At 44.6% G+C, this 138156-nt stretch overlaps 4 protein-coding genes across 8 annotated transcripts; 1 reads left to right on the top strand and 3 right to left on the bottom strand.

Moving 5' to 3' along the window:
* Positions 1-52870: 52870 nt before the first annotated feature.
* On the bottom strand, positions 52871-57032 carry LOC115159260 (uncharacterized). 2 transcript variants are annotated; one of them, XM_029708812.1, is made up of 7 exons: positions 56541-56652; positions 56223-56480; positions 55882-56098; positions 55412-55656; positions 54921-55190; positions 54529-54635; positions 52871-53602 (listed from the first exon to the last, which is right to left on the bottom strand). In XM_029708812.1, the coding sequence occupies exons 1-7, from the start codon at positions 56624-56626 to the stop codon at positions 53385-53387; spliced, it is 1401 nt and encodes a 466-aa protein (XP_029564672.1). In that variant the 5' UTR covers positions 56627-56652; the 3' UTR covers positions 52871-53384. The 2 variants fall into 2 exon arrangements, with proteins under 2 accessions (XP_029564672.1, XP_029564671.1); XM_029708811.1 differs by having other exon boundaries at positions 56223-57032.
* Positions 56786-67175, bottom strand: LOC115159259 (uncharacterized). Its single transcript, XM_029708810.1, has 5 exons — positions 67095-67175; positions 63295-63370; positions 62453-62693; positions 61804-62099; positions 56786-61539 (listed from the first exon to the last, which is right to left on the bottom strand). The coding sequence occupies exons 4-5, from the start codon at positions 61840-61842 to the stop codon at positions 57034-57036; spliced, it is 4545 nt and encodes a 1514-aa protein (XP_029564670.1). The 5' UTR covers positions 61843-62099; positions 62453-62693; positions 63295-63370; positions 67095-67175; the 3' UTR covers positions 56786-57033.
* Positions 67176-74117: 6942 nt separating this feature from the next.
* LOC115159258 (B-cell CLL/lymphoma 7 protein family member A) lies at positions 74118-81953 on the top strand. 3 transcript variants are annotated; one of them, XM_029708807.1, is made up of 6 exons: positions 74118-74325; positions 77433-77517; positions 77681-77777; positions 78314-78463; positions 79315-79427; positions 79870-81953. In XM_029708807.1, exons 1-6 carry the CDS (start codon positions 74234-74236, stop codon positions 79936-79938), a joined length of 606 nt encoding a protein of 201 aa, XP_029564667.1. In that variant the 5' UTR covers positions 74118-74233; the 3' UTR covers positions 79939-81953. The 3 variants fall into 3 exon arrangements, with proteins under 3 accessions (XP_029564667.1, XP_029564666.1, XP_029564669.1); XM_029708806.1 differs by having other exon boundaries at positions 74120-74325; positions 79864-81953; XM_029708809.1 differs by lacking the exon at positions 74118-74325 and adding an exon at positions 76435-76519 and having other exon boundaries at positions 79864-81953.
* A 3869-nt stretch (positions 81954-85822) lies between these two features.
* On the bottom strand, positions 85823-121391 carry LOC115159257 (CAP-Gly domain-containing linker protein 1). 2 transcript variants are annotated; one of them, XM_029708804.1, is made up of 20 exons: positions 121258-121391; positions 118933-119153; positions 118364-118851; positions 118118-118242; positions 117658-117859; positions 117307-117504; positions 116810-116913; positions 116499-116559; positions 108767-108871; positions 108123-108284; positions 107786-107881; positions 107309-107366; positions 107062-107159; positions 106434-106508; positions 95095-95201; positions 92072-92128; positions 87115-87202; positions 86745-86963; positions 86453-86565; positions 85823-86304 (listed from the first exon to the last, which is right to left on the bottom strand). In XM_029708804.1, the coding sequence occupies exons 2-20, from the start codon at positions 119018-119020 to the stop codon at positions 86070-86072; spliced, it is 2679 nt and encodes an 892-aa protein (XP_029564664.1). In that variant the 5' UTR covers positions 119021-119153; positions 121258-121391; the 3' UTR covers positions 85823-86069. The 2 variants fall into 2 exon arrangements, with proteins under 2 accessions (XP_029564664.1, XP_029564665.1); XM_029708805.1 differs by lacking the exon at positions 108767-108871.
* Between the last annotated feature and the right edge of the window lie 16765 nt (positions 121392-138156).

Below are 138156 nucleotides of genomic sequence, written 5' to 3'. Positions count from 1 at the left end.
CAAATTCTTATTTACAATGATGGCCTACAAAAAGGCATCCTGCGGGGGCGGGGGCGGGGGCTGGGATTAAAATAAAAATAAATTAAATAAAATTATAGGACAAAACACACATCACGACAAGAGAGACAACACAACACTACATAAAGAGAGACCTAAGACAACAACATCATGGCCCTAACACATGACAACACAACATGGTAGCAACACAACATGACAACAACACGGTAGCAACACAACATGACAACAACATGGTAGCAACACAACATGGCAGCAACACAACATGGTAGTAGCACAAAACAGGGTACAAACATTATTGGGCACAGAAAACAGCACAAAGGGCAAGAAGGTAGAGACAACAATACATCACGCAAAGGAGTCACAGCTGTCAGTAAGAGTGTCCATGATTGAGTCTTTGAATTAAGAGATTGAGATAAAACTGTCCAGTTTGAGTGTTTGTTGCAGCTCGTTCCAGTCACTAGCTGCAGCGAACTGAAAAGACGAGCAACCCAAGGATGTGTGTGCTTTGGGGACCTATAACAGAATGTGACTGGTAGAATGGGTGTTGCATGTGAAGGATGACGGCTGCAGTAGATATCTTAGATAGGTGGGAGTGAGGCCTAAGAGGGTTTTATAAATAAGCATCAACCAGTGGGTCGTGCGACGGGGTATACAGAGATGACCATTTTAAATTAAATCAAATGTTATTAGTCACATACGCCGAATACAACAGGTGTAGACCTTACAGTAAAATTCTTTCTTATGAGCCCCTAACCGACAATGCAGTTTTAAAAAATACAGATAAGAATAAGAAATAAAAGTAACAAGTATTAAAGAGCAGCAGTAAAATAACAATAGTGAGACTATATACAAGGGTGTACTCCTACAGAGTCAATGTGCAGGGGCACCGGTTAGTTGAGTTAATATGTGCATGTAGGAAGATTTATTGAAGTGACTATGCGTAGATTATAACAACAGTGAGTAGCAGTGGTGTAAAAGAGCAATGCAAATAATCTGGGTAGCCATTTGATTAGATGTTCAGGAGTCTTATGGCTTGAGGGTAGAAGCTGTTTAGAAGCCTTTTAAACCTAGACTTGGCACTCCAGTACCGCTTGCTGTGCGGTAGCAGAGAGAACAGTCTATGACTAGGGTGGCTGGAGTCTTTGACAATTTTTAGGGCCTTCTTTTGACACAGCCTGGTATAGAGGTCCTGGATGGCAGGAAGCTTGGCCCCAGTGATGTACTGGGCCGTTCTCACTACTCTCTGTAGTGCCTTGACGTCGGAGGCCGAGCAGTTGCCATACCAGGCAGTGATGCAACCAGTCAGGATGCTCTCGATGGTGCAGCTGTAGAACCTTTTGAGAATCTGAGGACCCATGCCAAATCTTTTCAGTCTTCTGAGGGGGAATAGGTTTTGTCGTACCCTCTTCACGACTGTCTTGGTGTGGTTGGACCATGATAGTTTGTTGGTGATGTGGACACCAAGGAACTTGAAGCTCTCAACATGCGCCACTACAGCCCCATCGATGAGAATGGGGGTGTGCTCGGTCCTCCTTTTCCTGTAGTCCACAATCATCTCCTTTGTCTTGATCACGTTGAGGGAGAGGTTGTTGTCCTGGCACCACACGGCCAGGTCTCTGACCTCCTCCCTATAGGCTATCTCATCGTTGTCGGTGATCAGGCCTACCACTCTTGTGTCATCGGCAAACGTAATGATGGTGTTGGAGTCGTGCCTGGCCGTGCAGTCATGAGTGAACAGGGAGTACAGGAGGGGACTGAGCACACACCCCTGAGGGGCCCCTGTGTTGAGGATCAGCGCGTTGGATGTGTTGTTACATACCCTTACCACCTGGGGGCGGCCCGTCAGGAAGTCCAGGATCCAGTTGCAGAGGGAGGTGTTTAGTCCCAGGGTCCTTAGCTTATTGATGAGCTTTGAGGGCACTATGGTATTGAACGTTGAGCTGTAGTCAATGAATAGCATTCTCACATAGGTGTTCCTTTTGTCCTGGTGGGAAAGGGCCATGTGGAATGCATTAGAGATTGATTCATCTGTGAATCTGTTGGGGCGGTATGCAAATTGGAGTGGGTCTAGGGTTTCTGGGATAATGGTGTTGATGTGAGCCATGACCAGCCTTTCAAAGCACTTCATGGCTACAGACGTGAGTGCTACGGGTCGAAAGTAATTTAGGGAGGTTACCTTAGTGTTCTTAGGCACAGGGTGTCACGCCCTGATCTGTTTCACCTGACTTTGTGATTGTCTCCACCCATCTCCAGGCGTCTCCTGTTTTCCCCATTAGTCCCCGGTGTATTTATCCCTGTGTTTCCTGTCTCTCTGTGCCAGGTCGTCTTGTTTTGCCAAGTCAACCAGCGTTTCTCCTAGCTCCTATTTTTCACAGTCTCTGTTTTTTCCTAACCTTCCTGGTTTTGACCCTTGCCTGTCCTGACACCAAATCCGCCTGCCTGACCACTCTGCCTGTTCTGACCTCGAGCCTGCCTACCCCCTTGTACTGTTTGGACATGGACCAGTTTTCTGAAACCCTGGCTGTCCTGACCTCGAGCCTGCCTATCGCCTGGTACTGTTTGGACTCTGACCTGGTTTATGAACTCTCGCCTGTCCCCAACCTGCCTTTTGCCTACCCCTTTTGGTATAATAAATATCGGAGCTCAACCATCTGCCTCCTGTGTCTGCATTTGGGTCTCACCTTGTGCCCTTATACAGGGATTATGGTGTTTTTCTTAAAACATGTTGGTATTACAGACTCGGACAAGGAGAGGTTGAAAATGTCAGCGAAGACACTTGCCAGTTGGTCAGCGCATGCTCACAGTACATGTCCTGGTAATCCGTCTGGCCCTGTGGCCTTGTGAAAGTTGGCCTGTTTAAAGGTCTTACTCACATCGGCTGCAGAGAGCGTGATCACACAGTCTTCCGGAACAGCTTGTGCTCTCATGCATGTTTCAGTGTTGTTTGCCACGAAGCGAGCATAGAAGTAGTTTAGCTCGTCTGGTAGGCTCGTGTCACTGGGCAGCTCTCGGCTGTGCTTCCCTTTGTAGTCTGTAATGGTGTGCAAGCCCTGCCACATCCTATGAGCGTCAGAGCCGGTGTAGTACGATTCCATCTTAGTCCTGTATTGACGCTTTGCCTGTTTGATGGTTCGTCTGAGAGCATAGCAGGATTTCTTATAAGCTTCCGAGTTAGAGTCCCGCTCCTTGAAAGCGGCAGCTCTAGCCGTTAGCGCATTCCGAATGTTGCCTGTAATCCATGGCTTCTGGTTTGGGTATATACGTACAGTCACTGTAGGGACGACGTCCTCAATGCACTTATTGATGAAGCCAATGACTGATGTGGTGTATTCCTCAATGCCTGAGGAGGAATCCCGGAACATATTCCAGTCTCTGCTAGCAAACAGTCCTGTAACTTAGCATTTGCTTCATCTGACCACTTTTTTATTGATCGAGTCACTGGTGCTTCCTGCTTTAATTTTTGCTTGTAAGCAGGAATCAGGAGGATATAATTCTGGTCAGATTTGCCAAATGGAGGGAGAGGGAGAGCTTTCTATGCGTCTCTGTGTGTGGAGTAAAAGTGGTCCAGAGTTTTTTTCCCCCTCTGGTTGCACATTTAACATGCTGATAGAAATTTGGTAAAACGGATTTAAGTTTCCCTGCATTAAAGCAAGTATAGAGGAGTATAGAGTGCAGTGATGTGTCCTGTAAGGAGCATTGGTGGCAAATCTGATTGCCGAATGGTAAACAACATCTAGCCGTTCGAGAGCACCCTTACCTGCCGATCTATAAATTACGTCTCAGTAATCTGGTATGGTTACGCTGGTCATCTGAATCAGGGTTAGTTTGACAACTGGGGTGAAAGAGGAGTGATTACAATAGAGGAAACCAAGTCTAGATGTATCTTTAGACTGCAGCTTTGATATGTGCTGAGAGAAGGACAATGTACCGTCTAGCCATACTCCCAAGTACTTGTATGAGGTGACTACCTCAAGCTCTAAACCCTCAGAGGTAGTAATTACACCTGTGGGGAGAGGGGCAATCTTCTTACCAAACCATATAACCTTGGTTTTGGAGGTGTTCAGAACAAGGTTAAGGGCAGAGAAAGCTTGTTGGACACTAAGAAAGCTTTGTTGTAGAGCTTTTTTACCACAAAATCCGGGGAGGGGCCATAAGACTGTATCATCTACGTATAAATGGATGCGAGAGCTTCCTACTGCTTGAGCTATGTTGATGTAAATTAAGAAGAGCGTGGGGCTTAGAATCGAGCCTTGCGGTACACCCTTGGTTACAGGCAGTGGCTGAGACAGCAGATGTTCTGACATTATACACTGCACTCTTTGAGAGAGGTAGTTGGCAAACATAGCCAAAGACCCCTCAGAGACACCAATACTCCTTAGTCGGCCCACAAGAATGGAATGGTCTACCGTATCAAAAGCTTTGGCCAAGTCAATATAAATAGCAGCACAACATTGCTTAGAATCAAGGGCAATGGTGACATCATTGAGGACCTTTAAGGTTGCAGTGACACTTCCATAATTGTAATGTTTTATCTTTATTTAACTAGGGAAGTCAATTAAGAACAAATTCTTATTTTCAATGACAGCCTAGGAACAGTGGGTTAACTGCCTTGTTCAGGGCCAGAACAACAGATTTTTACCTTGTCAGCTCAGGGACTCGATCTTGCAACCTTTCAGTTACAATGTCCAACGCTCTAACCACTAGGCTACCTGCCACCCCCATAACCTGAGTGAAAACCAGAATATGGTGGTACAGAAGTTTATTTTTACATTATAAAGACAAATGTTTATTAACAATAACAGCTATGTTGACATTGCCATGTTGATCTGAGCCATGCTGTTGGAAAACCACGACAGTGTTCGACTTTAGTCTGTCACAGATGCACTACTCCTGACTTCACTCGTCGACTTTCGTCTACAGTCGGCTTCGTTAGCCTAAAGGCGTCCGCATGCTTCCCAGACAAAACAGTTCGGAAGAGTTTGTGCATATATTATGACGACATTTGTGACGTTTTTTGTTCGTTTTGGACTGGTAAGGGTTTTTTGGGCTTTTCAGGTACACAACATTTTTTCTTGAGGCAAGCCGAAAGTTGATAGTCGAAGTCTACACCCCTTCGTCGGTGGTTGGTGAACAGTAGGGATTCTTCAAAAAAGTATTTGTTGTAATTTCTATGAGAAATACTGCACCAAACTCTTAGTTAGGTGTAAAATTGAAATATCCTCGGCAAAAACGTCAAAATTAATGTCAGATTTCTTGACTTATCTTATTTTTGAGGAAGTGTATACTGGCTACGGCGTCTGAAAATGGACAACAGCACTGTTGCCGTACTATTGAATTTTTTTTCTTGTTTTTCAAGCGAAGGTCTTTTAAGGGAGGTTCGGCAAGGCGCAACTGAGTTCGGCTAGGCGCCTTTACTGCTCGAACACACCCAATCAATGAATCCCATTTGTGAATCCCAAACCAGCCCCTCGCCCCTACCAACCCGCTGAGAGGGCCCTCCGTTTTCACATGTTGCTGACAAAACTCAGAATGTAACTTCAAGAGTGGCGTGGGGATCAAATAAACCCATCAACTTCGGGACACACTCGTGACTTGAATGATGCAGTTCATGTTCCATCTACATTTACATTATAAAACGAGCATTAAATTCTAATGAGAAAATTCCCCCTTCATTTTATAAGATATAAACCTCAGTAACAGTTAAACATTTAATTTGGGAGGTATTTCAAATGTTACATATGTCAAGGCTCGAAATCAGACACAAACAAGCACAGGTGGCTCATAATTAGCATGCCTCGCCATTATTTTGTGTAAAATTGCTTAAACTCAAAACTAACTACCACTTTTCTCTGAAGCCGGCACCATTGCGGACTCGGTCAGGGGCTCTAATTAGCCCCTACTCCATCCATAATTTTCACTCCCTCAGCTACCGGACACTTGTTCATATGGTGGAGGCGTGCGTGAATGTGCAAATGGGGGACTGAGTGGAAGGGGGTATTTGCGAATGAACCTATGACTGTTTACTTGGCCTGACTCGTTTTGTGACTGTTGAAAATATGGAGGATAGCCTAAAGTAATACAAACCGTGACGTGATGGATGAAAATGACTGTCCAATGCTGTTCGGCAGCCTGAGATTTAGAAATATCCTACTTAAAACAGATGTTTTGTGTCACCATGTTTATATACTTGTTTAATTGATGTGGGTTATGGGTAGGCTACATACCTGCAATCAGCATCCATGGCCAGCATTATGGGCGGGCCTTAGGGGGTCTGGCCTGCCCTACCGTACCTCCTGGCCCCTCCAAATAAAATACATGGATGAATGAAACTGCTTTATGTATGCTATTTAGGCCATATAAAGTTTAAATTACCTAAAAAAATATTGTATTGTTAAATTAAATAAGGCTCAAGTAAATATGATTGACAGGGTTTTAGACCTATCACATGCATCATTAAATTACGTGTCTTTTTACCACCATTTTGAATTAGTAGTGGGTGGAGTGTTGTTAAACACAACAGTGTGCCTCAGTGATAAGTTGGCCTGACTACCTTAAAAATGGATATTCGATATTGGTTTAAAAAGAACAAAGAACGCATCATCTGCTGCAACAAGTGCTGCTGAAACGCCACTCGTTGAAACCACTGCTACAGTTGCTGGCGATCATGGCAATGCGGCTAGCACACAGAGTTTGGCTAGCCTAGTCTCTGTCAACGGAGAAGCTAGCAGAGTCCCCCTCCCAGTTCCACCACCAGCCTCCTTGCTGCCACCCAGCTCAGCAGCAGCTTCTAGCTATGCTAAAGCAGATCATGATGCATTCAAAAGCATGACAGAGGAAGTCAGCGGGCTGTTCTAAAGCATGACAGAGGAAGTCAGCAGGCTGTTCTAAAGCATGACAGAGGAAGTCAGTGGGCTGTTCTAAAGCATGACAGAGGAAGTCAGCGGGCTGTTCTAAAGCATGACAGAGGAAGTCAGTGGGCTGTTCTAAAGCATGACGGAGGAAGTCAGTGGGCTGTTCTAAAGCATGACAGAGGAAGTCAGCGGGCTGTTCTAAAGCATGACAGAGGAAGTCAGTGTGCTGTTCTAAAGCATGACAGAGGAAGTCAGCGGGCTGTTCTTGTCATTGTTTGAGTATACCCTCCAAAAGGACTCAGGGTTGGCCAAGATACAGTAGGACCAACCATTCCCCACAACGCAACCTACACGCGCCATGACATCCAGGATGACTTAATAAAGCAAATGAGCAACTTAGCGAAAGAGCAAGACTAGGGGGCTCGTTTTATTCTATTGTAAGGAAGGGCAAGAAAGGAGAGGGATAAAGAGAGGGCGGTGAAAACCCAGAGAGGGAGAGAGACACAGACAGACAGGCTGACAGCCTCTGCTTCAACTCAACCGAACCATCTCTACCGGTCTGATCCATGAGCTAACATAGCGGACTGTGGTTTTTCTTTCCCTATTTGCATTCACAGACAAAAGCTATTAAAATAGGAGGGCTTTCTACATTTGGTAAGCACATGCTGTGATAAACATCACATTTTTGACAGCGGTTCCACACTAAAAATATTATTTATATTTTATTCTGTTGTGTTCCGTTATATTAATTCTTACTCTAAGATATATGTGCATTGACGGTGATCAGGGCAGGAGAATGTAAGTGTGTTCAATGAACACAATAAGAACTATTGATTTAATTTCTATGGCACAGCCATGTATCCTAGGTTGCACAGACCAGTAACATAGTTAAACTCAAAATACGTTATTGTATTCTTTTGAAAATAAATTTGATTAGTCTTACAATGTTGTTTTTAGGATTTTCCTAAACGAATGAATAATGGATTCTTGGTGATGGTGTATTTTCAATGGATTTATTAAAATAGACACCCACCCACATCGCACACTACCACTCCTCAATGGTGTTGACGGCATGCACATGTGAGGTATAAAAGGCTTATGCTGGCAAGAATGTGGTAAAAAAAAATGGGGCTCTTTTTAACATGCAACATACTGAAAATCTGTGTGACTTGGTAGTTATATAGAGGCAATTCTATTTTCGATGCTTCCCAATCTACTTAATTACTGTAGTAAATCCTCTTGCCTTGGTCTGAAAATGCAATCAAAGACCTGCATTAGCCTATTATAAAGGCAATATCGATATGAACAGCTAAGAGGAGGGTTTTTAGTAACAACACTCCTCTTAGCAGGCCACGTCAACACGTGGAACATACCATTTATGTAGTCCTATGATGTGCATTTTATTACAGGTTTGAAATGATCTATAACAACGGCTATTCGAATTCCAACCCCGCACATTGCATAATGTATTTTTACATATCAATAATAAAGGCTGAAAAAAAAAAAACGGGCCAGTCCATGGAAATTAAATGCTCAGCTGATTCGGTCTGGCGCCGGGTCTGTCAGCATCTAACTCTAACTTGCGCACTGCCCAGGTGGTCCCTTGGAACGTCCATACAGCATTGAAGTTGACATTTGAAATAGGTAAGGTAAGGTTAGGTAAGGATCATGGTTAAGGTTGTCAGGGGAGAATGACTGCCCCCTAGCATTGAAGATTTTAAGTTGATGTCCGACCGCGGTGCTGCAGGCATTGATTTCCATAAAACAGGATCCCCCATTATAGTGAATGGGGAAATGGCGATCTACATGGTCAATATTAGTGGATATATAAATAAAATATCCAACACAAGTATGGTACCAACAATTGCTTCTATTTCACTAGATATATTTCCTTGAACCGATTACTTTCCAATCAAATGCAGACGAAGTTAAAAGGATAATTTAGGCGCTAATGGCAGCCTGCAGTACCTCATCGGCCTTCAACTTGAGATATTCAATGAAGGGGGGCAGCACTAAGCTATCCTACAACGTTACATCCTAGAAAAGCTCAAACTTCGCATACGATGTTTCCAAAAACTCCATGTAGCAAGATGGTGACATGCTGAAATTACACTTCCTGATCTTCCACATTTTGTTGTGTTACATCCTGAATTTAAAATGGATACCGTCTAAACCAAGATTTGGGCTGCCTGTGATGCTGCTTCATCATATGTGTGGAACTTTCAAGTGTGTACGGAGAAGCCAGATGGAGGAGCTCCTGAGAAGAACCAAGGCATGCGGGCAGGGGCGGAAATCGCGGGGGGGACGGGGGGGACACGACCCCCCCATCCTGGGAAAAATATGATTTGTCCCCCCCAATATATCACTGAAACATAACTATGTAATTTAAATAATATTAATAATACGCAATGAAAGCAATTGTGCTGATTATAGAAACTTAATAGCGCATTTTTAAGTTTCAAAAGATTGCGACCCCCCACCCTTTTCCTCACAATGGTTTGATCCACTGGCAAGGTAACAGAGGGGTCATAGCCACTGTCTGAAAGGCACTCAATGAACGTAACTGACGTGAGGTTAATCCAGTCAATTGCGCACACACACTAGCTGAATATGCAGAGCTAGCGCGCAAATATTAACTATTAAGCTAGCTAGTACCTATTCCATTTATGTGGCCTCGTCAAAGATGGAATCTTTGCTATCGTCAATTTATTCCGAGATCAGCATGCAGATGATGTAAGTTAGTGCTTCAAAGTCCCTGTGATAAGGTTAGCGATAAACTGAAGTCCAAACTGAACAGAACTACACTCTCTTCTACCATTGTCTTAAATATATTTAATGGTCTCGTTGCAAAAGCTAAATTGTCGCAAGGGAACTTTTATTTATTTATTTTATTTAACCTGGGTAGCAAAGATTATAGCAAACACCACTGAAACTGAATTGGTGCTCGCTAGCTTTGCAAATTCAGCTATTGTTGGAAGCCAGCCAATATGAAACAAACTATTAAAATTACAAAAGGTTGCAGCATATGTTGTGTAAATGGTGAACTCATACAGCTGTCAACTCTTGTCATTTTAATCCGTTTCACATTTGCTAGCTACCTTTTAGATCGAAGCCCAAATATAATGATAAAAGATAAGATGATAGAAGCCCATCTCCTACTGTAAATAACCTACACACTGTGTGTGTGTGTAGCCAGCCAGCCAGGTAGAAAAATGGAAGAAAAATAAAAGACGGACATCAGAGTATTTTTCAGTACACCAAAATGCAAAGTAAGAACCCTAGTAGCCTAATATCTCAAAGACTAGTTGATAAAATGTTCATAAGAAAGAAATGAAATTCTAATGGAAATGTTTCACAATGATGTCATTAGGCAGAGCAGGCAACAGATGGCACACAGACAGCAGAGTTGGGGACAGATATGCAGGGACAGACTGGCAGAGACAGGGAGTCTCAGGTAAGTTTGTTGAGTCTTTGTTTGGCAACATTATGAAAGGTTCTCCATTTTTTTTACTTGTAAAATAGGAACATAATTGGAAAATGCCATGGATACCCCCACTCTCAACTTAAACTGGTGACTGAACTAAGATTTGTTAAAGGCAATGGTATTGCTGTTGTGAGTAGTTAGCCTTCTCTGTAGCTCAGTTGGTAGAGCATGGTGTTTGCAACGCCAGGGTTGTGGGTTCGGTTCCCACGGGGGGCCAGCACAGAAAAAAAATTGTATGAAATGTATGCATTCACTACTGTAAGTTGCTCTGGATAAGAGCATCTGCTAAATGACTAAAATGTAAATGTAGTTGTGTAGTTTTCGGTACCGGTAGTTAGGAGTACGGCAAACACCTTATTTCTTTGGTTCCTCAATATACATTTACCATATTACAATGTAGGCTATGTGTTACAGCACTAGTTTTGGTGTCCCCCTCAGGAATTGCTCTTGAGAAAATTTCATGTAATTGTCCCCCCCAAAGTTGAAATCAGATTTTCGCCCCTGGATGCGGGTTGTCCTGGACTTGACACAGGGACTCTGTGACAACATCACATGCAATAATGGGACAGGAGCTCCTCAAGTGGAATCTGACGAAAAAACGAAAGCCAGAGCTCCCACCTCAGCTGTAGAACACAACGGAACAGGCCTATCAATTCCTCTAAGTTTGTGTTCATGGCCGACACATCCCTAGTGGCCAGGAACATCAAAAAACAGAAATCATAATGGATTACAATGCCACAAAAGGAGGGGTGGACAATTTAGACAAGCTGGTGACTGGCTACATGTGCAAAAGAAGAACCCTACGCTGGACACTTGTGATATTCTTCAACATATTGGACATCTCGGCGTACAACGCGTTTGTCATCTGGATGCCGTTGAACCCAGATTGGAACAGAGGGAAGCTCCAGAGGAAACAACTTTTTCTCGAGGAGCTGGGCAAGGCATTTGTAAGACCTCAAATCCAGAGGAGGCAACATATCCCAAGGACCCCAGCTTCTGCAGCCATTGTGAGGAGGATTCAGGAGGAGGATGCTGGTGCCCCGTCCGCCCGACCCACAGACCCAACAACTCCAATACCGGAAGTAAGTGTGAGTGAAGTTGTTGCATGTGTGTGTGTCTGACTCTCCTACTTTGGCCTGCTGTAACTATATATGTGAGTGAGATGTTAGTAAAATTCCTGAACTAAGTGTTTTCATCATTCTAGATTGCAGCCGGTAGCAACAAGAAGAAGCGCTGCGATGTGTGTGGAACCAAGAAGCACAGCAAGACACAGTACACATGCATCAAGTGCAAAAAATATACTTGCAACACACACACTGACCCTCATGTGGTGTGTTGACCAGCCTTCATTTGTGTGCAATGGGGCTCATTTATAATTTCCATAAAATACCTTGTGTAAAATGTGTCCTTCCAATTTGTTCAGTTCAAAGCAACAAACATCAATAGTGATGAAAAAGTTGTTTTATATTTGTTCAAGATAAACATGATTAATTGCACAAGTCTTGATTAGAATTTATATTTGTTTATAAAAATCACATTTCATAAAAAAATGAATAGTGCTTTTATTGATAAATGTGATCTAGCAGAGGTAAATGGCAAATATTAACCATGTATGCTGTCTATATTGATTGTAATTGATATAAGTCAACATCTAAGTATAAAGTATTTTAATGTAAATTGTTATGGCTGTATTGTTTTAAAACCAAATAATGTGGTGGGTCCATCAGACCCGCGAACATTGGGTGAATAACAAAAACATGAACACCACACAAGGGTTAACGTTTAGGTTTCACATCCTAGCTAGCATACTCCCTTACTGGCTCGAGCTGCAGTTGTTGCCAGAGTGAGATTCAAGGCGCTCGCCTTACTAATCTCGCAAGAGTTGGGCAGTCTGTTTGCAGGACCTCTCCTCACACATAGTCGGTTACTGTGTCAGTTGAGTTTTGCAACTCACATCCATACCTTTTGGGGATTGTAAGTGGAATTTATTTTGGTATCCATAGAATGTATTATTACTTAATTCACATATTGCCCTGAGAACAGAACTTTTTTATACTTACACCTGGTAGTATTAAAGGGGTGTTATACAGATTATCCGTTCTATAAGACATATCTGTATTTCTACATCTGTCTAGACAGGGAGAAGATTATCCATGCCGTACTACCACGATAAATGCATTTCTGGCTTTGCATCGGCTGATGCCCATTCCACCTGTATGATGTGCCTAGGCATAGAGCATGCCATTCAGGCTGTGGATTCCCCCTTCAGCTGCATGTATTGGGCTACTCTTGGGCCACGCCGATGTGAAGCACGATTAGCTATGATGGAGACAATGCTAGAGGCTCTGAGAGCGGGCTCAAGCGTAAACAACCCTTCTCGGTGGTGGGCCCTCCCACCAAGCAGTCCAAGAAGGATAGGGGACCTACTCTGGATGAATTGGAGGCCCAGGCAGCCTCTTTGTCTAAGCAGCTCCGCTCTCTCGGCCCGACAGGCTCAGTTAAAGACTTAATATCGAGTCCTGATGCTATCTCTATCTTTACTGGTAATGACTTAGACGAAGAGACCTCCGAGGCTGGTTCTGGATCAGCAAACCATAGCTCAGAGAAGGCTGAGAGTGAAGCGCCCTCTTCATCAGCTGCTATGCAGGAGCTCCTCTCTTGGGTTCTGAAAGCTCTGGATATTAATCCAGACCCTAAGAGCAGCCGTGAGAAGAGTGTACATTCCTCAGTGCCCCAAGTTACAGTGAACCAATTAACTGCGTCAAACTTGGGCTAAGGTGAACTCAAGGTTCCATCTGTCAAACCAGTACAAGCTTTGGACCTTCATGGCTTCACCTGAAGAGTTGGTACTGGACCAGTACCCCGTCATGGACCCCATTGTTGCCACAATGGTACTCCCAGACAAGGAGATCATTGGTAGGTCCCCCGCTGTCCTCTGTGACCTCATCGGGCTGCTGACGACCACTTAAAGGACACCTTCCTGACTTTAGTCATGGTGGCTCGCCTCATGAACGCGACCACTCTGCTGCAGGCATACCTGCACGGTCTGATAGTTTGCCTGTCCACCGACGGTGACCCTGAGCTGACAGCTGAAATGTCTCAGGGGTCCACACTCCTCTCCCTCTTAAACACTGAGATGTCATGTGCTAATAGCAAAGCCCTGTCTACGGTCATCTCGTCACGCAGACAGCGTTGGCTCTCACAGACAAAGATGTCATCCTCTGTGAAGAAACACTTTATGGAGCTCCCTATCTCCCCAGGCCAAGCTTTTGGTCCTGGTGTGGATGCCATTTTGGACCAAACGGCAAAGCTGTGGAAGGACAGAGAGACCCTGCAGTCTTTCATGGTTCCCCCTGCCCTGCGTTACCCTACCCAGAGACAATTGCAGTCTAGACCTCAGCTCTCACCTGCATCTCTCTGAACCTCCCACAATCCAGCCACGCCCTGATCAGCCACGTCAACAGGCTCCATGGCGCCACCACCAGCACAGGCAGCGGCATAACAAGCACCGTCCCTCTGCTCCGAAGAAGGATGGGCCCCCTCAGTCATCCTGATGGGTGTGGCCACGCCTTCGGGCCACTTCTCCCATGCCCATTGGGCAAAGTGGGAGGAGCTTTTGCTGGATACAGTAATACAGGGTACAGACTCCAGTTCCGATGCCGGCCATCACCACCTTTCAGAGGGGTTTGGTCAACTACAACAGCCGACCCCCTGAAAAGAGAAGCTCTCCAACTGGAGATTGCCTCCCTGAATGGAGAAGAATGCAATCAGACAACTCAAATCATCAGAACAGCGCAGTGGGTTCTATTGAGTATATTTCCTAGTAGCCAAGAGGGATGGCGGCTTTCGCCTCTCCCATTCCAGATGCTATCAGCCCAGGCCACTGGTTCACCAGTGTCGACCTAAAAGATGTCTACTTCCATGTACTGATCCACCCGGCTCACAGGAAGTTCCTGTGCTTTCCTGTGCATTCAACGGCATAGCATACGAGTATCAAATGTTACCTTTTGGCCTCTCCCTGGCACCAATACCATTCACAAAATGCATAGATGATGCTCTAGCACCCCTAACAAGGGATGATGGTACTAAATTACCTAGACGATTGGCTAATCTGTGCTCAGTCACGAGAACAGGCAGCAGCAGACACAACATCTCTCCTGAAGATGCCCTGGCCCACGAGTGGCCTAGGAAGAGGCTATACGTCCTGATGTATACGCCCTATGCCCCCTGATGTACACAGTCTGTGTCCTGTGGAACTCAGTCCGGCTTTAAACTTACTCTTGAAAGGTGTAATAGTAGAATGCACAAGGTGCAATTTAGAATGTGGTACTGCATCATCAGTTCCTCGTCATGTTAATCATTGCATACCTTAGAGCTATTTATAACTTGTCAGAAATGTCCAGATCAACTAGTCCATGTCAGCTACCGTTTTTATATACTGAACAAATATATAAACGCAACATGTAAAGTGTTGGGCCCACGTTTCATGAGCTGAAATTAAAGATCCCAGAAATGTTCCATATGCACACAAAGCTTATTTCTCTTAAATTGTGTGCACAAATTTGTTTACATCCCTGTTAGTGAGCATTTCTCCTTTGCCAAGATAATCCATCCACCTGACAGGTGTGGCATATCAAGAAGCTGATTCAAACAGCATGATCATTACACAGATGCATCTCGGGGCTCCCGAGTGGCACAGCGGTCTAAGGCACAGTGCTAGAGGCGTCACTACAGGCACCCTGGTTCAATTCCAGGCTGTATCACAACCGGCTGTGATTGGGAGTACCATAGGGCGGCGTACAATTGGCCCAGCGTCATCCGGGTTTGGCCGGTGTAGGCCGTCATTGTAAATAAGAATTTGTTCTTAACTGACTTACATAGTTAAATTAACATTAAATATGAATAATAATAAATAAAATAAAAGGCCAGTCTAAAATGCGCAGTTTTGTCATATAATGCCACAAATGTCTCAAGTTTTGAGGGAGCATACAATTGGCATGCTGACTGCAGGAATGTCCACCACAGCTGTTGCCAGAGAATTTAATGTTAATTTCTCTACCATAAACTGCATCCAATGTCGTTTTAGAGAATTTGGCAGAACGTCCAACCGGCCTCACAACTGCAGACCACGTGTATGGCGTCGTGTGGGCGAGCGGTTTGCTAATGTCAACGTTGTCAACAGTGCCCCATGGTGGCGGTGGGGTTATGGTATGGGCAGGCATAAGATACAGACAACGAACACAATTGCATTTTATTAATGGCAATTTGACTGCACAAAAATACTGTGACGAGTACCTGAGGCCCATTTCTTTTATATTTTTGTTCAGTATATTTAGTTTTTTTAGCCTATAGATATTGTTGTAATTTTTTTGTCACTCAAATATCAAATGAATACACATTAGACATGGCAAAATGTATAGAATTGCAATAAAGTTTGCTTTAAAACTGCTAAATGTTCTTTGCACCCCATGGCAAAATGTGTAGAATTGCAGGAAATAAGCTTTAAAAATGCAAGATTCTCTCCACCAACAAGGGGTGTGAACAGTTTGTCATGAACAGTGCTTGTGCCCATAGAAATGGACGTGTCGCAGGGGGGTGGGGGGGTGGGATGTTCCCCAATGCTGGAAGGGGGGGCCCCGAGTAAAAAAGCCGACTTACTCTGGTATTGTCATCCCCTTGAGTGATTAGCATAGTCCCTCAAGCGAAAGAGAAAAAGGTTAGTCATGGAACCATGGTTCTGAGCTAGGGACTATGCTAGTCCAGGTATTCATGAATCACACCCGTGGCACGGAATTACTCTGATATTAATATCTCGACTCATCCCGCCGCCAGGTGGAAGGATATCCCATTGAGTGACAAGCATAGTCCCTTGCTAATAACACCATGGTTACATGAGTAACCTTTGTTATTGTGTGTGTGTCGATGGGGGATTATTTTTTTTTTACAATCCGTTTTGAATTCAGGCTGTAACAACAAAATGTGGAATAAGTTGAGGGGTATGAATACTTTCTGAAGCCACTGTAATTTGTGTCATCAGATTTCGACAGGAAGATTCCTAGATGCCCTTCCAGACTCCCTCCGCCTTCCCCAAAGACGTCAGAGTACAAAAATCAGTTAACCACCTAACTGAGGAACTCAATTTAACCTTGCGCAATACCCTAGATGCAGTCGCACCCCTAAAAACAAAAAATCATTTGTCATAAGAAACTAGCTCCATGGTATACAGAAAATACCCAAGCTCTGAAGCAAGCTTTCAGAAAATTGGAACAGCAATGGCGCCACACCAAACTGGAAGTCTTCCGGCTAGCTTGGAAAGACAGTACCGTGCAGTATCGAAGAGCCCTCACTGCTGCTTGATCATCCTATTTTTCCAACTTAATTGAGGAAAATAAGAACAATCCAAAATTTCTCTTTGATACTGTCGCAAAGCTAACTAAAAAGCAGCATTCCCCAAGAGAGGATGGCTTTCACTTCAGCAGTGATAAATTCATGAACTTCTTTGAGGAAAAGATCATGATCAATAGAAAGCAAATTACGGACTCCTCTTTAAATCTGCGTATTCCTCCAAAGCTCAGTTGTCCTGAGTCTGCACAACTCTGCCAGGACCTAGGATCAAGGGAGACACTCAAGTGTTTTAGTACTATATCTCTTGACACAATGATGAAAATAATCATGGCCTCTAAACCTTCAAGCTGCATACTGGACCCTATTCCAACGAAACTACTGAAAGAGCTGCTTCCTGTGCTTGGCCCTCCTATGTTGAACATAATAAACGGCTCTCTATCTACCGGATGTATACCAAACTCACTGAAAGTGGCAGTAATAAAGCCTCTCTTGAAAAAGCCAAACCTTGACCCAGAAAATATAAAAAACTATCGGCCTATATCGAATCTCCCATTCCTCTCAAGAATGTTTGAAAAAGCTGTTGCACAGCAACTCACTGCCTTCCTGAAGACAAACAATGTATACAAAGTGCTTCAGTCTGGTTTTAGACCCCATCACAGCACTGAGACTGCGCTTGTGAAGGTGGTAAATGACCTTTTAATGGCGTCAGACCGAGACTCTGTATCTGTCCTCGTGCTCCTAGACCTTAGTGCTGCTTTACCATCGATCACCACATTCTTTTGGAGAGATTGGAAACCCAAATTGGTCTACACAGACAAGTTCTGGCCTGGTTTAGAACTTATCTGTCGGAAAGATATCAGTTTGTCTCTGTGGATGGTTTGTCCTCTGACAAATCAACTGTAAATTTTGGTGTTCCTCAAGGTTCCGTTTTAGGACCACTATTGTTTTCACTATATATTTTACCTCTTGTCATTCGGAAACATAATGTTAACTTTCACTGACAAGCGGATGACACACAGCTGTACATTTCGATGAAACATGGTGAAGCCCCAAAATTACCCTCCCTGGAAGCCTGTGTTTCAGACATAAGGAAGTGGATGGCTGCAAATGTGCTACTTTTAAACATGGACAAAACAGAGATGCTTGTTCTAGGTTCCAAGAAACAAAGAGATCTTCTGTTGAATCTGACAATTAATCTTGATGCTTGTACAGTCGTCTCAAATAAAACTGTGAAGGACCTCGGCTTTACTCTGGACCCTGATCTCTCTTTTGACGAACATATCAAGACTGTTTCAAGGACAGCTTTTTCCATCTACGTAACATTGCAAAAATCTGATAATTTCTGTCCAAAAATGATGCAGAAAAATGAATCCATTCTTTTGTCAGTTCTAGGTTAGACTACTGCAATGCTCTACTTTCCGGCTACCCGGATAAAGCACTAAATAAACATATCAAGTTAGTGATAATAGTGTTTACTTGATAGCTACCTACACAAATAGCTAGCTAGAACAAAGTGTTAATAAGATTAAAATTCATTAAAAAGCAATACAAATAAGTTCAGTTAGTGCTAAACACGGCTGCTAGAATCTTGACTAGAACCCCCCAAAATATCATATTACTCTAGTGCTAGCCTCTCTACACTGGCTTCCTGTTAAGGCTAGGGCTGATTTTAAGGTTACTGCTAACCTACAAAGCATTACATGGGCTTGCTCCTACCTATCTTTCTGATTTGGTCCTGAAGTACATACCTACACGTACGCTACGGTCACAAGATGCAGGCCTCCTAACTGTCCCTAGAATTTCTAAGCAAACAGCTGGAGGCAGGGCTTTCTCCTATAGAGCTCCATTTTTATGGAATGGTCTGCCTACCCATGTGAGAGACGCAGACTTGGTTTCAACCTTTAAGTCTTTATTGAAGACTGTTCTTTTCAGTAGGTCATATGATTGAGTGTAGTCTGGCACAGGAGCGTGAAGGTGAACGGAAAGGCACAGGAGCAATGAACTGCCCTTGCTGTCTCTGCCTGGCCGGTTCCCCTCTCTCCACTGGGATTCTCTGCCTCTAACCCTATTACAGTGGCTGAGTCACTGGCTTACTGGTGCTCTTCTATGCCGTCCCTAGGAGGGGTGCGTCACTTGAGTGGGTTGAGTCACTGAAGTGATCTTCCTGTCTGGGTTGGCGCCCTCCCCTTGGGTTGTGCCGTGGCGGAGATCTTCGTGGGCTATACTCGGCCTTGTCTCAGGATGGTAAGTTGGTGGTGGAAGTATTCCCTCTAGTGGTGTGGGGGCTGTGCTTTGGCAAAGTGGGTGTGGTTATATCCTGCCTGTTTGGCCCTGTCCGGGGGTATCGTCGGACGGGGCCACAGTGTCTCCCGACCCCTCCTGTCTCAGCCTCCAGTATTTATGCTGTAGTAGTTTATGTGTCGGGGGGCTAGGGTCAGTCTGTTATATCTGGCGTATTTCTCCTGTGTGTGAATTTAAGTATACTCTCTCTAATTCTCTCTTTCTTTCTTTCTTTCTCTCGGAAGACCTGAGCCCTAGGACCATGCCTCAGGACTACCTGGCCTGATGACTCCTTGCTGTCCCCAGTCCACCTGGCTCTGCTGCTGCTCCAGTTTCAACTGTTCTGCCTGCGGCTATGGAACCCTGACCTGTTCACCGGACGTGCTACCTGTCCCAGCAGGAGCGGTAGAGATACTCTGAATGATCGGCTATGAAAAGCCAACTGACATTTACTCCAGAGGTGCTGACCTGTTGCACCCTCGACAACCACTGTGATTATTATTATTTGACCCTGCTGGTCATCCATGAACATTTGAACATCTTGGCCATGTTCTGTTATAATCTCCACCCGGCACAGCCAGAAGAGGACTGGCCACCCCTCATACCCTGGTTCCTCTCTAGGTTTCTTCCTAGGTTTTGGCCTTTCTAGGGAGTTTTTCCTAGCCACCGTGCTTCTACACCTGCATTGCTTGCTGTTTGAGGTTTTAGGCTGGGTTTCTGTACAGCACTTTGATATATCAGCTGATGTAAGAAGGGCTGTATAAATAAGTTTGATTTGAATGGTGGATGGCATACACGTAGCCTGTCAGTATGGAATGGGACCAGGGAGGACAAGGTGTGCCTCCATGACACTACAATAATTGTAATCTACCCAATTAATATTGGTTCATCAATATTCTTACATGTGTAGGGCTAATATAAAAGTGAGTCTGTAATCAGGGTTAGGCCTAGTAGAATGTATTTCTATTTTTATGAACCTTTATTTAAACAGGTATTCACATTGAGGTAACTATTTTACAAGAGTCCTGTATACGTTTACAAATAAATCCCAGTACATAAATAACATAACAGCCCTAATATACATTACAAATAAAACACACTATAATAAAACACAATACACAACATTAAACATATTTACGAAAAGCAATCGCATTCTGTAACATAAAAGTCTCCAATCAGTGTAACGGCCGTCTGAAAGAGTAGACCAAGGCGCAGTGTGGTTAGTGCTCATCTTTGTAATTTAATGGAAAAGAGAACACTTTACAAATAAACAAAAGACAACAGCCAAACAATTCTGTCAGGTAACAAATGACTAAACAGAAAATAACCACCCACCAAAACCCAAAGGAAAACAGGTTGCCTAAGTATGGCTCCCAATCAGCAACAACGATATACAGCTGTCCCTGATTGAGAGCCATACCCGGCCGACACAAAGAAATACCAAACATAGAAAAAAGGACATAGAATGCCCACCCCAACTCACGCCCTGACCAACCAAAATAGAGACATAAAAGGATCTCTAAGGTCAGGGCGTGACAGTACCCCCCCTCAAAGGAGCGGACTCCGGCCGCAAAACCTAAACAAACCTATAGGGGAGGGTCCGGGTGGGCATCTACCCGTGGTGGCGGCTCAGGAGCAGGACGCAGACCCCGCTCCACCGCTGGCTCACCCCACTTTAATGGCTCCCCTAGAGCGTGGTCTCTTGCCGCCGACCAACTCGCAGCGGGCCCCGGACTGGCGGGCGACTCTGGCTGCGCCCGGCTGGCGGGCGACTCTAGCTGCGCCCGGCTGGCGGGCGACTCTAGCTGCGCCCGGCTGGCGGGCGACTCTAGCTGCGCCCGGCTGGCGGGCGACTCTGGCTGCGCCCGGCTGAGGAGCGTCTCGGCTGGCTCCGGGCTGTGGGCCGTCTCGGCTGGCTCCGGGCTGTGGGCCGTCTTGGCTGGCTCCGGGCTGTGGGCCGTCTCGGCTGGCTCCGGGCTGTGGGCCGTCTCTAGACGGGGCACTGTCGCCGGAAGCTCTGGACGGGGAACTGTCGCCGGAAGCTCTGGACGGGGAACTGTCGTTGGAAGCTCTGGACGGGGACTGCGCACTGAAGGCCTGATGCGTGGGGCTGGCTTTGGAGGCGCCAGACTATTTGCACGCACCACAGGGCTAGCCCGAGGAGCAGGAGCAGGACGTACTGGACTGGGCTGACGCACTGGAGGCCTGGTGCGTGGTGATGGCACTGGAGGTACCAGACTGGAGACCCGCACCTCAAGGCTAGTGCGAGGAGCAGGAACAGGGCGTACTGGACTGTGGGGTCGCACTGGAGATCTGGTGCGTAGGCTTGTTACCAATCTTCCAGGCTGAATAGCCAACCTACCCCGGCGCGGGCGGAGCGCAGGCACAGGACGGACTGATTCATCCCAGCCCTCCGGAGACACAGTACGCAGCACCGGCGCAGGATATCCTGGACCGAGACAGCGCACCGGAGACCAGACGCGCTGAGCTGGAACACTCCACCCCGGCTCAATGCCCACTCTCACCTGGCAGATGTTAGGAGCTGGGATGTAGCGCACCGGGCTCTCAACGTGTACTGGGGACACCGTGTGCTCTATCGCATAACACGGTGCCTGACCAGTACTATGATGCCTCCTGTAAGCACGGGAAGTTGGCTCAGTATTCCATCCTGACTCAGGCCAACTTCTCGTGTGCCCCCCCCAAAAAAAATGTTTTGGGGCTGTCTCTCGGGCTCCCGTAGCTCCCGTAACTTGTCCTCCCAGAATCTTCACTCCTTCTGCCAAGTCCATCCGTCAACCCGATGCTCCAATCCACGCTGCTTGGTCTTCTTATGGTGGGTGGTTCTGTAACGGCCGTCTGAAAGAGTAGACCAAGGCGCAGTGTGGTTAGTGCTCATCTTTGTAATTTAATGGAAAAAGAGAACACTTTACAAATAAACAAAAGACAACAGCCAAACAATTCTGTCAGGTAACAAATGACTAAACAGAAAATATCCACCCACCAAAACCCAAAGGAAAACAGGTTGCCTAAGTATGGCTCCCAATCAGCAACAACGATATACAGCTGTCCCTGATTGAGAGCCATACCCTGCCGACACAAAGAAATACCAAACATAGAAAAAGGACATAGAATGCCCACCCCAACTCACGCCCTGACCAACCAAAATAGAGACATAAAAGGATCTCTAAGGTCGGGGTGTGACAATCAGTTATTTAAAAATGCCTGAAAGGCACCAGAATATCTAACTGCAAGGAATGCTGCGTATTGTTCCACACATAAGGGGCAACAAAACAAAAAGCAGATTTGCCCAATTCTGTGTAGACCAAATGGATCTCCAGAGTTATATTAAGATTTGGTTCAGTTACATGAACAATTCCTAGGTCAACAAACTGCTACAATCAGTGGATGCTGCTGAGGGGAGGACGGCTCATAATAATGGCTGTAACGGAGAGAATGCAATGGCATCAAACACATGGAAACCGTGTGTTTGATGTATTTGATACCATTCCACTGATTCCGCTCCAGCCATTACCATGAGCCCATCCTACCGCAATTAAGGTGACACCAACCTCCTGTGGCTACAATATGTATAGGGCATACATTCATTACCTGGCAATACAAGTCATACTTAGATATGTTCCTGGTCAATTTTGAAGGGTTGATATAGTTTGATTGTACCGCTGACACAATTGCGTCTACACAAAACATTTCTACGTGACCGTTCTGTAATGTTGAGCCCTCCCTTCCAAAACAATATTGCAGTTTTTAAACTGCAGTAAAAGTGCAGTAACTGCAGTCGACTGTGGTATTTTGGACACAGTGATTGCAGAATAACTGCAGTGTACTGCAGTTAGACTGCACGCTGACTGCAATCTTTTTTCGTAAGTGCTGCTGAACAGGTCCTGTATTTTTGACAACAGCGACTTTTGCTAGCAAAGGTTGCAATTGCTTGTATTATTATTACAATTAGAGGAACTAAATTGTACATTTTACAGGTTATGATCATAACAACAACTAAGTCTCTTTCATATAAAGAGGGAGAATGGTAATGTAACGTCTGCAGTAGTGGGTGTGGAGTCAGGCGCAGGAAACAGGAGTAGTTGCGAACAGGCTTTTAATGAATTGCTCCGTAAAAGAAAAGTACACCCACGAAAACACAACTGGGTGTGATCCAACAAACACAATGATCAAATAACACGTACCACTGCATGAACGACAGTCGACAACAGAAAGTAAGCCCGCACACAGAACAGGTGGGGAAACAGGCTTAAATACTCCACTAAACACTAATCAACACAGGTGCAAACAATTAAGACAAAACCAACAGACAAGGGAAAAAGGGATCAGTGGCAGCTAGTAGGCCGGTGACGACGACCGCCGAGCGCCACCCGAATAGGGAGAGGAGTCACCCTCGGCAGGAGTCGTGACAGTACCCCCTCCTGACGCGCGGCTCCCGCAGCGCGCCGACACCGGCCCCGGGGACGACCCGGAGGGCGAGGCGCAGGGCGATCCGGGTGGAGACGATGGAAATCCCTCAATAGTGTTGGGTCCAGTATGTCCCCCACCGGCACCCAGCACCTCTCCTCCGGACCGTACCCCTCCCAGTCCACGAGGTACTGCAGGCCCCTCACCCGGCGTCTAGAGTCCAGGATGGCACGTACTGTATACGCCGGGGGCCCCTCGATGTCCAGAGGGGGCGGGGGGACCTCCGGCACCTCACCGTCTTGTAAGGGACCAGCTACCACCGGCCTGAGGAGAGACACATGAAACGAGGGGTTAATACGATAATACGAAGGAAGTTGTAATCGGTAACACACCTCGTTTATCCTCCTCAGGACTTTGAAGGGCCCCACACGCTGCGGACCCAGCTTCCGGCATGGCAGGCGAAGGGGCAGGTTTCGGGTCGAGAGCCAGACCCTGTCCCCTGGTTGGAATACGGGGGTCTCACTGCGGTGGCGGTCAGCGCTCCTCTTCTGTCGTTCCCCTGCTTCCTTAAGGGCCTCCTGGACGGCCCTCCAGGTCTCCTTGGAGCGCTGCACCCAATCCTCCACCGCAGGAGCCTCGGTCTGGCTCTGATGCCACGGTGCCAGGACCAGCTGGTAGCCCAACACACACTGAAATGGTGAAATGTTAGTGGAGGAGTGGCGGAGTGAGTTTTGGGCCAGTTCGGCCCAAGGTATGTACCTGGACCACTCCCCTGGCCGGTCCTGGCAATACGACCGCAAAAACCTACCCACCTCCTGGTTAACTCTCTCCACCCATTGCTCTCAGGGCGATAACTGGAGGTCAAGCTGACCGAGACCCCCAGGCGCTCCATAAATGCCCTCCATACACGGGACGTGAACTGGGAACCCCGATCAGAAGCGATGTCCTCCGGCACCCCGTAGTGCCGGAAAACATGGGTGAATAGAGCTTCCGCAGTCTGTAGGGCCGTAGGGAGACCGGGCAACGGGAGGAGACGACAGGACTTAGAAAACCGATCCACAACTACCAAGACCGTGGTATTTCCTTGAGACGGGGGAAGATCGGTGAGAAAGTCCACCGACAGGTGGGACCACAGCCTCTGTGGAACGGGGAGGGGTTGTAACTTCCCTCTAGGGAGGTGCCTAGGAGCCTTACTCTGGGCGCACACCGAACAGGAAGAGACATAAAACCTCACGTCCTTAGCCAAGGTGGGCCACCAGTACTTCCCCTTAAGGCCTAGCACTGTCCTCGCCACCCCAGGATGACCCGACGAGGGTAATGTATGAGCCCATCAAATCAATTGATCACGGACACCAAGGGGCACGTACTTACGCCCTGCTGGACAGTTGGAAGGTGCAGGCTCCAGCTGTAGCGCCCGCTCGATGTCCGCGTCCACCTCCCATACCACCGGTGCGACCAGCTTAGAGGCTGGAAGGATGGGAGTAGGATCGATGGGCCGATCCTCAGTATCATAAAGACGGGACAGTGCGTCGGCCTTCGTGTTCATGGAACCTGGTCGATATGAAATAGTGAACTGGAACCGGGTAAAGAACATGGCCCACCGTGCCTGACGCGGGTTCAGTCTCCTAGCTGCCCGGATATACTCCAGGTTCCGGTGGTCAGTCCAGATGAGAAAAGGGTGTCTGGCCCCCTCAAGCCAGTGTCTCCACACGGTCAAAGCCTTGACCACAGCCAACAGCTCCCAGTCCCCCACATCATAGTTACGCTCCGCCGGACTGAGCTTCCTAGAAAAGAAAGCACAGGGGCGGAGTTTCGGTGGCGTACCCGAGCGCTGAGATAGCACGGCACCCACCCCAACCTCGGACGCGTCCACCTCCACTATGAATGGTAAAGAAGGGTCCGGGTGCGCCAACACAGGTGCATCAGTGAACAGTGCCTTCAACTGGGTGAAAGCCCTGTCCGCCTCTGTTGACCAATGCAAACGCACCGGTCCCCCCTTCAACAGTGAGGTAATGGGAGCCGCTACCTAGCCAAAACCCCGGATAAACCTTCGGTAGTAATTGGCAAAACCCAAAAACCGCTGCACTTCCTTCACCGTGGCTGGAGTCGGCCAATTATGCACGGCCTTAACGCGGTCACACTCTATCACCACCCCCGAGGTGGAAATGCGATAACCCAGGAAGGAGACGGCTCGTTTGGAGAACTCACACTTCTCAGCCTTGACATATAGGTCATGCTCCAGCAACCTCCCAAGCACCCTGCGCGCCAGGGACACATGCTCGGCGCGGGTGGTGGAGTAAATCAGGATGTCATCGATATACACTATCACGCCCTGCCCATGCAGGTCCCTGAGAATCTCGTCTACAAAGGATTGAAAGACGGCTGGAGCATTCTTTAACCCATACGGCATGACGAGGTACTCATAGTGGCCCGATGTGGTACTAAATGCGGTTTTCCACTCGTCTCCCTCCCGAATACGCACCAGATTATACGCGCTCCTGAGATCCAGTTTCGTGAAAAAACGCGCTCCGTGAAATGATTCCACCGCCGTAGCGATGAGAGGTAGTGGGTAACTAAACCCCACTGTGATGGAATTTAGACCTCTATAATCAATGCACGGACGCAGACCTCCCCCCTTTTTCTTCATGAAAAAGAAACTCGAGGAGACGGGTGAGATGGAGGGCCGAATGAACCCCTGTCTCAGAGATTCCGTGACATATGTCTCCATAGCCAACGTATCCTCCTGAGACAAGGGGTACACGTGACTCCTGGGAAGAGCAGCGTTTGCCAGGAGGTTTATCACACAATCCCCCTGTCGATGGGGTGGTAATTCAGTCGCCTTCTTTTTACAGAAGGTGAGAGCCAAATTGGCATACTCAGGGGGAATGCGCACAGTGGAAACCTGGTCTGGACTCTCCACCGACGTGGCACCGATGGAAACTCCCAGACACCTACCCGAACACTCCTCTGACCACCCCTGGAGAACCCCCTGTTTCCACAAAATCTTAGGATTGTGACTGGCCAGCCAGGGCACTCCCAGCACCACTGGAAACGCAGGCGAATCGATAAGGAAAAAACGAATTCGCACCTTATGATTCCCCTGCGTTACCATGTCCAGCGGCACCGTAGTCTCCCTGACCAGCCCTGACCCTAATGGCCGGCTATCTAGGGAGTGCACGGGAAACGGGGAATCTAACGGTACTAACGGAACTCCCAGCTTAAGGGCGAGTCCGCGATCCATAAAGTTCCCCGCTGCGCCTGAATCGACTAGCGCCCTATGCTGGGAACAAGGGAGAAAATCAAGAAGAAAAAAATAAAACAAACATATGACCAACAGAGGGTTCTGGGTGAGTTTGGTGCTGACTCACCTGGGGTGAACGAGGAGTGTTCTGCCTGCCTTCTCGACTCCCAGAGGGACCCCCCCAGCACAAGTCGACCGTGTGTCCTCGGCGACCACAATTGGTGCAGGAGGAGCGCCCTCCTCCGGTTCCCTTAGATGCAGCCACTCCCAGCTCCATGGGAATGGGCGCCGGAGGGCTAGGAGGTGGAACTGACAGGACCCCTTCTGAACGCCTGTGGGCAGCCAGCAGATTGTCCAGTCGGATTGACATGTCTATCAGTTCATCCAGGGAGAGTGTATTGTCCCGACACGCTAGCTCCCTGCGGACGTCCTCCCGGAGACTGCACCGGAATTGATCCATTAGGGCCCTGTCGTTCCACCCGGCCCCCGCAGCCAAGGTCCGGAACTCCAGAGCGAAGTCTTGTGCGCTCCTCGTCTCCTGCCTGAGATGGAACAGTCGCTCACCCGCCGTCCGGCCTTCTGGAGGGTGATCGAATACGGCCCGGAAACGGCGGGTGAACTCAGGGTAATTCTCCCTCGCTGAGTTGGGGCTGTTCCAGACCGCGTTGGCCCATTCCAACGCTCGCCCCGTTAGGCAGGAGACGAGGAGGCTGACACTCTCCTCTCCCGAGGGAGTCGGTCTCACTGTAGCCAGGTATAAGTCAATCTGCAGCAGAAACCCCTGACATCCCGCTGCTTCTCCATCATACTCCCTCGGGAGCGCAAGACGCAATGCTCCAGAACCTGACGTAGGAGGGAGCGGAGTAGGTAGACTACTCTGGTGAGTCGGGGACGAAGAGAGGAGACCACTCCTCTCCCATCGATCCATCCTCTCCATCATTTGGTCCATCGCCGACCTGATTCGATGGAGCACGGTGGTGTGGTGGAGGACCCGTTCCTCCATAGACGGGAGAGGGGTGGTGGCTGCTCCTGCTGACTCCATACTTGTATGGTGCGGGCTTCTGTAACGTCTGCAGTAGTGGGTGTGGAGTCAGGCGCAGGAAACAGGAGTAGTTGCGACCGGGCTTTTAATGAATTGTTCCGTAAAAGAAAAGTACACCCACGAAAACACAACTGGGTGTGATCCAACAAACACAATGATCAAATAACACGTACCACTGCATGAACGACAGTCGACAACAGAAAGTAAGCCCACACACAGAACAGGTGGGGAAACGGGCTTAAATACTCCACTAAACACTAATCAACACAGGTGCAAACAATTAAGACAAAACCAACAGACAAGGGAAAAAGGGATCGGTGGCAGCTAGTAGGCCGGTGATGACGACCGCCGAGCGCCACCCGAACAGGGAGAGGAGTCACCCTCGGCAGGAGTCGTGACAGGTAAACATGCAGGTTTGGACCACAGCTGTGTTTTTCCGGTAGGTTATGTCGCATGACGTCACGTGACGTTGATACTTCCTTTGTAGGAAGGGTATCATGTGATCCTGTTCGATTTGTATTATTACTTTTTGATAGTATTCCTAAATTATTGTAGCTGAATCTGTCTTAAATTTGAATCACGTTGACCTTTGCTTATGCAATATCCATTTTTTCAGAAATAATTTATGTAAAAATAATGACACATTTTCTTCCCTAAACCGTATACATTGTGAACTACAAATATGGCGACATTTTGTTGTTTATTTTTCTAACCGGAGCCCTGCGTGGCTTAAATAGTGCAACACTGTATCAGCCCCTTCAAAACACCCTAATTCTTCATGACATCCCTCACGCAGGTCCACTGATCTCAGAATTGGCCTACATATTCAATCTAAGTATTTGCTTTTCAAAATACAATATTCCCATCACTTTTGCTGTTGTTTTCTCATTACTCACAATACTAGGACTACTAATTCATTATTATTAGGACTACTAAAGTTGTTCAGACCAATCTATCAAGGCGAGACCCAAATGCAGACACATGAGGCAGATGGTTGGAGTCTTACAATGTTTATTAATCCAAAGGGGTAGGCAAGAGAATGGTCGTGGACAGGCAAAAAGGTCAAAACCAGATCAGAGTCCAGGAGGTACAGAGTGGCAGACAGGCTCGTGGTCAAGGCAGGTGGGCACAAAGTCCAGAAACAGGCAAGGGTCAAAACCAGGAGGACTAAAAAAAGGAGAATGCAAAAAGAAGGATAACGGGAAACCCGCTGGTTGACTTGGAAACATACAAGACGAACTGGCACAGAGAAACAGGAAACACAGGGATAAATACACTGGGGAAAACAAGCGACACCTGGAGGGGGTCAGGTGAAACTGTTCAGTGTGACACAATCCACTGCTCATAACCTATATCAATCAGCATTGTGCCAGGTGCCTATCTTAGTAGACTATAGTCGGTGAACTTTATAATGTAAAATTCTATATTTTTTTATACCATGAATATATCAATTGACAATTAATTTAGGTAAAACTATTAAATCATATGCTGCTGTAAATAGGCATACTAAATTATTGTCCTTCATCAGCCAGATAGCTTTAACAGGACACATGTCCTACCATTTCAAATTATGGTGGAGGGTACAATGCACTGCTGAAATATATGGGTTGATAAACAGTACATTCCACTCAATATCAGATTAGAAAGATGTGGTACTTATAATGTTGAAAGGGGCAGCTATGGTTTGCAGCATGCTGCACCAACACTATTTATTACATCAAAATAATTCATTCATACTATGTAATCGATTGAAACACACACTCAGAGCTGTTAGTGCTTAATGCATTTATTTATTAAGACCTTTATTTATTTATTTTAGCAGTCCCATTGAGGCCAAAGACTCTTTTGTAACTCACAATTACACAAACATCTCAATCACGGCAGCATAGAAAATACTAATAGAAAATACAAAGAAACGATCATGAAGAACAACCACATTCCTCAGTAAAGAGGTCCTCAACCAACAGTCTGAGTTGCTGATGATGTCGCCATAGTCTAGGACTGGAAGAAATCTAGGAGAGGTGAGGAGAAGAAACATGGAAACAAATGTGCTGAATTTACATGTTCCTTCTCCACTAGCATGTCATCAGCCAAATTACATTTCCCAGGATGGGTTCAGAAGATGAGGGGTCAGGGGTCAACATCAGGAGTCTGATGGACCCACCACATTATTTGGTTTTAAAACAATACAGCCATAACAATTTACATTAAAATACTTTATACTTAGATGTTGACTTATATCAATTACAATCAATATAGACAGCATACATGGTTAATATTTGCCATTTACCTCTGCTAGATCACATTTATCAATAAAAACACTATTCATTTTTTTATGAAATGTGATTTTTATAAACAAATATAAATTCTAATCAAGACTTGTGCAATTAATCATGTTTATCTTGAACAAATATAAAACAACTTTTTCATCACTATTGATGTTTGTTGCTTTGAACTGAACAAATTGGAAGGACACATTTTACACAAGGTATTTTATGGAAATTATAAATGAGCCCCATTGCACACAAATGAAGGCTGGTCAACACACCACATGAGGGTCAGTGTGTGTGTTGCAAGTATATTTTTTGCACTTGATGCATGTGTACTGTGTCTTGCTGTGCTTCTTGGTTCCACACACATCGCAGCGCTTCTTCTTGTTGCTACCGGCTGCAATCTAGAATGATGAAAACACTTAGTTCAGGAATTTTACTAACATCTCACTCACATATATAGTTACAGCAGGCCAAAGTAGGAGAGTCAGACACACACACATGCAACAACTTCACTCACACTTACTTCTGGTATTGGAGTTGTTGGGTCTGTGGGTCGGGCGGACGGGGCACCAGCATCCTCCTCCTGAATCCTCCTCACAATGGCTGCAGAAGCTGGGGTCCTTGGGATATGTTGCCTCCTCTGGATTTGAGGTCTTACAAATGCCTTGCCCAGCTCCTCGAGAAAAAGTTGTTTCCTCTGGAGCTTCCCTCTGTTCCAATCTGGGTTCAACGGCATCCAGATGACAAACGCGTTGTACGCCGAGATGTCCAAGATGTTGAAGAATATCACAAGTGGCCAGCGTAGGGTTCTTCTTTTGCAGCTGTAGCCAGTCACCAGCTTGTCTAAATCGTCCACCCCTCCTTTTGTGGCATTGCAATCCATTATGATTTCTGATTTTTTATGTTCCTGGCCACTAGGGACGTGTCGGCCATGAACACAAACTTAGAGGAATTGATAGGCCTGTTCCGTTGTATTCTACAGCTGAGGTGGGAGCTCTGGCTTTCGTTTTTTCATCAGCTTCCTCTTGAGGAGCTCCTGTCCCATTATTGCATGTGATGTTGTCACAGAGTCCCTGTGTCACGTCCAGGACAACCCGCATCCCTTGGTTCTTCTCAGGAGCTCCTCCATCTGGCTTCTCCGTATACACTTGAAAGTTCCACATATATGATGAAGCAGCATCACAGGCAGCCCAGATCTTGGTTTAGACGGTATCCATTTTAAATTCAGGCTGTAACACAACAAAATGTGGAAGATCAGGAAGTGTAATTTCAGCATGTCACCATCTTGCTACATGGAGTTTTTGGAAACATCGTATGTGAAGTTTGAGCTTTTCTAGTATGTGACTTTGCAGGATAGCTTAGTGCTGCCCCCCTTCATTGAATATCTCAAGTTGAAGGCCGATGAGGTAATGCAGGCTGCCATTAACACCTAAATTATCCTTTTAACTTCGTCTGCATTTGATTGGAAAGTAATCAGTTCAAGGACATACATCTAGTGAAATAGAAGCAATTGTTGGTACCATAATTGTGTTGGATATTTTTTTATATATCCACTAACATTGACCATGAAGATCGCCATTTCCTCATTCACTATAATGGGGATCCTGTTTTATGGAAATCAATACCTGCAGTACCGCGGTCGGCCATCAAGTTAAAATCTTAAATGCTAGTGGGCAGTCATTCCCCCCTGACCTTAACCTTAACCATGATCCTTACCTAACCTTACCTTACCCATTTCAAATGTCAACTTCAATGCTGAATGGACGTTCCAAGGGACCACCTGGGCAGTGCGCAAGTTAGCTTTAGATGCTGACAGACCCGGCACCAGAACGAATCAGTTGGACGGGCATTTGATTTCCATGGACTGGCCCGTTTTTTTTTTTTTTTAGCCTTTATTATTGATATGTAAAAATACATTATGCAATGTTTGGGGTTGGAATTCGAATAGCTGTTGTTATAGATCATTTCAAACCTGTAATAAAATGCACAACATAGGACTACATAAATGGTATGTTCCACATGTTGACGTGGCCTGCTAAGAGGAGTGTTGTTACTAACAACCCTCCTCTTAGCTGTTCATATCGCTATTGCCTTTATAATAGGCTAATGCAGGTCTTTGATTGCATTTTCAGACCAAGGCAAGATGATTTCCGACAGTAATTAAGTAGATTGGGAAGCATCCAAAATAGAATTATATGGTATATAACTACCAAGTCACAGATTTTCAGTATGTTGCATGTAAAAAAGAGCCACATTTTTTTACCACATTCTTGCCAGCATAAGCCTTTTATACCTCCCATGTGCATGCCGGCAACACCATTGAGGAGTGGTAGTGTGCGATGTGGGTGTGATCGTGGAGGAGGAATGAGGCGCAGGAAGCAGCGAACACAGGGTAGTGGTGTTTTTAATATATACACTCACACAAAAAACAAAGGTTCCCACACACAGGGGAGAAAATACATACGGCGTCAAAACAACGTCGACACGAACATAAGCCGTCTATCAAATAAACAATCATTAATCCCGCACGAACAGGAGCGGGCCAGCTAAACTAAATAGCCCTTCTAATGGCTAATTGACCACAGGTGTCACAAAATAAAAAAAGGGAAAAGCAAAAGGGAATCGGTGGCAGCTAATAGGCCGGTGACGACGACCGCCGAGCGCCACCCGAGCAGGAGGGGGCGCCACCGTCGGTGGGAATCGTGACAGTACCCCCCTCCTGACGCGCGGCTCCCGCAGCGCGCCGACACCGGCCTCGAGGTCAACCCGGAGGGCGAGGCGCAGGGCGATCCGGACGGAGGTGGTGGAACTCCCTCAACATAGATGGGTCCAGGACGTCCGCCGCCGGCACCCAGCACCTCTCCTCCGGGCCGTACCCCTCCCAGTCAACGAGGTACTGTAGGCCCCTCGCCCGGCGTCTCGAGTCCAGTATGGCCCGTATGCTGTACGCCGGGGACCCCCCGATGTCCAGAGGGGGCGGAGGGACCTCCGGCACCTCATCTTCGTGAAGGGGACCAGCTACCACCGGCCTGAGGAGAGACACATGAAACGAGGGGTTAATACGGTAATAGGAAGGGAGTTGCAACCGATAACACACCTCGTTTATCCTCCTCAGGACTTTGAAGGGCCCCACACACTGCGGCCCCAGCTTCCGGCAGGGCACGCGGAGGGGCAGGTTCCGGGTTGAGAGCCAGACCCTGTCTCCCGGTGTGAACACGGGCGCCTCACTGCGGTGGCGGTCAGCACTCCTCTTCTGCCGCGCACTGGCCTCCTTTAGTGAGTCCTGGACGGCTCTCTAGGTCTCCTTGGAGTGCTGGACCCAGTCCTCCACCGCAGGAGCCTCGGTCTGACTCCGGTGCCATGGTGCCAGGACCGGCTGGTAACCTAACACACACTGAAAGGGTGATATGTTAGTAGAGGAGTGGCGAAGTGAGTTCTGGGCTAACTCAGCCCAGGGAATATACCTCGCCCACTCCCCTGGCCGGTCCTGGCAATACGACCTCAGGAACCTGCCCACCTCCTGGTTCACCCTCTCCGCCTGCCCATTGCTCTCGGGGTGATAACCGGAGGTCAAACTGACCGAGACCCCCAGCCGCTCCATAAACGCCTTCCAGACCCTGGATGTGAACTGTGAACCTCGATCAGAGACAATGTCCTCCGGCACCCCGTAGTGCCAGAAGACGTGGGTAAATAGGGCCTCCGCAGTCTGCAGGGCCGTAGGGAGACCGGGCAATGGGAGGAGACGGCAGGACTTAGAGAACCGATCCACAACCACCAGAATCGCCGTGTTCCCCTGAGAGGGGGGAAGATGTGTCAGGAAGTCGATGGACAGGTGCGACCATGGTCGTTGTGGAACGGGGAGGGGCTGTAACTTCCCTCTTGGTAGATGCCTAGGAGCCTTACTCTGGGCACACACCGAACAGGAAGAGACATAGGACCTCACGTCCTTAGCTAAGGTGGGCCACCAGTACTTCCCCCTTAGACTCCGCACTGTCCTCGCCTCACCAGGATGACCCGCAGTGGGTAGCGTGTGCGCCCACCGAATCAAACGATCACGAACACCGAGCGGCACATACATGCGCCCCAAGGGCACCTGCGCAGGCGCAGGTTCTAACACCAATGCCCGCTCGATGTCCGCGTCCACCTCCCATACCACAGGTGCCACCAGCCTAGACGCTGGAATGATGGGAGTTGGATCGATGGGCCGGTCCTCCGTGTCATAGAGACGGGACAGCGCGTCGTCCCTAGTATTCAGGGAACCCGGTCTATAGGAGATGGTAAACCTAAACCGGGCGAAGAACATGGCCCACCTCGCCTGACGCGGATTCAGTCTCCTCGCTGCCCGGATGTACTCCAGGTTTCGGTGGTCGGTCCAGATGAGAAAGGGGTGTTTAGCCCCCTCAAGCCAGTGCCGCCACACCCTCAAAGCTTTGACCACTGCTAGCAACTCTCTGTCCCCCACATCGTAGTTACGCTCCGCCGAACTGAGCTTCTTCGAAAAGAAAGCGCAGGGGCGGAGTGTCAGTGGCACACCCGAGCGCTGTGATAGCACGGCACCCACCCCAGCCTCGGACGCGTCCACCTCCACTACGAACGCTAAAGACGGGTCCGGGTGCGCCAACACGGGTGCGTCGGTGAACAGCGTCTTCAACTTCTTGAAGGCTCCGTCCGCCTCCGTCGACCATCGCAAATGCACCGGCCCCCCCTTCAGCAGTGAGGTAATGGGAGACGCTACCTGGCCAAAACCCCGGATAAACCTCCGGTAGTAATTGGCAAAGCCTAAAAACCGCTGCACCTCCTTCACCGTGGTTGGAGTCGGCCAATCACGCACGGCCTTAACGCGGTCACACTCCATCACCACCCCCGTGGTGGAAATGCGATAACCCAGAAAGGAGACGGCTCGTTTGGAAAACTCACACTTCTCAGCCTTAACGTATAGGTCATGCTCCAGCAGTCTACCAAGCACCTTGCGCACCAGGGACACATGCGCGGAGCGGGTGGCGGAATATATCAGAATGTCATCGATATAGACTATCACGCCCTGCCCATGCAGGTCCCTGAGAATCTCGTCAACAAAGGATTGAAAGACGGCTGGAGCATTTTTCAACCCATACGGCATGACGAGGTACTCATAATGGCCTGATGTGGTACTAAAGGCGGTTTTCCACTCGTCTCCCTTCTTGATACGCACCAGATTATACGCGCTCCTGAGATCCAGTTTTGTGAAGAACTGTGCTCCGTGAAATGATTCCACCGCCGTAGCGATGAGAGGTAGTGGGTAACTAAACCCCACCGTAATAGCGTTTAGACCTCGGTAATCAATGCACCGACGCAGACCTCCCTCCTTTTTCTTCACAAAAAAGAAACTCGAGGAAGCGGGTGAGATGGAGGGCCGAATGTACCCCTGTCCCAGGGATTCCGTGACATATGTCTCCATAGCCGCAGTCTCCTCCTGTGACACGGGGTACACGTGACTCCTGGGAAGCGCAGCGTCAACCTGGAGATCTATCGCACAACCCCCCTGTCGATGAGGTGGTAATTTAGTCGCCCTCTTTTTACAAAAAGCGATCGCCAAATCGGCGTATTCAGGGGGAATGCGCACGGTGGACACCTGGTCTGGACTCTCCACCGACGTGGCACCTATGGAAACTCCTAGACACCTACCTGAACACTCCTCTGACCACCCCTGGAGAACCCCCTGTTTCCACGAAATACAGGGATTGTGACCAGCCAGCCAGGGGACCCCCAGCACCACCGGAAACGCAGGCGAATCAATAAGGAAAAAACTAATGCGTTCCTTATGATTCCCCTGCGTTACCATGTCCAGTGGCACCGTGGACTCCCTGACTAACCCTGACCCTAATGGCCGGCTATCTAGGGAGTGCACAGGGAAAGGGGAATCTATCGGCACCCGCGGAATGCCCAGCTTAATGGCAAGTCCACGGTCCATAAAATTCCCAGCTGCGCCTGAATCGACTAGCGCCCTATGCTGGGAAGAGGGAAAAAATTTAGTAAACAAAACAGGTAAAAACACGTGACCAACAGGGGGTTCTGGGTGAATCTGGTGCTGACTCACCTGAGGTGACCGAGAAGTGTTCTGCCTGCCCTCTCGACTCCCAGACTGGCTCCTCCAGCACCGGTCGGCCGTGTGTCCTCTCCGACCACAGCTGGTGCAGGACGAGCCACTTCCTCCGGTGCCCCTTTGCACGGCCCCACCCACCTCCATAGGGGTAGGGGCGGGGGTGCACGGGGTGGAACGGGCAGGACCCTCTCCGAACGCCCGCGGGCAGCCAGCAAATTGTCCAGTCGTATGGACATATCTATGAGCTCGTCCAGGGACAGAGCTGTGTCCCGACAGGCCAGCTCCCTGCGGACGTCCGCCCGGAGACTGCAGCGGTAGTGGTCTATGAGGGCCCTGTCGTTCCACCCCGCCCCAGCAGCCAAGGTCCTGAACTCCAGCGCGAAGTCCTGGGCACTCCTCGTTTCCTGCCTGAGGTGGAACAGCCGTTCACCCGCCGCTCTTCCTTCCGGAGGGTGGTCGAACACGGCCCGAAAGCGGCGGGTGAACTCTGGGTAGTGGTCCCTCGCCGAGTCTGGACCGTTCCAGACCGCATTAGCCCACTCCAGAGCTCGGCCCGTCAGGCAGGAAACGAGGGCACTCACGCTCTCCTCCCCCGTGGGAGCAGGTCTGACGGTGGCCAGGTACAGCTCAAGCTGGAGCAAAAATCCCTGGCACCCAGCCGCCGCCCCATCGTACTCCCTCGGGAGCGCCAAACGAAGCGCGCCAGAGCCAGACGTCATGGGGAGCGAAGATGGCTGTGTCGGGGGAGGTGGAGGTGGAGAGAGGATACCACTTCTCTCCCATCGGTCCATCCTCTCCATCATCTGGTCCATTGGCGATCCGATGCGATGGAGGACTGTCGTGTGGTGGAGTACGCGTTCCTCCATCGAGGGCAGAGGAGTGGCCGCTGCTCCCTCTGATTCCATGCCTTTTCTTACGGTGCGGGATTCTGTAACGGCTTGGTGATCGTGGAGGAGGAATGAGGCGCAGGAAGCAGCGAACACAGGGTAGTGGTGTTTTTAATATATACACTCACACAAAAAACAAAGGTTCCCACACACAGGGGAGAAAATACATACGGCGTCAAAACAACGTCGACACGAACATAAGCCGTCTATCAAATAAACAATCATTAATCTCGCACGAACAGGAGCGGGCCAGCTAAACTAAATAGCCCTTCTAATGGCTAATTGACCACAGGTGTCACAAAATAAAAAAAGGGAAAAGCAAAAGGGAATCGGTGGCAGCTAATAGGCCGGTGACGACGACCGCCGAGCGCCACCCGAGCAGGAGGGGGCGCCACCGTCGGTGGGAATCGTGACAGTGGGTGGGCGTCTATTTTAATAAATCCATTGAGAATACACCATCACCAAGAACCCATTATTCATTCGTTTAGGAAAATCCTAAAAACAACATTGTAAGACTAATAAAATGTATTTTCAAAAGAATACAATAACATATTTTGAGTTTAACTATGTTACTGGTCTGTGCAACCTAGGATACATGGCTGTGCCATAGAAATTAAATCAATAGTTCTTATTGTGTTCATTGAACACATTTACATTCTCCTGCCGTGATCACCGTCAACGCACATATATCTTATAGTAAGATTTAATATAACGGAATACAACAGAATAAAATATAAATAATATTTTTAGTGTGGAACCGCTGTCAAAAATGTGGTGTTTATCACAGCATGTGCTTACCAAATGTAGAAAGCCCTCCTATTTTAATAGCTTTTGTCTGTGAATGCAAATAGGGAAAGAAAAACCACAGTCCGCTGTGTTAGCTCATGGACCAGACCGGTAGAGATGGTTCGGTTGAGTTGAAGCAGAGGCTGACAGTCTGTCTGCCTGTCAGCCCATCTGTCTGTGTCTCTCTCCCTCTCCCTCTCTGGGTTTTCACCGCCCTCTCTTTATCCCTCTCCTTTCTTGCCCTTCCTTACAATAGAATAAAACGAGCCCCCTAGTCCTGCTCTTTCGCTAAGTTGCTCATCCAGCTAAGTCGTTCTGGATGTCGTGACTCGTGTAGGTTGCGTTGTGAGGAATGGTTGGTGCTACAGTATCTTGGCCAATCCTGGGTCCTTTTGGAGGGTATACTCAAACAATGACAAGAACAGCCCACTGACTTCCTCTGCCATGCTTTAGAACAGCCCACTGACTTCCTCTGTCATGCTTTAGAACAGCCCACTGACTTCCTCTGCCATGCTTTAGAACAGCCCACTGACTTCCTCTGTCATGCTTTAGAACAGCCCACTGACTTCCTCTGTCATGCTTTAGAACAGCCCACTGCCTTCCTCTGTCATGCTTTAGAACAGCCCACTGACTTCCTCTGTCATGCTTTAGAACAGCCCACTGACTTCCTCTGCCATGCTTTAGAACAGCCCACTGACTTCCTCTGCCATGCTTTAGAACAGCCCACTGCCTTCCTCTGTCATGCTTTAGAACAGCCCACTGACTTCCTCTGTCATGCTTTAGAACAGCCCACTGACTTCCTCTGCCATGCTTTAGAACAGCCCACTGACTTCCTCTGTCATGCTTTAGAACAGCCCACTGACTTCCTCTGTCATGCTTTAGAACAGCCCACTGCCTTCCTCTGTCATGCTTTAGAACAGCCCACTGACTTTCTCTGTCATGCTTTAGAACAGCCCGCTGACTTCCTCTGTCATGCTTTAGAACAGCCCACTGACTTCCTCTGTCATGCTTTAGAACAGCCCGCTGACTTCCTCTGTCATGCTTTAGAACAGCCCACTGACTTCCTCTGTCATGCTTTAGAACAGCCCACTGACTTCCTCTGTCATGCTTTAGAACAGCCCACTGTCTTCCTCTGTCATGCTTTAGAACAGCCCACTGACTTCCTCTGTCATGCTTTAGAACAGCCCACTGTCTTCCTCTGTCATGCTTTAGAACAGCCCACTGACTTCCTCTGCCATGCTTTAGAACAGCCCGCTGACTTCCCCTGTCATGCTTTAGAACAGCCCACTGTCTTCCTCTGTCATGCTTTAGAACAGCTCGCTGACTTCCTCTCTCATGCTTTTGAATGCATCATGATCTGCTTTAGCATAGCTAGAAGCTGCTGCTGAGCTGGGTGGCAGCAAGGAGGCTGGTGGTGGAACTGGGAGGGGGACTCTGCTAGCTTCTCCGTTGACAGAGACTAGGCTAACCAAACTCTGTGTGCAAGCCGCATTGCCATGATCGCCAGCAACTGCAGCAGTGGTTTCAACAAGTGGCGTTTCAGCAGCACTTGTTGCAGCAGATGATGCGTTCTTTTTAAACCAATATCGAATATCCATTTTTAAGGTAGCCAGGCCAACTTATCACTGAGGCACACTGTTGTGTCTAACAACGCTCCACCCACTACTAATTCAAAACGGTGGTAAAAAGACACCTGATTTAATGATGCATGTGATAGGTCTAAAACCCTGTCAATAACATTTACTTGAGCCTTATTTAATTTAACAATACAATATTTTTGTAGGTAATTTAAACTTTATATGGCCTAAATATCATACATAAAGCAGTTTCATTCATCCATGTATTTTATTTGAAGGGGCCAGGAGGTAAGGTATGGCAGGCCAGACCCCCTAAGGTCCGCCCATAACGCTGGCCCTGGATGCTGATTGCAGGTATGTAGCCTACCCATAACCCACATCAATTAAACAACTATATAAACATGGTGACACAAAACATCTGTTTTAAGTAGGATATTTCTAAATCTCAGGCTGCCGAACAGCATTGGACAGTCATTTTCATCCATCACGTCACGGTTTGTATTACTTTAGGCTATCCTCCATATTTTCGACAGTCACAAAACGAGTCAGGCCAAGTAAACAGTCATAGGTTCAATCCCAAATCACCTCCTTCCACTCAGCCCTCCATTTGCACATTCACGCACGCCTCCACCATATGCACAAGTGTCCGGTAGCTGAGGGAGTGAAAATTATGGATGGAGTAGGGGCTAATTAGAGCCCCTGACCGAGTCCGCAATGGTGCCGGCTTCAGAGAAAAGTGGTAGTTAGTTTAAGCAATTTCACACAAAATAATGGTGAGGCATGCTAATTATGAGCCACCTGTGCTTGTTTGTGTCTGATTTCGAGCCTTGACATATGTACAATTTGAAATACCTCCCAAATTAAATCTTTAACTGTTACTGAGGTTTATATCTTATAAAATGAAGGGGGAATTTTCTCATTTGAATTTAATGCTCGTTTTATAATGTAAATGTAGATGGAACATGAACTGCATCATTCAAGTCACGAGTGTGTCCCGAAGTTGATGGGTTTATTTGATCCCCTCGCCACTCTTGAAGTTACATTCTGAGTTTTGTCAGCAACATGTGAAAACAGAGGGCCCTCTCAGCGGGTTGGTAGGGGCGAGGGGCTGGTTTGGGATTCACAAATGGGATTCATTGATTGGGTGTGTTCGAGCAGTAAAGGTGCCTAGCCGAACTCAGTTGCGCCTTGCCGAACCTCCCTTATTAAAGACCTTCGCTTGAAAAACAAGAAAAAAATGTCAATAGTACGGCAACAGTACTGTTGTCCATTTTCAGACGCCGTAGCCAATATGCACTTCCTCAAAAATAAGATAAGTCAGGAAATCTGACATTAATTTTGACGTTTTTTGCCGAGGATATTTCAATTTTACACCTAACTAAGCGTTTGGTGCAGTATTTCTCATAGAAATTACAACAAATACTTTTTTGAAGAATCCCTACTGTTGACCAACCACCGACGAAGGGGTGTAGACTTCGGCTATCGACTTTCGGCTTGCCTCAAGAAAAAATGTTGTGTACCTGAAAAGCCCGAAAAACCCTTACCAGTCCAAAACGAACAAAAACGTCATGAAATGTCGTCATAATATATGCACGAACTGTTTAGTCTGGGAAGCATGCGGACGCCTTTAGGCTAACGAAGCCGACTGTAGACGAAAGTCGGCGAGTGAAGTCAGGAGTAGTGCATCTGTGACAGACTAAAGTCGGACACTGTAGTGGTTTTCCAACAGCATGGCTCAGATCAACATGGCAATGTCAACATAGCTGCTATTGTTTATAAACGTTTGTCTTTATAATGTAAAAATAAACTTCTGTACCCCCATATTCTGGTTTTCACTCAGGTTATGGGGGTGGCAGGTAGCCTAGTGGTTAGAGCGTTGGACATTGTAACCGAAAGGTTGAAAGATTGAGTCCCCGAGCTGACAAGGTAAAAATCTGTTGTTCTGGCCCTGAACAAGGCAGTTAACCCACTGTTCCTAGGCTGTCATTGAAAATAAGAATTTGTTCTTAACTGACTTCCCTAGTTAAATAAAGATAAAACATTACAATTATGGAAGTGTCACTGCAACCTTATAGGTCCTCAATGATGTCACCATTGCCCTTGATACTAAGCAATGTTGTGCTGCTATTTATATTGACTTGGCCAAAGCTTTTGATACGGTAGACCATTCCATTCTTGTGGGCCGGCTAAGGAGTATTGGTGTCTCTGAGGGGTCTTTGGCTATGTTTGCAAACTACCTCTCTCAAAGAGTGCAGTGTATAATGTCAGAACATCTGCTGTCTCAGCCACTGCCTGTAACCAAGGGTGTACCGCAAGGCTCGATTCTAAGCCCCACGCTCTTCTCAATTTACATCAACATAGCTCAGGCAGTAGGAAGCTCTCGCATCCTTTTATATGTAGATGATACAGTCTTATGGCCCCTCCCCGGATTTTGTGGTAAAAAAGCTCTACAACAAAGCTTTCTTAGTGTCCAACAAGCTTTCTCTGCCCTTAACCTTGTTCTGAACACCTCCAAAACAAAGGTTATATGGTTTGGTAAGAAGATTGCCCCTCTCCCCACAGGTGTAATTACTACCTCTGAGGGTTTAGAGCTTGAGGTAGTCACCTCATACAAGTGCTTGGGAGTATGGCTAGACGGTGCATTGTCCTTCTCTCAGCACATATCAAAGCTGCAGGCTAAAGATAAATCTAGACTTGGTTTCCTCTATTGTAATCACTCCTCTTTCACCCCAGTTGTCAAACTAACCCTGATTCAGATGACCAGCGTACCCATACCAGATTACTGAGACGTAATTTATAGATCGGCAGGTAAGGGTGCTCTCGAACGGCTAGATGTTGTTTGCCATCAGATTTGCCACCAATGCTTCTTACAGGACACATCACTGCACTCTATACTCCTCTATACTCGCTTTAATGCAGGGAAACTTAAATCCGTTTTACCAAATTTCTATCAGCATGTTAAATGTGCAACCAGAGGGGGAAAAAAACTCTGGACCACTTTTACTCCACACACAGTGTCACGTCCTGACCAGTATAAAGGTTATTTGTTATTGTAGTTTGGTCAGGACGTGGCAGAGGGTATTTGTTTTATGTGGTTCGGGGTGGTGTTTTTGTAGAAGGGCGTTTGATTTATTATTTCCGGGTTTTGGTTTATGTTCTATGTTTTGTACTTCTATGTTATTTCTGGGTTGATATATTTCTATGTGTAGGTTAATGGGGGTTGGACTCTCAATTGGAGGCAGGTGCTTTCTCCTTGCCTCTGATTGAGAGTCCTATATAGGGGTAATTGTTTGGTTTGTGATTTGTGGGAGATTGTTTCTTGTTTAGCGTGTGTGAGCCTTACAAGACTGTTTAGTTGTTCGTTCTTCAGTTTGTTATTTTGGTGTTTTACTTGGTTTAACCTCTCTAGGGTAGGTGGGACGAAATCATCCCACCTACGCAACAGCCAGTGTAATCCCGTGGCGCGATATTAAAATACCTTAGAAATGCTATTACTTCAATTTCTCAAACATATGACTATTTTACACCATTTTAAAGACAAGACTCTCGTTAACCTCTTATGGCTAGGTGGCAGTATTTTCACGGTCGGAAAAAAAATGTACCCGATTTAATCTGGTTATTACTCCTGCCCAGAAACTAGAATATGCATATAATTATTAGCTTTGGATAGAAAACACTCCAAAGTTTCTAAAACTGTTTGAATGGTGTCTGTGAGTATAACAGAAGTCAAATGGCAGGCCAAAACCTGAGAGATTCCTTTACAGGAAGTGCCCTCTCTGACCATTTCTTGGCCTTCTTTGCCATCTCTTTCCACAACAAAGGATCTCTGCGGTAACGTGACACTTTCTGATGCTCCCATAGGCTCTCAGAAGGCGGCAACACTTTGAATTATGACTCTGCTGTCTCTGGCTGAAAAACATTAGCGCCTTTTGTAAGTGGCCTGTCTGAGGACAATGGGCTTAGGGGCATGGACGGCCGACTCCATTTTTGTTGGTTTCTCTCTCTTTGTAGTAATACCATTTCCCGGTCGGAATATTATCGCTTTTTTACGAGAAAAGTGGCATAAAAATAGATTTTAAACAGCGGTTGACATGCTTCGAAGTACGGTAATGGAATATTTTGAATTTTTTTGTCACGATATGCGTCGGGCGCGTGACCGTTCTTTACCCTTGGATAGTGTCTTGAACGCACAAACAAAACAGAGGATATTTGAACATAACTATGGATTATTTTGAACCAAACCAACATTTGTTATTGAAGTAGAAGTCCTGGGAGTGCATTCTGACGAAGAACAGCAAAGGTAATCAAACTTTTCTAATAGTAAATCTGACTTTGGTGAGGGCTAAACTTGGTGGGTGTGTAAATAGCTAGCCCTGTGATGCCGGGCTATGTACTCAGAATATTGCAAAATGTGCTTTCACCGAAAAGCTATTTTAAAATCGAACATGGCGATTGCATAAAGAAGTTCTGTATCTATAATTCTTAAAATAATTGTTATGTTTTTTGTGAACGTTTATCGTGAGTAATTTAGTAAATTCACCGGAAGTTTTCGGTGGGTATGCTAGTTCTGAACGTCACATGCTAATGTAAAAAAGCTGTTTTTTGATATAAATATGAACTTGATTGAACAAAACATGCATGCATTGTATAACATAATGTCCTAGGGTTGTCATCTGATGAAGATCATCAAAGATGACAAAGGTTCAAAGGTTAGTGCTGCATTTAGCTGTGGTTTTGTTTAGGACATTATGTTATACAATACATGCATGTTTTGCTCAATCAAGTTCATATTTATATCAAAAACCAGCTTTTTACATTTACATTTACATTTAAGTCATTTAGCAGACGCTCTTATCCAGAGCGACTTACAAATTGGTGCATTCCCCTTATGATCTCCAGTGGAACAACCACTTTACAATAGCGCATCTAAATCTTTAAGGGGGGGGGGGGTTAGAGGGATTACTTGATCCTATCCTAGTTATTCTTTAAAGAGGTGGGGTTTCAGGTGTCTACGGAAGGTGGTGATTGACTCCGCTGTCCTGGCGTCGTGAGGGAGCTTGTTCCACCATAGGGGTGCCAGAGCAGCGAACAGTTTTGACTGGGCTGAGCGGGAACTGTGCTTCCTCAGAGGTAGGGGGGCCAGCAGGCCAGCGGTGGATGAGCGCAGTGCCCTCGTTTGGGTGTAGGGCCTGATCAGAGCCTGAAGTTACGGAGGTGCCGTTCCCCTCACGACTCCGTAGGCAAGCACCATGGTCTTGTAGGGGATGCGAGCTTCAACTGGAAGCCAGTGGAGTGTGCGGAGGAGCGGGGTGACGTGTGTGAACACCAGACGGGCTGTGGCGTTCTGGATGAGTTGTAGGCGTTTAATGGCACAGGCAGGGAGCCCAGCCAACAGCGAGTTGCAGTAATCCAGACGGGAGATGACAAGTGCCTGGATTAGGACCTGCGCCGCTTCCTGTGTGAGGCAGGGTCGTACTCTGCGAATGTTGTAGAGCATGAACCTACAGGATCGGGTCACCGCCTTGATGTTAGTGGAGAACGACAGGGTGTTGTCCAGAGTCACGCCAAGGTTCTTAGCACTCTGGGAGGAGGACACAATGGAGTTGTCAACCGTGATGGCGAGATCATGGAAAGGGCAGTCCTTCCCCGGGAGGAAAAGCAGCTCCGTCTTGCCGAGGTTCAGCTTGAGGTGGTGATCCGTCATCCACACTGATATGTCTGCCAGACATGCAGAGATGCGATTCGCCACCTGGTTATCAGAAGGGGGAAAGGAGAAGATTAATTGTGTGTCGTCTGCATAGCAATGATAGGAGAGACCATGTGAGGATATGACAGAGCCAAGTGACTTGGTGTATAGCGAGAATAGGAGAGGGCCTAGAACTGAGCCCTGGGGGACACCAGTGGTGAGAGCACGTGTTGCGGAGACAGATTCTCGCCACGCCACCTGGTAGGAGCGACCTGTCAGGTAGTACGCAATCCAAGCGTGGGCCGCGCCGGAGATGCCCAACTCGGAGAGGGTGGAGAGGAGGATCTGGTGGTTCACAGTATCAAAGGCAGCAGATAGGTCTAGAAGGATGAGAGCAGAGGAGAGAGAGTTGGCTTTAGCAGTGCGGAGAGCCTCCGTGACACAGAGAAGAGCAGTCTCAGTTGAGTGACCAGTCTTGAAACCTGACTGATTTGGATCAAGAAGGTCATTCTGAGAGAGATAGCAAGAGAGCTGGCCAAGGACGGCACGTTCAAGAGTTTTGGAGAGAAAAGAAAGAAGGGATACTGGTCTGTAGTTGTTGACATCGGAGGGATCGAGTGTAGGTTTTTTCAGAAGGGGTGCAACTCTCACTCTCTTGAAGACGGAAGGGACGTAGCCCGCGGTCAAGGATGAGTTGATGAGAGAGGTGAGGTAAGGGAGAAGGTCTCCGGAAATGGTCTGGAGAAGAGAGGAGGGAACAGGGTCAAGCGGGCAGGTTGTTGGGCGGCCGGCCGTCACAAGACGCGAGATTTCATCTGGAGAGAGAGGGGAGAAAGAGGTCAAAGCACAGGGTAGGGCAGTGTGAGCAGGACCAGCGGTGTCGTTTGAATTAACAAACGAGGATCGGATGTTGTCGACTTTCTTTTCAAAATGGTTGACGAAGTCATCCGCAGAGAGGGAGGAGGGGGGGGGGAGGGGGAGGAGGATTCAGGAGGGAGGAGAAGGTGGCAAAGAGCTTCCTAGGGTTAGAGGCAGATGCTTGGAATTTAGAGTGGTAGAAAGTGGCTTTAGCAGCAGAAACAGAAGAGGAAAATGTAGAGAGGAGGGAGTGAAAGGATGCCAGGTCCGCAGGGAGGCGAGTTTTCCTCCATTTCCGCTCGGCTGCCCGGAGCCCTGTTCTGTGAGCTCGCAATGAGTCGTCGAGCCACGGAGCAGGAGGGGAAGACCGAGCCGGCCTGGAGGATAGGGGACATAGAGAGTCAAAGGATGCAGAAAGGGAGGAGAGGAGGGTTGAGGAGGCAGAATCAGGAGATAGGTTGGAGAAGGTTTGAGCAGAGGGAAGAGATGATAGGATGGAAGAGGAGAGAGTAGCGGGAGAGAGAGAGCGAAGGTTGCGACGGCGCAATACCATCCGAGTAGGGGCAGAGTGAGGAGTGTTGGAGGAGAGCGAGAGGGAGAAGGATACAAGGTAGTGGTCGGAGACTTGGAGGGGAGTTGCAATGAAATTAGTGGAAGAACAGCATCTAGTAAAGATGAGGTCAAGCATATTGCCTGCCTTGTGAGTAGGGGGGAAGGTGAGAGGGTGAGGTCAAAAGAGGAGAGGAGTGGAATGAAGGAGGCAGAGAGGAATGAGTCAAAGGTAGAGGTGGGGAGGTTAAAGTCACCCAGAACTGTGAGAGGTGAGCCATCCTCAGGAAAGGAACTTATCAAGGCGTCAAGCTCATTGATGAACTCTCCAAGGGAACCTGGAGGGCGATAAATGATAAGGATGTTAAGCTTGGAAGGGCTGGTAACTGTGACAGCATGGAATTCAAAGGAGGCGATAGACAGATGGGTCAGGGGAGAAAGAGAGAATGTCCACTTGGGAGAGATGAGGATACCAGTGCCACCACCCCGCTGGCCAGATGCTCTCGGGGTATGCGAGAACACGTGGGCAGACGAGGAGAGAGCAGTAGGAGTAGCAGTGTTATCTGTAGTAATCCATGTTTCCATCAGCGCCAAGAAGTTGAGGGACTCGAGGGTAGCATAGGCTGAGATGAACTCTGCCTTGTTGGCCGCAGACCGGCAGTTCCAGAGGCTGTCGGAGACCTGGAACTCCACGTGGGTCGTGCGGGCTGGGACCACCAGGTTAGAGTGGCAGCGGCCACGCGGTGTGAACGTTTGTATGGCCTGTGCAGAGGGGAGAGAACAGGGATAGACAGACACATAGTTGACAGGCTACAGAAGAGGCTACGCTAATGCAAAGGAGATTGTAATGACAAGTGGACTACACATCTCGAATGTTCAGAAAGTTAAGCTTACGTTGCAAAAAATCTTATTGACTAAAATGATTAAAATGATACAGTACTGCTGGCTGGTGAAGTAGGCTAGCTAGTAGTGGCTGCGTTGTTGACTTTGTTTGAAAGTGTAGCTGGCTAGGTAACCTCGATAGTTTCAGTACTACACCTTATCATGGTACAAAGGCAACTATGTAGCTAGCTAACATAACACTAATCAAGACGTTCCTTTGTAATGTATTTAGTTTCTACAATGCTGCTCGTCGGTAAAAGTAGGCTAAGTTGGCTAGGTTTGGAAAAACGGCGTCGCGGGGGACGAAAATAGCTGGCTAGCTAACCTCGATAATTACTCTAATCTACACAATTATCAAACTATGACAAAGACAACTATGTAGCTAGCTAACACTACACTAATCAAATCGTTCCGTTGTAATGTATTAGTTTCTACAGTGCTGCTAGTCGGTAAAGGTTGGCTAGTTAGCAGCTAGCAGTGGGTTAGATGTTGACTAGGTGTGTTGACTAAGTCTGGAGACAGCGTCGCGTCGCACGAAAATAGCTGGCTAGCTAACCTCGATAATTACTCTAAACTACACAATTATCTTAGATACAAAGACAACTAAGTAGCTAGCTAACACTACACTAATCAAATCGTTCCGTTGTAATGTATTAGTTTCTACAGTGCTGCTAGACGGTAGAAGTTGGCTAGCTAGCAGTGTTGACTAAGTTTTGGAGAACGGCGTCACGCGACACGGAGGACGAAAATAGCTGGCTAACTAACCTCGATAATTACTCTAAACTACACAATTATCTTTGATACAAAAACAGCTATGTAGCTAGCTAAAAAATTGCTCAGATCAAACAGTTGTAATGTAATGAAATGTAATATTACCTGCGGAGCGAAGTGCAGCACGACTACTCGCTCCAAAACCCGGAAGTCATGTGACGTTCAGAACTAGCATACCCCCCGCAAACTTCCGGTGAATTTACTAAATTACTCACGATAAATGTTCACAAAAAACATAACAATTATTTTAAGAATTATAGATACAGAACTCCTCTATGCACTCGCTATGTCCGATTTTAAAATAGCTTTTCGGTGAAAGCACATTTTGCAATATTCTCAGTAGATAGCCCGGCATCACAGGGCTAGCTATTTAGACACCAACCAAGTTTAGCCCTCACCAAAATCAGATTTACTAGAAGAAAAATGTTATTACCTTTGCTGTTCTTCGTCAGAATGCACTCCCAGGACTTCTACTTCAATAACAAATGTTGTTTGGTTCAAAATAATCCATAGTTATGTTCAAATATCCTCTGTTTTGTTCGTGCGTTCAAGACACTATCCGAATGGTAAAGAAGGGTGACGAGCACGACGCATTTCGTGACAAAAAATTTTGAAATATTCCATTACCGTACTTCGAAGCATGTCAACCGCTGTTTAAAATCAATTTTTATGCCATTTTTCTCGTAAAAAAGCGACAATATTCCGACCGGGAAATCGTGTATTTGTACAAAGAGAGAGAAACTAAAAAACATGGAGTCGGCTCGTGCACGCGCCTCAGCCCATTGTCCTCTGATAGACCACTTACAAAAGGTGCTAATGTTTTTCAGCCAAGGGCTGGAATTACATCATTCAGGTTTTTCCCGGGTTCTGAGAGCCTATGGGAGCCGTAGGAAGTGTCACGTTACAGCAAAGATCCTAAGTTTTCAATAAACAGAGTCAAGAAGCTCAAGGAATGGTCAGAGAGGGCACTTCCTATACAGAATCTTCTCAGGTTTTTGCCTGCCATATGAGTTCTGTTATACTCACAGACACCATTCAAACCGTTTTAGAAACTTTAGGGTGTGTTCTATCCAAAGCCAATAATTATATGCATATTCTAGTTTCTGGGCAGTAGTAATAACCAGATTAAATCGTGTACGTTTTTTATCCGGCCGTGTAAATACTGCCCCCTATCCCTAACAGGTTAAGAAAACCACCATAATCACTGTATAAGGGCACAAGGTGAGACCCAAATGCAGACACAGGAGGCAGATGGTTGAGCTCTGATATTTATTATACCAAAAGGGGTAGGCAAAAGGCAGGTTGGGGACAGGCGAGAGTTCATAAACCAGGTCAGAGTCCAAACAGTACCAGGCAATAGGCAGGCTCGAGGTTAGGACAGCCAGGGTTTCAGAAAACTGGTCCGTGTCCAAACAGTACAAGGGGGTAGGCAGGCTTGAGGTCAGAACAGGCAGAGTGGTTAGGCAGGCGGATTTGGTGTCAGGACAGGCAAGGGTCAAAACCAGGAAGGTTAGGAAAAAACAGAGACTGGGAAAAATAGGAGCTAGGAGAAACGCTGGTTGACTTGGCAAAACAAGACGAACTGGCACAGAGAGACAGGAAACACAGGGATAAATACACCGGGGACTAATGGGGAAAACAGGAGACGCCTGGAGATGGGTAGAGACAATCACAAAGACAGGTGAAACAGATCAGGGCGTGACACCCTGTGCCTAAGAACACTAAGGTAACCTCCCTAAATTACTTTCGACCCATAGCACTCACGTCTGTAGCCATGAAGTGCTTTGAAAGGCTGGTCATGGCTCACATCAACACCATTATCTCAGAAACCCTAGACCCACTCCAATTTGCATACCGCCCCAACAGATTCACAGATGAATCAATCTCTAATGCATTCCACATGGCCCTTTCCCACCAGGACAAAAGGAACACCTATGTGAGAATGCTATTCATTGACTACAGCTCAACGTTCAATACCATAGTGCCCTCAAAGCTCATCAATAAGCTAAGGACCCTGGGACTAAACACCTCCCTCTGCAACTGGATCCTGGACTTCCTGACGGGCCGCCCCCAGGTGGTAAGGGTAGGTAACAACACATCCAACAAACTGATCCTCAACACAGGGGCCCCTCAGGGGTGTGTGCTCAGTTCCCTCCTGTACTCCCTGTTAACTCATGACTGCACGGCCAGGCACGACTCCAACACCATCATTAAGATTGCTGATGACACAAGAGTGGTAGGCCTGATCACCGACAACGATGAGATAGCCTATAGAGAGGAGGTCAGAGACCTGGCCATGTGGTGCCAGGACAACAACCTCTCCCTCAACGTGATCAAGACAAAGGAGATGATTGTGGACTACAGGAAAAGGAGGACCGAGCACACCCCCATTCTCATCGATGGGGCTGTAGTGGAGCATGTTGAGAGCTTCAAGTTCCTTGGTGTCCACATCACCAACAAACTAACATGGTCCAACCACACCAAGACAGTCGTGAAGAGGGCACGACAAAACCTATTCCCCCTCAGAAGACTGAAAAGATTTGGCATGGGTCCTCAGATTCTCAAAAGGTTCTACAGCTGCACCATCGAGAGCATCCTGACTGGTTGCATCACTGCCTGGTATGGCAACTGCTCGGCCTCCGACGTCAAGGCACTACAGAGAGTAGTGCGAACGGCCCAGTACATCACTGGGGCCAAGCTTCCTGCCATCCAGGACCTATATACCAGGCTGTGTCAAAGGAATGCCCTAAAAATTGTCAAAGACTTCAGCCACCCTAGTCATAGACTGTTCTCTCTGCTACCGCACAGCAAGCGGTACTGGAGTGCCAAGTCTAGGTTTAAGAGGCTTCTAAACAGCTTCTACCCTCAAGCCATAAGACTCCTGAACATCTAATCAAATGGCTACCCAGATTATTTGCATTGCCCTTTTACACCGCTGCTACTCACTGTTGTTATAATCTATGCACAGTCACTTCAATAAATCTACCTACATGTACATATTACCTCAACTAATCAAATCAAATCAAATTTATTTATATAGCCCTTCGTATATCAGCTGAAATCTCAAAGTGCTGTACAGAAACCCAGTCTAAAACCCCAAACAGCAAGCAATGCATGTGAAAGAGGCACGGTGGCTAGGAAAAACTCCCTAGGAAAAACTCCCTAGAAAGGCCAAAAACCTAGGAAGAAACCTAGAGAGGAACCAGGCTATGAGGGGTGGCCAGTCCTCTTCTGGCTGTGCCGGGTGGATATTATAACAGAACATGGTCAAGATGTTAAAATGTTCATAAATGACCAGCATGGTCAAATAATAATAATCGTTGTAGATGATAACTGGTGCCCCCGCACATTGACTCTATACCAGTACCCCCCTGTATATAGTCTCACTATTGTTATTTTACTGCTGCTCTTTAGTACTTGTTACTTTTATTTCTTATTCTTATCTGTATTTTTTAAAACTGCATTGTCGGTTAGGGGCTCGTAAGAAAGTATTTTACTGTAAGGTCTACACCTGTTGTATTCGGCGTATGTGACTAATAACATTTGATTTAATTTAAAATGGTCATCTCTGTATACCCGTCGCACGACCCACTGGTTGATGCTTCTTTATAAAACCCTCTTAGGCCTCACCCCCACCTATCTGAGATATCTACTGCAGCCGTCATCCTTCAGATGCAACACCCATTCTGCCAGTCACATTCTGTTATAGGTCTCCAAAACACACACATCCTTGGGTTGCTCGTCTTTTCAGTTCGGTGCAGCTGGTGACTGGAACGAGCTGCAACAAACACTCAAACTGGACAGTTTTATCTCAATCTCTTAATTCAAAGACTCAATCATGGACACTCTTACTGACAGTTGTGACTCCTTTGTGTGATGCATTGTTGTCTCTACCTTCTTGCCCTTTGTGCTGTTGTCTGTGCCCAATAATGTTTGTACCCTGTTTTGTGCTACTACCATGTTGTGTAGCTGCCATGTTGTGTTGCTACCATGTTGTTGTCATGTTGTGTTGCTACCATGTTGTTGTCATGTTGTGTTGCTACCATGCTGTGTTGTCATGTGTTAGGGCCATGATGTTGTTGTCTTAGGTCTCTCTTTATGTAGTGTTGTGTTGTCTCTCTTGTCGTGATGTGTGTTTTGTCCTATAATTTTATTTAATTTATTTTAATTTTAATCCCAGCCCTCGTCCCCGCCCCCGCAGGACGCCTTTTGGTAGGCCGTCATTGTAAATAAGAATTTGTTCTTAACTGACTTGCCTAGTTAAATAAAGGTTAAATTAAAGATGACAAAAATTACAAAAATTAAATCTCACAAACTGAAAACATAATGTGTGCACAATTAATTGGTTAGAGAGAGATGGCGCCGACAGATAGGGCAGCTCTGCTTCCAGCTCTTAAGCATTTAGCTACACCCACAATAACATCTGCTAAACATGTGTATGTGACAAATAAGATTTGATTTGAAAGACAAAATTGATCCACTTGAAGGTGTACATTGCTAGTAGTCTTGCAAATTAAATCAGTTCATCATCAATAGTTTCAAATAAAGATAATATTTTTGAGAATGAAAACATTTATTCAAATTGATTAAAACACCACCTTGGATTGAGTAAATATAAAATCATACATAATCCAATAGTAAATAAATCAAGAACATGATTAACACTGCCAATGAGACCATGATTTGATTGTGAAACCACTGACGATGAGCATAGCCTCGCTACTGTTATTTTATTGTTGCTCCTTAATTATTTGTTATATTTATTTCTTTATTTATTTTTGTTAAAACTGCATTGTTGGTTAAGGGCTTGTGAGTAAGCATTTCACTGTAAGGTCTACACCTGTTGTATTCTGCGCATGTGACAAATACAATCTGATTTGATTTGATTTTAAAAGGTTACCATGATCATTACACTAAAATGGAAAGTAGGCTATATAATTCAATACTAAGAAACTAAAAACGTGAAATATTATGACATCAGTAAATATTATGACATTGAGAAATGAACTTTGGCACCCAGTATAGTATACAGTACTGAATGAAACAAAATGAAAAGTCCATTTACAGTTTACTGTAAAGAACCTACTGTTCTTTTAGCAAGCTTATATCTCATGCAACTTGCACATAAGTTACTGTATCTGTTTTGAAAAGCCATAGGCTACCTTGTAATAGCAAAAACAAAAAAGTAGAATAATTATGCAGCAGTAGAAATGTCGAACTGTCATTCACCTTAAGGTTCAACATAAAATGATTCACCTTATGATTATACTGAATCCATGATATTCATATGCTGAATATAAAAGTATGATTTTATCCCTTTACTAACATTTCCCCAGTGGAGGTTTTGTTACTGGATGGCTGCAAGGATGTCGTTGTACTCTGGGGTTTTCTGGTCCAGGTACTTCTTATCGGACACCCAGGACTTCAGCCTCGCCTGCTGATTCTGGTCGATGATCCCCTCTTTAATATGGTGATTCAGCATCTGATTGAAGCCAGCTTTATAGTAGAACACCGTTCCTTCAGGAGACATATCAATGGATCCCAGGGTAAGTGTATTGGGCTTTCCTAGAATAAAAACATAAACAAATTAATATTAAAACTTTCAGTGAAATTTGAAAAATCTAGTGAAGAATTTCCTATATAAGGACAGACTTAAGGGATAATGCCCGGGAAGCCGGGAAGCCGTTCTAAATGTTCCATTGCAATACTGGCTGGCAACATTCTTATCCCTTGCTTGCTAGCTAACCAACTAATGCTAAGTTACAGTCACGTCAAAGAAGTGCAGCCAGAATAACAGCAAAGTAGCCGCATTTGCATTTGTTTAAGCTGTTTTCTAGTGACATTTATTTGGGCACATCCATAACAATGAGCTAATGAGGCACGATTTCGCCTGGCATAGAAAATGTGCTCACTCGTCAGGACACTGTGGTTCAGAGGAGCTAGCCAACAACACAGCTAACACAATCACTTCAAACTGAAACTGGAAAGAGTGCAAACTAGCTGCACTTCATTTCATTTGACCTTTTGTCAATTGACATTTCTTTGTATACACCCATAAATAAAGATGCTGATTCATGATTTTCACTGGTTGAGAAACACTGCCTGCCTGTCTGTCTCGTCCCAACTCCCGACACGTTCATTACCATGGGACAGCTGGAAATCGAATTAGAATATTGAAACAATGTTGCAAATGTCGGAGAGACAGACAGCAAGGTGTATACAAATTTCCGCTGTTGAAATCTAAATGTTAGTCTAAAAGAAATTAGAGATAACGTCTAGATGCTTTTTATAGTGGAGATTAAGTTTATAAATTGCCTGGCTGGGTTGATGAGACAGTGGATTGCACAGACAGATGGAACAGAGTAAATAGGCATTTTAACGTCATAGCTTTAGCCGGTGATAACTTGTGGAATAGACACCGGCTGGAATGTGGTTTTAACTAATTAGCATTCAGGATTAGACCCACCCGTTGTATAAAGGACAATAATCACCTGCTTTGTCTCTGAGCTGGTTGGAAGCAATAGGATGAGCCATGATGAAAGAGAACTTCAGTGATTTCTCCACATCTCCGCTTGCAAGTGTATCCGCCAGCAGCTTCCTATGAGTTGGAAGGCCATGTACAGTGTTGTTAGGAGATTGAGAACATTACGAATAGGGAAGCAGCATAGATAGTAAGTATTCAATTCCTAAAACACAACAAGAATGGAACGTTTCAATTTGTAGCTAAATTAAAGGGCTGAAAGGTCTAAGAAGAAGACCAGGCAGAAACGTTGCTTCAATTATATCAAATTAAGTTTGTTTCTGTGTTTTTATTTCAGCCTCGGTTGTGTATCACAGGCGGAAGGGAAGGGATGGATTGCACCTATATTAATAGATAATTCACCTGCAGATGACAGATGTCTTACTGGCTCCAGTGGTTAGAGCAATCCTGTGATGCTGTTTGAGAACCCGCATTGTGAGCAGGTTCCCTCCATTTTGATCTGACTCAATGCTGTTTATCATATCATAAAGCTTTGGATTCTTCTGCTGAAGATTTTTCATTTGAGATTTTTGGTCTCTGGCCAGCTTCAGGGAATTCTTTGGTGGGATATGGTCTGCCTCCACAATGCCTCTTTCCCCCATGTTATCAGAGAAAAGTTTGGTGTTTTTGACGCTGATGAGGGAATAGAAGAGAAAGGGTTGTACTATGGAAGTAAAATTCAAGTAAACACATCTATTTATACAATTTGTATGTCAATGCTTTATGAATTATTATATACATTTCTGGTCTTAATAATGTATTCAAGTGTAAAACCAATGCAGGGTCATTATAATAACATTGGTAGATTTGAACAATGCCCATATAAAAATGAAACAAATATTATGCTAAATTACCTTTTGTAAGGACCAACTAATCCAAGGTGGTACGTAAAGGCTATGTCATACTCATTTATCCCTGAGGAACTATAAGGACATTTCTTCATGGGACTGATATCATGTTCATATTCCCCATCATCACTCCTCTGTGTTCTCTTCCCGACCCCTCCAACTATAGCATATTTTCCATGATTTTTCTCAAGTGCATCATAGGCCTTCTGGGTTTGAACCATTTCACTATAAGCCTGAAGGTTCCCTTTAATCTATGGGAAGACATAACAGGTATCAATAACTCCAATTACTCCACAACCAAGGTTAAAGGTGCAATCTTATATATTCATTTATTTGATTTAGGGACAGTTTATCTACCAATCATCTTAATTTCCTAGTGTTCCTTCGTCGGATTTGATGAAAATTACATATTTCATAAAGTTACTTAGTTTAAGAATTATTTAAACTATACGTAGACATGAGTAGGCGTACAGTACCTGGTCTTTAACATTGTTTCGTAGATTCACAGCTTGACTCTTGATCTCATCCTCTGACCTGTTAGATGTTGCCTGTACTAGGGCATGGTACAGGCAGTTCTTGTTCTCTGAGCGCACAGGGATTACTTTGCCATCTTGGATGATGTCAAAGTGACCACTGTATGGACTTTCCACTCCTTGGATTCTGTCTTTTGCTTTAGAGAGGATTCCTTTCTCACTGAAAGAGCAGAAATAAAGAGCACCATTGGTTGTCATTAATGTAGTTCTAATGGAGAGATCCTAATTTTGGGAGATTTGCAGTATTGTTGATGAAGGTCTACCAAACAGTTTAGGACAAATACCTGTGTGTTTTCTCAGGCTCTTTGGTCAGCTGTAGAGTGATTTGACCAGCTGAGCTGTTCGATCCCGGGTAGGACTCCTCTGAGAGTGTTTTCCCATGTTGATCCACCACTTTGAACTGGATGCCTTTACCATGGAGCAAGTCACTGTTTGTGAGGACATAAATGTCCAGGGCCGAGGCTGGTCGATTAACATCACCAATCTTCTCTGCATAGTCCAGAAGTTCTTTTGTTTCAGTCTCTGACAGAGCTTTCCCAGTCTTCTGACTGACTGACTTCATATCATGTTTATGCTGCCGGTCCTGGAAAAAGCCCTCAGTTTTGTGTCTGCCAAGTACATTGTCAACAACTTTTCCAGTGACTCCATTGACCTTCTTCTTGAATATTCCCGTCACAAAAGAGGACATATGACCAGCACAAGCATCTATGAACGCTTCGGAGACACTATCCGAAATGGAGCTCAGGAACTCATCCTTCAGGCGAATCACATCTGGTAAATCATGTCTGCCATCTTGGTCATACTGCTTCAGATTTCTTTGCTGCTCTTCAATTTCTTTTTTTAATTAGAGGACAAATATGTCATTGATAACATGTTCTGTAGGAATAGACCGAATCATTTGGACCAAGGTTGTGGTGTGTTTAGCTATTTCTACACTTATTTTGACTCCTTTTGCAATAAAATGTGTTCCACTTTTTTCCACAAGGTCAGTAGCATTATTGCACACCTCAGAGAGTCTGCTGATAACATCACTGACTTGGGATGTGGTGGCATCAGTCATGAGGCCAGGAATAAGTTCTTTTGTCATAACTTGAACTAAATCTTTTGTTTGTTGTTCAAGCTTTGAGTCAATCTTATAGTTGCTATCTTATAGCTAATGTACTCTGTGAGACTAAGACCTAGTTCGGCATTCTTTTTGACTGTTGAACTGACCATGTGTTTGAAAGCTTTTTCTAAAATTGTTTTAAAGATGGCCCTAATTCCAGCATCAATGGCGTAGTTAATTCCTGTGATTACACCCTGCTTCGCTACCTCCTGAACTGCGTACTTGGTTGCGTGTTTTAGAGCCATCTTCATGTTTGTAGGGGATGCCAGTTTCTTTGTTGCAGTCTTAATTGTTTCTTTGGAGAAAGATTTTGCTGCGCCCTGTGCGGACTTGAAAACATATTTTCCTGCTCCAATGATTTCCTTTGCAACAGATGAGAGTTTTTTAGTACCATTGAGGACTTTATATGCTGTGATGGCAACTTTTTTAATGGCGCTGAACCCTGCGGAGAGCAGAGACATCCCAATGCTGATGCTTTTGGAGATGGCCCATTGCGCCCAATCGAATGTGCCCGATATCATGCCAGATATCCCTTCAATCATGTCAGAGACTCCTTCAGAGATGAAACCTAAGCCAAACTGGGTTGCAGTGCCAAACGACAGGGCACAAACCAGAACTCCAAGGATGACCTGACACATACCGATGAAGAAACAGATCAAAGCGTCAAAGCTGAACTCTGGCTTCTTTTTCACCTCAAACACAATGCTCAGGCCATTGTCATTCAAGGCCGTGAGCTCATTTCCTGTGATGTAGTCTTGATTTTCTGAGAGGCTGTACACTGAGGATACCTCTGTTATGGCTGTGCCTTCACCCTCAAGCTCTTTAAGTTTATTTACTGCAAGGTCAATGTTAAGTATCCAAGCTTTGTGAATGCTCATCCTGGAATCTATTTGCTTTAGAAAGTTGCATTCTCCTTCATGATGTGGTTCAAAGTTGCCTCTTGTGGCAATCTGAAAAGAAACCATGGTATTTGTGGTTTCTGACAAGTAAACATTCACAGATGTCTTTGCCCTTTCCAGTAATTTCCGTGCCTCTGTTTTGTAGCCATCTTTGCCTATGTTGATGGTGATGAAGGCTTGGTTGTACATTGCCACGGCACTGTAAAAAGGGTCACATTCTTCAACATCTTTCCAGTAGGACTTTGCTTCATAGTCACACTTAGTTTTGTTGCGGAGGTGCAAGTCAGTTCTGCCGGTAGCCTGCTTAATGTGGTCATAGAAGTTTTGACTTTTTCCATTCAGCAGCATGTTGCCCCTATTTGTGAGATGCTCAAGAAGGTCTGCTTTAAGAACACTGATATCTTCATGCTGACGGATGTGCTCCTCGTGAAGGGTAAGCCACAATGCCCATGTTTCTTTCAAAGCATTGAGTGCAGGCTGGTAATCAAACTTAGGGCCATTATTTTTAAAACACTCAGGGACATCATTCGGCCCCATTCCCGACAGGTCAAGTCTCTCCTGTTTTGTGAAGTTGCCGTCAAACTTGTCAAGAAATTCGCAAAACGTGCCAAACAGGTCCTCTTTAATTTTTATTTTGAGAAGCTCATCTGTCTCCATATCTTTGATGCGTTGGACTTCGTACTCCTCTCTCAATTGTCTCATGATTTCCACAGGCTGGCCCTGGTATGCTGGGGCAAGGTTATCCCCACAGAGGATCATCTGGACCATGCCCGGGTTTCCCTTCCGACCAGTTCTTCCGAACACCTGTTTCTCCACTCTGCGACTGCCAGGGTAATGTGTCAGGAGGACGAAGAGGCCACCACATAGGTTGACATCCTGATCAACCTTGATATCTGTTCCACGACCTCCTAGATTTGTGGATATGATTATATGTCCCCCTCTGAATTCGATACTCTCAATGTTGTGTTTCTCACTGATTGTGTATAATGTGATGCGGGGATGTGGATTCTCGCTCTCTATTTTCTTCAGAAGCTCGTTTGCGGTCTTGACATCCTCACATATGACCAAGACAACCTGACCACTGTCTGCCACTCTCATTGCTGTCTTACAGAGGATTTCCATCCACTGGGCTTGCCCACTGACCTGAATTGCTGGAAGCTCAACAACCTTCTTATGGCGGTGAGCTGGAATTGTGTAGCTGTCTGTTTCGTAATGCCTTGCAAGGAAATCTTTGTCGGCATCACCCCCTAATGTCCCAGACACACCAAATATCCCATTCCCTGTTAGGTACTTTTGAAAGTAATGGAAGTTTGATAGGTAATTTGTCACATTGGACAATGAAGTGGTTGCCAGCTGGTGTTTCATCTCCAGAAACTGCTGCAGGCCGTCCCCCCAGCGTTTGTTCTTCTCCAACACTCCACTGGCCTGGAAGTCCACTGGGATGATAGCATGGTAGAGATGCTTGTCTCCGACAGCTTCCAACGTCTGATCAATCATGTACTCCCTGCCTTGTATCATCATGATGGCTTTCAGGGCGTTTTCCACAAAGACTGGTAACCGATTCTCAAGGTATTTCTCAAGGAAAGAGGGGATCACAAGAAACTCTGAGTTTGACTGAGAGTTGCCAGAAAATTTGATTTTAGACTTCAGCTCAGAGACAGTTGCCTTAATGAGTTTGTCTTCAGGTATGATCTCGCTGGCTCGTCCATTCTCGAAGAGAAGCATTTTGATTTCCAGGATATCAGGGTTGTTGTGCAACTTTTTCTCCTCAACCAGCACGGCTTTATTGTTTGTCACAGAGTAACAGTCAATGGCCACATCATTCTCCAGTGCTTTCTCCATGATGGTGAGCAGATCACACTGCTGAGTAATTCCAACTTTGGCCATGAATGTATCAACAGTTATCCTGTTCTCCGTTGCATCATCTTTCTCTGTGTTCTCTAGAGCTTGCATGAACATGTCAAAATCTTCATCTGAATAGATACCCAACTCCACTCCGGCTTCCAAAATGTGAAATTCAGAGAATTCTTTAGATGTCGCTGGACCGATAACTGCTAACTTTGCAGCCTTGTGAAAATGCTGGATTCCAGTTGCCCACTCAATCTCTCCAGTATCTTCCATCTCAATTGGCTGACACGTAGATACCATGGCCCATATGCTAGCAAGGACTTGTCCAAGGTGCCTCAGGCCACTTGCCTCGTGGGATAGAAACGTCACCTGAACTCCATTGTCCAAAGTCATGTAGTCCACTTCATCCACAATCACCATGTCGAACCTCCTCTCCCCACGTGTGGTGTCCTTCTCGAATTCCTGCCTCAATGCGTCTGCTGCAAAGCTGCCAACGGTTCCGTAAACTAATTGTTTCCTGTAAGCTTCCTGTAGCCTACTATCCCTGCTTTCAGGGGAGCTTCCCTGTATCTGTGGTGGTGGCACAACAGAGGACGTGACACCAAACATGTCATACAGTTTCTTCCACTCCTCTTGGTCTCGGCGAGCAAGGACTGGAGAACTGGTCACAACGTCAACCTTAGTGCCACGGATAGCCTGGATGGTGGCAAACATAGCCAAGATGCAAGATTTTCCTTCACCTGTGCCGATTTCCAGAAGGATACCTTTTTTCCCTGTTAACTTTGGTAGAAGGAGCATGAGCAGTGATGCCAACTGAGTGAGTCGGGGAAAGTAGCCTTCTATTTTCTTACCATTTTGAGTGTAAATGGTTGAGCAGTCTTGCACAGCAATAGACATCCTTATTAGGACCTCCTTGAGAACAGCAAGGTCAGGGTTAATAAAATCCAGTGACTTGATCATCTGCTTTGCTTCCTCTATCTTCACCTGATCCAAGTCCTCCTTTGCATGTTTTGGAAGTTCCTCTGTCATGTATCCTAGAATTTCCTTCATTATGGACAATATTTTCTCTGGGTACTTTTCATTTTGCATTTCATTCACAATGGTGTCGGCATCCTTGTCCCCTTCTGCCTCAGCATACCATTGTAGAGAGTTGACAGGGTCTTTATCTTTCAGAGCAGAGAGAGTAGAGAGAAGATCCAGCTTGTTTGTCCGCACAGTATGAAGGATCGAGGTTGCTAACTCTTGGTTTATGCCTGAAACACCTCGCAAAAAGAGCAGAATTTCTGAAGGTGTCCAGATCATGTTGAAGAGAATTTGACTAAGGAACCCCTTGTTTTTCTCTGACACCTCTGTGAACACATCAAGAATGCTCAGAACAAGTTTTTGAGCCACTGTGGGATTTGTGCTGTACAGCTGTTCAAGAAGACTGATGAGAAAGTCATACTTCTGGTCCCAGTCAGGTAGTTGGTCCTCTTTACTGTCTGTGTCCGAGTCGTTGGTCAACGTTAGCTCTGTCACAGCCGTGAAGATGCTAAACCGCTCGGTGAGTGATTGCTCTCCTTGGCTGATAGCACGATCTATTGTCAACTGACACCAGATGGACGGTTGAGGCTCTCCAAAGTATTGAAGGGTTAGTTCATTCTGAAGATTTTTCATTCGGTTTTCAAGTTTGTCCTCTTGCATGCTTTTGTCTTCAGTGATCTTGTATTTCTTCAGAAGTTCATCAAACTTATTTTTCAAGTCCCCGTGCTAGAATGAAATGTTCCCAACACAAAAAAAGTGCAAAGAAAAGGAATATTTTAGTACAGATGCACTAAAAGATGTATGTGTCATACTATAAACACGTTTTCTATTAGTGGTGTAAATCGGCAACTGTATGTAAATATGAAGAAACTATATTTTCAGAAATATATAATATGTTTATCATTAAGTTAACGCAACATTTATGTGAAACACAAAATCATTAATGCGAAATAAAATCCACTCTACAACCCTTTTTGAAATACCTCATACCTCATCCCTTTTGATTGCTGCAGCGTCATCTTCTATCATCTGGTGTATTACTTGTGTACGCTGATGATGGCGCTGTTGTCCTTTTAGACTCAGCTTCTGTCTCAGCTTTTCTCGTCCCTTTGACACCTTCCTACCCGAAAGTTCGCTCTCCCTTTCGATTTCTTGCTGGATCGTCCTCTCCCTCTCCAGTTGCTCCTGGCGCCTCCTCTCCTCCTGCTGCCGTCTTCGTTGCTCCTCCTGTCTTCACCGCTCCATCTCCTCCTGCTGCTGACGGATACGGTCTTCCTCTTGCTTCCCTGATGGATGAATACAAATGACACCATATTCCCTATGTGTGCACAGCGTTTGGCCAGAGACCATGTGTACAAATAAGGTGGCATTTGAGACGTAGTAGCCAACAGCCAATGTTGTTCCAACAAAATGCTCATCAAGAAGAAAAATAGCAGCCCTGAGCCAATACTGCTATTTGCTGAACAAATGAACCAATACTATATTATTTGTATACTGTAAGGAATAGTCCTTACATTAATTGGCTCAGTTGCTAGTTGCTGATATACGATGTATTGAGAGTATAAGGTTTATTTCCAAAAGGAACATTTTGAACATAATAATGTAGCTCAGCAGATTTGTAAGAATTTGAGGGACTTACCATAGTTTGGACATGTTGGACTATTAGACTCTGTGTCGCACAGTAGCTGAATAAGTGAACGGCCACTGGTTTCTATAATAGTGAATGTTTGACTCCCGTCCTGCTTGTTACTGTTGAATTCATATGAGAAGGAGTTGCTACTGTGATTGTCATATCTTAAATTTAGGTAGCAATGGATCCACCTAGAGTTGAGTTTTCTTTCTACACTACCCCAACCATGCAACGTGCCACTGCCACCTCCCTGGAAAACAGAAAATCATTACCAGATATACATTTTAAATCTCGAAATGTGTAAAGATTAATCTTCAGCGATCCAACTTAATGCTCAACAATTTTCTAGATTGATCTCAAAATAAAATGTCCAGGTCTGATATTACACTGGTTTTCATTTTGACACAGGGACAATATTGATAAGCGTTCTGGCTTTTACTGCCGACAGCCACTTTCAGGTAGTCCACAATACTTAAAGGTAGGCTATACTCAGCAAAATGGCATTATCATACACAATGGGCCGACTTTATTCATATTAACAACATCAACAGAATTCAACTCTATCAACACTGCCATTATTAGTTCAGCTCTTCCTAATGTTTGCCTTCCTTTGTGGCATGCCAGCATTGGGAAGTGCCAATAATCTAGGTTTATAAATATCATGATCAGGTATTTCACAGAGCACCTTACACTCAGCAAAATTACATTATTGCCGTTATCAATTACCTTGCCATATTTCAATTCTATTGATTTTGTTGTCTGTAAGAAAGTTTCCCCGTTAGCAACAGTAGTGTCACAGCATTACACTACGTTTATAACTATCATGATTTTACATTGACTCAGATACTTACGTCGCCGACAAGTTCGTAGTGCCAAGTGTAAGGGGTTTGGTTCCTTATAGACACCGAGGCCCCCATTATTCAGAATCTGTTGGGAAAAAACAGCCTTACACCAGTCTTACACTGTATAATTTGAAGTGTCATGTGTTAATTTATCTACTGGACCTTTTCTCAAGTTATCATACTAGCAGAGAATATGAGGTACCACTTTAAAATACACAATGCAGACCTATTACTATTCCTACTTATTCATTGTTTATTCATTCTTATTAATAAAAGTTGTATTTATTTATTAATAATTTACAGTGGTTATCAACGGGATCAATTTGAACTTCCAAAGTACAACAATTCTCTAATAGGAAACATGAACAATCTAAAATTGTGTAGCTCCCCGCAGTCTCCGCAAGCATCATTTTTGGGGCATAAACATGTCAAACATAAAGTAGCAATAAATGTTTTCTTGAAAATTCTGTTTTTAGATAACTATGATGTATAATAATGATATACAGTATATCTAATAACATTACATTTAATATTGCTAATAGTTGTTAACATTTGAAAAAACATGACAAGTATGTGTATGTATTGGCCTACTGGATAACTTGTGGTGAAGTCAGCATTAGTGGGACATCAGGTGTAGTGAGACATTTGCGTTTGAGGGTGCTGTACTATAGTAACTTTGTAAATCAATCACAACAAATATTATTGGGTTGTTTCTCCAGGTGTTCTGGGCATAAAACATTGGTGTTAGCGTTACATCACTTGTTAACGTTACATCACTTTAGCATGTGTGGTCAGGTTTCTTCGATCATTTGATCCATTGAAAACAAAAAAACCTGCCATACTATGATACCTTGCGCTAGAATGATAAGTTTGTCATTGTGTCAATTATTATCATTGAACAATCTAGCTTTTGGTGTTCAAATTAATAGTGATTTGAAACCTAATAACCATTCATGTAAACAGCTTTTATATTTTATGAAAATTAGATTTATATTACTGTCCCTGTCACGTCCTGACCAGCAGAGGGAGTAGTTGTGTAGTATTTTGGTCAGGACGTGGCAGAAGAAGTCTGTATGTGTTTTCTAGTATGTCTGTTTCTGTGTTAGTCTTGTGACTCCTGATCAGGAACAGCTGAATATTGTTGTTCCTGATTGGGAGTCATATATTAGGAATGTGTTTTTCACCTGGGGTTTGTGGGTTGTTGTTTTAGCACTGCTTTATGTTAGCCTGCTAACTGTTCCTGTCGGTCTATTGTTTCTTGTTTTTGTGTTCATTTTATTCTAATTAAATAGAAAGATGAGCATTCACATCCCGTCTGCGTTTTGGTCATCCATTCACCACGACAGCCGTTACAGTCCCACTTCCCGTGAATGGACTTTGAATAGTGGGACAGGTACCTTTTTTTTTTTTTACTATGCACAAAATAAAACTTTAATCTTTTCAAATGTAATTTCCTTCATTAGATATTCTAAAGTACATTGGAATATGTTGTTGTAGTTGTTCATATCTCAAAATTGAGTCTAAATGCTAAATAGGCCTAGCACATAAACCGCATAGGATGACAATGGAAGGAATTAAAGGGAAATAAAAAGGGGAGGGAAAGAAAGGAAGGACAATTGGGAAATGTATTTGCACCGTAATAATTTGATATTAGGCTAAACTGATTATTGCAGTAGGCAGATTATGCAATAGTCTTGTAGGCCTAAACACCTTACCCTGTTTATCTTAATCAGGGTTAGGGTTAGGTAAAGGGTTAAGGTTAGGGGAAGGGTTAGCTAACATGCTAAGTAGTTGCAAAGTAGCTAAAAAGAAGTAAGTAGGCTAGTTGAAAAGTTGCATATTAGCTAAACGTTGTCCGGGATGAAATTCGAACGACAACTTTTGTTTTTACCTTAAGTTAAACCATCTGTTTTATGTAACCAGACCAAACATAACATATCATACTAATATCAGTGTCCCGGATTTTACATTGACTATGTTAGTGTAGTCTATGAGACCAGGCTGCCTGTAGAGGTGTGCTATCTTTATCAGCATCATACAAGCCGATAGTATTTCAACCACACAAAATTTGCCTCCAAGTCGAACTGAAATATTATCAGAACCATGTTGGATCTTTTCTATTTCCATAAGACCGGTCCAACTGAACTTTTTTAGATGTATTGCCTTTTATCCCGGTCCCTAAACGTCTTTTATCCGCGAAAGTAGCAGTAATGACAGAACTTTACCGATAGAATAGATTGAAGCATTAATTCTATCGATTTGTGACATTATTCTGGTGAGCAAGGGTTTATTTAGTCTTCTAGGACAACACATATTGACAGAAGAAGAGAATTATAGACAAGTTAACTAACAAATAGTCTACCAAAATGTCGGAAATTGTAGAGAGAAACATCTAAATCAGGCATAAAATCGTTCTGCCATCTCTGAGTATAGCCTACAGGCATTTTCTATATAAGTGGGTTTGGGTCGGGCCTCAGATTGTCAATTTATCACATATAGTCAGGCATTTGCGGATGTGTTATTAGTAATTGCAGATGTGTACAGTTTGCTCACCTGCGCACACCAATGTAAGCACCCTATGCGGCGTTCCAGTGGTGTGTTTAATCTGCGCATGCGCTAGCACCAGCCGCACAAGCTTCCCTCTTCAGTGCAAGTGAAGCGTTCGGACCAACTGAAGTAGTTTTCACATGCAAACTTTATATGTCCAAACTCAGAGTCAAATATGCTTCCCAAAAATAACATGTCTTCTGTGGTAGAACGTTTATTTTGATTGGTGATTTTCTGCATTTATCTGAGCGCCATCAGTTTGCCTGATTTCAGATGTGTCCATGTATATCGTTCTTCTTGCAATGCATGTAAACGTTTTAACCGAACTACTATATTAATCTGACTATCCACAATAAGCGCATTATTGTGTGCATGTAACTGTAGCCTACTCACTGACATGTACACTGAACAAAAATATAAACGTAACATGCAACCATTTCCAGAATATTGTATTTTCAGCTCATGAAACATGGGACCAACACTTTACATGTTGTGTTCATATTTTTGTTCAGTGTAAGAAACTGAGGAAAGAAAGGAGGCTGAATTTATGAAAGGGGCATTTAGGAATAATAAAGGTGTTTCAGGGTCAAGTAAAAGCTGTGCAGACTCCTTTAGTTAGATTTTCACCCAGACCTTGGAATGTCCCCAAATACATTTCCCAATAGCATGGAGATGGTTTAGTAGAAGGTCATTGACACAAAATAGTAAAAACAGAGTGTGCTATCTACAAGCATCTACAAGCGTCTACAACGTTACAAGTGTCAGGTGAAGTGGGACACTGATGTATTTCTAATGAGAAAATAGTGTCCCACTTCATCTACTTAAGTGTCCCACTACAACGTAAATCCACGCTTTAGCAAAAGTATGGGTCTGATGTTGTTTTATGGGTTGTACATAATACATGATCAACTTGTTTCATCATAAAAATTCCCAAATGCACCTTTATTGAAACTATGGTCTCGTAAGTAAGCATTTCACTGTTGTATTTGGCGCATGTGGCTATTAACATTTGATTTGATTTGAGATAAGACCTTAATTAATGAAATAAACATCACTTGAGTAGGGGTAGACTGATTTTGATACATAATGTACATGATCATCTACCAAAAAGTGTCCCACGCATGCATATATCACCCTACACACAAATAGCCCATTGAAAACAAGCCCGTTTCATCCAATTAGTTTTTCAACATAAATCAATGCCTCAAAAATGAGTTGTATTATGTAGAATAGCCTACACAGTGAACAAGATTTTAACTAACCTTTTCCTCTGCCTTCCCTCTTCTCTGTGTTCAGTCAGCACTCTGAGAAGTTGAAAATAAGAAGGACTAAAACACCTCTAACACAGTGAACTTTGAGACACTGCACAGCTATTTATGTACTTTTTTCAGAAGCTGACCTTGACCTGACACAGCCAATAGCCACAGTGGTTTCACTTTCACATTTCAAAGACCAGCATCCTTGTTTTACTTTCCTCATATATTTGGAGAGGAGAGATCACTGTATTTTTTACAGCTGTTTATGCACTCTTGCTCTCACCGTATATAAGTTTAAAGGATAATGTTTTATTAGAGGTTGGAAAAGGTATTGTAAACTGTCACAGCGGTCGTATTGAGGAGACCAAAACGCAGCGGGTATAGTGATCATCTTCTTTTATTAATTACTAAATAAAGTGAACACTTAAACGAAAACAATAAACGACAACCAACAGTTCTGTAAGGTAACCCAACTATACAGAAAGCAACCACCCACAAAACACAAGTGAAACGAACACAACTAAATATGGCCTCCAATTAGAGACAACAACAACCAGCTGCCTCTAATTGGAGGTCATTGCCACAAACCAACATAGAACTAGAAAACTAGAATAAACATAGAAATATAAAACATAGAACAAAACCCCCAAAACATCAAAACACCCAAAACAAACACCCCCTGCCACGCCCTGACCAACTACAATGACAAATAACCCCTTTTACTGGTCAGGATGTGACAGTACCCCCCCCCCCCCCCCCCCCCCCCCCCCCAAGGTGCAGACCCCGAATGCACCTCAAAACAAAACCCACAAAAACAACCCCAAACCTAAAGGGAGGGAAGGGAGGGTGGCCACCGTCAACGACGGTTCCTGTGCTACACCCCCCCCCCCCCCTTCCCAATCCTCCCACCACGGAGGTGGCTCTGGCTCTGACCGTAGCTCCTGTTCAGCAGACTCTGGGCTGCGCGGCATCGCTGGAGGCCCCAGGCTGAGAGGCGTCGCTGGAGGCCCCGGGCTGAGAGGCATCGCTGGAGGCCCCGGGCTGAGAGTCATCGCTAGAGGCTCCTGGCTGAGGAGCGTTGCTGGAGGCTCCGGGCTGGGGAGCGTCGCTGGAGACTCCTGGCTGGGGAGCGTCGCTGGAGACTCCTGGCTGGGGAGCGTCGCTGGAAGCTCAGGGCTGAGGAGCGTCTCTGCAGGCTCCGGACTGTAAGCCGTCTCTGCCGGCTCCGGACTGTAGGCCGTCTCTGCCGGTTCCGAACTGTAGGCCGTCTCTGCCGGTTCCGAACTGTAGGCCGTCTCTGCCGGTTCCGGACTGTAGGCCGTCTCTGCAGGTTCCGGACTGTAGGCCGTCTCTGACGGTTCCGGACTGTAGGCCGTCTCTGCCGGTTCCGGACTGTAGGCCGTCTCTGCCGGTTCCGGACTGTAGGCCGTCTCTGACGGTTCCGGACTGTAGGCCGTCTCTGACGGTTCCGGACTGTAGGCCGTCTCTGACGGTTCCGGACTGTAGGCCGTCTCTGCAGGTTCCGGACTGTTGGACGTCGCCGGAAGCTCTGGACGGGGAACTGTCGCCGGAAGCTTTGGACGGGGAACTGTCGCCGGAAGCTCTGGACGGGGACTGCGCACTGGAGGCCTGATGCGTGGGGCTGGCTTTGGAGGCGCCAGAACAGTAACACGCACCACAGGGCTAGTGCGAGGAGCAGGAACAGGACGTACCGGACTGGGCAGACGCACTGGAGGCCTGATGCGTGGGGCTGGCTTTGGAGGCGCCAGACTAGTAACACACACCTCAAGGCTAGTGCGGAGAGCAAGAACAGGACGTACTGGACTGGGCTGATGCACTGGAGGAAGAGTACGAGGAGCAGGAACAGGATACACTGGGCCATGAACCCTCACCGGCGGTCTGATGCTTACAACTTGCATCACCTGTCCTGGCTCGATGCTGGCTCTAGCATGACACCTGTGAGGAGCTTTCACCAAGCGCACCGGGCTGTAGCTGCGCACTGGCGATACTGTGCGTATCTCCACATAACATGGTGCTTGCTTGATCCGTCGCTCCCCATAGTAAGCACAGGTGCTCCTTCGTGTCCTTTCCGCCAGTACCTCTCTCCGGAATCTCACGTCAAGCTCCTCGCTTGATTCCTTGACTGGCTTCTTTTTGCTCCACGGCTCTCTCCTGTACGCCCGGTAAGTTAGGTCAGGGCTCCCCCCTGACTTAGCCCAACTCCCTGTATGCCCCCCCCAAAAAAAAACATTTTTGGGGCTGCCTTCTCACCTCCTGAAATGGAGGATATAATGCCTCATACCGCCGTTGTTCCCTCTTAGCTTTCTCCAGCTCCTCCTTCGGGCACTGGTACTCCCCAGCCTGGCTCCATGGACCCTTACCATCGAGGATCTCCTCCCATGTCCATGACTCCAAATAGCTCTCCTGCTGCTCCTTCCTCTGTCACAATGGTCGTATTGAGGAGACAAAAACGCAGCGGATATAGTGATCATCTTCTTTTATTAATTACTAAATAAAGTGAACACTTAAACGAAAACAATAAACAACAACCAACAGTTCTGTAAGGTAACCCAACTATACAGAAAGCAACCACCCACAAAACACAAGTGAAACGAACACAACTAAATATGGCCTCCAATTAGAGACAACAACAACCAGCTGCCTTTAATTGGAGGTCATTGACACAAACCAACATAGAAATATAAAACATAGAACAAAACCCCAAAAACATGAAAAAAAAACAAACAAACACCCCCTGCCACGCCCTGACCAACTACAAGGACAAATAACCATTGTTACTGGTCAGGACATGACATAAACCATACATTTTGCTCAACTGAGACATTCCAACGTGGCGTGTTGATGATGAAAGAGTGAGGAAATGTGTGATGAGAGTCTGGTGTAATCAGTATGATTTTTAAACAATTAGAGAAACTGTATATCACACTTTTTTTTCTTCCTAAAGATACTAAATGCAAGTCTTCATTTCACTTCTGTGAAAGGGTCGCTTAAACACACGACGTGCTGAAAGTAAACAGAAGTAAACGGTCCAGAAAGACACTTTAGCACTGTGGTGTAACTTTGTGGCGTTAAACACAGGTGACATGTGACCGTGAACATGTGATTTGATGAGGCCTCAAATAAAAAGCTTTTTTAAATAACCGACTCTGTTAAAATAAATGAGTTGTCAGCAGTTGAAACAATAAGAAAGCTCTCTCCCCGCCACTGTTTCAGTAAAAAGTTAAGGGATAGGGCTTGATAAATGTAATCACTCAAACTCATAGACAAAACTATGGATGCAAACAGGCCATATCTAGCTTTTTGGGGGCCCTAAGCAAGATTTGGTTGCCCACATCTCGTAGGCAAAACATTTTAGTGGCCCCCCTCTTGCCGGCAGAGAGTAAATTGTGCAGTAATCAAGTTTATGTCCGCCAATTCCACACATTTTTCCATGGGGCGTAGAGAAAATGTTGCAGCTTTAAAGTACATTTTTTTGCAATTCTACATATTTTTTCATTGGGCAGAGAGAACATGCCGCAGTTTTAAAACTAATTTCATACGATTCTTCTCATTTTGCCATGACTTATGCCATGTTCATATGATATCTGAGTGACTAACAAGATCAATGTGGGCCCCGTAGAGGTCAGGGCCCGTGCCTTGTGTGCCCGGTCAGTAACTCGGCCGTGATTAGTACAAGGTTTAGATAACCGGCTAGACTAATTTACCGAGCAAATAGCAATCTGTAAAATGTTACCTGACAAGGGCTAATTAAGTTACTGTCAGTGACTGACTTAAGAGGAAAACTGCTGATGCACTACCAAATGTTGAAATTGCAAGTTGTGTATTCTACTATCCCCCCCCCCCCAAACAGTAAGCTGAGACCCTGACTGACTTCCTGGAGAAAAAGATATATATGTTTGGGTTGGCACTGGATGCAAGTACTGACCATCCATGATATCACAGTTATAGTTAACCCTTTAAAGCCTAATGTTACATACTGTATATGTAATATTGTGTTTAAACACCTGGTAAAGTGTCTGTACATGATCAATACATAAAAGGGAACATCTCTTCAAGAATAGATTGGAGATTGGCACTGAACATATTTTAAAATAATCTACTCCTCCGAATGGATTCGTATGTTGTCAAAAAGGTGAGTTTATGAAATTCAATGCATGCAAAATGCTCATAAGTGATGCAAACCACACATTTGCATTGATTTGTTTTTGTACCAACATGTTGAGCTTTTTTTATATATATGTATACAGTGCATTCAGAAAGTATTCAGACACCTTGACTTTTTCCACATTTTATTCTAAAATTGATTGTTGTGTTTTTTCCACTCATCAACCATTTTCTCAAATGTATAAATCACTGAAATATCAAATTTACATACGTATTCAGACCCTTTACTCAGTACTTTGTTGAAACACCTTTGGCAGTGATTACAGCCTCGAGTCTTCTTGGGTATGACACTACAATCTTGGCACACATGTATTTGGGGAGTTTCTCCTATTCTTCTCTGCAGATCCTCTCAAACTCTGTCAGGTTGGACGGGGAGTGTTGCTGCACAGTTATTTTCAGGTCTCTTCAGAGATGTTCGATTGGGTTTAAGTCCGGGCTCTGGCTGGGCCATTCAAGGACATTCAGAAACTTGTCCTGAAGCCACTCCTACATTGTCTTGGCTGTGTACTTAGAGTCGTTGTCCTGTTGGAAGGTGAACCTTTGCCCCAGTCTGAGGTCCTGAGCACTCTGGAGCAGGTTTTCATCAAGGATCTCTCTGTATTTGCTCTGTTCATCTTTCCCTCGATCATGATTAGTCTCCCTGTCCCTGCCGCTGAAAAACATCCCCACAGCATGATGCTGTCACCACTATGCTTCACTGTAGGGATGATGCCAGGTTTCCTCCAGACGTGACGTTTGGCATTCAGGCCAAAGAGTTCGATCTTGGTTTCATCAGACAAGATAATCATGTTTCCCATGGTCTGAGAGTCCTTTAGGTGCCTTTTGGCAAACTCCAAGTGGGCTGTCATGTGCCTTTTACTGAGGAGTGGCTTCCGCATGGCCACTCTACCTTAAAGGTCTGATTGGTGGAGTGCTGCAGAGATGGTTGTCCTTCTGGAAGGTTCTCCCATTTCCACAGAGGGACTCTGGAGCTCTGCCAGAGTGACCATTGGGTTCTTGGTCACCTCCCTGACCAAGGCCCTTCTCTCCCGATTGCTCAGTTTGGCCTGGCAGCCAGCTCTAGGAAGAGTATTGGTGGTTCCAAACATCTACCATTTAAGAATGATGGCGGCCACTGTGTTGTTGGGAACCTTCAATGCAGCAGATTTTTTTTGGTACACTTCCCCAGATCTGTGCCTCGACATAGTCCTGTCTTAGCACTCCACGGACAATTCCTTTGGTTTTTGCTCTGACGTGCAATGTCAACTGTGGGACCTTATGTAAACAGGTGTGTGCCTTTCCAAATCATGTCCAATCAATTGAATTGACCACAGGTGGATTCCAATCAAGTTGTAGAAACATCTCAAGGATGATCAATGGAAACAGGATGCACCTGAGCTCAATTTCTAGTCTCATAACAAAGGGTCTGAATACTTATGTAAATAAGGTATTTCTGTTTTTGCTTTGTCATTATGGGGTATTGTGTGAAGATTGATGAGAAGAATAATCTATTTAATACATTTTAGAACAAGGCTAACGTTAAAAAAATGGGGGAAAGGGAAAGGGTCTGAATACTTTCCAAATGCACTTTTTATGTGTTTTATTTTCCATAAATAAAATAAAGTATTTTTTTGTAGATCGTTGACAAAAAATGGCAATTAAATCAATTTTAATCCCATGTTGTAACACAAAAAAAATATGGAATAAGTGTGAATACTTTCTGAAGACACGGCATACGTTGTATTCTTCAAAATGCAATGGGTACATATCATTAATTTATAAGTCCAAACATTTTTGTAGCAACTGCAGATTGCCCCTTTAAACAGTGAGAACCTGCAGAAGTTGACAGCTGTGGTTGTTTGTGTGCTAATGACAGGGGAAGTAAGAGGTGAAAAAGGAACACTTCGGCTTTGGGGTGTGTGTTGTGCTATGAGAAAGTGTATGTTGTCTCTGTTATCATGGAGGTTATGAAAATGAAGAAGGGTAGGACCTTCACATTTGTATGTGCTGTAGACATGTAGTTGACAGGAGGGTCATTTGTGAAATTATGACCTTATAAGGGAAGTAACAGGAACTTCAGCTGTGTATTGTGTAGTGTAAATGATACTTTGAAGTAAGCATTGTTTTTCACTTCATGATCTAATCTCTGACTTTATTCATTCATCCATAAAATTATGGAAATCCTAGCCATAAAGAGACATATGACATGTGTGTCTTTTTATGTAAAGTCACAAGGCTGAAATCACATTTTTTTTCTTTAAAGTCCAAGACATAAAACTTTACTAAACCCCCAATCTTGATCACCAACCCAACCCCTAAACCATTTTTTTGTAACCTTCAATTGCCTTCACATTGTTCTCACTCTGTTTTACTATTAACTTTATTTACTACTGTGAAAAAAACAGTAAATAAGGAGCGTTGCTTTGATTCTGTGAAAAATATAGGCAATTTGTTTCAAAAAGGTGCTCATTGGGTCCAATTGACTGAGAAGAAAATATTGTGCTGCTTATGTATCAAAAACGGTCTAACGGAAAGTCTGCAATAAAAACCAAGACAATCATTTGTGATCTATGTAATTTTGTAAAGGATGTCTCAAATAATTGTTGTGGTCTTTTGGAGTCTAGAAGACTATTTATTGTGTGTGGTTCAAGTTTAACCTAGTTTATTATCTAGCCTATGCATAGAAAGACGTACATTTCGGCATATATCTATATTGCTACAACATGAGAGTTTTACTTTGTTGTTATACCAAGAGTATTTTTTTTCCGGCAAATAAGTTTAGGCATAGTTTTCCGCAGTTGAGTTTGTGTCGCTTTGTTCTCCTGTGTGGATCACAGCGGGGAAACTGGGCGACTCTGCAGCTGCGGCCTCTACTCGCTTCTCTCCTCTCGGCGCAGGCGCGTTGGCTCTGTACTGAGCGTTTGCATTGTGTCTGAACTGCCGGCGAGCTTTAAAAATATTCTAGCCTTCCAACCGCGGCAATGTCGGGCAGGTCGGTCCGAGCGGAGACCCGGAGCAGGGCGAAAGATGACATCAAGCGGGTTATGGCCGCGATTGAGAAAGTACGGAAATGGTAAGAAAGAGGGGAAAAAACACTCGTTACCTAACATGAGGAAAAGCCTTGCTTCTTGGGGGTGGGGGTGAGGGGAGAGAACGAGCGAGAATGCAATTGAAAGACGGCAGATATTTTAAGGGAAATTAGGACAGATTCTCTACTCAGGTGCGCTAGGGCGCACTCGTGGTGTGCGCGACTACCTATATCTAATCGCCTGCAAACCAGATCCCTATGATTTTAGAGAATTTTCCACCAAGGTTTAATGTGGGTTGAACCCAGAAGCCATTTCGTTGCAGTCACATGAAGCCATTCCTTTTTTCCTGGCCGTTGTAGTGGCGGAGAGGGAGAGAGCCGACTGTTTCAGAACGCCGACTCGACGCAAATCATTCAAAAACATACTTCGGGACTATAGGCTACGACTAGTGCGCTCTAGAGCCGGAGTACTTTTTAGACCGTCTGGAGTTTTAAATTAAATCAAATAGAGATTGCGCTTGGGGGCTGGGAGAGGGAGTACTCATGTTTGACTGAGCACGCAATGAGTCAGTCTCAGGGTTTTACAAATATAACATTTTAAAAGTTTAGCAATACCACTGGATTACATTTTTTTTATTTAAAAATTATGTTAATGAATTGCTTTCTATCAAGGCACCATTTATTTTCAACAGTGGATTAGTTTGAGATTCTGCGCTAGTGTCTCCATTATTAAGTGAATCTGCTAAACAATTGAAAGCTCACTGTTAAAAAGCGGCAGGGACTTATTGAAGGCTATTTGCAAATTACAATCAGGAAACCTTTAAGATGGAAAGAATTAAAACATTCTAAAGCCTACTGAAGTTTGTTTTCATATTTGTATCAATTGTCTGTACCTGTTGAATCAAAACTATTTCGATTTTCAATTGTAATAGGCCCACATTCGTATCGAATCACATATGCTAGTGCACAAATTCAATTACTGTTTTATTATTATTGCGCAAAAAGGCCTCATATTGGTTTTAACTAGGAGGGATGGGAACCATCACTGGCGACCTGTCATTCAAGACTGCCCGACCTGTTTTGAGCCTCACATTTATAGCAAAAAATAAACAGTCATGTTATTTTGGCATTAATACCTGTCACATATTTTGCAAGCAATGTAAAAAAAATATATATCATTGCGTTAATAAAGCCGCATACAAACATGGTCTCTTTTTTTGTTTTCTTGAGTAAGGCAGCTCCAAAATGCAGGTGTTTCAACCTAGCTCGGTGCTTTCTGTGGTGGTGGGGCAAGCCAGCAGAAAATACGGAGCATTGCGCCGTGATTGGCACAGTGTACTGTCACTAATGGGGACACTACGTCACCGCCAAGTCTAAGGGTAGAGCTCTAAAATTCTAGCCCCTTGGGTGCTGCCATAGAGTTACATTAGAAGTGCCCATCCAAGAAGGCTCAAGGTCATTGGCTACAGATAAAATGATGTCAAATCACATTATATCTACAGTAACTTTGATTGGACAGATCATGTCAACATCATACTTTCTAAATCTTAGCTAGCAGTCATCATCATGAATCAAGTCGACAATCTACTGGTAAATCCTATTTAATCCTTGTCATATGAAGAGAAATAATGAAGAGAAATTATAGATAAAACGTAGCGGTGCTCATCGGCCATTTGACATAAACATTACACAACAAGTTGGAATTCGCAAATTCAACAATGAGTGGTTTGGAAGGAATCAGTGGCAAATTGCAAGCATTGCAAATCAATCATTCGTCTGCTATTCAGTGGATTGGCTGTGTGGTCCCAAGTCTAAGATTAAGGGTCTCTTTTCCTAGTTTAAAATTATAAACATTCAACATTGACCATGCTGTCAATGAAGCATGATTTGTGCTGCGCTCAAAACAACTGTTAACCCAGAACTGCAAAATCTGACTTTAGTGAGTTCAAGACAACTGGGAACTTGGAAAAAAACTAGCTAAAACTGGTAAAATACATTTTAAACTTTCATCCAACTCTGAATTGTAAATCTGGAACTCGGGCCTCTTTCTAGCGCTACAACCTGAAGATCACTGATGTCATCATGATTCAACCTTTTTTTTTTCTTCGAGTTCCCAGTTCTCTTGAAAGCACCATAAATCCAGAGAATGCCAGACTTTGATGACAAAGTTTGATGACAAAATTTGCCCAGGAAGGACCGCCGTGCCACCTTCCTGTTCAAGTGAGCACAGCACAACAAGGTGAGTCCTAACATGTCTTGTATGCTGCTGCATAAATGATGTAATATGCCAGGGAGATATGTATACTGTAGCTAAGAAAGTAATACTAAGTAATACTTTGTCTCGGGCTTAACAACACCCGGGCCAATATATCCAACAAACATTGGCTTCTCGGGCATTATCACTTAAGTTAGCCGTTAGTAGCCCATGTGCCTCACCCTAATTATTTGGTCTATTTTCACCTCTTAATTTTGCCCACTGTTCTGACTTGGTGGTCCACATGTAGCCTATAACCTGTTTTTGAGAAATGTAATCATCGAATATTGTAAGAGCTTTCATTGTCTGCTTATGAGCTCCCTTTATTTATCCTACGGTTCTGACTTGGTGTACAGGGAGAACACTGTAAGAATGGCCCATGTTCTGAATTCTGTCGCTGTACATTTCAAAAGTGCTGAACAAATAGTTATATTGACTACGTCCGTCCTAACTCGCTCATTAATGTCTTAATCGAAATTACGGATTGCCTCTTATCCGCTAGTCGCCCCCTTATGCCATAGTTTGTACATCTCAATTGTCAGTAGAAACCACATTTGTTTAAACAAGTCAGCCATATCAGCTATGTTTTTTTAAAGGCAGTAAATGAAGCTGAATCAACTGTTTCGCTGCCAGACAAGGCTCCGTTGATAGCCAGGTGTAGCAGTGGTATAGTGCTAAAATCACCACTGGGAACCGTTATTCTATTAATCAATCAATCAAATTGTATTTACTTTTATTACTATAGTCTGTGAGTGTCTCCATGTTCTTGTTTCTGTCTGACTTTGTTCTTTATGGTGTTTTGCATGTACCACTGGTCCAGTTGATATCACTAAAGAAACATTGAATGGGAATTGAAGTGAACCATTCAATTAATTCCAAACCTGTGTGTGTCTATCAGGGAGAAGAAATGGGTGACCGTAGGAGACACGTCCCTGAGGATCTTCAAGTGGGTTCCAGTGACTGAGCCCAAATCAGCAGATGATGTATGTAACCCCCCCTCCCACACACACACACACACACGTCAGCCGCATTAAAGTTCAGAAGATATGTCTTTTACAGGAATTCTCTAAGCACCTCTTCAAACTCACATCACGTCACTGTGTTGTATGTAACCAGTATTTCTGCCCCCCGTCTGTTGTCTTGCAGAAGAGTAAGAAGAAGAAGAAGGGGAAGGATGAGAAGTATGGGTCAGAATTGACCACACCTGAGAACAGCTCTTCTCCTGGGATGATGGACATGCATGGTGAGTAATGCTCAATTCAGAGTCCATAGCCGCCATACTCTGACGAACGGTCCATTATTGCAGATTTATACAACTGGTGGGTCTAATCCTGGAAGCTGATTGGTTAAAACCGCATTCCAGCCGGTGTCTATTCCACAAGTTGCCACCAGCTAAATCTATGACGTTAAAATGCCTATTTACTCTGTTCCATCTCACTGCGCAATCCATTGTCTCATCAGCCCAGCCAAGCAATTTATAAACTTGATCTCCACTATGAAAATTCTCACATTTCTTTTAGACTAGCATTTTGTTTTCACCATGGAGATTTGTATGAATCTTGCTGTCACTTATCACTTAATTACAAACCTCATTTCATTGGCTGATATCTAGTTGCGGCTGTATCTCACAATAAACCATGTGGCTCTGCAGCTTTAAACTCTGTAGGACACTTTACACCCGGTGTGTGGGTCGGTGTATGTATTCCTGTGAACCCAGAATGGAATTGAAAGTTAAACCAAATTAAAAGCCCACTCTCTCTCTCCTTCTCTCTCTCTCAGACGACAACAGTAACCAGAGTTCCATCGCCGACTCCTCCCCCGTCAAACAGGAAACCAGCTGCAGCACTAGCCCCGCCCCCGAACCCTCTGCCGTATCCCACGGCGACAGCAGTGAGGCCAAGAGCGACCAGAGCCCTGACAGCAAAAGGAGTGAGACACGCGCACACACACCCACCACTACCAACAGGGGGTATCACGGACAATTGCCAACCCTGAAATCCCCTCCTATTGTGGCCCTTTCCTTAGACACTTCTAATAGAACTGGATGGGTGAAGCTAATGGCAGGTTTTTAGAAGGACAGTGTATATTCAATTCCTGTTTGGTTAGCTGGTTAGGCCTGAAGTCACAGGGCAGTACTCAGGGACTCATCACGCTGAGAGGGGGAGAGAGAAGGATACAGAGAGAGAGAGTTCAGCTGTGACCAGACCCTCGGGGCTTCAACTGCCAACCCTCCCATCTTCACCCCCTACTAACAAGAGACCTCTCTCAGCCTGGTGCAAAATAGAACTCTCTCTCTACCCTATTCTCTTTCTCTCTCGACCCCTCTCTCTTTCTCTCTCGACCCCTCTCTCTTTCTCTCTCGACCCCTCTCTCTTTCTCTCTCGACCCCTCTCTCTTTCTCTCTCGACCCCTCTCTCTTTCTCTCTCGACCCCTCTCTCTTTCTCTCTCGACCCCTCTCTCTTTCTCTTTCTCTCTCTTTCTCTTTCTCTCTCTTTCTCTCTACTCCTACATGTACTACTCCTCCCCAGTTGTACCTTTGTTGCTGAACATTTGTAACTACTGCATATTACCACACAGTGGCTTCAATAGGTTTAGAATTCCTTTCCAGTATCCCTTGAGTTGTTTGTAGAAAAAAAGGGTCAAGTATGAATACTCAACATTAGAATGTCTCGTAGCAGAATGTCTTGTAATTGATGGTCAAACGCAGTCATTCAACAGTAACAGATCTGCCAGGTTTACCAGGGGATTCATGTCGTGTGTTAATGTGTTTGTGGTGCAGCGAAGAGCAACCTGTCCGCAGAGGGCTCAGAGAGAGGACAGGGGGACAAGAGAGACAGCAGACAGACGTCCTCAGGAGACAAGGACACCTCAGACAGCCGCGAAGCCACTCAGGTACTCTGTTCTACTATACTGTATATTCTACTCTTCCTCCATGAAGAAGATGAGTGGCCTGAGGACCTCCTGGAAACCAGATGATTCATTTAAGGGTTTTTTATCCCGTCCACATTTCTAAATAAATAGATGAACCGATAACTTCATCAGCTGTAGTTGTTTGTATGTTTGTGGGCGGCAGGTAGCCTATCTGTTAAGAGTGTTGGGCCAGCAACCTAAAGCTCGCTGGTTCGAGTCCCTGAGCCGACTAGGTGAAAAATCTGTCGATGTGACCTTAAGCAAGGCACTTAACCCTAATTGATCCTGTAAGTCGCTCTGGAAAAGAGCGTCTGCTAAATGACTAAAATGCAAAAAAATTATGTTAGCAGAGACAAGCTGGTACAGCCTTGTTTTAGCTAAAACACCCTTATCTGACTGTGTGTTTCTGGGCTGGCAGGAACAGGAGGAAGAGGCTCCTCTCAGTAAGAAGAGCAAGCAGGAGTCTCCATCTCAGGACTACGAGGAGAAATAGATGCGCTGCATCCTTTCTTCTCTATCTTCTTCCTCACCTCCCTTCCCTCCCTTTCTTCCTCCCCCCGTAGCCCCTAACACCCCGCCGAGCAGAGGGAGAAAGGACTTTATCTCCCTCCACTAAGCCTTCTTCCTTCCCTCCTCCTCTTCTTCCACACTCACTCCCTCACTAATGCCAAGAGTAGTTCTATGAACCAGCCTGTTATCCCCTCCATGGCCAGGGGTTGCGCTGTGAGCCCAGCTCTTCCCAGAAGAGAAACACTGACCTGCACCTGTGACACAAACACACTGACAATATGGGACTTCACATTCTACGCTGGCACCACACGCTAACAGAGTAGGATGAAGTTTCCCCTAGACAGTGATCTAAGGTTAGTTTCTATGTTTTCCCCCCCTGACGGTTAAAATGAGGATACAAGGGAAGGTAAACTGATCCTTGATCTGTAGCTCTCATCTTTTAACCCAGGAGCCATGTCAAACCTCCCCCCTAACTCACCTTCGGTTGTTCCGGTGTTTGTTTAGGACAGTTTCCAGGTTGTTTAGTTTAGTTTTGGGGTTGTTGTTTAGCCCAGGAGGGTCAATGCACTGTTAAGGTATAATGTCACAAAAACGGCACACTATGGTTTTACTGCTGCTGGGTGTGGATTTCTGTCAGTTTATTGTTATTTTAGTTTTATTTAACTTGCTTTGTTTTCTAGAGGAAGAACAACAGTGGTTCAGGTCACGTTTCATTTTTTTGTTGCGAGGACAGGCTTGTAGCATACGTAGGTTTTATCTAAGGGTGTGCTTTGATTATTATGGTATAACGTACTCGGTAGGTCAAACTGTTTTTAACTACTTTTTTATTGTACCATGTTTTTATTTGCCTTATGGTTTTAACATTGAGCTGACGCGAATGATTTTATTCAGCATTTACATTCAACGATAAACAGTTTGTTTCACATTGGTTACTGTTAGAAAGACAACATGTACTGTACAAAACTGCATTCTGCAAATATCTGAAAGAAGAATTGACTTTGAGGGAGTCAGTAGCTTCCCACGAGCCTGGGTGTCAATCAAGTTTCTCCTCCCAGCTTCTTTCCTGTCAAAAGGCATGACGACTACGAAAGAGTTGAGGAGTTAGACAGAAATATGTTGGTGTCCAGGCTAAATTCCCACTTGGTCAACAACAATGATAGTTTTTATATGAGTTCATTGCCATCGCGGTAGTTTAAATGTACTACTACGTGTATCATCTTTCATACACTCCCCTCAGTGTCTAGTCAGTCTTGTAGTTCAAACTATGGCTCAGATTCTCATTCAAGGTGCTCAGATCCTCATTCAAGGTGCTCTCTGTGGGTCGCAACCTAACTTCCGGATAGAGGAAGGAACGCATATTCGCACAAATCTGTCAACTCCACACCAAAAAAAATCAACCTCAAACCTATTTATGTATGTTTTGGTTCGGGTGACTTCATCAATCAATAATAATTAATTTCCTCGGAAATCAATGAGTTCAGATGGCAGATGATGTAGACATGGGTATCTCAGAGCATGAGCCTGTCTGACCCACTGTTTATCAGTGGATACACACATCCAAACATCAGTTCAATAGAGAGAAATGAAATGAAATGGCATTTCAGTGGAGACAGAGGACGGCTTAGCATATACCTCATTTACAGTCCAGCAGAGCTGGTACTAGTGATGCTATGTAATTGACATGAACAGTTAGAAGAGCAGTATGTACAACGTTCAGTTTATTAGATATCTGTCTTTTACATATCTTTTATTATGTTTTAGCTTTCACCTGATTCTGATTGAGCCGGTTAATGCTTCTAGTTTTAACTCATATGAACTGTGTATATAAAGAGCTGAGAAAACATGTCAGATGCTTGTTTTCTTGGGACCATATTGTTTCAGTTTAGAATGATCTTGTACAGGTTGATGGTTTGGTTTGACTTATTTATTCCATCGCTAGTGCTCAGATTTTATCATGTCCAATGGTTTTGTTTTATTAATAAAAAGCCCAAAAATGTTTTTTTACCCAGTGTGTTTTCTGTTGCCCATTGATTTCAGACGTATTACCTCAAGTACTAAATTAAAGAACTCTTCAACATAGGTAAGTTTCTGTATTTTTCTTCTGTTTGAATTATACACTGCTCAAAAAATAAAGGGAACACTTAAACAACACATCCTAGATCTGAATGAAAGAAATCATCTTATTAAATACTTTTTTCTTTACATAGTTGAATGTGCTGACAACAAAATCACACAAAAATAATCAATGGAAATCCAATTTATCAACCCATGGAGGTCTGGATTTGGAGTCACACTCAAAATTAAAGTGGAAAACCACACTACAGGCTGATCCAACTTTGATGTAATGTCCTTAAAACAAGTCAAAATGAGGCTCAGTAGTGTGTGTGGCCTCCACGTGCCTGTATGACCTCCCTACAACGCCTGGGCATGCTCCTGATGAGGTGGCGGATGGTCTCCTGAGGGATCTCCTCCCAGACCTGGACTAAAGCATCCGCCAACTCCTGGACAGTCTGTGGTGCAACGTGGCGTTGGTGGATGGAGCGAGACATGATGTCCCAGATGTGCTCAATTGTATTCAGGTTTTGGGAACGGGCGGGCCAGTCCATAGCATCAATGCCTTCCTCTTGCAGGAACTGCTGACACACTCCAGCCACATGAGGTCTAGCATTGTCTTGCATTAGGAGGAACCCAGGGCCAACCGCACCAGCATATGGTCTCACAAGGGGTCTGAGGATCTCATCTCGGTACCTAATGGCAGTCATGCTACCTCTGGCGAGCACATGGAGGGCTGTGCGGCCCTCCAAAGAAATGCCACCCCACACCATGACTGACCCACCGCCAAACCGGTCATGCTGGAGGATGATGCAGGCAGCAGAACGTTCTCCACGGCGTCTCCAGACTCTGTCACATCTGTCACGTGCTCAGTGTGAACCTGCTTTCATCTGTGAAGAGCACAGGGCGCCAGTGGCGAATTTGCCAATCTTGGTGTTCTCTGGCAAATGCCAAACGTCCTGCACGGTGTTGGGCTGTAAGCACAACCCCCACCTGTGGATGTCGGGCCCTCATACCACCCTCATGGAGTCAGTTTCTGACCGTTTGAGCAGACACGCACATTTGTGGCCTGCTGGAGGTCATTTTGCAGGGCTCTGGCAGTGCTCCTCCTGCTCCTCCTTGCACAAAGGCGGATGTAGCGGTCCTGCTGCTGGGTTGTTGCCCTCCTACGGCCTCCTCCACGTCTCCTGATGTACTGGCCTGTCTCCTGGTAGCGCCTCAATGCTCTGGACACTACGCTGACAGACACAGCAAACCTTCTTGCCACAGCTCGTATTGATGTGCCATCCTGGATGAGCTGCACTACCTGAGCCACTTGTGTGGGTTGTAGACTCCGTCTCATGCTACCACTAGAGTGAAAGCACTGCCAGCATTCAAAAGTGACCAAAACATTAGCCAGGAAGCATAGGAACTGAGAAGTGGTCTGTGGTCTCTACCTGCAGAACCACTCCTTTATTGGGGGTTTCTTGCTAATTGCCTATAATTTCCACCTGTTGTCTATTCCATTTGCACAACAGCATGTGAAATGTATTGTCAATCAGTGTTGCTTCCTAAGTGGACAGTTTGATTTCACAGAAGTGTGATCGACTTGGAGTTACATTGTGTTGTTTAAGTGTTCCCTTTATTTTTTTGAGCAGTATATGTCAAAAGAAGCAATTCTTCCTACTCATTTTGTATTGAGGCCTGCAGATTTATCTTCCTAATGCATATGCTTTGAGTACTCCGATGAGAAGCACGAGACTTAGAGGGAATGCAATCTGAAGTAGCAGCTGGCTTTCAGTTTGCACTCCAACACTTCCCTTCCCTACAGACTTCCCCTTCTCTTTTAGGGGCCTGTTTTTCAGTTAAACTATTTTCCTTCTGTTATATTTGAGGGGAACTCATGAAAAATGGAGAGGGTTATTTCAGTTCCCCTTGTCCTTTCAGGGGTAATGTATCTGGGGATGAATTAATTATGAGCAGTTCTTGTACTTATTGGTCTGTGAGACGAAAACAGCCTGGTGTGGTTAGTAAGTTTGGGGGTGGGGGGCTGTTAGTAAGTTTGGGGGTGGGGGGCTGGTGGCAGTTGTTTGTGGGGCTGAGCAGAGAGGAGTCTTGTCCAGAAACAATCTCTACTACCCACTGGACACTCCATGTAGATCTGAAAGGATGGATTGGATAGGCGTAAGCAATATGGTTGTTTGTTCCACCCCAAACTGTAACTTACATCATCAGATGATGATAAGAGGAAATCAACATTCTACAGGTAGAGTATTTGTTTTTATTGTATTTTTTGTACACAACATAGAAAACCAGTACCGCTTTACAGTAGGGTCCTCATCTGTAAAGGGTTTATAACAGTCTACCAATTAACAAACCCTTTATAAAGCCTTTATAGATGATGCCTTAACGTTATTTGAAACATAGAAAACAGTGCACTAAACAGTCACGTCACTTAGTAAAGAGTCCACAATGTGCTTATAGAGTTAATAACATCATTACAAGTGCGTTACGTTTGTTCCCTGGAGTCGGTACATTATCATACAGCGTACAGGTCAGTATCAGCAGAGCAGAAAAATAAAATGCACGTAAAAGATCCTTTTTGTTTCCATGGCACCTTGTGCACATTTAGTTTTTCAGAAAGCTTCTGATGGATATTTACAAAGGCCGGTGTCATTGGTTAGTCCCATAGATCTATCATACATAGCTTTGTTACACCGGGCGATTCAATATGATCCAAACTGTGTGCTTCAGTACATAGCTCTAGTACACGTATATATATCTATTACAGGACAGGTCGTTTTTAAAAGACAATACATAAAATACACAGGCTGCACATAAAAGGTGACAGTAACTAGGTCGTTTTCCGTCTCGAAAAGTGAGTTTTTACGTTTAGCGTGGCAGTTTCTAAGTGTGTCCTGGATTCTAAAGAGGGAGTTTTAAAGTGAGTAGTGCAACAACAAGTTAAGTGGCTGGCGTTCGGTTACCTTAGTTTGGGTGAACACCTGCCACCAGCACCAGGCTGATGTGCAGTAGGCATTAAAACAACGTGCGTTTTTCTGGAGAATTTCCCAAAATACCTCCTCAGTTCCAAAATGTCCTCTATCATTTTGTGCCTGCTGAACACAACCTGGTAGTACAGGTAGACTGTGTGTCCTGTGGTATTACCCTGTTCCCTTTGTGGAGGGGACATCCATAGGGTCATCCCCCCCCGTAACTATTCCCCAGGTCGTTGCTGTAAACGAGAATGTGTTCTCAGTCAACTCACCTGGTAAAATAAGGGTTAAATAAAAAGGTCTGGACACAGCACACTGACTCGGGAATGTGACATGTGAAAGACAGGAATGTGTTTGAGAAACATTCATCATTAATAGTGCTATTAGCAGTGAACCACTCTGGTGCATCCAGGCCCTTCACCTTCACGGACGTCTGCATCATCAAATGCCTTCCCTCTTGCCCGGTTACATATAGGAAGTTTATTTCCTGGGAGAACTGAAGTCAAAACCCAACCCATGCTGTATATAAAAACAACCCAAAAAACATAAAAGAATGAACTAATAACAGAAGATGATTCCTTCATGAACTAATAACAGAAGACTAATTCCTTTAGTTCCTAACATGGATATTACATGTCGGAGAGGGAGTTCAAGAGAGGGAGGAGAGTTAGAGAGGAGAGGGAGGAGAGTTAGAGAGGAGAGGGAGAAGAGTTAGAGAGAGGGAGGAGAGTTAGAGAGAGGGAGGAGAGTTAGAGAGGAGAGGGAGGAGAGTTAGAGAGGAGAGGGAGGAGAGTTAGAGAGAGGGAGGAGAGTTAGAGAGGAGAGGGAGGAGAGTTAGAGAGGAGGGGAAGGAGAGTTAGAGGGAGGAGAGCGAGGAAAGGAGAGTTGGAGAGGGAGGAGAGAAAGGTTTGTGAGAGGAAGTAGTAGAAGTAATAGGAGAGTTACGTAGTGGGGGATTTTGAGTTATCTAGGTGGACTATGACAGTAAGTGACGTACATAAATACGATATAAAAACCCAGAGGGAGTCTGGTCGGTGTTTGGCGGTCTGTGCAGGGCAGGGGTGGGATACTGTGGATGAGAGTGATTCTAGAAGGTCTGGTCATCTTGGCAGGACTCTGTGGAGTGACCAAAGGCCTCACAGATGTCGCAGTACGGCCGCTGGTCGGCTGGCTTGCCCTTGAAGGAAGAGTGGGGCACTGAGTCAGGGCTCTGGGCCTGGGTCGGACAGTCTTCGGTGTCATGGAGATCGAAACAGTCACAAATATCACAGAACAGACGAGGAGGAGCCTTCTTGTCCTTCTTAGATCCACAGTCTTCCAAACTAGAGAGGGAGAGACCGAGAGAGAGGAAGAGAGAGAGAGAGTGATTAGGGAAATGCTAAATATTGCATGTTGACGAGTCTGTCAACAGCTGTAAGTGAGGGCTAAGTTTGGGGTTTGGGTTCAGAGGTTATAGGTTATAAGACTGACCCGTCAGTGCCGTCGTTGCCGTTGAACTCAGCCAGGACCATCTTCTTCAGCTTCACCTTCAACTCCTCGTTCTTCCTCTGCAGGTCCACAATCACACTGTTCAGGAAGTTAATCTGAAGGAGGAAAATAGATGGAGGGAGAGAAGAAAGAGAGACCACAGTCAAGTTTTTATAAGAAAGGCTGGGGTGGACTGTGAGACAATGGTGGAAGTGCGGATATCTATCTATGCAAATTCTATACTGTATAAGTGACAAGCAGATGATGCAATTTGAATACTTATTGCGAATCATACCTGTCCCTCTGCAAACTCCTTCTCTTCTCTCAGCTGGTCCAGAACTGCGTCACCTGAGGAAGGCATTCCACTGTCCCCTCCCTCGGAGGCCTGCTGTCCCATGAGCCTTTGCTCCAGGCTGGTGACACATCCCTGTAGCTGAGCCTTGTCTCTCTCCAGCGCCTCAAAGGCAGACTGCAGCGTCTTGGCTATGGCGTTCTCACCTCGCAGCACCACAATCTACAGGGAGACAGAGAGACAGGTTTCAATGAATATAGAGATACAGCCGTTGTATGGCAGCCCAGAGAAAAAGCATAGGATCCAATGCAAGTTTTCTTAATTTCTTCATCAAAAGGCCCATAGTCTGCTAGAGTTGTGTGTGAATGTTTACCTCATTCCTCAGAGTGTCCAGCTCCTTGTCCTTATCTGTCTTCTGGAAGTTTCTCTCCTCCCCTGTCTCCTGGTTGGATAGAGTTTCCCTGGGGAAGGGGGAACAGAGGCAGAGAACCGCTAAATACAGAACTCACACACCCACACTGGGACTGACAGGAGCAGTGCAGTAGTGTGTGTGCATGCTTACATTTCTCTTTGGGTACAGTGAGAAACATCTGCCTGATGAAGGTCTCTGACTGCAATTTTTTTAAACTTTTGATTTACAATAAATAATCAAATACTTCACACAGTAGTTGTGATACTCAAGGCGTTGGAACAAGGTTCACTAAAGACTAGTGAAGCTAGCTCTTTCTCAATAACAACATTGGGAAGTTTAGGGCCAAAGTTTGAAAGAACACAACAAATCCAGATGTTGAAATCCAACTTGACAACAAAGGCATTAGCAGCATTCAGATCACAGTGAATAACCTGTCTGTGGAACACCGAGGTTGAGGGCATTACCCTGCCTGGATCTCATGATCCAATACATCCACATGGAACAACAACCTTAATCCCATGCTGACCACACCGCTCGCGTCGCGTGCGTTGCAAAATAAATGTACACATAGATCTTATTCAATCATTGCACGTCAACGAGCATCTGCGTAGCCAGGCACTAAAATAGAAGTTGGTTCTATTTGTGAAGCTTCACTCGCTGCAAGTCCCGCCTCTCCCATCTCCTCATTGGTTTTTAGGAGCATATACCCACGTGGGAGATTGAACGATGAACTGAGGTCCACACTCCAATCCAGTTGGTAGTGGTAATGCACCTTAAAGTTGGTTGCCAACCGCCATATTAAGTCCAAAGAAGAAGACTGACGGTGGAGAGATTACTAGAAACTAACTTTTACCCTTTTATCTGTGGATTAATTGTCGGAGTAGAGGACCTTGTGCATTTCAGGTAAACTAACAACTCAATGTTTATATCCCAGGACAAATTAGCTAGCAACAGCACTCTAGCTAGCTAAATTGACATAAATGTTTCATGCTTTCGACCTGTCCCCAAATTAATATAGTTGGTTCAGAGTTTGTTTCGATACGTCAACCTGCGTGTCCTGATCGCGTCTGGTGTGGGTGGACAAAATCAACATGCGCGCGAGCTCTCTGGTCAGCATGTTAATCACAAAAGATGTAGCTTGAATGTCTTCCCCTAAACAAAGTCTTCACTACAGATGCTAGTCTAGATATATAGCCTACTTTTCTAGGGATTAGTGCTGCTGAATAACGTCTCTTTTCTGACTGCCTGACTGTGAAACGTTCACCTGAAAAGGAAGTTATCCCCTGATCTCTCTCTCCTGACTGATTAGTCCTGCCCTACGTAACCTTCCTCAGGCTTTCATCATCTCCCTTTGTGTCACGTCCTGACCATAGTAAGAGGTTATTTTCTATGGTAGAGTAGGTCAGGGCGTGACAGGGGGTGTTTTGTGTTTTTCTATGTTTTGTATTTCTATGTTTAAGTTCTAGTTTTTCTATTTCTATGTTGGGTTTTCTTGGGTTGATCTCCAATTGGAGGCAGCTGGTCCTCGTTGTCTCTAATTGGAGATCATATTTAAGTAGGGGTTTTTCTTCCTGGGTTTTGTGGGTTATTATATTTTGAGTAGTGTTTCTTTCTCTCTGCGTCACGGTTTGTTGTTGTGTCATTTCAGTTATTTATGTATTGCCAAGTTTCACGGATTAAATAAAATGTGTAACTACTACCACGCTGCACTTTGGTCTGCTCCTTTCGACAGCCGTGACACTCTGGTTTAAATAGCCTTTCTGATGCCAACCTCCCACCTCTTCTGCTCCTCTCGTCTCCTCCCATTTCCTCTCTTCTCTTCTCCACCCCAACTTCTTCTCCTCTATCTCCTCTCCCCTCCTTCCCTCTCCATCTCATATCCTCTCCCCTCCAAAATTCCTTTCCTTCCTTCCCTCCATCTCTCTCCTCTCATTACTAGTGTTAGTAAAGGGATATACAGTGCCGGGAAAAAGTGTTTGCCCCCTTTCTGATTTTCTCTATTTTTGCATATTTTTGATACTGAATGTTATCAGACCTTCAACCAAAACCTAATATTAGATAAAGGGAACTTGAGTTCACAAATAACAAAACAAATGGATACTTATTTTATTTATTTAATTAACAAAGCTATGTAACACACAATTCCCCTATGTGAAAAAGTAATTGCCCACTTACACTCCATAACTGGATGTGCCACCTTTAGCTGCAATGACTGCAACCAAACATTTCCTGTAGTTGTTGATTAGTCTCTCACATCACTGTGGAGGAATTTCTGATTTAACGCAGCAACATTTGTGGTTTTCAAGCATGAACTGCTCGTTTCAAGTCCTGCCTCAACATCTCAATTGGGATTAGGTCTGGACTTTGACTAGGCCCGTCACGCCTGCTACCGCTCTTCCCCCCTGGCGCTCGAGGGCGCCAGGCTCCCCAGCATTGCGCACTCCTGCCACCATCATTACGCACACCTACCTTCCCCCCGTCATACACATCAGCGATTATTGGACTCAATCACCTGTTTATTACCTCCCCTATATTCGTCAGTTCCCCAGCTCTGTTCCCTGCAGCTGTGATTGTCGTTTGTCATTGTGTATCCGTGTGCTGATGTTGTTTCTGTCTTGCTCTCCCTATACCTGCTTCTCATCTCCGGTGTCGGTCCTTACAAGGCCATTACAAAACTTCTAATTTGTTGCTTTTTAGCCATTTTCATGTAGACTTGATTGTGTGTTTTGGATCATTGTCTTGCTGCATGACCCAGCTGCGCTTCAGCTTCAGCAGGACAATGATTCTATTCTAAAATTGATGAAGAAAAAAACTATTTAATCTAACACAATACCCCATAATGACAAAGCGAAAACAGATTTTTTTTTAAATGTTTTGAAATAACAGAAATACCTTATTTACATAAGTATTCAGACCCTTTTCTATGAGACTCGAAATTGAGCTCAGGTGCATCCTGTTTCCATTGATCATCCTTGAGATGTTTCTACAACTTGATTGGAGTCTACCTGTGGTAATTTCAATTGATTGGACATGATTTGGAAAGGCACACACCGGTCTATATAAGGTCCCACAGTTGACGGTGCATGTCAGAGAAAATACCAAGCCATAAGGTTGAAGGAATTGTCAGTAGAGCTCCGAGACAGGATTGTGTCAAGGCACAGATCTGGGGAAAGGTACCAAAAAATGTCTGCAGCATTGAAGGTCCCCAAGAATACAGTGGCCGCCATCATTCTTAATTGGAAGAAGTTTGGAACCACCAATACTCTTCCTAGAAGTGTCCGCCAGGCCAAACTGAGCAATCGGGGGAGAAGGGCCTTGGTCAGGGAGGTGACCAAAAACCCGATGGTCACTCTGACAGAGCTCAAGAGTTCCTCTGTGGAGATGGGAGAACCTTCCAGACAGACAACCACCTCTGCAGCACTCCACCAATCAGGACTTTATGGTAGAGTGGCCAGACGGAAGCCACTCCTCAGTAAAAGGCACATGATAGCCCACTTGGAGGTTGCCAAAAGGCACGTAGAGGACTCTTAGACCATGAGAAACAATATTATCTGGTCTGATGAAACCAAGATTGAACTCTTTTGCCTGAATGCCAAGCGTCAGGTTTGGAGGAAACCTGGCACCATCCCTACAGTGAAGCATGGTGGTGGCAGCATCATGTTGTGGTGACCCGTCAGGATCGATGAACGGAGCAAAGTACACAGAGATCCTTAATGAAAACCTGCTCCAAAGCGCTCAGGACCTCAGACTGAGGCGAAGGTTCACTACCAACAGGACAATGACCCTAAGCACACAGCTAAGACAACGCAGGAGTGGCTTCGGAACAAGTCTCTGAATGTCCTTGAGTGGCCCAGCCAGAGCCCGGACTTGAACCCAATCGAACCTCTCTGAAGAAACCTGAAAATAGCTGTGCAGCGACACTCCCCATCCAACCTGACAGAGCTTAAGAGGATCTGCAGAGAAGAATGGAAGAAACTCCCTAAATACAGGTGTGCCAAGCTTGTAGCGTCATACCCAAGAAGACTCGAGGCTGTAATCACTGCCAAAGGTGCTTTAACAAAGTACTGAGTAAAGGGTCTGACTACTTACAGTATGTACATGTAATATTTCAATAATTTTTTTTTAATAAATTTGCAAACATTTCTAAAAACCTGTTTTTGCTTTATCATTATGGGGTATTTTTGAATAAGGCTGTAACGTAACAAAATGTGGAAAAAGTCAAGGGGTCTGATTACTTTCCGAATGCACTGTATACACTATCCATACACTTCTTCCACTATCAGAAACACTGAAGTCGATCATTAATGGATATAGAAAAGAAACTGTACCAAGGCAGCAGATGCATGGTGCAATATGTTTACACTCAGCTATCTTCCCAAGGCAGCAGATGCATGGTGCAATATGTTTACACTCAGCTATCTTCCCAAGGCAGCAGATGCATGGTGCAATATGTTTACACTCAGCTATCTTCCCAAGGCAGCAGATGCATGGTGCAATATGTTTACACTCAGCTATCTTCCCAAGGCAGCAGATGCATGGTGCAATATGTTTACACTCAGCTATCTTCCCAAGGCAGCAGATGCATGGTGCAATATGTTTACACTCAGCTATCTTCCCAAGGCAGCAGATGCATGGTGCAATATGTTTACACTCAGCTATCTTCCCAAGGCAGCAGATGCATGGAGCAATATGTTTACACTCAGCTATCTTCCCAAGGCAGCAGATGCATGGTGCAATATGTTTACACTCAACTATCTTCCCAAGGCAGCAGATGCATGGTGCAATATGTTTACACTCAGCTATCTTCCCAAGGCAGCAGATGCATGGTGCAATATGTTTACACTCAGCTATCTTCCCAAGGCAGCAGCGAATAAATTGTGTTATAAATACTATAATGAATGTGTGATAAATGTTTTACCTGTCTTTCATGTCTTGCTGGTACTGAGACTTATGACTGTTCAGCTTCAGTTCCTCACTGAGAGAGATGGAAGGAGAGCAAGAGAGAGGGGGAGAGAGAGAGAGAGAGAGAGAGAGAGAGAGAAGGGCGAGAGAGAGAGAGAGAGAGAGGGAGAAAGATAGAAGGGCGAGGGTGAGTTGCTTTTCAGTGTCAGTCAACATTTGTGAGACTCAATAACAATCAACACGATTCATGTCTAGAGGCACTTTCTAATAAAGGACAATCAGAATGTGTGTTCAGCATCAATGATAACAAATGTATACATAAATAAAAATACATTTACAGCACACAGTATCTCTGCTTGGCTGTGACGCTGGTGCGGGTATAAAGTAAAGGTTGTCATGGCTAAGTAGTGATGAGTGTAAAGGTCATGTCCAACTCTCAGTACGTGTGGCAAATGGGCCAGTCTAAATCACCATCTGTGTGTCCAACTGAGGCATAATCACATTGACCACACTCTAAAGCATCAGTCACAGACACACACACACACATTTTAAAAAGACTTTCTTTGAATCCACGAATAACATCACGTCATAAAGGATTCAAATATTTCAAAGGTTGTTGATGCAAGGACACTTAAGGAAACTAAAAGCACCTTCACCTCCACACAACTAGGCTGCCCATAACGGCTGAAACAGAGCAGTACCTTCTCCTCCACACAGCCAGGCTGCCCATAACGGCTGAAACAGAGCAGTGCCTTCTCCTCCACACAGCCAGGCTGCCCATAACGGCTGAAACAGAGCAGTGCCTTCTCCTCCACACAGCCAGGCTGCCCATAACGGCTGAAACAGAGCAGTGCCTTCTCCTCCACACAGCCAGGCTGCCCATAATGGCTGAAACAGAGCAGTACCTTCTCCTCCACACAGCTAGGCTGCCCATAAGGGCTGAAACAGAGCAGTACCTTCTCCTCCACACAGTTAGGCTATCCATAACGGCTGAAAGAGAGCAGTACCTTCTCCTCCACACAGCTAGGCTGCCCATATCAGCTGAAACAGAGCAGTACCTTCTCCACACAGCTAGGCTGCCCATAACGGCTGAAACAGAGCCGTACCTTCTCCACACAGCTAGGCTGCCCATAACGGCTGAAACAGAGCAGTACCTTCTCCTCCACACAGCCAGGCTGCCCATAATGGCTGAAACAGAGCAATACATTCTCCTCCACACCACACAGCTAGGCTGCTCATAACGGCTGAAACAGAGCCGTACCTTCTCCACACAGCTAGGCTGCCCATAACGGCTGAAACAGAGCCGTACCTTCTCCACACAGCTAGGCTGCCCATAACGGCTGAAACAGAGTAGTACCTTCTCCTCCACACAGCTAGGCTGCCCTCTGAAACAGAGCAGTACCTAGCCAGTTGTTTTGCTCTACTCTTAGGCTGGCCTGCAATCTGAAGGCCACGTACCGTAAGCCTATGTACGTGGCCCAGACTGCCAAATATCAATATCGCCAACTTGCATTTTGTATCTGAAGCTGTCCATGCGTGATATGAGAGGCTGATATTTAAGACGCGCGCACACACACACTCCCAAAGGTTGTAACCCGGGAGAAGTGAAAAGGCACTCTACTCCTTAGAGAGTATACAATAATATAACCTGTGAAAACCCCCAATTCCCCCCTCTAATCCACTGCTAGATGTGCATAGACTTTACAATACAGACCAATCTAGCCAAAACACACACAAAGAGATCAGAGAACTGACTGGGTCGGATGCAGCTGTTCTCCCAGACGAGATGTCTCCGGCACACACACACACACACACACACACACACACACACACACACACACACACACACACACACACACACACACACACACACACACACACACACACACACACACACACAGAGAGACATGCCAGCGTACTCGCTCTTGCAGACACGCACGAATGCACACGTCATGGACGGTTATGAGACCCATGGAGTGGCCATGTTGGAGGCAAGCGGTTCGAGGAGAAGAGGCTGTGATTATGTAACACTCTGATGGACGGAAGGAAAGAGGAACGCTTGTGTCTAAAAGGATGGAGGAAGAGAGGGATGAGTGAAGGAGAGGAGAGAATAGTGAAATCAGGACAAAGTGAATAATAAAGTACTTGCTGTCACGTCAATCCGACGTCAGAGACCGATGCCTTGATGACTCACACGGGGGGCGGGTCACAACACACACACACACACACACACAAGTTAAACATGAAGGCATGCGCACGCACATGTACACACACACGTCCACTCATGCACACACACACAGACCTATAAATAGAACCCTGGGGCATGCATGACGCTCACCATAACAAAGAGAGGAGCCCAGTCTTTCTCCCGACATACTGCAGCTGTACATAGCATACTGCTGTCGAATAAGAGGGAAGTATTTCCTGATCACTGGCTTCTGGGTTTTAGGGATACATCAACAACCGTTCTAATACCAGAAGACTACACTTTGCATAGCATGATCCCACACAGGTGTCACAAACTGGCTTTAAGAGTGACCTGTACCTCCAGCTCTCTCAATCTCTCCCTCTCCATCTCTCCATTCTTCTCTCTCTCTCTCTCTCTCTCTCTCTGCCATGTCATCAGTATGACTAAGCGGCATGAGCGAGATAAATATATGAGTCTACGTCTTATTTGAGTAAGACTTTGATATGAGCCTCTCTCACGTTTCCCTGCACGGGCTTCTGATGTGCTGGTCTTTACCCGGACGCTGAAGCACCACAGAACCACAGTGCATACAATCCTCCTGTGTCTTCTGGAGCCAAAGAAGCATGTTGATCGGCTGTCTGTTTCGAGGGTCAGCTTGTAGTCAGTGCATCATTTGAACGCTGAATACCACGGTATCACCTGAGGAACCAACCGTCAGCCATACATCCATGCATGGAATTCCCATTTCTCCTTGAACATTTCCTTGAACATTCCAATATGCTGGTTTCAGCCATTCACACACAGATTAGATCACCCAAAGAGCAAGCATAATAACCTTCGGTCGTACTCACATTTCCTTGCACAGATTTCCGATGCGCTGGTTTTCCGAGGTGCTCCGCTCCTGCGAGAGACTGAGTTCTTCCTGGAATTTGGAATTCTGCTGTTTCAGCGCCTCGAGCTGGAGAATGACACACGGAGGGAAAAGAAGGATGAAAGGAGGGAGAGAGACAGAGAGGAGAGAGAGAGAGACTTAGACACACAGTAAACAGTAAACATAAAGCCGTCTCTTCTTCACGCCTCTCTAACAGTCTTAGTCGCGAACATTAACACGAAGACACACTGCCGAGTTACTCTGCTCCACTGAAACAGCCGTTTCCTCGGTACACAAAGACCAGCACCATTACTCATCATATAAGCTGTCTGCCAAACATACGCACAGTGCCATAAGTGTGCGAGGGATTAAATCACTTCGCCTGGGCGGCAGGTAGCCTAGCGGTTAAGAGTGTTGGGTCAGTAACCGAATGGTCACTGGTTTGAATCCCCAAGCTGGAACAATTGTTCGTTCTGCCCTTGAGCAAGGCAGTTAAACCCCCAAAAAACTCCCAGATGTCGATTAAGGCAGTCATTCTCAAGCTCGAGGTGCTGAAACAGCAGAATTCCAAAGTACCTCTCTGATTCAGAGGAGTTGGGTTAAACGTGGAAGACACATTTCGGTTGAATGCAGGCAGCGAACTAGATATCTCCGTTTCCCTACTTCTAGCATTATTTTGTTTCTTTATTCCCAGCTCATCAGAAAAAGATCATGGCCACTTAAATCACCATTTGGGAGGAGATGGATCCTCTGAGGCATTAGAGACCATGCAGAGATGATGATAATGACTGAAAAGATCATGTTCATTTCTAAAGGGACAGCAGCACAGGGGGGGATCAAACCATGAGCGTTCAAATCATGAGTCAAACTTGAAATCATTTTAAGCATTCTGTTTGTTCTTACTCCCACTCCTATTTCTAAACAATATGGCATAAAAATAGCTAATGGGATGCAAAATCTTGGTTTCTAGGATTTCTATTCAAATGAACTCTTATACTTGTCAAAGCAAACATATCACAGACAAATCTTGGCCACCTGACATCCGAAAGGGATGTTAGGTAAACAAGTGGAAACTTCCACCAGAAAAGTGAGGGCATGTTGACTAGCAATGAACAACCCCTCTTCTGTTGTTATGCTTCCCCTAGACTAGAGTCCCATTGTGGCAGTGTACAGTATGTGAGTGCGTGTGACCATGTCAATAATTCATTTACTGGACATAAACACGGCTTCGGAATCAATGTTTTTCTTTGCTACAGTACTGCTGCCGGCACGGAATAAAAAAAGTTCCCTGATGGATTGTCATGGTAAGTCATGTGCTGTCGTGCTGTCTGTTCGGTTGCGTTTTAACATAAAGTAGATATATTTCTAGTGTATTTTTTTATTTATTATCTCCAATCATCTGGCTTTACATGTGAGTAACCGATCCATGGCAGATGGAGCGCAATCCTGAATGCAATCTCTTACTGTAAGTCATGTGCTGTGTGTCGTTGTTGCATGTTAACATTTTGTCAAAGCTATTATCACCTCTACAGTATCTGTATCTGGTTGACATGTGAGTGACCGATCCAGGATGCTTTAGAGTACAGATCTTCTCGGGTCCAAAAAGTTGACCCGGACCCGAATTAGACCCGAACCCGAACGGAACCGACAACAACCAGACCTAGACCCAACCCGGTTGGACCAAAGTCTATGCAGAGCTATGGTCGGGAGCTGTACTCCATGTCCATCAAACAGGACCCGAACCGGACCGGAGAGAAAAGGTATTTGGACCTGCGAAGATCTCTACCTTAAAGTGAGCCGGTCTACATGACAGAACCCTGAACTAGTCCACGGAGGTGTGACATACTAACAAACGCACACAACACGCAGAGAAGAAGACCTGATTGAGGATGCTGCTCTGACACTGGGACATTTCATAGCTTGTTTGTGTTCGTGACAGATGTTCGACTAGTATCCTCAGAGGATAAGAGCACAGCAATGTTAGACCGGATAATCTAATAACATCTGTCTGAAGACAGACTCCATATCTATAGAATACTAGCATACACACACACGCACACACGCAGACACGCACAGCCGACAGCATACAAACAACCAGACAGCAAACTTAAGCGCTCATCCTCAGTCCCAAAGGCCGCAAACGACCATCTCTTCCTGAAAACACAACCATCTAAATCAGTAACCTCCTGCACTTTCAGATTCAAATCGTCCTCACTCATCCTCCCTCAATTACCACTCAAGAGCAAGTCCTCCCCGAACAGCTGGAATACAGCTTGAAATACAGACTCAAAAAGAATCAGCTAAAACATCCCCAGTCCATTTGAAAGACGACACAAACATATAAGAAACCTGATGTGCGAGGAACAAAACAGCTGTGTTTACCTGGTAGTGAGAGTAGATTGTGCCTGGATAGACCCGGCGCAGGGCAGCCACATCCGCTGCTCTACCCTACAGCGTGGTCCCTCTGTCAGAGCTCTCGCTCTCTCCCAGTACTGGTCTCTAGTCTGTCTGTCCCAGTGGCAGAACAGTCCCTATCTTTCCTAATGTCAATACTGTACCCTATCTTTCCCCAGTGTTCTCTCCCAGTAGCACACGCACTAACGCAGACTCCCCATCAATAAACCATCAGCTCCCACCCCCTACAGCGCACGCCAGAGAGAAAGAGAGCGAGGGGGTGTGTGTGTGTGTGTGTTGCCTGGGCACACGCTCGCTAGCTAGCTCACACACACGTGGTCGCGTGTACTAAAGCGAGGAGCAGCGCCTTCGTTATGTAAATCCCAACAGGTTCCTCCTCCCTCACCCACCCCCACCCTCTGCTGCTCTCTCTCTCTCTGACACACACACACACTAGGGTTGGGCGGTATCCAGATTTTCATACCGTCATACTGTTTCTGTAACATACCGGGGTATACGGTATTACCGGAAGTGCACACAAGGGCAGTATTTATTTAAACTATACAGTACTAGTCAAAAGTTTGGACACACCTACTCATTCCAGGGTTTTTCTTTATTTTTACTATTTTCTACATTGTGGAACAATAATGAAGACATCAAAACTATGAAATAACACATATGGAATCATGTAGTAACCAAAAAAGTGTTCAACAAATCAAAATATATTTCATATTTGAGATTCTTCAAAGTAGCCACCCTTTGCCTTGATGACAGCTTTGCACACTCTTGGCATTCTCTCAACCAGCTTCATGAGGTAGTCACCTGGAATGCATTTCAATCAACAGGTGTGCCTTGTTAAAAGTTAATTTGTGGAATTTCTTTCCTTGTTAATGCGTTTGAGCCAATAAGTTGTGTTGTGACAAGGTAGGGTTGGTATACAGAAGATAGCTCTATTTGGTAAAAGACCAAGTCCATATTATGGCAAGAACAGCTCAAATAAGCAAAGAGAAATGACAGTCCATCATTACTTTAAGACATGAAGGTCAGTCAATCAGGAACATTTCAAGAACTTTGAAAGTTTCTTCAAGTGAAGTCGCAAAAACCATCAAGCTCTATGACGAAACTGTCTCTCATGAGGACCGCCACAGGAAAGGAAGTCCCAGAGTTACCTCTGCTACAGAGGATAAGTTCATTAGAGTTACCAGCCTCAGAAATTGCAGGCCAAATAAATGCTCCACAGAGTTCAAGTAACAGACACATCTCAACTTCAACTGTTTAGAGGAGACTGCGTGAATCAGGCATTCATGATTGAATTATTGCAAAGAAACCACTACTAAAGGACACCAATAATAAGAAGAGACTTGCTTGGGCCAAGAAACACAAGCAATGGACATTAGACCGGTGGAAATCTGTCCTTTGGTATGTGTGACGGAGAAGTCCGTCACTGGCCATGGGCAGCGTTTGGTACACTAACACACACACACACTCATAGCGCCTCCCCGCTCCGTCATCAGCTACGTTAACTTGTGTGTCGACCCACATTGTTAACGTAGCTGATAACGGAGCAGAGAGGCACATTACCTTCCTCCTCTCCTGAAGCGACCAGGTTCGGGATAGGTAGTCCGCCGTGACTTTTTCTTTTCCTGCCTTGTGACGGACACAGAACCTGAAGGGCTGGAGCTCCAGATACCACCTGGTCACACGAGAACTCCGTTCCTTCATGGTCTTGATCCAGGTCAGGGCTCTGTGGTCCGTGTGCAGGTCAAATTCCCTCCCAAGAGAAGCTTAATTAATTAGTGCTGGGTATGTTCTGATGGGAGGGGCTTCCCCTACAAAAGGAGCCTCTCTTTCGGTTCAAAGGGGGGGACCATTTTGGATTGTGCTGTTGATGGGGTAGCATTGTTTTTAAGCTGTCCCCATAATGTATACTTTGGATGGCAGTACTGTTGTTTTTCTTCCGGATTCACTATGTAAATAAACACCCTTGCACAGAAGTACTTTTGCGGCTCTGCCGTCGTTTTAGTTGATAGAGGTTAGGTTTTTCAGTTTAGCCTTCTGGCCTACTCTACGTGACAGTATGATAAGTCCAAATATGAGATTTTTGGTTCCAACCGCTGTGTCTTTGTGAGATGCAGAGTAGGTGAACGGATGATCTCCGCATGTGTGGTTCCCACCGTGAAGCTTGGAGGAGGAGGTGTAATGGTGTGGGGGTGCTTTGCTGGTGACACTCTGTGATTTATTTAGAATTCAAGGCACACTTAACCAGCATGGCTACCACAGCATTCTACAGAGATACGCCATCCCATCTGGTTTGCGCTTAGTGGGACTATCATTTGTTTTTCAACAGGACAATGACCCAACACACCTCCAGGCAGTGTAAGGGCTATTTGACCAAGAAAGAGAGTGACGGAGTGCTGTATCAGATGACCTGGCCTCCACAATCACCCAACCTCAACCCAACTGAGAAGGTTTGAGATGAGTTGGACTGCTGAGTGAAGGAAAAGCAGCCAACAAGTGCTCAGCATATGTGGGAACTCCTTAAAGACTGTTGGAAAAGCATTCCAGGTGAAGCTGGAGAATGCCAAGAGTGTGAACACTTTTTTGGTTACTACATGATTGCATATGTGTTATTTCATAGGTTTGATGTCTTCACTATTATTTTACAATGTAGAAAATAGTAAAAATAAAGAAAAACCCTTGAATGAGTAGGTGTCCAAACTTTTGACTGGTACTGTAGTGGCGCAGCGGTCTAAGGCAGTACATCTCAGTGCTAGAGATGTCACTACAGACCCTGGTTCGATCCTGGGCTGTATCACAGACGGCCGTGATTGGCAGTCCCATAGGGCGGCGCACAATTGGCCCAGCGTCGTTCGGGTTAGGGTTTGGCCGGTGTCGGCCATCATTATAAATAAGAATTTGTTCTTAACTGACTTGCCTAGTTAAATAAAAATAAATATATATTTATTTATTTTAAGCACAAAACAATTTAGGCAACAGGGATCTTGATCCAGGAGGGGATTGAATGTCTCTGCTGTAACTAAGAAGTTTGATTTTGACATCTAGCCACTTAGCTAGTAAGTTAGCAAACCAAATGCATAGCTGTCTAGAGCCCTGAGCTGGATATAATTGATCTGACATATCTTAGATAGTTAACGTATAGTTATAACACACACCCCGCAGCCCCCACAAGGTGATATTGAAAATCATACCATCGGTATGTCTAAATACCCTGGTATACGGTATATCGCTCAAGCCTACACACACTATCTCTCTCTCTCTCTCCCTTTTTCACTCTCTCTCTTTCTGGCACACACAATATCACTCACTCACACTCACTCACAGAGGTTCATAATCTCTCACTCACTCACTCACTTAGTCACGGATGCACGCAGACACACACAGAGACACTTCCAATCTCTGCTGGACTCTATTGGTCCCATCTTCATGCTTCGTTCGCTGTCTGTCAGAAAACGCTTCACTCGATCACCCTTCAACGTCCCAAGTTGACTGACTGAAAGGTCAACCGTTGTGATCCATAAAGGTAGCTCTATAGATTTCTAGGTCTTCCCTGTGGCTCAGTTGGTAGAGCATGGTGTGTGCAACGCCAGGGTTGTGGGTTCGATTCCCACGGGGGGGCCAGTACAACGAAACATTTTTTTAAGAAATGTATGTATTCACTACTGTAAGTTGCTCTGGATAAGAGCGTCTGCTAAATGACTAAAATGTACATGTCTGGCTCTGTTATACCTCTATATTATGTCTATATATTGCCCTGCATAAAGGTAAAAGCTAAAGAGAGGGTTGCCTCCTTCCACTTCCATTAGCAACATCTCTGTTTCTGGAGCACACACAGATTTAGATCAGCCAATCATAAAGTTTCCCTCTCAAAGATCAGCCAATCTAGTGGTTAGCGTGTTGGGCCAGTAACCGAAAGGTTTCTGGATCGGATCCCCAACTGACAAGGTAAAAATCTGTCGTTCGGCCCCTGAGCAAGGCAGTTAACCCACTGTTCCCTGGGTGCCAAAGACGTGGATGCTGATTATGGCAGCCCCCCGCACCTCTCTGATTCAGAGGGGTTGGGTTCAATGCAGAAGACACATTTCAGTTAAAGGCATTCGGTTGTACAACTGACTATGTATCCCCCTTTCCCAATCATAAAGTTTCCCTCTCAGAGATCAGCCAATCACATAGGTTTCTTTTGAAAGCAATAAAATAGCCATCACTGGGTCTGTATGTTCAGACCAATACTGTTGTTTCATAAAACTGACATGGATATGCAGTATCCTACTAGAGTTGTGACAGTGATTGACATGGATATGACATGGATATGCAGTATCCTACTAGGGCTGTGACAGTGATATGACATGGATATGACATGGATATGCAGTATCCTACTAGGGCTGTGACAGTGATATGACATGGATATGACATGGATATGCAGTATCCTACTAGGGCTGTGACAGTGATATGACATGGATATGCAGTATCCTACTAGGGCTGTGACAGTGATATGACATGGATATGCAGTATCCTACTAGGGCTGTGACAGTGATATGACATGGATATGACATGGATATGCAGTATCCTACTAGGGCTGTGACAGTGATATGACATGGATATGACATGGATATGCAGTATCCTACTAGGGCTGTGACAGTGATATGACATGGATATGACGTGGATATGCAGTATCCTACTAGGGCTGTGACAGTGATATGACATGGATATGACATGGATATGCAGTATCCTACTAGGGCTGTGACAGTGATATGACATGGATATGACATGGATATGCAGTATCCTACTAGGGCTGTGACAGTGATATGACATGGATATGCAGTATCCTACTAGGGCTGTGACAGTGATATGACATGGATATGACATGGATATGCAGTATCCTACTAGGGCTGTGACAGTGATATGACATGGATATGCAGTATCCTACTAGGGCTGTGACAGTGATATGACATGGATATGACATGGATATGCAGTATCCTACTAGGGCTGTGACAGTGATTGAATAACGTGTAACTGACAGTTACGGATGAAGCCCATCATGAAAATAAAATAACCATCATAACCGTTTACATAGGCCTACATTCATTTATTATTTTATTATTTTCTTTTCTTTTCTTTATTTTAATGTAGATAAACTTGACCTAATGGCGGGAGTGTTTACTAACGTTTATAGGCAATTGTTTTTCTAACTTAGTCTGTGTATTAAATGTTATACATCTCCTCTTCTTTCCAACTGTCCTTTAATGCTCGAGCAGCTAATCTGCTAGATGTGCGGGGGTGTGGAGCTATAGGCTATGGCACTTAGAGAGTTAACTTAGAGCGCTAGGCTATGGCACTTAGAGAGTTAACTTAGAGCGCTAGGCTATGGCACTTAGAGAGTTAACTTAGAGCGCTAGGCTATGGCACTTAGAGAGTTAACTTAGAGCGCTAGGCTATGGCACTTAGAGAGTTAACTTAGAGCGCTAGGCTATGGCACTTAGAGAGTTAACTTAGAGCGCTAGGCTATGGCACTTAGAGAGTTAACTTAGAGCGCTAGGCTATGGCACTTAGAGAGTTAACTTAGAGCGCTAGGCTATGGCACTTAGAGAGTTAACTTAGAGCGCTAGGCTATGGCACTTAGAGAGTTAACTTAGAGCTATAGAACCCACCCACTAACTGCAATGATGAGACAGATGTTCTTCTTTGATTTTGTTTCATTATCTCGCTGTCATGCTGTGTTCAACCATGTTGGATCTTACCTAGCCATCTTGTTTCAAGAGGACCACAATGGAAACAAGACCCAGACGTTATTGTGTTATCCTCCATGATTTGACTAATTTACACATATGGCTTTTTGACGTTTTATGTGTGCTTGTGGTCGAATTTATAAACTAAACACTTCAGTAAAAAAAAGTTTAGACTTTATTTTATACAATGCACATTTCCAGGCCTTTAAAACGTATTAAAAAACTAGGCCTACTTTAGGCATTACTGAAAGTAGGCTATAAGATAATGAATTGGCAAGGAAAGTATGACAGGGACAGCTATGCTATAATATGAAGATTAAATGTACCATCATTCAAATAGAAATCAGTGCACGCATCATGTCCATAACCGAGTTATCAGCGACACGGATTATCGAGGGGGAGAGTGTTGGAAAGATTCTTCAAATACTGTGAGGAACTATTATAATTTGAATGGATGAAGAAAAAAAACTTTGTTGATTTACTATGTGAGGTGAAGAAAAAATGACTGAAAAGCACAGCTGGGTACTTTCCTACATTTGACATTTGCGAGAAACCAGCCCAGCCGCGCGCTACGTCAGCAACAGGACAGAGAAACCAGACACATGCTCATTGCTCACGTGGAGCACGTAAATTATGGTGTGAAATAAACCAGAACTTGTTTCTCACAAGTGTAGCAGGTTGTGAACTCTGCAGACAACATTTCCGCTCTGAGAATGAGAACGGTAAATTACTGTTATTAATACGTGCCTTAACAGAAATGAATGTGACCAAATGACAGAGATACACTGTAAATGGCCTGTTTTACAAATGGTAGGCTACCACATGGGCATTCACAAAAGTGCATTGGGGGCTGAAACTGTATAGCCTAGGCTACTGTTCTACTTTGCAGGGATAGGAACAGGCCATTTTTTGGGGTCTTGCTTATGGCGGCATTTCGGCCAGGGCCCGCCGGGCCTGATCAGGGTTGATTAGTCTATAAATTGAGAAAAGATTCCTTATCAAATTAGACCATGCCAGATTCAAGAGGATTGGCGCCCATTTTACACAACATTTTACGCAACATTAGCTAATTAAAGGAAATGAGAATATTTGCTAATGTCTGACATACGCTAGTGGCTTTGATTGATGGGTGCTTTTACGTGGGTGTGCATGTGTGAGTTTCCTAAAGTTTCCAGAAAGTTTCCTAAAGTAGCATGTCTGGACTCCATCTCTTTAATAAGAATCAAATGCTGTCATGATTTAATCTTGTAAAAGGCCTGTTTTCAGTAGGCTACATTATTTCTCTCATTACGGCGTCCTCTCTTTCAGGAACATATGCCAATTCTGTCGAATGACCGCAGCAGCAGGGTTAGTGACGTTATGCAAATATTTCGGGAAAAGTGTGATAAAACCCATCGGACTTCGTTTGAATGGTTTTGTGCGTCAAAATAGGATCTGTATTAAATGGTTTTATATGCAGAAAAGCCAACAGACAAGGACAAGGTAGTCTCATATCTTTATTTTGACTCCGTTAATGTTGTGTCAATACGGAAACGTGACAGATTCTCTCCAACCTGGCATTTCTTAATTGAATGATTCATATTTACCCTGAATAATCATAATGTAATACCATGATAACAAGGAAGTGTAATGACTTGTTTCAAATAGGTTTTATTAATAAGCATATCTATGTAAACAAGTGTACAAACAGAATTAATGACCTCCCCTTTTCTGAATGGTTATATCAGTGACGTGCACATTGGCCTGGCCAATTACCATAACCTTAAATTCCAAGACGTCACAGCCCCAAATCCTACATATGAGTGTGTACAAGTAATGTAATGTTCTGGTCAGCCATGCATGGTCAACACACAGCCAAACTGCCGCTGTGACTCACACTAACATGTGCCGGATTACATCACAGCCTGCGGGTGCAGAGGAGAGGGAGGGGAGGAGAGGCAGTAAGAGCATCGCAGCACTTAGAATAGCCTGTGTTAGAATAACATTGACTGTGAGTTTGAGAGAGAGTGGCTAAGCACCCTCCACAAAACTAAATTCACTCCACCAGCATCTCTATTTAAAGTGATTTTCAGAACATTTTTATAATCTCATTACATTGTAGCAGATGCTCTTATCCAGAGTGACTTACAGTACTTAGTGCATATATTTTCATACTGGTCCCCCGTGGGAATCGAACCCACAACCCTGGGGTTGCAAGTGCCAAGCTCTACCAAATGAGCTACGGAAGCACCTCATCTGAGCCCTCTTCAAGAAGGACCTGTTTAACTTCTCCTTTTAGCCTCTGCCCGCCTTGCTAGGCATCCCACCCTGCCTGGGAAGTGTTATTGGTAGGAAAAACACTAAGTGTGAGCGATAGGAATTAGGGAGGGTTACTAAGGGTTCATTACTAGATTAGGACAGTAGAACAGTAGGAAGGGCTCAGTTCAGATCGAACTGGAAACTACACCCACAGTCACTCACACTCACAAAGCAATTCACTCCACAGATTAAGTGTGTGTGTGCCCCTCTAATCTGTTTCCCTGCAGTCATCAGACTGACCATCTGGAGCATACAGACACAGCTTGCCTGGCTGGGTCACTATGTCCAGAGAGAAGGGGGGGGGGAGATAGAGCCAAAGGATGACCAAAAAAAGCTACATCGACAGAGAGAGAAAGAGGGGACGGATGAAGAGAGCGATGAGGAAGAGAGCGGTAATACCAGAGATGTCCTGAAAGAGGGCAGTAAAGAGCAACGGGTCGACTGGAAGAAAGAGTGAAACAGAGAGAGAAGAATGAAGAGTAAACAGAGAAAAACAGAACGACAGAGGGACAGAGATAGACGGATGGAGAGGGAAGAGTCCAACAAAGTGGCCAAGGGACTGAGAAAAAGATATAAGAGAGAGAGAGAGAGAGAGAGAGAGAGAGAGAGAGAGAACAAGAGATGACCAGGAGTATTTTATGCATGACTGGGTCTATGTGGTGACCAGTACTCATACGTCCATGCTGTAATACTCAAGTGAATATGAAGTACAAGACCCTTGGGCTATGCACACAGACACACATGCGCGTGGCCCTACACACACACACACACACACACACACACACAGCTTACATAAGCACACGTATGACCACATTAAAGCCCGCTTTGCATCAGCGACATGACAAGCTGACTTTTCACCTGAGCCCTGCCCCCTTTTCCTCACCTGAGCCTCCAGCGCTGTCTTCTCATTGGTCAGCTGCTCCACGGAGTGGGTGGTCCTCTCTGACGACTCAGCAGCCTGGGGGAGGGGACATGTTTCGTAAACATATCAAAATTCTAGAATTTATTTTTGATCGATAACTAACTTTTGATTAAAACTATCATTTTACATCTAAAAGATGTCTAAATCCACAAGAACGACTTTTCAAAAATGTTACGAAAATTGAATGAAGTAATGTGTCGATGTTAATGAATTAAGCATTTTGGTACGTTAACTTATTTAATTACGTAAACATTACACGGAAGAGACGCCTCGCTGCATTTTAAAGCCACACGGGTAAAAGTTAGCGACGTTCGTGTGCGCGTGTGTGTGTGTGTTTGTCATATATTCATGTTGTTCATCGTTAAGCTATAGCTTCAGCCTCAGAGATGTAGCTCGGGTTCAGCGGGCCTGGATGAAAGAACATACTGTGACCTTTGCGTGTCGCAGCTGCTGTTTTCATGCATACGTCACGCTACAAACATTGCATACACACGTTTCTTTACCTGTCCACATACAGGCACACACACATTGGACAGAAACACCATCTTCATCATTATACACTCGAAAACAGACACACACACACACACACCTGCGTCAGTCTATCCTGAAGCTCTTCCTCTTTGCGTTGGTTCTCTTCTCTCTGTGCCTCCCTCTCTTTTCCCGCCTGCTCCACTCTCTTCTCCAGCTCTGCAACAAAAGCCGTAGAGATAGTTTCACTTTTCATAATGAATCTTTACCAGCACCTCCCATAGGGCCTGTTTCCCGAACCCAGATTAAACCTACTCCTTCATTCAAAATAACTTTCAGTGGAAAGTTTCTATTGTATGTCTGTTTACCATGCATGGTTTGTGCCATCGTCTTGTTGTCTTTCTCTGCAGCGTCCAGTTTCTGTCTCTGAAATGGTCAACAAACAAACAACCTCACAACAAACGTCACTAGAGAGCAATAACATTCTTTCTCCATGAGCTACACAGGGAAGGATAATGACTCTCGTCATCATGACTGTGTGTGAGTGTGTCTGTCTCTCTCTCTCTGTCTGTGTGTGTGTGTGTCTGTATGTGTGTGTGTGTGTGTGTGTGTGTGTGTGTGTGTGAGTGTGTCTGTCTCTCTCTGTGTGTGTGTGTCTGTGTGTGTGTGTGTGTGTGTGTGTGTGTGTGTGTGTGTGTGTGTGTGTGTGTGTGTGTGTGTGTGTGTGAGAGTGTGTGTGTGTGTGTGTGTGTGTGTGTGAGTGTGTCTGTCTCTGTGTGTGTGTGTGTGTGTGTGTGTGTGTGTGTGTGCGTGTGTGTGCGTGTGTGTGCGTGCATGTGTCTCACCAGGCTGGTTAGCTGCTGTTCCAGGGAGATTTTGTCCTCCTTCACAGAGCGAAGCTGTTCCTGCCTGTTGTCCAGCTCCACACTAATTTCACTGATCTGGAAAGGGGAAGACAGATGGGAGACATTGTAATGTCAAAAGGGATGCAAAACCAGATGACTGTAAATGCAAAGACTATGGGTATGACCGGGCTGGAACAAATGCCTGCACAGACAGGCTGGAACCAAAGCCGGGCTGCAATCTAAAGCCTGGACAATCAGCAGGCCAATACTGAAGTCGCCCATCACTGGCAAAGGGTTTAAGGGGATGTTTTTTAACCAGTACTACAATACCCCCTACCTTCTTCTCCTGGGACTGGGCCCGGGCCTTGAGATCGCTGAGCTCCTCTGGTGACAGCGACACAGCACCCCCTGTCTGCTGGGAGGACCGTAGTCTCAACTGCAGCTCCACCACCTCTCTCTCCAGCTCCATGATCCTAGACCGCTCAGACACTGTGGCCACCTGGGGAGGGAGGGAGGGAAGAGAGGAGGGAGAATGAAATTGGGGAATGAAGGGGGGAGAGAGTGGAGAGAGGGCCAGCCCTAGCCCCTCCAGCTTCTTTGATGTAGGACTGGGCAATACAGACAAAAATACATATCAACATGAATCCAATCTAATTTATTTACAATATGAAAAACAGTATCAAGGCAATGTAAGAGTGTGCAGTTGAGACTCAGGCATTAGTGCAGCAGCATGAGAACAGCGTTTTGTTCCAGAGGGTTTGGGGCTTGCAGGAGAAACATTGTGGAATGCTGTGGCCAGACGATTGTGGACATCGATATCGCAAAATAACTACACAATATATCGCGCACAGCCATATCGCGATTCATGACTAATCCACACTACATATCGCCCAACCCTACAGTGTCCAGAACGTAAAATACCGTTAGATCCAGAAGTATTACCCGATGATGTCGGATATATGATGCCTATGATGGTATTACCCTAGTGTCCTCTAAGTCCCTCTGCAGTTTGTCAGCTTTGGTCTTTTCAAACAGAAGGCTCTGCTCAAGCTCCTTAATGTGGGCATGCTCCAGTTTGGTCTGCGTCTGTTAGTCAGAGAGAGGAAGAGGAGGAAGAGGAGAACACACCAACACCAGCGTCACATGCCAGCTCCATGCCGCACACAAGGATAGCAAACGATGATGTCATAGCAGAGACCAGAAAGTAGGAAGTGCAAATGAGAGCCAAATGTTTTATTCCAGTGGGTTCTATTCTATTCCAATGATTCTACTAAGCCAAATCCTCAATGACCAGACCCATATAAAGAGACATATAGGGAATACGGTGCCATTTGAGACCGCCTAAATATTATAAAAGGACTCTAACCCTCTAAAGTTCACCTCTATGAGACTGAGCCCCACCCTAACTACCTCTGTTTGGGTCTTTGGTTGGTTGAGTCACAGAAGTACAGAGTTTTGCTAACTAGCCTCCATGGTGGCTCCAAGAGTTACATGAAGATAATGTTCTAATCATTCTAAGCATTTGTCTGGCAACTTGGATTCATTGAGTTTGCCAAACTCTGTCTAATGTATTTATGGATCTGCCTGGATCTATTTTAAGGACCGCTCCATCTGGTGGATTCGGTTCTCTTCCCTTTGGTTCCCAGTGCTCGAACACTTTCTTGACAAGATCTTGCAATCAGTGACATCATCGCTTTATCCTTCTTTCTCTTCTGTAAGCGCCAGAGGGAGGTAGAGAGAGAGAGAGAGAGAGAGAGAGACAGATGAAGGCTTTGTGACATCACCCTCTTCATGAGCAAGGGGAAGAGAGGGTGCGGAGGCGAGAAACAAGATGACAGGATGTGAGAAGTGAAAAGGCGTGCCAAGAAGAGATGAGAGAGCTCTTAATAAGAAGGCGATGGATGGGGAAAAAACAAGAAAGTAAAAATCGAATCAAATTTGATTGGTTGCGTAGACATATTTTTTGCAGATGTTATCGCGGGTGTAGCGAAATGCTTATTTTCCTAGCTCCAACAGTGCAGTAATACCAAACAATAAACGGAAATCAAAACAATTTAAAGAAAGGAATGAAATATTGCAATGTGCAATGTCCGCGGAAAGTAAGGGTTTCGAGGGTGCTGCAGCACCCCTGATAAATATATATATATATATATATATACACACTACATGACCAAAAGTATGTGGACGCCTGCTCGTCGAACATTCCAATTCGGCGTTCCAATTCATCCCAAAGGTGTTCGATGGGGTTGAGGTCAGGGCTCTGTGCAGGCCTGTGAAGTTCTCCCACACCAATCTCAACAAACTATTTCTGTATGAACCTCGCTTTGTGCACGGGGGCATTTTCATGCTGAAACAGGAAAGGGCCTTCCACAAACTGTTGCCACAAAGTTGGAAGCACAGAATTGTCTAGAATGTCATTGTATGCTGTAGCATTAAGAGGCCTAGCCCGAACCATGAAAAACAGCCCCAGACCATTATTCCTCTTCCACCAAGCTTTACAGTTGGCACTATGCCTTGGGGCAGGTAGCGTTCTCCTGGCATCTGCCAAACCCAGATTCGTCCGTCGGATTGCCAGATGGTGAAGCGTGATTCATCACTCCAGAGAACGCGTTTCCACTGCTCCAGAGTCCAGTCCAAATGCTGACGTTGCTTCCAGAGGCAGTTTGAAACTCGGTAGTGAGTGTTGCAACCGAGGACAGGCAATTTTTTACGCGCTACTGTCCCATTCTGTGAGCTTGTGTGGCCTACCACTTCGCAGCTGAGACGTTGTTGCTCCTAGACGTTTCCACTTCACAATAACAGCACTTACAGTTGACCATGGGTAGCTCAAGCAGGGCAGAAATTTGACGAACTGACTTGTTGGAAAGGTGGCATCCAGGTTGAAAGTTACTGAGCTCTTCAGTAAGGCCATTCTACTGCCAATGTTTGTCTATGGAGATTACATGGCTGTGTGCTCGATTTAATTACACCTGTCAGCATTCGGCTGAAATAGCCGAATCAACTAATTTGAAGGGGTGTCCACATACTTTTCTATAAATAGTGTATATATATACTGCTCAAAAAAATAAAGGGAACACTTAAACAACACAATGTAACTCCAAGTCAATCACACTTCTGTGAAATCAAACTGTCCACTTAGGAAGCAACACTGTTTGACAATAAATTTCACATGCTGTTGTGCAAATGGAATAGACAACAGGTGGAAATTATAGGCAATAAGCAAGACACCCCCAATAAAGGAGTGGTTCTGCAGGTGGAGACCACAGACCACTTCTCATTTCCTATGCTTCCTGGCTGATGTTTTGGTCACTTTTGAATGCTGGCGGTGCTTCCACTCTAGTGGTAGCATGAGACGGAGTCTACAATCCACACAAGTGGCTCAGGTAGTGCAGCTCATCCAGGATGGCACATTAATGCGAGCTGTGGCAAGAAGGTTTGCTGTGTCTGTCAGCGTAGTGTTCAGAGCATGGAGGCGCTACCAGGAGACAGGCCAGTACATCAGGAGACATGGAGGAGGCCATAGGAGGGCAACAACCCAGCAACAGGACCGTTACCTCCACCTTTGTGCAAGGAGGAGCAGGAGGAGCACTGCCAGAGCCCTGCAAAATGACCTCCAGCAGGCCACAAATGTGCATGTGTCTGCTCAAACGGTCAGAAACAGACTCCATGAGGGTGGTATGAGGGCCCGACGTCCACAGGTGGGGGTTGTGCTTACAGCCCAACACCGTGCAGGACGTTTGGCATTTGCCAGAGAACACCAAGATTGGCAAATTCGCCACTGGCGCCCTGTGCTCTTCACAGATGAAAGCAGGTTCACACTGAGCACTGTGGAGAACGTTCTGCTGCCTGCAACATCCTCCAGCATGACCGGTTTGGCAGTGGGTCAGTCATGGTGTGGGGTGGCATTTCTTTGGGGGGCCGCACAGCCCTCCATGTGCTCGCCAGAGGCAGCCTGACTGCCATTAGGTACCGAGATGAGATCCTCAGACCCCTTGTGAGACCATATGCTGGTGCGGTTGGCCCTGGGTTCCTCCTAATGCAAGACAATGCTAGACCTCATGTGGCTGGAGTGTGTCAGCAGTTCCTACAAGAGGAAGGCATTGATGCTATGGACTGGCCCGCCCGTTCCCCAGACCTGAATCCAATTGAGCACATCTGGGACATCATGTCTCGCTCTATCCACCAATGCCACGTTGCACCACAGACTGTCCAGGAGTTGGCGGATGCTTTAGTCCAGGTCTGGGAGGAGATCCCTCAGGAGACCATCCGCCACCTCATCAGGAGCATGCCCAGGCGTTGTAGGGAGGTCATACAGGCACGTGGAGGCCACACACACTACTGAGCCTCATTTTGACTTGTTTTAAGGACATTACATCAAAGTTGGATCAGCCTGTTGTGTGATTTTCCACTTTAATTTTGAGTGTGACTCCAAATCCAGACCTCCATTTATGTATTTAATAAGATTATTTATTTCATTCAGATCTAGGATGTGTTGTTTAAGTGTTCCCTTTATTTTTTTGAGCAGTGTACTATATTTTGTAAAATAAAAGATATATATATATATATTTTTTATTTTACAAAATTAGTGAACTGGGCCTTTATTACTCCTGTATGAGCGGACAGAAATAGTCGTCAGCAGCATGGGGAGAAAAGATTCTCTCAGCGGCAATGAATGTCAGAGTCCAGAATATAAATATAGATGTATATGGTGTGTATAGACATTATGGACAGTATATGAATAGAAAAGGTGTGTACAGCAGTAGTTATATAGGATGAGCCTTGACTAGAATACAGAATATACAGTGCTTTCAGAAAGTATTCACACCCCTTGACTTTTTCCACATTTTGTTGTGTTACAGCCTGAATTTAAAATGGATTAAATTGAGATTTTGTTTCACTGGCCTAAACACAATACACCATAATGTCAAAGTGGAATTATGTTTTTTCTTTTTTTTTTTACAAATTAATACAAATTAAAAGCTGAAATATCTTGAGTCAATAAGTATTCAACACCTTTGTTAAGGCAAGCTTAAATAATTTCAGGAATACACATTTGCTTAACAAGTCACATAATAAGTTGCATAGACTCACTCTGTGTGCAATAACAGTGTTTAACATGTTTTTTGAATGACTACCTCATCTCTGTACCCCACACATACACTTATCTGTAAGGTCTCTCAGTCGAGCAGTGAATTTCAAATACAGATTCAACCACAAAAGCCAGTGAGGTTTCCCAATGCTTCGCATAGAAGGGCACCTATTGGTAGATGAGTAAAAAAGAAAAGCAGACATTGAATATCCCTTTGAGCATGGTGAAGTTATTAATTACACTTTGGATGGTGTATCAATACACCCAGTCACTACAAAGATAAAGGCGTCCTTCCTAACTCAGTAGCCCGGAGATGGATCAACAACATTGTAGTTACTCCACAATACTAACCTAATTGACAGAGTGAAAAGAAGCAAGCATATATGCATCCTTTTTGCAACAAGGCACTAAAGTAATAAATACTGCACCAAATGTGGCAAAGCAATTCACTTTCTGTCTTGAATACAACGTGTTATGTTTGGGTCAAATCTAATACAACACAATACAACACATTACTGAGTACCACTCTCCATATTTTCAAACATAGTTGTGGCTGCATCATGTTATCTGCATGCTTGGGGAGTTTTTCAGGATAAAAAGGAAGTGGAATGGAGCAAGCACAGGCAAAATCCTAGAGGAAAACCTGGTTCAGTCTGCTTTCCACCAGACAGTGGGAGATGAATTCACCTTTCAGCAGGACAATAACCTAAAACACAAGGCCAAATCTACACTGGAGTTGCTTACTGAGAAGACAGTGAATGTTCCTGAGCGGCAAAGTTACAGCTTTGAATTAAATCTGCTTGATAATCTATGGCAAGACCTGAAAATGGTTGTCTAGCAATGATCAACATCCAATTTGACAGAGCTTGAAGAATTTTGAAAATAATAAATGGGCAAATGTTGACAATCCAGGTGTGGAAATCTCTTAAGAGACTTACCCAGAAAGATTACAGCTGTAATCGCTGCCAAAGGTGATTCTAACATATATTGATTGACTCAGGGGGTTGAATACTTATCTAATCAAGATATATTAGTGTTTTCGTTTTCATGATTTTTATTCCAAATCTTAGAATGTGTCTTCCACTTCGACATTACAGGGTATTTTGTGTAGATCGTTGACAAAAAATGACAATTAAATCCCTTTTAATCCCACTTTACAACAACAACATTGGCATATGAAGTGGGTAGGCATACAAAGTGGCATACAAAGTGGGTAAAACAGTATGTAAACATTATTCAAGTGACCAGTGTTGAATAACTATGTACATAGGGCAGCAGTCTCTAAGGTGCAGGGTTGAGTACCAGTTGGCTAGTAACAGTGGCTAAAGTTCAGGGTAGGGTACTGGGCTAGTAACAGTGGCTAAAGTTCAGGGTAGGGTACTGGGCTAGTAACAGTGACTAAAGTTCAGGGTAGGGTACTGGGCTAGTAACAGTGACTAAAGTTCAGGGTAGGGTACTGGGCTAGTAACAGTGGCTAAAGTTCAGGGTAGGGTACTGGGCTAGTAACAGTGACTAAAGTTCAGGGTAGAGTACTGGGCTAGTAACAGTGACTAAAGTTCAGGGTAGGGTACTGGGCTAGTAACAGTGGCTAAAGTTCAGGGTAGGGTACTGGGCTAGTAACAGTGGCTAAAGTTCAGGGTAGGGTACTGGGCTAGTAACAGTGGCTAAAGTTCAGGGTAGGGTACTGGGCTAGTAACAGTGACTAAAGTTCAGGGTAGGGTACTGGGCTAGTAACAGTGGCTAAAGTTCAGGTTAGGGTACTGGGCTAGTAACAGTGGCTAAAGTTCAGGGTAGGGTACTGGGCTAGTAACAGTGACTAAAGTTCAGGGTAGGGTACTGGGCTAGTAACAGTGACTAAAGTTCAGGGTAGGGTACTGGGCTAGTAACAGTGGCTAAAGTTCAGGGTAGGGTACTGGGCTAGTAACAGTGACTAAAGTTCAGGGTAGGGTACTGGGCTAGTAACAGTGACTAAAGTTCAGGGTAGGGTGCTGGGCTAGTAACAGTGGCTAAAGTTCAGGGTAGGGTACTGGGCTAGTAACAGTGGCTAAAGTTCAGGGTAGGGTACTGGGCTAGTAACAGTGGCTAAAGTTCAGGGTAGGGTACTGGGCTAGTAACAGTGGCTAAAGTTCAGGGTAGGGTACTGGGCTAGTAACAGTGGCTAAAGTTCAGGGTAGGGTACTGGGCTAGTAACAGTGACTGAAGTTCAGGGTAGGGTACTGGGCTAGTAACAGTGGCTAAAGTTCAGGGTAGGGTACTGGGCTAGTAACAGTGGCTAAAGTTCAGGGTAGGGTACTGGGCTAGTAACAGTGGCTAAAGTTCAGGGTAGGGTACTGGGCTAGTAACAGTGACTAAAGTTCAGGGTAGGGTACTGGGCGGAGGAAAGTGGCTGAAGAAATGATAATCGAGCAAATGAAATAGCAAAAGAAAACAAATGAATGAACTCATGAATGAGTGAATTGATGAGAGCTGAGAAATGAAAGACATTAAAGAAATAGATGATCAGATGAATAATTGAATTGAATGAATGAATGAACGAAAGAAAGAAAGAAAGAATGTGTGGATAACTAAAAGAATATCATCAGGCCCACTGTGAATACTTTTATTAATACAGCAGCAAAAGCCACAATCAAAAGCGGAGTTTTGTGAGGACAAAGAACTCACCACCATGCCAACATGTACACTGTAGTGGGTAGAGAATAAGGGTCAAAAAAGAAGCACATCCCCAAACTGCTGGAGCTACTGAACCAGAACATTATCAAATTTACCAAGTAGCTATATTGAGGAGAGACTATGAAAAATATTTTCAGCTAACCAATCAGATGAGTGAGAGAACTTGAGCTAACCAATGAGAGATGACGAGAGAGTCCTGGTCAACTGGTGAAACTATATGTTATACTGATGGATTCTGGGTTCTGACTCCTAAACTTGGAATAGTGTTAATTATCAGGTATCCTATTGAAATATTGAGTGCTATGGTCCTGAGAGGGTCTAGACCAGAAGTTAATGATCATCTGTATATGGTGGAGGCAATTAAGCTTGGAATGTACTGAGTGCAGGGAAGACGATCACATGTTGGCAGGCACTGATAAGGGTGGAGAGCTGTGGATTAGTGAGGAAGGGGGTTGAGGTCAGGTTACATTAAGGGAGAAGGAACAGTTTATTGCCCGTATCACTTAACTTCCTGCCTAGCAATAAAGATGTAATGTTTAGAGAGAAGGAGGAGACTCCACCCACATTGGGCTTTATATACTCCCACTGGTGGAAATATGTCTTTGTCTTATGCAGCTGTATTGACCCAATGGGTTGAAGCTTTACTAATCATCCTTGATGTTAATAGGTTCATTTATAACCTAACAATACACACCCAGCATTGTACTCCGAGTGTACAAAGGGTGTGGCATAGAACAAAACGTTGAGTCATGACAGTACAGATGAGGGAATGATGTACATGACAGACCAAATGAAGTAGCTGATATGAAGGAATTCTGCATCAGTGTTTCATTCGGGGTTGAAATACGAAAGGTGTAACACCATCACATCATCTCAAATAACACTGTCTGGGTTCTGTTAGCAGGTGTGTGTGTGAGAGAGAGAGAGAATCAGAGTACTGGGTCATTTGTTTACCTCTAGGTCACCTTTCGTGATGCAAGCTTCCTCCACAGTGAACTGCAGGTCTTCCACTTTCCTGTCAGACAGGTAGAAAGAGTCATCCTCTTCTCCTCTCCTCCAACATCCCAGGCTCTATCCCACACCAGGCATCTAAAAACAGCAACGCTTTCCAAACGCTGCACTTCGAAATACTAACATAGAGAACGATATTGACCTAACCAACCCATAAAACCCCTCCATCGACTACAATTCTCATTTACCCTCCCTCCCTCGCACACGCACACATACACACACACACATACACACACCCACACCCCACCACCCACCTTTTCTCTTCCTCCAGTTGGTTCAGCAGCTCCACCTTGTCTCTGTCTGCTGTCTCCACCAGTTCACGCAGTTGATCTAGCTTAGCCTCCATCTCCATAACATACTAACATACACACACACACACACACACACACACACACACACACACACACACACACACACACACACACACACACACACACACACACACACACACACACACACACACACACACACACACACACACACACACGCCATATTAATGCATTGACATGGTTTGCTATAAGTCAACAACATAAAGCATGTGTGGGAGATGGATATTACACGTGTATTGTATTTTTCTGTGTGTGTGTGTGAGTGTGTCTGTCTCTGTGTGTGTGTGTGTGTGTGTGTGTGTGTGTGTCTGTCTGTCTGTCTGTCTGTCTGTCTGTCTGTCTGTGTGTGTGTGTGTGAGTGTGTCTGTCTCTGTGTGTGTGCGTGTGTGTGTGTGTGTGTTGTCTGTGCTCTCTCCCCTCACCTGCCCCTGAACCTTCGTGAGCAGTGACAGTTCCTGCTGCACCTCCCCAGCATGGCTGGTTGCCTTGGCAACCTCCCCGCGTTCCATGTCCCTCTCGGCCAATAGCTGCTCGATGTGCTGCTGCTTCTCCTTCAGGGCTTCCTGTAGCGCTGTAGTGCCAGAGATCTTACGAGCATACCGCGACGAGGTCTCGGTCAGCTAGGGGGGGAAGAGATAGAGAGGACACATTCAGATAAGACGGACACAAGTGGAGAGAAGAGAGAGCAGGGAGAAGATAAAGGACGCTGTGTGTGTGTGTGTGTGCATGCGTGCGTGTGTGTATTTTCAGTAGCGTGTTCGTGTGTGTCTTACCAGGCCAGCGCGGCTGGGTTTCCCACTAACAGAGGAGGTGACAGAGCTCAGGGAGCTCAAGGAGGAGCCGCTAGGACTCCTCTTCATGGTGGAGCGTCTCCGTGAGGAGGCCTTGGCTTTAGCCAGGGTGCTGGGGAAGCCGATACGACTCACCTTGTGGACCGGCGCAAACAGGCCGTACCGCGGCAGGCACTGGAAGTACCTGGAGGCATTTGAAAAGGATAACAGAGGATGTCAAAAATCCAGAACATACCTGAATCACATGAGAAGGACAGATTCTTAACACGTATCATTTTTAAGACTTTCTCGATACAGGTCAAACTTTCAAACCACTGAATTTCATGACACTTGAATATTTAGAGAAGGACATGTTTTTAATCGTTATCGTTGTTTTTAAAATACTTTTTCTACAGGTACAGCTTTAACCACTGATAATAAACCTGTGTGTCACATATCTAACCTGGATCCAGCCACGGCTCCATCATTCTTCCCCAGTGGTTCGTCCAGCTCCACTCCACACCACTCCCCCTTGGCAAACTCTGTCTCCCCCATGAACCTCACCACCCCCGACTTATTACCTCCCACCTGGAGAGAGAGCGAGAAAGACGGAGAGACAGATAGAGAGGGAGGTGGTAGAGAAGGAACGAGAGCTGTGAGCTAACACACACACACACAAACACACACACACACAAACATACACACTCACCAGCACGCGGTCTCCCAGTCTCAATTCTCTTCTGGTCTTCTTGGCTGAGTCTGTCTCAGAGAGGTTGGACACTGACCCACTGCCCGTCATGGTTCTGCTCAGCGGTGTCTTGGTGCTGTTACCAGTGGTATTAGCAGCCCCGGCAGCAGCAGCGGTAGGGGAGTTGGCCCCTGTCTCGCCAGGGTTAGGCTGCCCACAGTTGGCCTCCATCTCTGGCATAGCCGTCTTGGTCAGCTTGGAGGGGCGTGTGAATATTCCTCTGCCGTCCTCGCACTGGAAGTACTGGACCCCCGCCACCGACCCGTCATTCTTTCCGATGGCCTCATCCAGGACGATGCCGGCCCACTGGCCTGGGGCAAACTGCGTGCCCCCCAGGAAGTGGACATATCCTGGCTTGTTGCCGTTGACCCACACCTTCTCCCCCACCTGGTAGTCTAGTTCTCCATCCTGGGTGGGAGACTTCTCAGGAGGAACGGGCTTTGGAGCAGCTGGAAAAACAATCATCATCAGCAGCAACAACACACACACACACACACACACACACAATGAGCCCTGCGGCTGATTCTTACTAGAGGAAGGGGAGGTGCGTGTGGGTAATCCAGTTGGCCTGCTTATCTTGCTGGGAGGCTTGATTCCACTGGGCTTGCCTGTGCTCATGGTCCCTGCTTGGTCCTGAAGAGGCTATGGGCTACTGGAGCAGAAGCTGGGGCTGGCCTCTTGTCAGGATGGGGGGGGCTAGGCCTTCCTGCCCCACCACCTACTTTGTTCTGCCCCACCTTGAGGCCGAGGCCTGAGAGACACGAGACACAGAATAGTTCTTAATAGATTTCATTAAGTTCACAAAAATGACATGTGATTCATTATGAAGTAGTATAGGGTTAGGGAAAGAAAGAAAGAAAGAAAGAAAGAAAGAAAGAAAGACAGACAGACAGACAGACAGACAGACAGACGAGAGGGTGAGAGAGAGAGAGAGAGAGAGAGAGAGAGAGAGAGAGAGAGAGAGAACAAGAGACAGACAGAAAGAGGGTGAGGGAGCGAGAGAGGGGAAGAGAGAGAGGAAGAAAATGGCCTCTAGCCAGGAAGCAGCAGAGTTTAAGGCCAAATATACATTTGACAGGAAGTCAAGACATTCCAGACCCACCAAGAAACACTTCACACTTACAGTGTACACACACACACAGGAAACAGCATCATTATAACTCCATTATAATTCAAGACTGGTGCTTGTTTCTGGACAGGCCTGACTAGTGACTAAGAGCTCCAGAATGACATGACTAAATGGTCATAAACTGAGCAGAGAAGAACAGCCTTCCTCTATGTAGAGATGTCTCCCGCCCCATCCCTCATCCAGTCAGGATGTAGCTGGGAAACATTGGCTACTTGTTCCTTGTCTTCCCTATGGGCGGGGACACACTATAGGAACTGTGTGAATTTCTGGACGCAGCTCAACACGAGTTTGACCATCGTCACATCCAGTGATGTAGAGGTTTTAGAAAAATGGTGGGTAAACTGATCGCCGTTCGCGATGAACCAAGTAACAGTCCTTATACTTTCTAGGCCTTTTCCCTCGCGAAAGTAAAAAAAAGGTGCATCAACTTTTATTATCAAGTTATCCATCCATCGTCTAATGAACAGCACTGATTTGGTGCCAGAACACTCATCACACATCCGCTTTGACTGTGGCGGGTGTGTGACTGTGTGTGAAAGGAGTGACGGTGCACTTAATGGGGCCGCATTATTAACAAATTATTACCCAGCCAGTATTACATGGCCATGGATGGTAGAATAACTGAACAGCGGGAGACTCTAGGGAGAGAAGTGCCATGGGTACTTTCTGAATATTATCACAATGTCTAGGTCTACCGGGTCTTTTGAACTGGCCCAATCAATTCAATTCATTTCTAAATTCAAGTCCCATTATCAAAATGCAGGTTGAACAACAAGGCCAGTCTGGTCTGGAGCCAGCCAGGTGAAAAGGGCCTTGCCAGATGCGTGGTGACGTACCCAGGGACGCTCCTCCCCCTCGGGGTGTCAGACCAAAACAATGCGAGCATGATGCTGTCTCTGGCTGCTATTAACCCTCTGTAAAACGACTCTTTCCAGATCGTAATCAACCTATTATAACACATTAATATAGAAACGAAGGCAAGTGAACTGTTACTTTTCAGCGAATCTCGCCGATGACCATAAATAGTATAGGTGACTAAGTCAAATAGATAGACCGGTTCAAGTAATGACTGGGGATTAAGGAATGGTTGCTATTATTGCTAGTCAAATATCTAGCTAGCTAGCATCAGTTACAGGACAGCTTTACTGAGGAGAAATGCAGCTTGCCTTTGCTGGGCTTTACACGAGTCAGTCTCTCCAAGTAGGTGGATTTCTCCACATCCCTGGCTTCCACAATACGATTAGTAAACCAGTCTTCATGGCTGGAAGCTATCAAGCTATATGGCTCTTGACTGATATGGCAGAAAGGCTACTTCTAATAGTTTTCTATTAGCTGGTTAGAACAGGGGAGTAATGACAGATCCTGGTCTAAGTGTGACGCTTGCTTGTCTAACTGACACACCTAGGGCAAGCTCTGGCGAAATCAAGTAAACTGACTCGATTGATTGAAACTTGATTGAACAGTTTAGCTTTATTGAAAGCACGTGATATGTTCTCGTCCACTTATGCATTGCATTAGAGAATAAGAACGAAATTAGAGATAATAACCAGCTAGCTACCTAGTTTCTGTTTTGGACCAGTGGGTGTAATTCCCGAAGCCTTCCTTCCCTGCTGTCCCTCCCTGTCGGAATTTCAGATAGTGACTAGCTATCTAGGCAGCTTTCCCTTGCATCAAAAGAAAAACAAATGGGGATATGAGTGGTATATATAAAACAAATATTGCTTACCAGAAGTGTAGTCGATAAATCACTGTTTTGATCGAAGCGATTAAAATAACTGCAACAGTACGCCCGTTAATTCCCAATCCCTGCCCAGCACACTGATGTATAATAAGAACGGCCTAGCATTGTGAACATAGCGGCATTAAGGCCAGGTCATCATACGGCTAATTTCCAGAATAAAAGTCCCCCTGAAAATGTTTTGCACCTCCACTTTTCTTTACCAGAAAATTATCATAATACATAGGATAATGTGTCAATTTTCACTTATTTTTGAGCTAGTCTGTATTAATATGTATATATACAGTGAACTCACTTTTTCCACATTTTGTTACGTTACAGCCTTATTCTAAAATTGATTAAATTGTTTATTTCATCAATCTACATACAATACCAAATAATGACAAATCAAAAACAGGTTTTACAGAAATTACAGCTTTGAGTCTTCTTGGGTATGACGCTACAAGGTTGGCACACCTGTATTTGGGGAGATTCTCCCATTCTTCTCTGCAGATCCTCTCACGCTCTGTCATGTTGGATGGGGAGCATCGCTGAACAGCTATTTTCAGGTCTCTCCAAAGATGTTTGATCGGGTTCAAGGCTGGAACACTCAAGGACATTAATAAACTTGTCCTGAAGCCACTCCTGTGTTGTCTTGGCTGTGTGCTTAGGGTTGTTGTCCTGTTGGAAGGTGAACCTTCGCCCCAGTTTGAGGTCCTGAGCACTCTGGAGCACGTTTTCATCGAGGATCTCTGTACTTTTCTCTGTTAATCTTTTCCTCGATCCTGACTAGTCTCCCAGTCCCTGCTGCTGATAAACATCCCCACAACATGATGTCACCACCATGCTTCACCGTAGGGATGGTGCTAGGTTTCCTCCAGACATGACGCTTAGCATTCAGGCTAAAGAGTTCAATCTTGGTTTCATCAGACCAGAGAATCTTGTTTCTCATGGTCTGAGAGTCCTTTAGGGGCCTTTTAGCAAACTCCAGGTGGGCTGTCATGTGTCTTTTACTGAGGAGTGTCTTCTGTCTGGCCACTCTACCATAAAGGCCTGATTGGTTGGAGTGCTGCAGAGATGGTTGTCCTTCTGGAAGGTTCTCCCATCTCCACAGAGGAACTATGCAGCTCTGTCAGAGTGACCATCAGGTTCTTGGTCACCTCCCTGACCAAGAGTCTTGTTTGGCTGGGCGGCCAGGCAGCCAGCTCTAGGAAGAGTCTTGGTGGTTCCAAATTCTTCCATTTAAGAATGATGGAGGCCACTGTGTTCTTGGGGACCTTCAATGCTGCAGATATTTTTTGATACCCTTCCCACGATCTGTGCCGCAACACAATCTTGTCTCGAACCTCTATGGACAATTCCTTCGACCTCATGGCTTGGTTTTTGCTCTGACATGCACTGTCAACTGTGGGACCTTATATAGACAGGTGTGTGCCTTTCCTAATCATGTCCAATCAATTGAATTTAGCACAGGTGGACTCCAATCAAGTTGTAGAAACATCTCAAGGATGATTAATGGAAACAGGATGCACCTGAGCAAAATGTTGAGTCTCATAGCAAAGGGTCTGAATACTTATCTAAATAAAGTATTTCTGTTTTTTATTTAACCTGTTTTCACTGTGCCATTATGGCGTATTGTGTGTAGATTGATGAGTATTTTTTTTTATTTAATCAATTTTAGAATAAGGCTGTAACGTAACAAAATGTGGAAAAAGTCAAGTGGTCTGAATACTTTCCGAATGCACCGTATATATACTGAACAAAAATCTAAACGCAACATGTAAAGAGTTGGTCCCATGTTTCATGAGCTGAAATGAAAGATCCCAGAAATTTTTGATATGCACAAAATGCTTATTGCTTTCAAATTTTGAACACAAATTTGCTTACATCCGGGTTAGTGAGCACTTCTCCTTTGCCAAGATAATCCATACACCTGACAGGTGTGGCATATCAAGAAGCTGATTAAACAGCTTGATCATTACACAGGTGCACCTTGTGTTGGGGACAATAAAAGGCCACTCTAAAATGTGCAGTTTTTGTCACACAACACAATACCACAGATGTCTCAAGTTTTGAGGGAGCGTGCAATCGGCATGCTGATTGCAGGAACGTCCACCAGAGCTGTTGCCAGAGAATTTAATATTAATTTCTCTACCATAAGCCGAGTACGTCCAACCGGCCTCACAACCGCAGACCGTGGGTAACCACGCCAACCCAGAACCTCCACCTCCGGCTTCTTCACCTGCGGGATTATCTAAGGAGGTGCAGAGGTGTATTTCTGTCTGTAATGAAGCCCTTTTTTGGGGAAAAATGTCATTCTGATTTGCTGGGCCTGGCTCCCCAGTGGATGGGCCTGGGAGGGCATACGCCCACCCACTTGGAAACCAGGCCCATCCATGGCCATGCCATTGTCCAGTCATGTCCATAGATTAGGGCCTAATGAATTTATATCAACTGATTGATTTCCTTATATGAACTTTCACTCAGTAAAATCCTTGAAATTGTTGCATATTGTGTTTATATTCTTGTTCAGTATATACATTACCAGTCAAAAGTTTGGACACACCTACTCATTCAAGGGATTTTCTTTATTTTTACTATTTTCTACATTGTAGAATAATAGTGAAGACATCACAAATTTAAAATAAAACGTGTGGAATCATATAGTAACCAAAAAAGTGTTAAACAAATCAAAATATATTTTAGATTTTAGATTCTTCAAAGTAGCCACCCTTTGCCTTGATGACAGCTTTGCACACTCTTGGCATTCTCTCAACCAGCTTCATGAAGAATGCTTTTCCAACAATCTTGAAGAAGTTCCCACATATGCTGAGCACATGTTGGCTGGTTAGTTTGCTTTGGGTCATTGTCCTGTTGAAAAACAAATGATAGTCCCACTAAGCGCAACCAGATGGGATGGTGTATCGCTGCAGAATGCTGTGGTAGCCATGCTGGTAAAGTGTGCCTTGAATTCTAAATAAATCATAGACAGTGTCACCAGCAAAGCACACCCACACCATCACACCTCCTCCTCCGTGCTTTACTGTGGGAACCACACATGCAGAGATCATCCGTTTACCAACTCTGCGTCTCACAAAGACACGCCGGTTGGAACCAAAAATCTCAAATTTGGATTCATCAGACCAAACGACAGATTTCCACAGGTCTAATGTCCATTGCTCATTATTTCTTGGCCAAGCAAGTCTCTTCTTCTTATTGGTGTCCTTTAGTAGTGGTTTCTATGTAGCAATTCGACCATGAAGGCCTGATTCACGCAGTCTCCTCTGAACGGTTGATGTTGAGATGTGTCTGTTACTTGAACTCTGTGAAGCATTTATTTGGGCTGCAATCTGAGGTGCAGATAACTCTAATGAACGTATTGTCTGTGTAAGAGGTAACTCTGGGTCTTCCTTTCCTGTGGCGGTCATGTGAGCCAGTTTCATCATAGCGCTTGATGGTTTTTGCGACTTCACTTGAAGAAACGTTCAACGTTCTTAAAATGTTCCTTATTGACTGATTGTCTTAAAGTAATGGTGGACTGTCGTTTCTCTCAGCTTATTTGAGCTGTTCTAGCCATAATATGGACTTGGTCTTTTACCAAATAGGGCTATCTTCTGTGTACCCCTCTTACCTTGTCACAACTGATTGGCTCAAATGCATTAAGAAGGAAAGAAATTCCACAAATACATTTTTAACAAGGAACACCTGCTTTTTGAAGTACATTCCAGGTGACTACCTCCTGAAACTGGTTGAGAGAATGCCAAGAGTCTGCAAAGCTGTCATCAAGGCAAAGGGTTGCTACTTTGAAGAATCTAAAATATGAAATATATTTTGATTTGTTGAACTCATTTTTGGTTACTACATGATTCCATGTGTTATTTCAAAGTGTTGATGTCTTCACTATTATACCTACAATGTAGAAAATAGCAAAAATAAAGAAAATTGCTTGGATGAGTAGGCGTGTCCAAACTTTTGACTGATTCTGGAGGAAAAAAGTATCTATATCTACAGTAAAACGAGTCCTATATAGACTTAACCTGAAAGGCCGCTCAGCAAGGAAGAAGCCACTGCTCCAAAACCACCATAAAAAGCCAGACTACGGTTTGCAACTGCACATGGGGACAAAGATCGTACTTTTTGGAGAAATGTCCCGTGGTCTGATTAAACAAAAATAGAACTGTTTGGCCATAATGACCATCGTTATGTTTGGAGGAAAAAGGGGGGGACTTGCAAGCTGAAGATTACCATCCCAACCCTGAAGCACAGGGGTGGCAGCGCTTTGCTGCAGGAATGACTGGTGCACTTCACAAAATAGATGGCATCATGAGGTAGGAAAATTATGTGGATATATTGAAGCAACATCTCCAGATATCAGTCAGGAAGTTAAAGCTTGGTCACAAATGGGTCTTCCAAATGGACAATGACCCCAAGCATACTTCCAAAGTTGTGGCAAAATGGCCTAAGGACAACAAAGTCAAGGTTTTGGAGTGGCCTTCACAAAGCCCTGACCTCAACCCTGTAGAAAATGTGTGGGCAGAACTGAAAAAGCGTGTGCAAGCAAGGAGGCCTACAAACCTGACTCAGTTAAACCAGCTCTGTCAGGAGGAATGGGCCAAAATTCACCCAACTTATTGTGGGAAGCTTGTGGAAGGCTACCCGTAATGTTTGACCCAAGTTAAACAATTTAAAGGCAATGCTACCAAATATTAATTGAGTGTATGTAAACTTCTGAACCACTGGGAATGTGATGAAAGAAATCAAAGCTGAAATAAATCATTCTCTCTACTATTATTCTGACATTTCACATTCTGAAAATAAAGTGGTGATCCTAACTGACTTAAAACAAGGAATTTTTACTAGGATTAAATGTCAGGAATTGTGAAAAACTGAGTTTAAATGTATTTGGCTAAGGTGTATGTAAACTTCTGACTTTAACTGTAGATTAAACAGTAGAGTAGGAAACCGCTGTATAGGGCTGTAATGAAGGCCTTTATTGAAAATAACATTTTCGTCAGCGGCAGTAGACAGTAGATTTCTGCCGGAAAAAAGTATCAAATGCGGCCACTCTCTATGGTATGACACTGGAACTTATTAGTAAAGGGTCAGAGGATTCTGAAATGCCCCCTTTTATGGTGACAACTTCTTTGGTTTAAATAATACAGTAGAAATGATATGTGTAGGGTTATAATAATAAATCGATTTCGAGGGTGCAACAGTTCAAAACCTCAGGAGTCAATAGCCATGCATTTCATAGCCATGCATTCAGAGGTTGAAACAGGAGGTCCAGGAAAAAGAGGCACGCAGAGAGAGACACACACAGAGAGAGAGCGGGGGTCAAAACAGCAGGTCCGGGACAAGTTGGCACATCTGTGAATCAGGTCAGGGGTTCACAGCTGCAGGTAGACCACGATCATTCCTACTTTGCAGTGCCTTTTGGACCTCATAACTTCAGAAAAAGGACATTTGACTTTCAGAAAAACATATTGGTCAAGCTCAGGCACTTAAATCCATTTTAGGTGCATAATCCCATACAGTTATTACATAATACTAACAGGTTGGAACCTAACAGGATGAAAATGTGGAGCCTAAATTAGCCTAGCTCTGTGGGTGTTTGAGATTCAACTAGAATAATTGTACACACTTAAGTGTATTTTAACTCAAATATGAAATGTATTTCATATACACTCCTCAAAAAAATAAAGGGAACACTTAAACAACACATCCCAGATCTGAATGACTGAAATAATCTTATTAAATACTTTTTTCTTTACATAGTTGAATGTGCTGACAACAAAATCACACAAAAATAATCAATGGAAATCCAATTTATCAACCCATGGAGGTCTGGATTTGGAGTCACACTCAAAATTAAAGTGGAAAACCACACTACAGGCTGATCCAACTTTGATGTAATGTCCTTAAAACAAGTCAAAATGAGGCTCCGTAGTGTGTTTGGCCTCCACGTGCCAGCATGACCTCCCTACAACGCCTGGGCATGCTCCTGATGAGGTGGCGGATGGTCTCCTGAGGGATCTCCTCCCAGACCTGGACTAAAGCATCCGCCAACTCCTGGACAGTCTGTGGTGCAACGTGGCATTGGTGGATGGAGCGAGACATGATGTCCCAGATGTGCTCAATTGGATTCAGGTCTGGGGAACGGGCAGGCCAGTCCATAGCATCAATGCCTTCCTCTTGCAGGAACTGCTGACACACTCCAGCCACATGAGGTCTAGCATTGTCTTGCATTAGGAGGAACCCAGGGCCAACTGCACTAGCATATGGTCTCACAAGGGGTCTGAAGATCTCATCTCGGTACCTAATGGCAGTCAGGCTACCTCTGGCGAGCACATGGAGGGCTGTGCGGCCCCCCAAAGAAATGCCACCCCACACCATGACTGTCCCACCGCCAAACCGGTCATGCTGGAGGATGTTGCAGGCAGACGAACGTTCTCCACGGCGTCTCCAGACTCTGTCACGTCTGTCACATGTGCTCAGTGTGAACCTGCTTTCATCTGTGAAGAGCACAGGGCGCCAGTGGCGAATTTGCCAATCTTGGTGTTCTCTGGCAAATGCCAGACGTCCTGCACGGTGTTGGGCTGTAAGCACAACCCCCACCTGTGGACGTCGGGCCCTCATACCACCCTCATGGAGTCTGTTTCTGACCGTTTGAGCAGACACATGCACATTTGTGGCCTGCTGGAGGTCATTTTGCAGGGCTCTGGCAGTGCTACTCCTGCTCCTCCTTGCACAAAGGCGGAGGTAGCGGTCCTGCTGCTGGGTTGTTGCCCTCCTACGGCCTCCTCCACGTCTCCTGATGTACTGGCCTGTCTCCTGGTAGCGCCTCCATGCTCTGGACACTACGCTGACAGACACAGCAAACCTTCTTGCCACAGCTCGCATTGATGTGCCATCCTGGATGAGCTGCACTACCTGAGCCACTTGTGTGGGTTGTAGACTCCGTCTCATGCTACCACTAGAGTGAAAGCACCGCCAGCAATCAAAAGTGACCAAAACATCAGCCAGGAAGCATAGGAACTGAGAAGTGGTCTGTGGTCTCCACCTGCAGAACCACTCCTTTATTGGGGGTGTCTTGCTTATTGCCTATCATTTCCACCTGTTGTCTATTCCATTTGCACAACAGCATGTGAAATTTATTGTTAATCAGTGTTGCTTCCTAAGTGGACAGTTTGATTTCACAGAAGTGTGATTCACTTGGAGTTACATTGTGTTGTTTAAGTGTTCCCTTTATTTTTTTGAGCAGTATATATATATTTTCATTATTCTAATTTTACAGGGGGTGCTGCAGCACCCTTACTTACAGAGACTATTACCTCAATACTAGGCGGTGTCAGAGAAAGGCCCCAAGCCAGCTTCTACCCCCAAGCCATAAATAGTTAGTTAACTAGTTAACCAAATAGCTGACCCTTTTTGCACAAACTTGTTTTACTCATCACACATGCTGCTGCTACTGTTGACTATCTCTCATTTTATTCCTAGCTATATGTGCATATCTACCTCAATTACCTCGTACCCCTGCACATCCACTCGGTACTGATACCCCTGTTGTATAGCCAAGTTATCATTACTCACTGTGTATCTATTATTACTTTTATTATTACGTGTTTTACTTTTCTAATATGGCTGTATTTTCTTTCTCTCTGCATTGTTGGGAAGGGCCCATTAGTAAGCCTTTCACTGTTAGTCCACACCTGTTGTTTACAAAGCATGTAACAAATACAATTTGATTTGCTAGCTGCTCAACCTAACTATACTGTGTGGTATTGTGTTCAAGTAAACGGATTACTTTTATTTTGAAACGTTTTTAGACCTGTTAATGCCGCTTAATGCCGCTAAAAGACGCTGATTTCACAGAGCTACCCTGCCCAGTTACTTTTCTCGAGCAGCCAGCCCTTCCCAGCGCCAGACTGTGACGTCACCTGCGAAGCATCCTCTCTTTCTCTCGTCTGTCTGAACGTTCTCCATCCACCCACCAACTGCGGTATTGGCATAACTAAACATTGGCCAAATATAATCAAACGTTTTTACATATACAGTGATAATTAAAATCATATTGTACATGTTATAGAACAACATGTATTCACATTTGCTTTTATGCAAACACGGTGCCAGTGTACCTATTAAACCATAGACAACCTCACAAAACACATTTGTATCACTTGGAAAGTCAGTGTATTTGACAACTTTCAATAAAAATAATCTCTCTGGAAATAATCTATTTGATTCATTTTTTAAATCATTTTTTAAAATGTATCTATTTGAATAATTTATTTCACCTTTATTTAACCAGGTAGGCAAGTTGAGAACAAGTTCTCATTTACAATTGCGACCTGGCCAAGATAAAGCAAAGCAGTTTGACACATACAACAACACAGAGTTACACATGGAGTAAAACAAACATACAGTCAATAATACAGTAGAAAAATAAGTCTATATACAATGTGAGCAAATGAGGTGAGATAAGGGAGATAAAGACAAAAAAGGCCATGGTGGCAAAGTAAATACAATATAGCAAGTAAAACACTGGAATGGTAGATTTGTAGTGGAAGAAAGTGCAAAGTAGAAATAGAGATAATGGGGTGCAAAGGAGCAAAATAAATAAATACAGTAGGGGAAGGGGTAGTTGTTTGGGCTAAATTATAGATGGGCTATGTACAGGTGCAGTGATCTGTGAAATGCTCTGACAGCTGGTGCTTAAAGCTAGTGAGGGAGATAAGTGTTTCCAGTTTCAGAGATTTTTGTAGTTCGTTCCAGTCATTGGCAGCAGAGAACTGGAAGGAGAGACGGCCAAAGGAGGAATTGGCTTTGGGGGTGACCAGAGAGATATACCTGCTGGAGCACGTGCTACAGGTGGGTGCTGCTATGGTGACCAGTGAGCGGAGATAAGGGGGGACTTTACCTAGCAGGGTCTTGTAGATGACCTGGAGCAAGTGGGTTTGGCGATGAGTATGAAGCGAGGGCCAGCCAACGAGAGCGTACAGGTCGCAGTGGTGGGTAGTATATGGGGCCTTGGTGACAAAACGGATGGCACTGTGATAGACTGCATCCAGTTTATTGAGTAGGGTATCGGAGGCTATTTTGTAAATTATATCGCCGAAGTTGAGGATCGGTAGGATAGTCAGTTTTACGAGGGTATGTTTGGCAGCATGAGTGAAGGATGCTTTGTTGCGAAATAGGAAGCCAATTCTAGATTTAACTTTGGATTGGAGATGTTTGATGTGAGTCTGGAAGGAGAGCTTACAGTCTAACCAGACACCTAGGTATTTGTAGTTGTCCACATATTCTAAGTCAGAACCGTCCAGAGTAGTGATGCTGGACGGGCGGGCAGGTGCAGGCAGCGATCGGTTGAAGAGCATGCATTTAGTTTTACTTGTATTTAAGAGCAGTTGGAGGCCACGGAAGGAGAGTTGTATGGCATTGAAGCTCGTCTGGAGGGTTGTTAACACAGTGACCAAAGAAGGGCCAGAAGTATACAGAATGGTGTCGTCTGCGTAGAGGTGGATCAGAGACTCACCAGCAGCAAGAGCGACATCATTGATGTATACAGAGAAAAGTGTTGGCCCAAGAATTGAACCCTGTGGCACCCCCATAGAGACTACCAGGGACCCGGACAACAGGCCATCCGATTTGACACATTGAACTCTATCAGAGAAGTATTTCGTGAACCAGGCGAGGCAATCATTTGAGAAACCAAGGCTATTGAGTTTGCCGATGAGGATGTGGTGATTGACAGAGTCGATGAAGGTCAATGAATACAGCAGCACAGTATTGTTGTTAATCGATGGTGGTTATGATATCGTTTAGGACCTTGAGCGTGGCTGAGGTGCACCCACAACCAGCTCTGAAACCAGATTGCATAGCGGAGAAGGTACGGTGGGAAAGGCAGGGTAGGATAGATATAGGTCTGTAGCAGTTTGGGTCAAGAGTGTCCCCTCCTTTGAAGTTGGGGATGACAGCAGCTGCTTTCCAATCTTTGGGAATCTCAGACGACATGAAAGAGAGGTTGAACAGGCTGGTAATAGGGGTTGCAACAATTTCGGCAGATCATTTTAGAAAGAAAGGGTCCAGACTGGAAATAATCTATTTGACTCATTGGTTTGTGGAAATCACAATGAATTCGTGTGCTTGCTGAAGGAAAGACCACTCTAGATTTCTTATGCAGAGTTCAGACACAGAACTTATGGCAAGTCAAACTGAATAAAAATTAAGAGCGGGCTGGCAAAGTTGAGTTTTTCTTGACATGGGATTTGGTTTCATCCAACCGCTCCTCAACATTGCAGGCTTCCTAGTTGGATTTGGGTCGAATTCAGGCATAACAGCGAAATAACAAAAAAAGCAAATAAAGACGATTCACACACCTTTGCAGTGCTGAAGTTAATGTTTTAAACAGTGAATATGATTGGTTTAATGTGTCTCGGTTAATGTAACGTGTCTTTAGATTTCATAACTAACTTTTACTAAGGAATCGCAGTCTCATCCAACAAACCATGAGATATGTGAGAGAGCAATGTTACTGTGCAACGTAGACATTGTATTTTCTCCCGCAAAACTATTTGTATGTTGATGTAGTGCCAATTGGTTATGAATGTTTCCACTTCTGTTGAGAAGTCTGTTTTTACAGTCAGTTGCTGGTTTTAAAGAGCACAAAAAATGTCAAAAACCATGAGCCTTTTAGCAATTCAACCTCCACAGAAACCATCTTAATATGCATGACCATTATGCTATTACCATTTCTCCCGACAGTAGAAGAACTGCTCTCTAAAACTTGTATCAAATATAAATACTTTTAATTTGCATAAACTGTAATGTTTTCAAAGTCAAACAACAACACAGTGGTAGACATATTAAATGCTACTGCTCTTTCACCAGTTCAGCTACAAAATTCAAAAGGCACTCGCATATCTGAGCAATCTTTTTGCAGGTGCATTGCAAAAGTTGAAACAGGATGAAGGAAAAAGGAAACCGCACACTGCTCTTGAAAGTATCACTGATATTTAATAAGCTTTATGTATCGGCCTCACGCCTTCGTCGGAGCTTTTGTGAATTTTTTTTAATCAGCACCCCTATGTAGACCTAGCCCCACCCACATCCGTTCCACGCGTGGAAAAGGGTTGGAGGCAAAGGAAAAATAAATAAGTGCTACTAAACATAAGAATATGCATTCCAAACACTACAAAAGTGTATAAATAAGACGCATTAAACACGTCCATAAAACCACAATGAGGACATAGCAAGTTTTCATTAATCATTGGGTACATCATACGAAAAACATCAGAGTAATCTTAAATAGGCACATAATTCATGTTCAAATTCACAACATAACATACATAGGCATTTCATCATTAAGTCCTTTAGGAAATAATGTCTGGAGGGTGAAAATCCAAAAACATTCTCTTTTGCTCAGAGTATTATTATCACCTCCCCTGTCTGATATCTTAACTTTCTCTATGCCACAAAATCTAAAAAGGTAGAAATGTCATGTTTTAGGTCATTAAAATGTACTGCGACTGGATAATCCCTGTCGTTTCTCCTGATTGAACTTTTATGTTCACTAATTCTCTGTTTGAGAGAGCGGGAGGTCTTACCTACATAACACAGCCCAAATGGACATTTAAACATGTGAATAACATGGGTGGTGGAACACGTAATGATATCATTTATGTGGAACCGTTTTCCTGTGTGTGGGTGGTAGAAATATTCACACCTTATCACAACCTTATCATATTGTTGCACTGTGCGCATCCTCTGCATTTATAGCTACCATTTGGAAGAGGGCGTAAAAGAGCCTGGTTGATTTTCTTTTGTGGTTGGCAGTTGGCATGAACGAATTTATCACGTAAATTCCGACCTCACCACACAATAAGTGGGGGATTTTTAAATTCGGCCGGCAAAAATGGGTCCGATGATAAAATATGCCAGTGTTTCTTGACCACACCTCCCACTTTTCGCAAATTCAAATTATATGTAGTTGTGAAGATTACGGAGTGTTCTTTGGCTTTAGCGGGTCTTTTTTGTAACAATTCATGTTGTGTTTTTCCCAATGCAAAATTAAGAGCTTCATCCACACATTGTGGCGAATCGCCTCTTCTTAGAAACCTAATGCGCATCTCCGCTGCTTTTGCTAGATAATCCTCTGTGGCATATACGGCGCAGTCTGAAAAATGGGCTTCTTGGAAGTCCTCTTTTATTTATTTATTTATTTATTTTGATTTTTAGTGGTGGATCAGCTTAATATTGCGGAAAGAATATTGCTTCCATCAATGTAATTGTCTGCATCATTTCCAATCCCCCATTTATTTTTTTGGTAAATATATATCTCCATACACGCATGCATACATATACACATATATACATACACATACCTATATAGACATACATACTTTTTTAAAGAATATACCTTTATTATTATTCCCCGCAAACCCTACCACCGATCGCCCAATTGGAGTAAACTAATAAACACTTCGGCTTTTACCTTCAATTTATTCGTTTTATACACATTTTACAGACACAGTCTATTTTACAATAGTTATTTGTTGTTTGTTTTTAGTCCTTCCTCGATTTCTGATGTCCATCCAGTTTGATTTCTATTTGTAACTGTGCTATATCACAAACGTTCTGAACCTATATACATTTTACAGACTCCGTATGTTTTACATTGGTTATCTTGTTATTAGTCCCACCCTTCAGCTCCATTCAACCCCTCCCATCTGTCTCTCAACATCGTCCATTTTGGATTTCTATTTGCCATATATTTTTCAACTGTGCTGTGATGCTTCTCAAAACAATTGAACTTCTCATAGCTTCTACAGATTGTAAATTAAAAATAATAATTTTTGCTAAAATAATTATTATATTATTGATTGATTGACTATGGCTTTTCAAATCACCCAGTATTGCTATCTGCAGCGTTAGTTCTAGGCAAATGTTGCAATTCTTCAGCCATTCCTGGACCTGTGACCAAAAACGAGCTACATATGGACAATACCAAAATAAATGATCTAATGACTCTGCCTCCTCACAGCAGAATCTGCAGAGCTGGGAAGATTGTATCCCCCATATATATAACATTCTATTAGTTGCAAGAATTTTGTATAGTAATTTAAATTGAAAAATTCGAAGTTTTGAATCCGGCGTTGTTTTGCGTATCAATTCATAAACCATGTGCCATGGAATGGGCACATCGAAAATCTCTTCCCAACTATTTTACCATATTTATATGGCACAGCTATCAGTTTGGTCCTTAAATGAAATTGGTATATGTTTTTATTTATCACACTTTTCTTTAACCATTTATGTTCTTTAATACAGGGCTGACATACAAGTTCCTTACTTTTTTCCCCTTCTACTTGCCTCTTCCATTTTTGTGGTAATGCTGCAATTAATTGGTTGTAATTTTGGGTAGAGCAGACATTTCCATATGTCTGTGTTAGCTGCATGTGTGACATCACTCCACCAGTCCTATTTATAATATCATTCACTAAAATTATACCTTTTTTTTCAAATTTCTTCAAAAAATACAGTTTTTTTTATCAATTACTAGATTTGAATTTAACCACAATATTTGTTCTATTATTTGTTCTGTCTTTTCAGGTGGATTAAACTGAAATTGCAACCAACTTTCTAAGGCTTGTTTAAAAAAGAAAGATATTTTGGAGATGATTTCCTTTTCAAACAACTGAAAGTGGGCAGGTGTAATCTGAATAAAGGGAAAAGGCCCTTCTTGAACATAGGATAAGACATTTGTACCAATTTACTAGAAAACCAGTTTGGATTTAAGTATAACTTTGGTATGACTGATGCCTTTAGTGAGAGGTCTAATGCTTTAATATTTAATAATTTCTGCCCTCCGAATTCATATTCGTTATATAAATAGGCCCTTTTCATTTTATCTGGCTTGCCATTCCAAATAAAATTTAATATTTTTTGTTCATATAATTTAAAAAGCAGGTCACTAGGTGTCGGCAAAACCATAAGCAAATAGGTAAACTGTGATATGATTAAAGAGTTAATCAGGGTGATTTTTCCACAAATAGACAGGTATTTTCCTTTCCATGGTAGCAAGATCTTATCTATTTTTGCTAACTTTCTATTAAAATGTATTGGAGTGAGATAATTTCTTTCTTTTGGGATTTGTATACCGAGTATGTCCACATATCCGTCAGACCATTTCATTGGTAAACTACATGGTAATGTAAAATTAGCATTTTTTAGTGATCCAACACTTATCATAATTTGGTTTTAATCCAGAGAGGATAGCAAAAGTATCTAGATCCTCTATGAGGCCGTGGAGAGACTCTAATTGTGGTTTTAAAAGAAAACATGAATCATCGGCGTACAGTGACACCTTGGTTTTTAAGCCACAGATTTCTAATCCCTTAATAATAATGTTGTTTGATCTAATCTTAACAGCTAACATTTCAATGGCAATAATAAATAAATATGCCGATGGTGGACAACCTTGTTTTACTCCTCTAGATAGTTTTAAACTTTCTGAGATGTAGCCATTATTTACTATTTTACACCTAGGGTTGCTATACATAACTTTAACCCCTTTTATAAGAGATTCCCCAAAATTGAAATATTCTACGCATTTATATATAAACTTCAGTCGTACTTTATCAAAAGCCTTTTCAAAATCAGCTATGAAAACCAGGCCTGGTGTCCCCGATATTTCATATTATTCTATTGTTTCCAGTACTTGCCTTATATTATCTCCAATGTATCGTCCATGTAAAAAACCTGTCTGATTAGGATGAATAATATCTGACAATACTTTTTTAATTCTATGCGCCAAGCATTTTGCTAGGATTTTTGCATCACAACACTGAAGTGTAAGAGATCTCCAATTTTTTAAATGGACTGGATCTTTATATATACCATTTGGGTCCTGTTTCAGTAATAATGATATCAGACCTTCTTGTTGCGTGTCTGATAATCTACCATTTCTATAGGAGTGGTTAAAACATGCTAATAATGGTCCTTTGAGTATATCAAAAAAAGTTGTGTATACTTCCACTGGTACGCCATCCAGCCCTGGGGTTTTCCCATCCTTAAAGGCCCCAATTGCATTAAGCAGTTCCTCCTCTGTAATTTGGCCTTCCCATGAGTCTTTCTGTACAGATGTTAATTTTACATTATTATTAGGAAAAATCCATACAATTAGTTTCAGTTAGTGGAGATGGAGGAACCTGAAATTAAAACATATTCTTAAAGTACTTTACTTCCTCTTGCAAAATATCATTTGGTGAATCATGCGTGACTCCATCATTTGTAACAAGTTTTAATAAACATTTTTTGGTAGCATTTCTATATTGAAGATTGAAAAAGAATTTGGTGCAGTTCTCCCCATATTCCATCCAGTTCGCTTTATTTTTATAATATTGTAACGACCCTGGGTTTATAAGCGCGGAAATCGACTCTGCCGCTCGAGCATGCTTTTGCGGCACAGTCGATAGCGCGCCGGACTTCGGGTTTGAAGGTCGAGGGTTCGAGACCTGCTCCCTGCCTGTTCATTACATTGGTGTCGGAAGTGATCGGACCTTGCATCCACGACAGTGCGTGTGCTTGGCCGGTGAGCGCGTTCCTGTAAGGCGTTGAGTCGCAAGCTAGCGCGAGGACGCGCTCTTTGAAAGGAGGGAGTAGTGTAACGACGCTGGGTTTATAAGCGCGGAAATCGACTCTGCCGCTCGAGCATGCTTTTGCGGCACAGTCGATAGCGCGCCGGACTTCGGGCTTGAAGGTCGAGGGTTCGAGACCTGCTCCCTGCCTGTTCATTACAATATATTACACTGGATCTTTCTTGAATAAGTTCCTCCATTTCTTTTTGATTTTCCTCTAACTTATTCTGTGCCTCTATGGTACCGTTTTTATTACTATCTAACTGTACTGTTAGTCCTTCAATTTCCTTTGTTAATATGGACTCTTTTGATCTAAATTGCTTTTGTTTTATAGATGAGTCCTGAATTGCATGGCCTCTAAAGGCACACTTAAAGTGTCCCATACAATAAAGGAATCTGCTGTACCTATGTTATGTCTGAAAAAGTCAGTTATAAATTCTTCTGTCCTAGTCCTAATTTATCATCTAGTAGGCTTTGATTAAATTTCCAATATCCTCGCCCACGTGGAAATACTGTAAGAGTAATATATATGCCAATTATGTGATGATCCAACCGCATTCTGTCCCCTATCAACACTTTTTAAACTTTTGGTTCCAGAGAGAATGGCATAAGAAAGTAGTCAAGACGACTAGCTTGATTAAGCCTCCGCCATGTATATCTCACTAGGTCAGGGTATTTAAGTCTCCATAGATCCACTAATTCCAATATATCCATGACATTCATGATTTCCTTAAGTGCCTGAGGGTGATAGTTTGTAGTGTGATTTCCTTTCCGGTCCATAGAGGTATTTAAGACCGTATTAAAATCTCCCACCATAATAATAGAGTCTAGTGTTGCTTGTAGAGTTGATAAATTCTTATATATATTTTCAAAGAAGCTTGGATCATCATTATTCGGACCGTATAGGTTAATAAGCCATATCTGTTTATTGTCCAATAACATATTTAGAATAATCCATCTACCTTGATAATCTGTTTGGACAATTTGCACATTTGGATCAAAATGACTGTTAATTAAAACCATCACCCCTTTTGAATTTCTTTGCCCATGGGAGAAATATATTTCGCCCCCCAGTTCTTTTTCACAAAACTTCATCTAAAATTGTTGAATGGGTTTCCTGTAAACAATAGATATTATATTCCTTCTCTTTTAGCCAGGTAAATACTGATCGTCTTTTCTTATTATCTGCTAGTGTGTATGTCAATTGTAACTGGCTATAGTTATTTCACCACTTACCATAATGAGACACAACTTTAAATTATATTTATGAAAA

This window comes from Salmo trutta, chromosome 23, assembly GCF_901001165.1.
Source record: "Salmo trutta chromosome 23, fSalTru1.1, whole genome shotgun sequence".
Classification (NCBI taxonomy): Eukaryota; Metazoa; Chordata; class Actinopteri; order Salmoniformes; family Salmonidae; genus Salmo; species Salmo trutta.
Note: the sequence above shows the minus strand (reverse complement) of the source record. Positions and strands in the feature narration are given on the sequence as shown.

Bases quoted from the DNA above. Each gene is read 5' to 3' on its own strand.
- LOC115159260 (XM_029708811.1), bottom strand. From the start codon at position 56,626: ATGTCCTCTTTTGTGACGGGAATATTCAAGAAGAAGGTCAATGGAGTC. The intron at 56,099-56,222 runs GTATTTGTCCTA...CTGCTCTTTCAG, and splicing joins GAGCCTGAGAAAACACACAG to TGAGAAAGGAATCCTCTCTA. The intron at 55,657-55,881 runs GTACTGTACGCC...GTCTTCCCATAG, and splicing joins GAAACAATGTTAAAGACCAG to ATTAAAGGGAACCTTCAGGC.
- LOC115159259 (XM_029708810.1), bottom strand. From the start codon at position 61,842: ATGATAGAAGATGACGCTGCAGCAATCAAAAGGGATGAG. The intron at 61,540-61,803 runs GTATGAGGTATT...ATTTCATTCTAG, and splicing joins CAGCAATCAAAAGGGATGAG to CACGGGGACTTGAAAAATAA.
- LOC115159258 (XM_029708806.1), top strand. From the start codon at position 74,234: ATGTCGGGCAGGTCGGTCCGAGCGGAGACCCGGAGCAGGGCGAAAGAT. The intron at 77,778-78,313 runs GTGAGTAATGCT...TCTCTCTCTCAG, and splicing joins TGGGATGATGGACATGCATG to ACGACAACAGTAACCAGAGT. The intron at 79,428-79,863 runs GTACTCTGTTCT...CTGGGCTGGCAG, and splicing joins ACAGCCGCGAAGCCACTCAG to GAACAGGAGGAAGAGGCTCC.
- LOC115159257 (XM_029708804.1), bottom strand. From the start codon at position 119,020: ATGAGCACAGGCAAGCCCAGTGGAATCAAGCCTCCCAGCAAGATAAGC. The intron at 116,914-117,306 runs GTGAGGGGAGAG...TGTGTATGTTAG, and splicing joins TCACGAAGGTTCAGGGGCAG to TATGTTATGGAGATGGAGGC. The intron at 87,203-92,071 runs GTAAAACATTTA...CCCCTTCCCCAG, and splicing joins CAGCAAGACATGAAAGACAG to GGAAACTCTATCCAACCAGG.